Genomic DNA, 121,896 nt, shown 5'->3' with positions numbered 1-121,896 from the left:
CAACCTTTCCCACTCTTTTTTTTTTTTTTTTAAACATCTTTATTGGAGTATAATTGCTTTACAATGGTGTGTTAGTTTCTGCTTTATAACAAAGTGAATCAGCTATACATATACGTATATCCCCGTATCTCCTCCCTCTTGCGTCTCCCTCCCACCCTCCCTGTCCCACCCCTCTAGGTGGTCACAAAGCACAGAGCTGATCTCCCTGTGCTATTCGGTTGCTTCCCACTAGTTATCTATTTTACGTTTGGTAAGCAATCATGCTGGATCCATTTCCCACGGTATCTATCCTGCTCTGTGAAGTAGGAAGCTGATCCATGAGATTGTAACAATCTGGCCCCCTGGCCCTCTAGCTTCCAGCTTGCTTCAGCTAATGGCTTTACCTGAAATCTAGAGGGCAAGAGGAGAGCGAGGTCAGGCCACTTATTCCCCCAGCTCCCCCCTTACCAGTTCCTGCAGGTTGGCTATGTCCCTTTACCTAAAGGCCACAGCTCCTGCCAAGTGGCCCTCTCCAAACAGCTTTCTCTGGGTCCCAGGAACTGCCCCCTCCTCTCTCTTCTCCAGGCCCAGGGATGGTAATAGTTTTCCCAACCACTAGCCCTGGAGTAACGCACCATCCCTTTTTCTTCCTAATCCTTACTCACAACTCTATAAACTCTCCTCAAATTACCCAATTCAAGAATTTCATATCTTTTCTTCCAAGGTCCCAACTAAGCACTCAACTCCATCTTCTTCCATCATTCTCAGCAAATGACCTTGCCTCATTCTTTATTTTTTGCTGAGAAGGTCTTCTTGTATCAGCTTTCTTTGCATTCCTCACATGGCCATTCACCATCACGTTACTAAAAGTCTGTATAATGGCCTGCTCTCATGCCTAATTTTGCCTCTCAGAGTACATAGCATATCTTGCTCATAGCAGGGCTCTACCCTGTCTTCCTCTTGCCTCTGAGAACATTTTTCCTTCATTGGCTCTTCTACTTTCTTCCATAATTTAACTCTGGATGTTCCCAATGTGTCAAACCTTGGTTTTGCCCCATGACATAATTTTTTTAAAGAGGAAAGTTTATCTATTTTTACTATTTTAATTACTTTTATTTGGATAATATTTTAAATGTATACTTGCTGTCTTAGTCATTTAACTAAACTCCAATCCTTTATCTCTTCAATCAGTTTAGATATTTTCCATGGATTTCCAATTATCTCCTCCTCCTCAAATCCAGTATCATTTCATTCCCCTCAATTAGATTTTCTCCCATTGTCTGTATTTTTTCCAATGGAATCTACATTTCTTGAGCTCAAGAGTTTAAAACACTGAAGTTATTTTTTAATGCCTCCATTTTCTGTGCCCCTCAACTGCAATTACTTTGTGAATTCTATAATTTTTTTCTTAAACTCATTTCTCAGAGTTATTTGTTTCCATTCTCATTGTTGTCATCAAAAAAATTTTTTTAACTATAGGCCAAGATTATTTCAGTAGTCACCTAACTTGTCAAGTTCCAGGTTCCCCCATTCCTACAGAAGGATTAAGATTTCTAGAATATTGCTAATATCATGTGGTTCTAGAATGTGGCTCCCATTAATAATATTCAATAATTACGACATTAACCACAAATATATACTGAGTATTTGCTCTGTGCTGACTGCTACACTAAGTTCTTTTTTACATGGATTAATTATTTTAATCCTCAGAAGAGTCTTGTAAATATTCAATTGTACAATTGGAAGATTTTTTTTTCCTACATGTCAAATTTATTAGATTTGTCCACAGTCAGCAACGGTGATATTCTTGCTGGTCTTGCCATTCCTGGGCCGCAAGTACTCTATGACTCCCCAAATATTCATGTCCTCTCTCACCTTGCCAAAGACCGCATGCTTGCCATCCAACTGCTCAGTCTTGGCAGTGCAGATGAAAACCTGGCAATCGTTTGTGTTGGATCCAGCACTTGCCATGGACAAGGTGCCAGGACTGGTATGACTCAGGATGAAACTCTCATCAAATTTCTCCCCAGAGGTGGACTTGCCACCAGTGCCATTATGGCGTGTGAAGTCATCACCCTGGCACATAAATTCCGGAATAATTCTGTGAAAACGGGAAGCTTTACAACCAAATCCTTTCTCCCCGGTGCTCAGAGCACAAAATTTTCTGCTGTCTTTGGAAATTTGTCTGCAAACAGCTCATAGGATATGTGGCCCGAGGGCCCACCATCCATGGCCGTCAGCTCTGGGGTGGTGGTGTCTTCAAGGCCAGAAGAATTTTAGAACATTTAAGAAACTCCCAGATTACCCAGCTACTGGTGGTTCTGGAATGCAAACTCCACATGAAACCGGAAGTCAAGCTCTTCGTCTTTTTTTCCATGCTATCCAAATCCCTCAACATGACTTCCAAAATGCTCTGCAAATTGCCCCCACCCTTCCAATCCAATATCAGCCTTTGTTTCTCTCTACATTATACTGAGAGTGAGTTCACTAATGCACCATACACACAATATGTTCATTGCAGGTTTTTTTGCCTTGACTTTTGCACCTATATCTTTTTTCCTGTTGTCAGATCAAATTCTCTTTTTGAGTTAAGGTCTGGCTCCAGACCACAATGAAGTCTTCAAGAATGCTACAGTACACATGGATCTTTCTTTTCTCAGAGCCTCTAAGACCACTTACTGTCTGTACCATTACTTTCATATTCAATCAGGAAGTACTTTGATTTATATTTTACTGCTATCTGTACAATTGCTATTTATTCACCCCAGAAAAAAAACACTGAGCCCTTATTATTTTCCAGGCACTGTGTAAATGCTGAGAATACAAAGGTGGGTAAGATTCAGTCTCTGAAAGAGTTTTATCCAGGGAGGCAACATGTATGCAAACTAAAATATTACAATACACTCCGTCTGATAAGCGATAATATTGGAAGGATATATTGCATAATGGTTTAGTACATGAGTTTTGGAATTGCCCAGGTCTGGGTACATTTTCCAGCTCTGCTCCTCAATAGCTAAATGAGAATTACACAACCTAAGCTTCTGTTTCCTCATTTGCAAAATGGAGATACTAATTGTAGTAACCACTTATTAAGATTTTTAAGAATTATGTAAAGAATTTTATAAAGTATATAAGGTATATAAAGTATAAAGCATATAAAGTATAAGGTAATTAGAACAGTGCTTGAAAGTTTATAACTATTTATCCCTATCCCCCTCCAAAAAGGAATTTGCATGTATTATATACATTTTCTTCAGTGGGAATAGAGAAGATGGAGAGAAAAACTGTGCTAGGGTTGTCAGGAAAAGCTTAAGAAAAAGGGTAGAATTTGAATAGGGTCTTGAAGGATGAGAAGGAATTTGCCAGGTTATTCTGATTTGGTTAGACTGTAGGAAGAATGTAGAGAAAGTCTTGTGAAAAGAATCTGGAAAAGTCTTGTGAAAGGAATCTGGGAAGATAACACAGGCAGATTGTAAAGGGCATTATGTCTATGCAAAGGTATTTGTACACCACCTTCTTGACTAGCAGTTCCCAAAGGCTTTGGTGTTGTGCCAGAGACTTCCAAAACCATAGGCTCACCAAACAATATCTGTCTATTAAAAAAGCATAGCGACTCAGACATGTCAACATATTTTAAGGTATTTCTGAAGTTATAGTGACTCTTTGGCACTTTATGCTCTATTAATGAGTGAATCCTAAAAGAATTAATATAGACCCTATGCTAGTTATTAATTTATTGTCTCTCAGCTCCAAATTCACCCTTCATAGCCTGCTCCATGAAAATGGATCTGAATCTCTTAAACATTTTCCCTTTGCCTCTGGCACAATGTTAAGCTTTGTAGAGAGCCCTAGAGAGACATTTCAGGAGAAAGGGGCATGAGTCACTCTGGCTATTCCATTGAGAATGAATTGTGGAGGAAGGACTGATTGTATTTGCAGAAGACCAGTTAATTTGTTTATTTATCCTTTGATTTAACAAAGATTTATGAGAATCTACTCACTGTCAGGCAATGAGGATTGTTGGATAAAGAAGACACAGTCCCTGTCTCAAGACGCTCGGAGGGGAAGAGAGTTGAGTACATTAATGACAATAAGGAGTGCGCTCTGTAAGAGCCAGAGAAGCTCCAGATGCTGCGAGAGCTGGAGGGACAGCTAATCACACTGAGAAGAGAGAACCATATTCTAGGGGAAACTTTTGAATAAATCTTGAAGGAAAATAAAACATTCAGGTGCATAAAGGGACGAAATATGGTCTAGCTGAATTGAACTACACTGTGTAGGGTGTGAGAACATTGACAAAGCAGTTGAGCATTGGGATGGGCGCCTGGTGGGTTGGTGACAGATGAAGTTAGAGAAGTTGGACCCAGATTATGGAAGGTCTACTAAGCTATTTGATATTTAGATTATTTCTATATTTAAAAACTTTTTATTTGGAAACAATCTCAAGTTTAGAGAAAAGTTGAAAGAACAGAACAAATAACTTTTTTTCCCCGAATCATTTGAGAATAAGTTGCCAACATGATGCTTAATCCTCTTGTCTCCCTAAATGCCTTAGTGTGTGTTATCCACAAACAAGGACGTTTTCCATAATACAACCACCAAAATTAGGAAAGTAATGTTGATCCACTACTACCCTCTAATCCTCAGAACTTATTCATGTTTCAGTAGTTGTTCCAATAATTTTTTTTATAGTAAAAGATCTAGTCCAGAGTAAATCATTGTGCTTAGTTGTCATGTCTCTTTAGTTTCCTTCAATCTGGAACAGTTCCTCACCCTTCCCTTGATTTTCATTTCCTTGATCCTTTTGAAGATTACAAGTTAGTTATTCTGTAAAATGCTCCTCCGTGTGGGTTTGTTAGATCTTTCCTCGTAATTGAATTCAAGTCATGTGTCTTTGGTATGTGTATTCCAGAAACAATGCTGTGTTCTTCTCATTGTATCCTATCAGATGACGCATGATTTCAATTTGTCCCATCAATGGTGATGTTAACTTAGATCACTTTATTAAGGTGGTGTCTGCCAGGCTTTTCCAGCGCATGGTTACGTCTTTTCCCCCTTATAAATAGTAAATATTTTGTAGGGAGATACTTGAAGACTATTTAAATAGTCATTCCTTTTCAAGCAGTCAATTTATCCATTTGTTTATATCATTTGAATGAGTATGACTCATTCTATTTTAGTCAATGACTTATGTGTCCTTTAGAAATGTTCCCATTACTCTCTGAACCCACCCTTACTTTCTGGCGCAAGATGCTCCAGCTTTATTGTACATTCCCTGCCCCAGCACTGGAATCATCTATTTCTCTGAAGAGCCCTGGTTCCTTTTAGTGGAGAAGAATATTTAGAAACCAATATCTATGCACTAGTGGGCTCCTTGCTGTAGGGGTGACACTGCTCCCAAACCCTCATAACAGACATATGTACATATACATACACGTGTTTATATCTGCGTTTATTTTTATTTTTTATATCTATTTTTTTATATTGAAAGCCATGAGTTTACACCAATATCCCCAATTCTAAGCCAATGTCTCACTCTTATTTTCTCCCTTTATATAATTGTAACTTGTTTCTGTAGAAGTGAGAAACCTGGCTCTCTTAAGCTCAATATATTTACTTACTTGACCAATCCCGTATACGTAACTGTTTCCCCTAATGGCCACCACACTCTCACCCCTGCAAATGCCCTCCTCACCTTGCTTGAGCTATGACACCCTGCTCTGGGCTACCCCTCTACCCTTCCACAGAGGCTCTCCTCTTACTGCTGGGGCTGCTGCATCCTGAGTTGAGTCAATCCCCTGCAGAGACACTTTTCTCCAGTGGTGCTCTGCCATCCCACACAGGCTACCATGGCTCTTCCCCCACTCACCTATGGGGACACCTACTTTGCAGAGCCCCAGTCTAATGGGTTTGGGGTTGAATTGCTCAAGAATTGAACAACTGAATGGAAGAGAGAAAGAAGGAAAGGGGAAAAGAAAGAGAAGAGCATTCCTATCTTTTAACAAATATATTATCAATAACATTCCCTTTTTGTACTTGAATCCCTATCATTAATTCAAACTATTTTCTGGGATAGATTCCCAGAAATGGAATTACTGGGTCAAGTGTTATAAAGGAAATAACTTGTCTTAATTTTTACTCCCACCAGCAGTACATGACAGTGTCTATTTTATTCTAGATAGCTTTGGGTATTAGATCTAGTTTTAAAAGAGTTTTTTGTTAACTTTATATGAAAATAATGTATTGTTTTATTTTCTTTGCTAGTGAACATTTTTCCATTTGTTTATTTAGTCATTTTTAGCTTCTCTTTAATAAATTATCATTTTCATGACCATTTTAGAATTTTAGTATTTTTCTTAGGTCGGTATATTTATTAATGATATTAACGCTTAGTCATATTCATTGCAAGAAAGATTAGTTTTTAAACCATAACTGGCTTCCTCTGGCCACTTTCTACATTTGTACTTATCTTGCTCTGCTGCCAACTAATTTCTTCTCAGGTAAATACAGACTAAGGGTTATATTACTCTAAGAAAACATAAAATTAGAAAAATAAACAGCCTGCCATAAAGCCATTCAAATGTATGGTGTACTTTTTGAAAACAAACTCTTATTTTTAGATCATTTTTATCTTTTTTACTCACTATTAGTTTGAAAGATTTATCTAATTCTCTCAGTTTTCTTCACTTCATGTAATCTGAGGCTACGTTAGTAATGCTAGATTACTGATGAAGTGAATTTTTCATCTTATATCTCTTTTATCTCTAATATTGCTTTTTAATCTTAAAGTATACTTTAATGTAGTGACATCAGCTTTTGGGGGGTTGGTATTTGCATGCTATAACATTTTCAACCTTTTATTTTCAATCTCTTAGTATCCTTATATTTTAGGTGTGTCTTCTGTTGTGAGTCAGGATCCTGGCAGGAAATAAAAAGGCAGTGCACTCAAAATATTAACTGAAGAGAGTTTAATGAAGAAATTCTTTATAAAGGTGTGGGCAGCATTAAGGGAACCAATAAAAGATGGTGAAATACTCAGGTACTAAAAACAGGGAAAAGCGTGTATACCCTAGCACTGAATGGTCAAAGAAAGGGAATAGTGTTACTGGAACCCAGTATAAACTGTTGCTGGGAGAGGGGGCACCTGCAGGACCAGTGGTCTTAAGTAGAGATAACACAATCACTGAAAAACTCAGGCCCAGCAGGGAGGGAAACTAGGGGAACTGATGCCCCTATTTTCTCCTCCTGCCTTGTGATCTATTGCCCCTATCTGCTTTTGGCCAAACCCAACCAGAAGTTAGAGAGCAAAAGATCTCAGGGGATGCAGGGCTTAGAGCTGGGCCCAGAGCCAGGCAGAGAAGAGTAGGGAAGAGCCAGCACACATGTAAACAGCTCATAGCTGGATTTTGTTGTTGTTATCCAGTCTGATAGGTTTTTTTTTTTTAAATGGAGCATTTAGCCCATTTATTTACATTTGTTAGATTACTAGGGTAATTTAGTTCTAAGATATTATTTGATGTCTCCCATTTTATATTTTTTTCTCCTGTCATGACTATTTTTCATTATCTGAGTAATTTTTCTTGTTTTATTCATTCCATTTGTATTATTTTAGTGGTTACTTTAGAAATTTATCATGTAGTATCTTTTTTTTTTTTAAGAAATTTATTTATTTTTGGTTGCATTGGGTCTTCATTGCTGCACGTGGGCTTTCTTCAGTTACAGAGAGCGGTGCACGGGCTTCTCATTGCAGTGGCTTCTCTTGTTGCGGAGCATGGACTCTAGGCGCGCGGGCTTCAGTAGTTGTGGCTCACGGGCTTAGTTGCTCCACAGCATGTGGGATCTTCCCGGACCAGGGCTCGAACCCGTGTCCCCTGCATTGGCAGGAGGATTCTTAACCACTGCGCCACCAGGGAAGCCCTATCATGTAGTATCTTTAACTTCTCCTAAATAAGAGGAGGATCTTCGAAACACTTTTGCTCTTGATTATTCCCTCCTGATTTATGTGCAATTGTTGGGTATTTTTAACTCAATAAGATATTATTGCTATTGTTTTATATGTAAATATATTTATATATGATATAAATATATATTTATAATATATAGTCAATATTTATTTAGATTTACCTACTTTCTTTGCTCACCGTTCATCCTTGCATCTTAGACTTTCCATCTCAAATCACTTTCCTTCTTTCAATCTTTTGGAACATCCTCTGTTGAGATCTATTGGTGATAAACTCTTTCTGCATTTTCTTGTTTTTGAAAATGTCTTTGTTTCATCTTCATTATTGAATGATATTTTTTTCCAGGTATATAATTTTAGGATGACATCTTTGAAGATATCTACTGCCTTAGGGCTTTCATATATTTGTTGAGAAGTCTGACGTCAGCATAATTGTTACTCCTTGGAAGGATAGACTTTTAAATATTTTCTTTGTTTCTGGATTGCTGCACTATGTGTCTAGGTGTGGATTTCCTCTTATATATCCTGCTTGGGATTCATGGATAATTCTAAAACTCTCAGCTGATATCTTTTTCATTGGTTCATAAAAATTATCAGATCTTTTCTCTTCAAATATTGCTTCTACCTCATTCTCTCTCTCCTCTCGTTTTTCAACTCTAGTAGGTATTAGAACTTTTCCTCTACTCTCCATGTTGTTTAATCTCTATTTCATATTTGCTGTCACTTTGACTCTCTGTGCTGTAATCTACATAATTTCTTCAGATCTATAGTTCAGTTCATGACTTTTTTTCTTTAATGTGGCTGATCTGCTGTTTAGCTTGTCAATTGAGTTTCAAATTTTATTTCTTATATTTTTATTTATTTATTTATTTATTTATTTATTTTTTTTAAAATTTTACTTGATTTTATTTATTTATTTATTTATTTTTGGCTGTGTTGGGTCTTCGGTTCGTGCGAGGGCTTTCTCCAGTTGCGGCAAGCGGGGGCCACTCTTCATCGCGGTGCGGGGACCGCTCTTCATCGCGGTGCGCGGGCCTTTCTCTATCGCGGCCCCTCCCGTCGCGGGGCACAGGCTCCAGACGCGCAGGCTCAGCAATTGTGGCTCACGGGCCCAGCTGCTCCGTGGCATGTGGGATCTTCCCAGACCAGGGCTCGAACCCGTGTCCCCTGCATTAGCAGGCAGATTCTCAACCACTGCGCCACCAGGGAAGCCCTTATATTTTTATTATTAGAAATTCTTGCTGGTTCTTTTTCAAATCTACGTGGTCAATTTTAGAGTCATTTCTTCCATATTCATATTTTTAAACCTTTATTCCTTTGGACATATTAAGCATAGTTATTTTATTTTCTGTGTTTCATAATTCCAATATCTGAAGTTTTGTGAGTCTGGTTCTTCTGTTGGTTATTTTTGCTGGCTCTTGCGTAAAATGCCTTCTTTCTTTATGAATTTTATGTATTTTGTGATTCTTGTACTGCTATTCTTTGAAACTTTATCTGGTGAAAAACTTTGAAACCTGAGTTGAAAAAATGCTCTTCCAGAAAGAATTTGCCTATGCTTCTGGATGGTGGATTGTGGGTTCCAAACATGGCAACCCCCATTCCACATGCGTTTCTTACAACGTGGCTTTGACAATCCTCCCATGGGGAAGCGGAGTCTTCGTTCTTGCTCCTTGAATCTGGGAGGGCTCATTAACTCTATGTGACTTCCAAGGCTGGGAGATAAAAGGCAACACAGTTTAACCCTACTTCTCTTCAGATGGTTTGGGCTTGGAAGCAGCCCCCATACTGTGAGAAAGCCCATGCAGCCACATAGAAAGGTCATATGTAGGTATTCTCACCAATAGCCTCAGCTGAAGTCCTAGACAAAAGCTTGTATCAACCACCAGAACTGCGGGTAAACTAGCTTACAGGTAATTATAGCTTCCAGCCCCTGAGTCACCTCCCGGTCTTCAAGTCTTCTCAGATAGCCACCAGATACCTTGGAGCAAAGATAAGTTGTCCCTGTTTTGCACTTTCCAAATTCTTGACCCACAGAATCCATGAGTATAATAACATTCCTGCAGTTTTATGATACTGAGTTGGAGGGAGTGTGGATTTTTGTCCAGCAGTCAATAACCAGAACACTTCTGCCAGATACCTGGGGGCAAGACCAACCTAAGACTACTTTAAATTAAATTCTAAGCTTTAGGGGTTTGGGGGCAACAAAAGTAGCATAAATTCAGGCTACAAACCTGCTTGAGGCTGGTTTATAACTATGAATGATTAGGAGGAATATTCTTCCCTCTACCTAATGCCATGGTTCAAGAGTGACAGTTTTCCTTGTGGTCCCATGATTTGGTGGCATGAGTAGGGGACAGGCTTATTTCTAGCTCACCCTTATACTGAGTGTTTATTCCTTTGGTTTTGGGGAGCTCTAATTAGATTCCTCACTTTGGGTAGGTCTTGGGTTTCATCTCCTGTTCTCTGCTCCCCCCAAATTAAAGAAAAACAAAAACGAAAACAAAAAAACTTAAGGTGCTTAAGGTCACCGGATTATGACAAGTACCCTCAAAGTGAAACCAGTTTCACTGCTTTGTTTATTTATCAAGGTTCCCATTTTAACTTGGTTTTGGTCTTTGTGTATATCTTTTTTTCCCCTCTAGGCTCGTTGATGCATTTGAAAAGATGCTTTGTATATTATAAATGGAATTTTTGGGGTTTTCAGCAGGTGGCTTGGTCAGGACCCTGTATGGGCTGAATTTCAGGACCCCCTAAAATTTATATGTTGAAATCCTAACTTCCAGTACCTCAAATGTGACTGTATTTAAAGATAGGTGACTTTAAATAGGTGACTACATTTGAATGAGGTTGTTGGAGTGGGCTCTAATCAAATATGACTAGGTCCTTTTAAGAAGAAATTAGGACACGGACATGTACAGAGGCAAAACGATGTGAAGACAGAGGGAGAAGAAGGCTATCCACAAGCCAAGGAGAGAGGCCTCAAGAGAAACAAAGCTGCTAACACTTGATCTTGGACTTCCAGCCTCCAGGACTGCGAGAAAATAATTTTCTGTTGTTTAAGCCATCCGGTCTGTGGGACTTTGTATGGCAGCCCTAGCAAACTGGAAACCCTCACCCCATTTATTTATTTGCTTAATCAATAGTTGAAAGTACCATTAATACCAGTTTATTAAGGGACTGGCTATTCAATCTGTATTTCTTGCAACTTCTATGTTTTTTCTGACTTCTGCTGTCTCCCTTTTGATCATTTCATGGTTCTTCAACACTCACAAACAACATGAGAGGACCATAGAGACAATAAAACCCCAGTTCTTCTGTTGTACCTCCTAGCTAACATCCCAGGTTATTAGTGTGATATTGGAGGGAAGGAAACTGTAGGCTAAGTAGAGTTTTTGCGTAACTCTATATATTATTCTGTACGACCTTAAACATTTTAATAATATAACCTCTTGCTTTAATGGTCATAAATGTTCATAGATCAACATAAACATAGGGGCTTCCCTGGTGGTGCAGTGGTTAAGAATCTGCCTGCTAATGCAGGGGACACGGGTTCGAGCCCTGGTCCGGGAAGATCCCACAGGCTGTGGAGCAACTAAGCCCGTGCGCCACAACTACTGAGCCTGCGCTCTAGAGCCCGCGAGCCACAACTACTGAGCCCATATGCTACAACTACTGAAGCCCGCGTGCCTAGAGCCCGTGCTCCACAACAAGAGAAGCCACCGCAATGAGAAGCCCGTGCACCGAAACGAAGAGTAGCCCCCGCTCTCAACAACTAAAGAAAACCTGTGTGCAGCAGTGAAGACCCAATGTAGCCAAAAATTAAATAAATGAATAAATAAATTAATTTAAAAATATATATACATAGATCAATATTCAACCTACAATACATGGCATGTTACCCAAGGCTTGTGAAGATTTCAAGCTACTCAAATAACATAACAACTTAAAGTTGCAACAGGAAAACCATCAGGGTGTTTATATTCAGTAGTTTTATTATTAAGATATTTTATATTAAAAGAAACACCCATTAGTCCATCTAATTTTTGGAATTTTAGTTCCAAAAATAAAACTTAGACAACTTGAAGGAATCATTATTTGTTACTCCAATTAGTTCAATATTTACAACATAGTCAATGAATCAATTTTCCTCAATGGAAGTCTTAAGACTTTTCTAAAAATTTCAAATTATTTTTGGAGAGAATAAGATGTAACACAGAAACAGATGGAGAATCAAAAACAAATACTTGTTTTATCATAGTAACTAACTTGGAATTGGGTTTAAGTACTGAGTGAGTCACAGTTTCTGTTCTTTCAGACCAATTTAACTCCAGTATAATTACTCAGGCTTAATGAAAGAGTCCTCACAATATGTAAAAAAAAATGTGATGATATGTGTATGCATTTGCTTGGGGAGTTTTGGAATTCTGGGGGCCTCTAATAATGAACAGATGCTAAAATGAGGCTTTAAGAAGTAATAACAAACCCATTTTCTTATATCAAGTAACCTAGGGCATTTCCTTATTAAATCAGAGCATTGCAAAATTTCAGAAAAGGGGTGGGATAAAAATATATTTCTATAATGAAGACAAAACCAAGTTTCCTAGAAAAAGTAAAGTATCCACCTCCATTCTTAAGAGCATAGGAAGGGGAAATGTTAAAATTTGGAAGTAGGGAGGGGGGCCCAAACTCCTGCTCAGGAGGCTAAGACAGGGCAGGGCCCGGAGATAGAAGAAGGGGCGTTCCAGAGAATCCATGCAAAGTCAAGGCCGAGTCCAGGGTGGGGAGAAAGCAGGCCACCACTGAGACCTCATAGAGACAGGCCTTCCAGAAGCCTTCTAGATCTTCATTTAGGAGAGCGGGATGCCTTTGGAAGAGGAGAGACTGGCAGAGCTGTGATTTTTTGACTTCGCCCCAGTGGCATGAAGTGATCTTGATTAGTTTCCATTTCTAGACCAACCTGCTAATAATCCTCATGTGATTGCATAGGCCCTTTATCCCCCAAACATTCTGTCTGAGTGTTGATGTGTGAAATCCCTTCAATGGGTCAAATAGCCACGGCTCCACAATGAGAGATAAAAGGCTTACAGGGAAAATTCACTGAGTTCTTGCCCATGTGTGAACAGATGATCACTGAGGAGAATCAGTGACTGATGAGAGAGGTTTTCATAGTTTTGGGAAGTGTAGGCAGCAGGGGGAGTAGAGGAGGGGGGAGAGAGAAGAGCTCAAGTTTTTCTTGTTCATCTGGGCCTCTTCCTCTTCAATATTTGGTGACAAATAGAAGCTTCTGTGAAGGTATTTTTATGAGGCAGACTTGCTGAGAGCATCTAAGCCCCACGGTGCTACCAAGGTTGTGAAGCAGAATTTATGAAGCTGATTTTTATTGTCTTACTCAGTTCCTGGTGCCACCGACAGCAGGAATAAAGAAGCTCGTTTTCTCAGAGGACAGTGAACTGATGTTTCATGGATGTATGCAAACCAGCCTCTCTGATTTCTTGTGATTTATTCAGAAGAGTGGTCATCCCACATTTTTTACAAGTCAGCAGCACTTAATTTTTAAGTATTATCTTATTTTACTTTATATTCTTCTACAAAGCATTTCAGGCTACTTGCAGGAAATACACTTCATCACCATAAACCATCCCATTTTGCTGAAAGAGTTTTGAGTCTTGTTGCTCATCATTGTGAGGGGACAAAAGTCAGGCTTGACCAACTGGAGCAAGTTGGCATTCTACACCATCAACCTGGCAAGTGAAGCTGACCCAGGCTGTGTCTTCAGGCAGTAACCACCAGCATTTGTGATTGAAATCATACCAGTGCAGGAATTCACTCTGTTTACGCTGCCTCACTGAGTCATTTTTTAAATGGGCATTTGGTAACCCAAATAAATCTTTCTATAAATGAAAGAAACAGTTTTGAGGGATGTGGCGGTCTTCCAAATTCCTCATCAGAAAGGCTTCTTCTCAAAATTGCCCAAGGTCTTTTTCTTCTTTTTTATTTTTTAAATGACATGAGAAGTACATTCCCACTGTAAAAGACAATACAGAAGCATACAGATATTAAGGTCCACCTTTCCCGAAGATTTTTTAATGCCTCCTTTTCTAGAATAGAGGTCCTTTCTTTGGGGCTCTGGGAAGTGGTGAGGAGAGCAGGGCTGGCTCTGGGCCCCTCGTCACATCTCTTTCTGTATCTTTCCCTGTATTAGTCAGGAGAGGCTCTGCTGTGTTGCATCAATAAACAGACCCTCAAACCTTACCAAACTCACTCTTGCAGAGTCTACTGGAGGTTCAGCAGCTTTTGAGGGCAGCTCCCTTCCAAGTGATGACTTGGGAATCCGGGTTGCTTTCACCTTACAGCTACTCTATCTGGAACACAAGACTTCCAGTGACCCTGAAGCAGGGGATGAGTGAGAATTCACATGTGTTCTCAACTGCCGTAGGCTGGAAATGACACACATCACTTCCATTTCTAATTCATTGGCTGGAGCCTGAGCATGGCCCCAAATTAACTTCAAGGGAGGCTGGGAAGTATTCCTGTGTGCCCAGGAATGAAAGGAAAAATAATTAAGATGAGCACTGCTAAATTTCTACCATATTCCCTCTCTCCCTAATGTTCTTTCTACCCCGGCACCCATGCACTCAGCAGTGACGACCCAACTTGTTTGTAGGTATCTCTATACCCATTGCTGAGCAGTAAGCTCTCTGAGGCAGGTTGGAGGCTAAGAAAGGAGAAGGTTTGGATAGGGATGTGATATATGCAAGGGAACTAAATCCCTCGATGGATAAGGTTCCCATGCTTGAGAAGGGAGTAGCCAGCAGAAACCAACTTTCCTTTCCCTCAACCTATTTACCATCTGGCCCTACCATGGTATGATAGATGGGGTAGTAGAGTTCTCCATCCGGTCCTGCCACTGTATAATGAGGGGGGTTGTGCAGTTTTCTCCTGTGAGAGTCAGTTTCTAGAGAGGAGAATCTGATTTCTATGTAGCCCTTGAGAACAGACTAGATAATAATGTAGGAAAATTTTTGAAACACTCAAGATTTATCCTTAGAGGTCTATGAACTTTCTGTTTACTAGCATTTAAAGTATCCCATGGCACTTCTCTGCTGGTGCAGTGGTTAAGAATCCTCCTGCCAATTCAAGGGACATGGGTTCGAGCCCTGGTCCAGGAAGTTCCCACATGCCGCGGAGCAACTAACCTCGTGTGCCACAACTACTGAGCCTGCGCTCTAGAGCCTGCGAGCCACAACTACTGAGCCCATGTGCCACAACTACTGAAGCCCGCGCGCCTAGAGTCCATGCTCCACAACAAGAGAAGCCACTGAAGTGAGAAGCCCGCATACTGCAACGAAGAGTAGCCCCGGCTCGCCACAGCTAGAGAAAGCCTGCGCACAGCAACGAAGACCCAACGCAGACAAAAATAAATAAATAAATATATTAAAACCCCCCCCAAAACCTAATTACTTTAAAAATAAATAAATAAATAAATAAATAAATAATAAAGTATCCTATGTCTCTTTATCCTGCCTTCCAACTCCAGCTTTCCCCCCCACTTCACACAGTTACCTACTCTCACAATGAAAACACACATGCAGAGTCAACTTCAGAAATTCTCTCCCTAAATCAGTTTCCAAAGTCCCTCTTTTTTCTCCCCAAGTCCAACCTTCCTCAGCTCTGATGGAGCCAGATGATTATTCAAGAGGTAAATACCAGGTATAATTTGTGGTTATAAAAGCCTTTATTAATACGTAATTGGATCTAGATGTCATTTGTGAGCAAACATTTTAATTAAGCTATTAATTCCATCAGAGCGCTTGGGTTTAGATATCCTCCACAATAAGATTTTTGTACTTTCCTCATTGGCTCTTATTCCCTGATTTTCAATGATTTGATGCCCTCAGTTACATAGTTTCAATACCATAATTTTTGGCATCCTATCTCCATTCCTTTGAAAAGTTAGGGCTTTCTGAACATGATCCAGCTCCCTACTCTGTGGGTATGTATTGTTAGATGACTGTGGACAGGAAGAAAATAGTTACCAGAGAGTTTCTCCACATCTATGAGGAGGTTGGTTGAAATCTAAAGGAGAATTAAAGAGGCATTTGAAGAGGTGCAGTGGCCTCTCTACTGAGGGAGCGATGTCCTTCGGGTAGTAACCTCGCCAGATTCCACTGCTCAGGTCTCTCTTTGCCCACCTCTATGCATCTGTATCTACAGAATGAGGTCCTTTAGCCCCTGTGCATTAAGGTGGATGAGCCAAGACTAGCTCATCTTAGCTCTTTTCTTCCCACAGCAGAGCGTGCAAGCCCAGCACCTCAGGATTCTGAGTCCAGGAATGTGTTCTCTAAACATCATAACCTCCAGACTCCTCCCTCCAGCAGGAAGGTGCTTTAGAGAGTTCTCATTCACAATGTGTAACGTTAAAAGTTTTAACATAAAAAGAGAAGTAAGGGGACTTCCCTGGTGGCACAGTGGTTAAGAATCCACCTGCCAATGCAGGGGACAGGGGTTCGAACCCTGGTCCGGGAAGATCCCACATGCCGCGTAGCAACTAAGCCCATGCACCACAACTACTGAGCCTGCGCTATAGAGCCCGTGAGCCACAACTACTGAGGCTGACAGCCACAACTACTGAAGCCCGTGCACCTACAGCCCATGCTCCACAACAAGAGAAGCCACCTCAATGAGAAGCCCACGCACCACAACAAAGAGTAGCCCCCGCTCGCCACAACTAGAGAAAGCCCACGCACAGCAACGAAGACCCAACGCAGCCAAAAATAAATAAATAAATAAATTTATTAAAAAAAAAAAAAGAGAGAAGTAAGACAGACACAAATAGCTAAAAGGAAGTAAAACAGCCCATGTTAAGGTCTCCTTTCCCCAAATTGGAGGCTTTGAGAGGGTCAGTGACTTCTCTCGGGTATCCAGTAAGAGGTGAGGCTAGATCTCCAGGTTCTCAAGCTACTCTTCCGACCACAAGACCACACTTCCTTCCGCTCCTATTGATATGCAGAGAAGACTGTAAAATGTAAGCAGCCAGGGTGGTGACAGGGCAGGAAGGAAAACACCACAGTGTTACTTCACAAGACTGCAAAATCAAATCTGAATTTAGATGACCCTTTTAAGAAATTGCTTTGTAAATTCAATAGGAGGCTCTCAATGTAATTTAAATGAAGGAAACAACTTATTAAAAACCTACCATACGCTAGGCACTGATAAGTACCAGGGATACAAAGAGTGCACAAAATGAAGTGCCTTCCATCATGTGTTAAAAATCATCACTGAACAATGAACAGCGGTGTGGTATGCAATGTAGCCCAGCCCAGATCCCCTTCACAGGCTGGGGCAGCCATCCTACAGCTGCTGTGAGGGCCTTGGCTAACAGCTCATACCCATGACTTTCCCCAGAGTCTTGACCTTGGCTAAGTGGAGCCACTTCACTGGAGACTCCTGGGAGTCTCCCCTGTCCAAGGGTAACTGAGGACTGACTCATTTCCACTCTTTCATACTCCTTCCCAGACTCTACCTAGGAAGATGTCCTTGCTCAGCTCTTTCCCATACTGCTTCTTCCCCTCCTCCAGCTTTTCCTAAAGAACATTAGCTCAATAAAGTACACATACTAGAACCCTTTTCTCAGGCTCTTCATCTACAAAACCCACCTTGAATAGGTGTTTCTTTAGGTTACAGAGTAGTCTCCTAGATGCATTGTCTAGGGTAGGATTAGTGACATTATGTAGGTCTGTACACGTTTTAAAAGACCCCAACATTTTCTACTATCCATAGGACATTTAGCATGTTACCTTACCTCCCCTCCATTTTTGTTCTAAAGACTAAAAATCTCATTTTTCAATATGAATTTCAGTGAATATTTTTTGGCACTTAAGAGATGGCACATGGCTCATGGAAATATGCTCAACATTGCTAATTACTAGAGAAATGCAAATCAAAACTACAATGAGGTATCATCTCACACTGGTCAGAATGGCCAGTTAAAAAGTCTACAAATAACAAATGCTGGAGAGGGTGTGGAGAAAAGGGAACCCTCCCACACTGTTGGTGGGAATGTAAATTGGTGCAGCCACTGTGGAAAACAGTATGGAGTTTCCTCAGAAAACTAAAAATAGAATTACCATATGATCCAGCAATCCCACTCCTGGGCATATATCCAGACAAAACTATAATTCAAAAAGATACATGCACCCCTAAGCTCATAGCAGCACTATTCACAATAGCTAAGACTTGGAAACAACCCAAATGTCCATCAACAGATGAATGGATAAAGAACATGTGGTACATATATATAATGGGATATGACAAAGCCATAAAAAGAAAGAAATATTGTCATTTGCAGCAACATGGATGCAACTAGAGATTATCATACTAAGCGAACTAAGTCAGAAAGAGAAAGACAAATACTGTATGATATCACTTTTATGTGGAATCTAAAATATGGCACAAATGAACCTATCTATGAAACAGAAACAGAATCACAGACATAGAGAACGGACTGGTGGTTGCTGAGGGGTAGGGGGTTGGGGGAGGGTTGGAGTGGGAGGCTGGGTTTAGCAGATGTAAGCTTTTATATATAGAATGGATGAACAGCAAGGTCGTACTGTATAACACAGAGAACTATATTCAATATCCTAAGATAAACCATAAGGGAAAAGAATATTTTTTAAAAAAGAATGTATATATGTATAACTGAATCACTTTGCTGTACAGCAGAAATTAATACAACATTGTAAACCAACTATACTTCAATTAAAAAAAATATTGACCAAAAAAAAAATATTCTTTGGAGAATGAACTAACATAATAAGACAGTAAATGTGTATGTATCTATATGAATGCTATGTGTTTTAGCATTTTCCCATAACTGTGTGGTCATTAAAAGCCATTTCTATTATAAAAAAAAGGTTTTCCATGCTCATTATATAATAATAGAATAAAAACTACCTAGGTGGAAACTGGTGGTCTTACTGCTGAGGCAGTCATCCTCAGCAAACCTCCAGCCAGGTGTTGCGTAGGACATTCAGCTATTGTGTTTCTTATCCATGCGTTTCAACAAATGAACTGCGACTGCAATGCCAACCTTATTAAAATTTAATGTATTTTTATTATAATACCAGTTCTTATGGTGGGTCTAACTCCTGCTGTCCACTCTCCTAACCCTCACAGCTTGGTGCCTCTAAGTAATCACATTCTCCTTTTCGAATCTCCTAAGTAGTTAAGGCATAAATATCCCACCACCGACACCTTAAATATTAATAAATGAGGTTAAGTTATTAGAAACAAGATTAAAATATTGGAGCCATCTCCAAAATGTGCCTCTCCTCCCACTCTGCCTCCCAACCATCAAGAGATGATTGATTAGTTAAAGACAAAGACAAGGCAATGTTAAAGAAAAAATTATTCATGACGCTTGTTAGAGACAGGCAGGCAGGCAGGCAGATTTCATTCAAGGGAGACTACCTCCGTGGGGTGTTGTGGTAGCCGACAGAGATCTGGCCCAACTGCAACCCCAAAAAGGACAAGAGGGGATTTAGAGCCAAGCAGGAGGATAGGGGTTAGTGGATGGAAAATTACTAAGAGAAATCATCAGGTGTAAGAAGGATTCATGCTAGAACACTCGACAGAATTCTTGCTAAAGGCAGGTCAGAGTGATAAGATATTGAGGGTGGGGGATTTTCACTAAACTGATTTAGCAGGATTCTTGCTCAGATGGATTCTCCAAGGACAGAGAGCGAAGCCGCAGGCCTGGCCTCGTCCAGCAAAGGACTCACAGGAGGTCAAGGAGAGACCTCTCCTAGGTCAAGGAGAGAGCCATAACCAAGAGTCAGTGGAGGTTATAAAGTTAGTGCAATAATAACTAACCATTAGCATGGACAGTTGCTGTTCTAAGAGCGCCACAATATTAATTTGTTTAATCTTCACAATAATGTATGTGTAGATACTATTATTACCCCCATTTTACAAGTGAGGAAACTGAGACACAGAAAACTTAAGCAAATTTCCCAAAGTCTCCCAACAATGGCTGAAGGATTTAAACGTAGGAAGTCTGGTTACTGAATCCATTGTCTAACCAATAAGACATACTGCCTTTTTGTGTGAGAGAGAAGAAGAATTAAAGCCTAAGATCTGGGGATAGGTTTTATAGCTGACAGAGTGAGCTGGAAGTTCTGACAATAATTTATAATCTCATCTTGCTGGTTACTATACCATAGTTATAGAAAGGATTTTAGATTAAGTAGGTCAGTTTCTAAGGTGATCTGCAGCCCATTAAATGAAGAGAGCTGAAAGTATGGGTAATACTTATTTTGTTTAATTGAAAATATTTTAATAGTTGGGTAATACTTATTCAAATGCAGGTGTACACCAATGTTTCCTTCTAAAAAAACAGTTCTTACTGGACATTTGTATATTTGCATTTTAAGAGGACAGGAACTGCAAATTTTAGAAAACTTTCTTCCTTGAAAACTCTCTTAGGGCTCATTAAAAACTGAATTTTTTCATTCTTTAGGGCATTAGTAGATGTTGCACCAATGCAGTCTCATTAGGATTTTGTATTTAGTGCTTCTGGTTTATAATGTCATTTATTATACAAAGAACACAGTATTATGGCTATAATCTGAAAACACAGAGACAGCAGTTACAAAGCAGGTCTGGAAAACAAGATTACCAGTTTGGAATGGAAACAGGAGGAAACATCAAGCCCCAGATTTTAGGAGAAATGGGTTGCATTGTAAGTAATACATACAGTGATGGATCTTCTTTCTTAGTGTATCTTTCTTTTTTTTTTCCCCAAATTGGTCCGAGGTCGTGCTATCATCAGAACCACTCCTCTAAAGTAAGAAATTATCTCTAATAAACATTTCTTTTATTTGGAATGGTTAACAGTATTAGACCATTAAAACTCTAACACAGGTTACTTTTCCAGCTGCTATCATGGAGCAAAAGACTACAATATAGAACAGATAGATTTTGCTTGAGTGAAAGGAAAGAAAAAGAACAGGTCTGGAATGTGGGGTATTGCATGGGAGATAGTCTGCCCGTGTTGAGTAATGAAGTGGCGCTGAGATATAAGGCACATGGTAGGAGGAAGTCTGCAAAGGGAAGGATTTCTCAAAACACATTTTGACTTTGTTGGAGATCAGCAGGCTTTTTTTTTTTTTTTTTTTTTGATGGTAGTGGATCTGGAATGTCCTTTTCCAAGGTCATGAGATGGAGTCATATCCATTTGGAATCATTTAAGAGTTGTTTTGCTTAATGTGGTACAGATAAATGGTTCACCTTTTGTAGTGGTCATCCTTTGGAATCAGTCAGCTAATAATAAGAACCCACCATCCACCCAACTGCCCCAATCTGGTGATCCATGGTGATAAGACCAGACCAACCATGCCCCAGCCCCCATGCTACTCCACCATCATTTCCATTTCATATAAGGTGGTCCCTTCATTCTGCCTCTCAGCTGCAGTTCACTGTACCAATGACGACTATTTGACCTAAGGTGGACCAATCAGAGCACTTTCCCTACGAATATGGAATTGAGGTGGATGAGGAGCAGAGGGAAGAAAAAAAGAGAGGGAAGGAGGAGATTGACTCAATTTCCCTGTGAGGTAGAGTGGTGACCTGCAAACTCAGGAGTTGTGGGTAGCCTTTCTGCCAGACAGACAGGGGAACAGAGAAAGCTAGGGTGCAGGAACAGAAGAATGCAATGGCTACACAGAGAGAAACGGAGAGACACAGAGGAAATCCAGGTGTGGCTCTTTCTGAGGCTGAGCATTCCTTTATGCTTCTGTGAGTTACCTCTGTAGTGATATAATAAATTCTCCTTGTTTGCTTAATTTAAGTCACCTGGATTTGTTTTTTAATAACTAAAGAAATCTCAACTGGATACACCTTCTTCTCTTATCACCCTAATGCTATGCAGTTCAATTGTTTTTCTCTTTTTGAACCAGGAGGAAAAAGCAACAAATTCTTCAACACAGGTCCTTCTGGCTTGTGGCCTCTGCATGTATTTTATGGCTTGTGGAACATGAAAATCACATCAACTTTGTTAGCTTCTGTCACACCTGATGTGTGGGAGCATTGTTGGTACTTAGGCTTAAGTTGAGAAATACGGTTTAAAATTGAGATAATGATGTGAAAGCATCTAGCATGATGTCTTCCCAGTAGTTAGGAGGTAATTAGGTTCCACTGGATACAAGGAACAGAGATTCACCCATTATTTTTTTAAACAGCGGGGTCTTGGAAGGATATTCACAGACAAAAGGAATCTCTGCTAAGAGCTAAGGCCTGGCTTGGCAACTCTAAGAACTGGATTTTCTAGTTAGCTGCTCAGTAGCAGAAATTTGTTGAACTTACCCAATGATGGTGACTTTGTTCCTCTTTGTCTCTGCATTTACTGCTTCTGCTTCTACTGACCTACTTGCTCACCTTCTCTTCAGCCCCCTTTCTCTCCCTCATTGTTTCTCCTCACGCATTATGTCTCCTTTCTTGCAGCTTCAGCTTGTTTTATAATTATTGAATGCCCGTGACCTTTTATAGCCCTGACTACCATTTCTTATCTGGGTGGTTTTTTTCCCCCCCTCCCATCTGCACCTGGCTGATTCTTTTTTTTTTTTCCCTTTTACATTTTAGAAAGGGAGTCTGATTTGTCTAGTTAATCTCTGTCTCAGAGGAGTGCTTGTATTACTGTCCTCATAATATCGCGGTTTCTATGAGCCTCTATACTGGGTGCCCTCAGTTCAAAGTCAGAGCTGGATGGTAACAGGGATGACAGGTGTTATGAAAGAGCTAAGTGGTCTCATGGTGATCATGGCGGCCCAGAGCTGCTTGCTCAGGAGGGACTTGTGGACAGGATTCACTTATTTAATGTAGCTCTCAGTAAGTCTTTCTTCCTTTTTTTTTTTTCTTTCTTTCCATTCTTTTCTTTCTAGCATAGTGACCTGGGGAAACACCTTTGAGGACATGTTCCATCTTTCACATTGGTATAGTCCTTATGTATACGGAAAGTCCCCAGAAGACGACTTATGCCTAGAGATGATTTCAGTTGTCTTGTGTAGCACTTCTCAAAGTGTGGTCAGTGGACTACGGGGAGATCCTCTCTGGAGTCTTTGAGGTCAAAATTACTTTTATTATAATGCTAAGATGGTACAATCTTATAATCTTGTCTCTCTGTGTTGACATTTGCACTAATGGTGTAAAGCAATGGTGGTTAAAATTGCTGGCATCTCAGTGTGACTCAAGGCAGTGGCACTGAACTGTACTAGGAATCATTGTTTTTCTCACTGTCATGCACTCACAGTAAAAACCAAACCACATACACACATGCACACACACACACACACACACACACACAAAGCCAGTTTCTCTTAAGAATGTCCTTGAAGGAGCAAGAATTTATTTTATTAAATCCTGACACTTAGTTATACATTTATTCTATGTTTAAAAAAATGCGAAATATACATAAAACATTTCTGCTGCACACAGAAAAGTACAATAGTTGTCTTTAGTAAAAGCACATGTGTGTTTGAGACAAGCTGAACTAGCTGCTTTTCTCGCAGGACATCATTTTCACTTGGAAAAAATGACTGACAGAAAAACTATGGTTATTCAGACTTAGGCATTTGGCAGATACTTCATTAAAAATGCTTGAAGTGAACCTGTCACTTCAAGGAAAACAACTGATAGTGTTTATTGCCAATGAGAAAAATGGGAGCGAAAATTAGAATTTGGGGAAATTTGTATTTACCACTGTGAGCTTAATAGTTTCCCAATACTTAAAAACTTTACTAATGAGATTGGTGGTGATATTAGTGAATATAAGTTTTGATATTATATAATGAAATATATTAACATTTTGGAGATCTGCATAACTCAGTGAAGCAATCCTTTCCAAATGACCAATGCTTTTTTTAAAAAATTTATTTATTTTATTTATTTATTTTTGGCTGCATTGGGTCTTCATTGCTGTGGGCTTTCTCTAGTTGCAGCGAGTGGGGGCCATTCTTCATTGTGTTGCGTGGGCTTCTCATTGCAGTGGCTTCTCTTGCTCTGGAGCACAGGCTCTAGAGCACAGGCTCAGTAGTTGTGGTGCGCGGGCTCAGTAGTTGTGGCACCTGGGCTTAGTTGCTCTGCGGCATGCAGGATCCTCCTGGACCAGGGCTTGAACCCGTGTCCCTTGCATTGGCAGGCGGATTCTTAACCACTGTGCCACCAGGGAAGCCTGACCGATGATTTATGTTACAAAATCATGCTGGGTAAAAGATCCACTCAAAATGCAAGATAGACCAATGGATTTTATCGTGATAGAGTTTAAAATCTCATTATATGGTTTCAGATTCCACATTGTAACTAACCTTTAGGATACTGCCCTTGTTGAGTTTTAGTATAGCATCAATGAAAAATATCCACAATTATCTAAAAGTTTTATTAAAACCCTTTTCTAATAACATATCTGTATGGGGCCAGATTCTCTTCATATACTTAAAACAACATATGACAACAGAATGAATGTAGAAGGAGATATGAGAAGTCTTCTAGTAACCCAGACATTAAGAGAATTGCCAAAATGTAGAACAATGCCTCCTTTTTGCGCTAATTGGTTTTTCTTTTGTAAAAATGTTTTATAAAAATAGCATTTATGCCAACAAGTAGTAGCATTGTTATTTTTGATAGAATTTACAAATAAAAATTTTAAGAATTTTTCAGTTCTACTTTCTAATGCTATAAGTATTTATTGATATAATCCACATAAAGTTTTTTGAGGTCCTCAATAATGTTGAAGAGTGTAAAGCAGTGGTGTGCAGGCTGGCTGGCACTGGCTCATGACAGTCAAGGTGAGCATCTCTTTCCAATTCTGTGTTCAATGACATCATTTTTTTTTAAAGCTTATTTATTTATTTATTTATTTGTTTATTGATTGATTGATTGATTGCTGTGTTGGGTCTTCATTTCTGTGCGAGGGCTTTCTCTAGTTGCGGCGAGCGGGGGCCACTCTTCATCGCGGTGCACGGGCCTCTCACTATCGCGGCCTCTCTTGTTGCGGAGCACAGGCTCCAGACGCGCAGGCTCAGTAATTGTGGCTCACGAGCCTAGTTGCTCCGCGGCATGTGGGATCTTCCCAGACCAGGGCTCGAACCCGTGTCCCCTGCATTGGCAGGCAGATTCTCAATCACTGCGCCACCAGGGAAGCCCAATGACATCATATTTATGGCTTGAAATTGGACATGGAGAGAGTATTTGCAAAATGAAAATCAGCAAATGTACAGAGATTAAAAAAAAATATTTATTAAACATTTACCAGTATATTACTCTGTAAAGGACTCCTGAGACCAAAAAATGGGCGAGCCACTGGCCTAGTGGCCACCTCTGTCTCTCTCCTCTGTCATCTTCCCATGGGGAATCTTACTGAATTATTCTTTCATTCGTTCAACAATATTCACGGAATGTCTCTATTTTCTAGGCACTACGCTGGGAAAGGGAGAGGCCAAGATGAGTAGTTTAGAAATAGAAAGTTCTTCATTTAGCAGGGATATTAGAGAGCAATCACAAAATTCTGTGATGATTGTTGTGCTAGGGAGTTGTTACTGATAGGAAAATGGGAGAAAAATTTCCAACCTAGAGTGGCGGATGGGAGCAAGTGAAGGAATCCCAGGAAGGTGTCTGTATCAGTCAGCGTCCTGTCAGGAGACAGAAACTGCACCAACATTTAACACAAGGAATTGTTAACCAGGTACAAGGTCGTTAACTAGGTAATGGAAAAGACAAAAGGAAAATGCTAAATTATTAGGGAGGCAGCAATTGTGGGAAACAGCTACCACTCCGAGGCTGGTGAAATAAAGAGGTTGGAATTATTAAAACTTGGAAACTTGTGTGGAGCCCCATTGAGCTGAAATTGAGATGTCAGAGCTTGAGGTACTGCTTAGCTGGTGCTGATGTCTCTGAGTTTGGAAGAGGAGCCCTTTGGACTGGGAGCCAGATCTCTGAGAGGGAGGTGTCTGCAAACTGGTACCATTGTCTCTAAAGTGGGACAAAATGAGGATGGTTTTACAAGTATAGGAAAAATGGGCAAACTGAGTTAAGCTGCTGCTATGGAGGGAAAAAATTGTCTCCTAGGGTAAAGAAATGAAGCTAGAGCAAAGCTCACAGGCACAGAAAACAGATAGAAAAAAACACGCAACAAGTCCATTCATTATCCTCCAGCCTTGTAGTATCCTTCTAGAGCACCCTATTAGCCTAACAGGAAGCCAGCTGCAAAGCATAAATGTGATTTGGGGATTTCCTGTACTAGCATCATTAAGCAGAGTATAGAAGTGTACGTTTGCAGCTGTGAGAAAATAGCTTGGTAACTGACACAGTGTACCCCTTGGCTACTCAGCATCCATACTTACCCTACTACACATATCCATCTTCTGACCACCAACAAAAAGAACTCTATATTTCCACACAACAAGATTCAACTCTCCCTTATATAAATGAAGATTTTGTACCTTCTCACTAGTAATCATTGAATCAATTTCTGGAAGTCAGTCACACCACCCACCTCTGGACCATGTCAATTACTCAGCAAACTCAGTCATTGTCTTGCCTGAATATTCTTCTACTAAAGACTAAATTGTAAAGCTAACCTCCAGCAAAACTTGTGTAAAATAATAAGAGGGAGAAGGAGAGAGAATAAAATCATTTTCTCTCTTTATCTGTATACATACACAAACACACATTCATAATAATCGAGGAAGAAAATATACAAAGCTGCTACAGCCTTTATTTCTATAACTGGTCATAAGACCATAACTGATATTTATAACTTCTCTCTTCCCTTCTATTTGTCATTTGTCCTCTGGTAGGACCTCAGCTGATAGAGGTTCTTTGCTTGGTAGTGTAATCTAAACTTTTAATACTGAAGCATCTGACTGTTGAATTGTCCTGACTTTAAGGCTACAGTTTTCCATTATATTTCATTATTGTACGTGGAAATACTGAGAGGCTCCTTAGAGAACCCCCCGGGTTCTAGATGTAGTCCTCCCTGCACCCATTGTATAGCAGCAATTCAATTTTTCCTCAGTAACCTGAATCAGTCATTCCAGTAGTATAAAGTATACTGCCAGTATACAAAAAGTCCCAAAGGGGCAGGTGTCAGTCTCAACTTCTAATTCAGTGGAGCCATTGTTGTAACTCCTGGCAAAAATATTCTGCCCTTTGGAACCAAAATCTCCACATCAACAGAACTGAAAATTGCAAGTATGGAGGCAAAACTTCTGTGAGTGGTCGTTAAGTGTAACATTGAAGGGATCCATTTACAACACTTCCCCCTTGATTACTGACCCCATTATTTTGGTTACAGAAGAGATAGCACCATATACCGGCTGCTGATTCAAAGAGCATTTTCATCGTATATGCTAGAAGCCCATCCCTCACCTGGCATTGTGAGTCCAGAGGTCAATTCCATCCTTCTATTAAGCCAACTGCTTCTGGGTGATGGTGTGTACGACAAGAGTGGTGAATTCCATGCTGCACTTCTTTGGCTGTGAAATGAGTTCTTTGACCAGGAGCGATGTTGTGTGGAATGCCAATGATGGTCAATAAAGCATTCTGAAAGTGCACAAATGCTGGTACTTGCAAAAGCATTTACAAACAGGGAAGGCAAATCCATATCCAAATACATATCCATTTCAGTGGGGACAAATCTCTGCCTCCTTCATGATGTGGGGATCCACTGCCATCAGCCTGCACCTGGTAGCTGGCTTGTCCCCTGGGGAATGGAGCTTTATTGAGGACCCAGTTTTGGTCTTAGCTGTTGGCCAAGTAGGTACTCATCAGTAACAGTAGCTAGGTCAGTCCATGTTTTTGTTGTTGTGGTTTTGTTTGTTTGTTTTTTGGCCCAGCTGTGCAGCTTGCAGGATCTTAGTTCCCTGACCAGGGATTGAACCTGGGCCCCAGCAGTGAAAGCACTGAATCCTAACCACTGGACTGCCAGGAAATTCCTGGTCAGTCCATGTTGTTAAGCCCATGAATAACCTCCATTCTTGGGCCGTGACCACTTTATACATAGGCCCATTGAGCAAGCCTTCCAGTGGCTGGTGAATTAAGCTGATTGACATATACAGAATATGTCATTTTTTTCTACCTGCCTGATTATTATTATCTCTGCAATGGATGCTCTTTGAGGGTATTCACAAATATCTTCACTCTCTGTGCCCACTATGAGAGATCCATCTACACAGCTTTTCCCCAGACCCCCTCTCACCAATATTTCAATCCTGTTTTCTTTTTTTTTTACCAAGTCCCTGAACATCCAGCAAAACTGTTGGTAACCACCCATGCATCAAGGTAAATCCATATTTCTGGCCATCTCTTAGTTCAGAAAAAGTGGGCAACCAAATGTATTACTTGAAGTTCTGACCTCAGGGTATATTTTCCTTTACCATTGTCCAGAGACACTCCTGAGAAGAACTATAATGCTGCAAGTGACCACTCCAGTTTGTCCCAGAACATTGTTTTGCTCTCTGTAAATCAGGACTGAGCTTCTCCTTCCTCATTCAGCTGGTAATAAGAAACTCCCCTGTGAGGCTATAGAAGAAGGAGCAGAGCCAGGGGTTGATACTGCAGGAGTGTAAGCCACCTGCCTAGGCAACTTAGTTGTGCCTTCTAGACCTGCTTGAGCTCAATCTTATACATACCATTTCCACTTGAGGATAGATGGTTTCTGTGCACATTCAACCTTATGGCTAGGAAGGTCACCCAGTTCATAGTAGGAAACACGGTTTACATGTAACGCATTCAGTATCAGTATCCAGCTAGAAGCTGTTTCTGAAAAGGAGAATTGTTATCTGCAGAAGAGACGTAGATTTGCTTCGAAGCCCTGAGTTCTACGCTTGATTCTCTGATTGCTACTTGCCAGAGACTTCCTGCAGCCCCACAGATCCTCCAAGTATCATATCATTGGGTCTGTTGGGTCACAAAGAGCAGCTTGCACTTCACCCTACACTTGCTCTGGTCTCTTTCAAAACAGGCAGCTTTACAGATTACTTGTAAATGGGATCTAAGGAGCACACTCGCATGTGGTAAATATTACCTCTAAAATCCAAAAAGACCCACCCAGTGCATCTTCTTTAGTGGTAGACCGTGCAAGGCACAGCAATTTACCTTTCACTTTGGAGGAGATATCCTGGGATGTTTCATACCACTTGACTCCCAGGAATCTCACATAGGTAACGAGTCCCTGAATTTTCATAGGGTTTTATCTATTCTCTGATTGGCATATGTCTTACTAAGTCATGAGAAAACACTTGCTACTTCCTGTTCAGGTCATGATCAGGTCCAATCAATATAATGTCATCAAAGCAGTGGACCAGTGTGATTTGATGTGGACTCACAAGGTGATCATAATCTCTGCAGACTATATTATGGCAGAGAGCAGGAGAGTTGACATAGTACTGAGGTTACATCAGGTAAAAGCAAATGGCTCTGGTGGCCCTTGCAAATTGGTACAGAAAAAGAAGAACTTTCAAATCAATAGCTACATACCAAGTGCCAGAGACTCTTTGATTTCTGCCAGAAAAGAGACTACATCAAAATAGCAGCTGCAGTTGGAGGCACCCGATGAAGTTTACCATACTGCACGGTCACTCTTGGGGGTCCATCCAACTCCCCTATAGGCCGAACAGGCAACTTAAATGGGGACGCAGTAAGTATCACTTCCTCTGTTTTTTGTCAGATCTTTGCTGGCAGTGCTCATCTCTGAGGTCCCATCGGGTATGAGGTATTGCTTTTGGTTTACAATCCTAGTAAGGACAGGAATTTCCAGGGCCTTTCACTTGACCTATTTTTTTTACCATCATGGTCCTCAGTGGGCAGAGATTCAATGGGACTACTGCAGAGAACATAACAGAATTATCCCACCTGAGTCAGGAAAGAGCTGCGTTATGTATCCTCCACTCAGTCATTGGTTGAGGGCTGTTCTCACATACAGGCAGAGTTGACTCTGGAGGCCAGATAAAATGAACAGGACACCTGCAGCGTCTGCTACAAAGTTTTTTCTTTGTTGTTGTTGTTATTCAATTTTTAATTGAAATATAATTGATTTACAATGTTGTGTTAGTTTCAGGTATACAGCAAAGTGATTCAGTTATACGTATACATATGCATATTCTTTTTCAGATTCTTTCCCCTTAGACGTTATTACAAAATATTGAGCATAGTTCCCTGTGCTATACTGTAGGTCCTTGTTGGTAATCTATTTTATATACAGTAGTGTTGCTACAAAGTTATTTGAATGGGATTTTCTGAGTTCTGTTTTGAACATGTTGAGAAGTTAAGGATATCCAGTCGACTATTGAATTAGTGAGTCTGAAATTCAGAAAAGAAGATCTAGCTCCTCCTCTATACCCCCATGGCCCTGTGCTCACCTCTATCATAGTATTTACTGTGTTTCATTTGAATGACCTATTTATGTGCTTGCCTTTTGGCCAAACTGAAAAGAGCTGTGTCTTTTTTTTTTTTTCCATTGCTCATTGTGGTACCTGGCACACAGTAATTGTGCATTGTGTTCATTGAGCCAAAGTGAATGTTTTTCTCCTCATCAATGTTTTTGTGCTGTTTTAGAAGACTCTTCCAGAACTGGCACAGTGAGAGCTGACATATAACCAAGAGAGTATCACTTGCATTTTGGATACTGGCCCCACGCCTAGCATATCTCAATCAAGCTCTCTGTGGGCAGTGGGGAAAACCTTCTCCCAAGGGAAAATTGGAGTAGTCAGAGTCTATAATTAATTTATAGTGTGCATGCTAATATTATATTTCCTCTATTAGGATATGATGTTATGTAAATGCATTTAATTGATTGTCTTGCATCCCAAAGGAATGCTGTCCCTTATTGAAACCATACAAATTCCTAAAACTTGGCTGATAATATTCATACAGAATTTAGATTGTTTCCTGAGAACAATAACAAAAAAGGAATTATCAGTGTTATATTAATCACACTATCTTTTTCAAACAGGAAATTATCACCAAAAACCCATGTATGAAAGGAAATATGTTTGGTCTGAAATACAATGCGTGTGTAGAGTTTAGAGTCATTGAAACCCAATGATCAAGTTCCCTCAGTTGCATTAACAAATAAACAGGTGTGTGATTCCTAGTACTTGTGCAACTGGTTGGAATAAGATCAGAAGTTGCCATGATTCAGTGACTTCTGGGGACACACAGTGCTATTATATACTTATGGAGAAATAAGATAACTTGGTTTACATTACTCTTGTTCTATATGTCACATGCTACAATACACCAAAATTTTATACTTTTCAGTTGTGTGTCACTTTAGGTTTTTTTTTGTTTTTTTGTTTTTTTTAATTTGGAGCCAGAATTGTCTCATACAGCTGTCTGGTTTCCCTGGCATGTTACTGTATTTGGGTCATAAATATCTTGGAAATGTCTGACCTCTAGGGCAATGGGGGAAAGGGAATTAGGCTTGTGAGAAGCAGCAGGTGGCTCTTTTTCATGGTGACCCACTTTGTTCACCTCTGAGAAAAACATGAAAAAAGACAGCTGGGTGGAGACAGTCAAAGCCACCATTTGGTTGTAGAAATGGATGATAAGGAAGGACAGAGTACAGATTTGCAAGGACAGGGCAATATAAAAACAAAAGCAAAGAGAAAGAAATAATTGAAGTCTCCTTGTATGAAATAAGCAATATTAATTCTTATCCAAACATTTTATGGGTGTAATATTCATCACATTATAGTGATGCTGATTTCTTGGGCATTGCAACAATGTTCTTGGCATGTTTACATAGTTTGTGTCCAGGTTGGTTCACCCAGTTACCTAATAAGGCCAAGGGTTAGCTTTCATATTGGCTGGTTAGCTCTATAGACAGAAAAGATCTGTTCCTTTGCTGTAGCTAGTGCTAGCCAATTCAGATCTCTCACAAGCATAGGCCATTGATTATGTGGCTAGTTCAGTATAATCTATTATAATTATTGGAAGAACAACTCAAAGCAATTTTTCTCCTGATATAGGTAACAAGATAAGTAACAAGAAATAATAATTAGCCTTACTGAAACTTTAGCACATGAACTATGTTTAAACTCTCTATTTGTATTGTCTCATTTAATCCTCATCAAACTGCCATTTTCAGGTAAAGAAATAGGCTCTAAAAAGTTAAGCTTGCCATATAAGTCATTCAGATATTAAACAATAAAGCTGGAATTTGAACCCCCCCCAAAAATAATAATTTACCTTTGTTTAGCATTTTTTGGTTTACTAATGACAATTTACATACACACATGCACTTGATCTTTTCAGTCTTATGAGATGGGCGTTATTATCCTATTTTTACAAACGTGGGAATGGAGACTTTGAGAGGTCACTCAACTAGTAGGTGTCAGGGACGGTATTCAAAGCTGAGTCTGCAACTTCCAGGTTTCGGGATCTTTCAACCTTCAGACAGCTGAGGTCAGGCATATGTGTATTTATGTTGAAGTTAAAGTCTGTACAGTACAAAATGCAATGTAGATTTCATAATTATCCAGATTATTCAGGCCCTATAGGGTCCAGCCACTTCATTATTTTTTTTAATTAATTAATTAATTTATTTATTTTTGGCTGTGTTGGGTCTTCGTTTCTGTGCGAGGGCTTTCTCTAGTTGTGGCAAGCGGGGGCCACTCTTCATCGCGGTGCGCAGGCCTGTTACTGTCGCGGCCTCTCCCGTTGCGGAGCACAGGCTCCAGACGCGCAGGCTCAGTAGTTGTGGCTCACGGGCCCAGTTGCTCCGCGGCATGTGGGATCTTCCCAGACCAGGGCTCGAACCCGTGTCCCCTGCATTAGCAAGCAGACTCTCAACCACTGTGCCACCAGGGAAGCCCAGCCACTTCATTTTTGCTTAATGAAGTTAAAAACATGAAGTGTTATCAGTGAAGATAAGCATATGTAATATTGTAAATATTCGAGCCACTAGAGTACCTCAGGTGTGATACTAGAAAGCTTATATTCTCTACTACTTATTTCATTATGTGTCGTAACTGGTGGAACACAACTTCTCTGCAATTGAATTATGTGAAAAGAATTGTTCTTCTAATAATTCTCAATATTATTAGATAACAAATGCATTTGTGTTACCCTTTTTAATGTATTGGGTTGGCCAAAAATTTCATTCGGGTTACGGAAAAACCTGAACGAACTTTTTGACCAACCCAATATCGTTTAGCAACCATTTACACTTTAGATAAAAATTATGTATTTGACTAGTAAGAAATGACTTCTTTCATTCCTTTTTTAGAACTATAATTTATATTTTTCTATTCTGATTTTGAAATACATTGAAATTACACAAATACACTATTTTTAGCTTAAATCTCAAAGTTTGTCTTGAAATTGATTGCCTTGACAAATGAATAAAAGGTTTATATTTTAAAACAAAAGTGGTTTGGGAATTCCCTGGTGGTCCAGTGATTAGGACTCCACGCTTCCACTGTAGGGGGCCCGGGTTCAACCCCTGGTTGGGGAACTAAGATCCCACAAGCCGCATGGTGCAGCCAAAAAAATAAAAATAAAACAAAACTGGTTTAAATTGCTGGGGATGGTAGGAGGATGAAAATCTGTTATAGATAGGGAAGAAATAAATTTAGAGTTTAAAGTAACTCACCAAAGCCCTATTTCTGCTTAGATAGGTATATATTTAAGCTCACTTCAAACTACGTATTTTCAAAAAATTTTTATTGGCCTATAGTTGATTTACGATGTTGTGTTAGTTTCAGGTGTACAGCAAAGTGATTCAGTTATACATATGCATGTATCCACACTTTTTTTTTTTTAGATTCTTTTCCCATATAGGCCATTACGGAGTATTGAGTAGAGTTCCCTGCGCTATACAGCAGGTTCGTATTAGTTACCTATTTTACATATAGTAGTGTGTAAATGTCAATCCCAATCCAAACTATGTATTTTTAATTGGATTTCTACACAAATTGACAATTGAGAACCTCTAATCAGTGGTTCCAAATGGTGAGCCTCTGAATTAGATTACTGTGTTCAAATGACAGTGTTTTAAAACCCATTTTATTCACAGATGCAAATATTGAAGGCAGTACACACACATATATACATGCACAAACACATGCTTACACACAATGCACATAAGTATGAGTGTGTGTGTGTGTAAGGTAGAAAGATTTCAGAATTCTCTCTTTTTAGAAGAGATACTATTTCCTTCCTTGTTTTGTGTTACTAAACAAGCATTATGTATTTTTGTGTCTCTCTGTGTTCGTGTCTGAATATATGTTTATATATGTATATATTAATCTGAAAATAAAAGCAAAGCTTTCTCCTATATATGAAAATAATAATAGTATATTTAAGTACAGTCATCTTTAACTTTACAGAATATATTCTCCAAAATTAAGAAACCAGAGAATTTTTACTGAGCATCTGCTCTGTGCTTAGTTTTATGTAAAGAGGAGGATACAGAGGTATAAGTCACTCTGGTCCTTGTTTTTAAGTTTTATGAAAATAGGTAACACATTTTGTTGAGAACGTGTTACAGCAGAAACTCACAGAGAACTGCTAGAAACCGACTGATGCTATTCAGCTCAGTCCAGTTGAAGATGCACATATCCTGAGACCCAGAAATTTCATTTCTAGCTACCTTTTATGGAAAAACCCTTGGATGTGTGCACAAGGAGATGGAAGGGAAACATGAATTGCAGCAGTTTTTGTAAAAGTGTTAAACTGGAAGGATTTCCAAAGTCCATCCACAGTAGGAACAGATAAATAGAGTGTGGTATTTTCATACGGTAGAATATTATATAGCAATAAAAATTTCTATGGCTATAGGCAAACATGGATCAAGGTCAAAAACATAACGTTGAGTGGGAGAGAGTGGCAAAGCTGACAGCACCTGGTATTCTCAGGCAGGCTCCCACTCAGGTCCTCTCCCAAGCAAACAAACAACAACATCAAAAGCCTTAAAGTTAAGGGAAAAAAAGTCACAGAAGAATATATTCAATGTGATTCCACTTATATAAAGTTCAAACACTAAACAATATATTATTGGGGGATACATGCAAAGTAATCTATTTTAAAAAGGAAGGGAATGATTAACTGGAAATGTTACTAGCGCTACTTTTAGGGAGAGAGAGTGGGGATGTGGTCTAAGTAAGACACCCAGAGGGTTCAAGGTACAGATTATATTCTATTTATTAGCTTGGATGGTGGATACACAATCACTTGTTTCATCAATGGTCTTTAAATTATGCATATACTATATATACTCTCTTGTATGTATATTTCACAATACAATAAAAAAATATATATATCTATCAGGAAAGAGACCAGAAGATTTTACATCATCACAATAACGTTAGTTGTATTAGATTGTTTGGTTATAGGTAATTTTTTTTCTTTTTCCACATTTTCTGTAATATATTTTAGTTATTTTATAATTAAAATATATTAAATATATTATATATAATACAATATATTAAATAATCCACTTATAGGGAAGTGGCAATATTCTGACAATCTAAATAAGTCACAAAATATAACTTGCAGTGGTTTTAGTTAGGATAATGAATTTCACAAGTATCTGAGAAATACCAGTGTTAAAAGAACATTCTGAAGGTGGAAGTTCTACCAACATGTAGTCTTGAGGAGCTCAGGTGCTGCTAGTCTGTTCTGAGAGCAGAAGCTGCTTCCTTTTAAAAATGAATATAACATTCTGAGTTGAAGGGAGAAGACATAGTCACACAGTAGAAGCAATTTTTCTAGAAGCAGCCAAGAATCTCCTCCTCTGAACAGATTTACCCAATCTCCCTTCCCCTCCTGAGATAACTATTCTCTCTCTATCTTGCTGCTATGCTTTGTACACACTCCTGGGGTTGCCCAGATCGCACTGTAATACTGTTATTTGCCACCTGGGCTCTCCCCACCTAGGCTGTAAGCTCCCTGTGGGCAGGACCTAACCATAGTCACTTTGTATCTCCAATTTTCACTACTGTGCCTCAACAGAGTATCTGCCTAGATAATGTTTATTAAACTAAACAAAAGAGGCTGTAAAAAATTTGAAACATGGCGTGGCCTGCATTTATAAAACACATGGCTACGGAAACCTGAATATTCTAGGAGGCTAATCTTCATGCATAACGAATCAATACTTTTCTACAATATTTACATAGAAGCTCTAGAGATAATATTATTATATCCATCATAAAAACTTACAAACATTGCACAACACTATAAACACAATAAATTGGTAACTTCTGGGTACACATCTGTATCTTCTGCATATTGTGTTTGTGCCACTCCTCCCCATCTCCACCCTCCTTCTGTCCAGCACAAGCTGTAAAGCTCAAATCTGCTATTTTTAGCAGTGATCAGAGGGCCTTGACCTCCACCTAAAATGATGGTATGCAGGTGAGAATATAAGAGCAGAACCAGCCATGATAGGGCAAAGTATTTGTTGGTTATAATCTTCAGTTGTAAAGGCAAAAAAATGCTTCCATGTCAAAAGATGGAAAACAGCTCAAACACCCCTAGGAGAACCAGTAGGAACACAGCAGCAGTTTCCCTCTGGCACCTAAACATTTGTAAACTACTAATATGACATACTCACATGATGTTCAAAAGTCTTAGACATCTTCCTGCAATGTCTAAAGGCAGGCAGAAAAGAAAGAACCTCTTTTTTCTTTCCTACTGACTTTCTTGGGATTTGAGTGGTAGAACTCTGCTGAAACAATTGGCCTGCTTTGTTAGAAACATGTTAATTCAAAACTCCAGGGCAAGGGCAGTTAATCCTGGTAGATCTGGTCTCTATCTGGACAGTTTCTTTTCAGTTTTGTTTGGTAGAGAGAAATCAGATTTCTCAAAAGTGTATTCACTTGCTATTGAAAAAACAAACAAACAAACAAAGAAAAGAAACACATACAAAAGCACGCAGGTGGATAGTTTATTGATTAAATTTCCTAATAAAACATCCAAATCCAAATTGCCTTGGTTTAGGCTAACCTAAACTACTGATGCAACGATTTTGTATGAATTTAATAGAAAGTATAGGCAAATGGATCAAGCTTATGTCCAATTTGCTCCTTCTTCCTGGATACCAGGATCACTACGTAAAATAGTGGTTAAGACTGCAGGTCCTAGTATCAGATTGTCTGCTATTGAATATTGACTCCACCACTGTCTGGCTGTGGGATCAAGTTACTTAAACTCTCTGGGTCTCTATTTCTGCATCTGTGTGTGTTATGGGCATTACAATTATGTCAGTATGTATAAACCACTTAGTACAGTGCAAGACAGTTAATTATTGATGACCAAGTGTGGATTTATTGTGAAGCTAATGACATTTAGCTTCGGGCTCCTTGCTTGCCTGGGTTCCTTCAGAGGTCTCAGGACGGGCCCTAGCAGAATGTTCACATATGTGTTATTTTTTTTTTAGTTTTCCAAAAGTAAGACATTTTAACTGCAGTCAGTTAAGGCTGCTGTCTTTCTCCACGTCAAATCGCACTGTACCATTTTCCCTTGTGTTTGGAGGTCCTTAGGGTCCACCAGTATTTTGGGGATCTGGCTAAGGGGAAGCTGAGTTGTGGGACACACCATTTTAACTGAAATTTGGAAACGCATTTTGGAATGTTTCAATAAAGCAATTGAGAAATTACAAACCTCTAATTTGGATGTAAAAGAAAAGTGCCTTCTTTGTCATCTATAAGTGTTTTTATTTAAGAACTAAGATAAAATTCTGATTAAAAAATTAATGAGATGAAATAAAAGTGATAAAAATTCATGATAAAATCAATGGAATGTGCTTGGATATAAAGACACTAATTTGAACAGATTTTTTTTCCAGATCATTCCAAAAGTGGTAGTCCCCTAAAAGAAGGAGAGACTTTTCTAGTAGAAGTAATAGATAGGCTCTTGGATTGTCTGATACTCTCATCAATGAAGAGGAAGGAATCATAATATCATTTTGAAATATATTGAAATTTCTTGCTGATTTGATACAACATACTGATGTTGACAAAGATAACATGAAACTCAAAATATGTTTCTGCAATAAGGAAACAGACAACAAGCTAATTAATGAGTATGACCAGTCTTCACTGATACCCTGAACTTTTATAGCTCATACATGAAAAAATTTTGATAAAGTTTTTCTCAAATCAGACATCAATTCTAAAATATCACATGATATCAATAATGAATTGTAAAACTGAAAGAAATATTTTAAAATATGAACAATTAAAACAATTGATCCACCATGCTAGGGGAGAGACTAAAATATTTTTCTCCATAGAAAATTATATCACAATATTCTTATCTTATGAAGATGTGATCAGAGAGTTTGCAGTCAAAAATATTGACAAAAAGTTTTGTTTTTTTTTTTAAATTAATTAATTTATTTTTTTGGCTGCACTTAGTCTTTGTTGCTGCGTGCGGGCTTTCTCTAGTTGTGGCAAACAGGGGCTACTCTTCGTTGTGGTGCGCGGGCTTCTCACTGGGGTGGTTTCTCTTGTTGCGGAGCACGGGCTGTAGGCGCGCAGGCTTCAGTAGTTGTGGCTCACAGGCTTAGTCACTCCGCGGCATGTGGGATCTTCCCGGACCAGGGCTCGAACCCGTGTCCCCTGCATTGGCAGGTGGATTCCCAACCACTGTGCCACCAGGGAAGCCCTGACAAAAAGTTTTATAGCCACATGTCAGGAAATTTATTAATAAAAATTATCATGGCATTTCCTCAATTTTTAAAAATAAATTTATTTATTTATTTATTTATTTGTCTGCCTTGGGTCTTTGTTGCTGTGCAAGGGCTTTCTCTAGTTGCGGCGAGCGGGGGCTACTCTTCATTGCGATGCGTGGGTTTCTCATTGTGGTGGCTTCCCTTGTTGCAGAGCATGGGCTTAGGCACGCAGACTTCAGTAGTTGTCGCGCGTGGGCTCAGTAGTTGTGGCTCGCAGGCTTAGTTGCTCTGCGACATGTGGTATCTCCCCAGACCAGGGCTCGAACCCGTGTCCCTTGCATTGGCAGGCGGATTCTTAACCACTGCACCACCAGGGAAGTCCATTTCCTCAATTTTTGATATTTGTATGGAAGATTTTACTTTCCAGAGATGATCCCAACAATACCTCCCATCTCACATACTCTTCTTACCGTGTGATCAACATGCCTCTCATCAAGAGGTAGAGTCTCTGTTCCCTTGCCCTTGAACCTGGAACATGAGCAGACTCTTGACTGTGGCTGAAGGAATGCTGATTAAGGCAGAATAATGGCACCCAAAGATGTCCATGTCCTAATCCCCAGAACATGTGAACATGGCATGTTATATGGTGAGGGGGCGATTAAGATTGCAGATGGAATTAAGCTTGCTAATCAATGGATTTTGAGATGGAGAGATTATTCTAGATCATCCAAGTATTTACCCAATGTAATTACAAGGATCTTTATAAGTGGGAAAGGAAGACAGAAGAGTCAGAATTGAGAAAGATTTGAAGAGGCTACGATGCTGGCTTTGAAGATGAAGGAAGGGGCCGTGAGCCAAGGAATACAGTGGTGTCTAGAAGCTGGAAAAGGCAAGGAAATATATTTTCCATAGAGCCTCCAGATAGAATGCAGCCCTGCCGACACCTTGATTTTAGCTCAGCGAAACCCATTTCAAACTTGAGACCTCCAGAACTGCAAGATAGTAAATGTGTTGTTTTAAGTTGCTACGTCTGTGGTAATTTGTCACAGTAGCAACACGAAACTATTATAGAAGCTATGTGACTGCCAAGCCTGGTTCATAAAATGAGGTACAATGTTCACCCGGTTTTCTTTGAGCGTTGTCACCATGCCATGAAGAAGTAGAAAGACCACGTGGAGAGGCCACCTATGTAGGAGTCCAGCCAGCAGCCTGAGCTGGGGTCCCAGCCCACAGTCAACGTCAACTGCAGACACACGTAAGGAATGAGCCACAAGGTAGCTCCAGCTCCAGCCACCATCTGAATGCAACTTCGTGAAAAACCCCGAGCAAGGACTGCTAGCTGAGCTCAGCCAAACCCAGAACTGTGGAAGATGATAATACATTTATTGTTGCTGGTTAAGCCACTAAGTTTTGGGTGATTCATTACCCAGCAATAGATCACTGGAACATGAGGATATGTCAACTTTTACAAATTTACAATTTTTCTGGATTTGTCCCATTTAAAATAAATATTCACTTTCATATCTAATTTGTATTTCTAAATTCTACTTTTTCCTAGAGAGAACCCCTCCAAACTGTAAAGTTTCAACTCCCCCTCCCCCATCCCCACAAGGGAAAAAAAAAACCAACTAGTTCCTGCATGTAGTCATAATTTCTTGTTCAGAATGTGGTTGAAAAACATAATAATATGTGTAATTAAACAGACCTGAGAATCTTGAAATAAAGCAATCTTTATTTTTAGAAGTTAAAACCTCATTCTGAAGACACTTAAAAACAAAAGCGAAATTTAAGCTTATATTACTTGTTCATATCACTTTAAATGCCAATTGCCTTTTCATTTGAGATGAACATGTAATACTTTCACAGAAACTAAAAACTTCCTTTAGGAATAAGACAATATATTCAACAGATGTCTTCTAAGTGATTCTTTGCTGACAGTGTCAATTTCCCATAGCACTATGATGTCAAGACAAGACTGGAAGTATTTGACTTAGGTTATGGTTCTTGGGATAAATCATAAAAGAGGAATGTGCTATGTAAATAATAATGTACAGTGTCCCAGAATGCAGCCTGGGCTACTTCAGATATATTTGCCTTGGAACAGACCCACCATTTTCAGATAATCAGCTCTGATTTCAGGAATCGCCATATTCTCAGTTGCACCCCCCTTTGCCGGTCTTTCCACACCTTGTCAGGGCTACTCCATTTATTCCAGTTGACTTTCAGTCTAACAGAAAGAGGTCTGGATACTAAAGTCAAGAGTCAGCCACAGAGGCAAGTGAGCTTTGAGTTCTCGGGTTTCAGAGATAGTTTGCACAAGACTCACTCACTTGCAGGCTAGCAGGGCTGGGAGGGGCTAATCTGGCTGGCTGGAAAAAGCCTTGCTGTGATCATTCAGAGGGCCTCTACAGTGAAGATAACTCCCTCAATTCCAAGACTGAGTACATCAGCATGTGGGAATGAATATCCCTAACCCTTGCATAAATAAGCTCCCTGAAAGGTGCAACATGCTTCTACCTTTAACAATAACAGCAACAAAATATCTATACCAAAATAGATTAGAATGTTAGATTTGCTATTTCAGATTTGAAGTCTTGTCCATAAGAAAGTCAGAAAGCAGAATATATGAGACGTTCCTTGATTTATTCTCTGATTGCTTGAAGAAAGGAATTAATTGTCTGCCTATAAATTCTCATTCTTTCAAGTTCACGTTCGAAAATGAACCCTTGGTTAAAAAATCTGAATTACTTCAACCCCTGGTTAGGTTATGCTTTCCCTGTTTCTCTCCCTCTGACAAGAATTCCTGTCTCCTTTACAGGTTCTGCTAGTAAGGTTACTCTAAGCACAGGAAGTTTGGGGCTGCAAACCACCCTTAAGAACAGAAAACAGCCTAGGCAGAGAGCTAGAAATAGTGAGCAGAGGGGAAGAGGAAGTGTGGCCTTTCGTCAGCTTTACCCATCTTGATCCTGAGTTTCTTTCCCTTGTAGGGCTGCTTTCCTTTGATGAGGTTAGGGATGATCCCTTCTTGAAGTCACAGCATTGGGAAAATCCCATCAGCCCAGGGGTACATAGCAAAAGTGCTTTTACACCTGTTTGTATTTAATCTTTACATCAGGTAGAAACAACTACTCCCCGGGGTCTCCCCTCCCCCGGCCATTTGTTTATTTGTATGTTTGCTTTTTCAGATTAGAAAGCTGAGACTCCTGGGACTTCCCTGGCAGTCCAATGGTTAAGTCTCTGCCCTTCCAAAGCAGGGGACATGGGTTCCATCCCTGGTCTGGGAACTAAGATCCCACATGCTGTGTGGCTTGGCCAAAAGAATTAAAAAAAAAAAAAAAAAAGAAAAAAGAAAAGCTAAGGCTCTGGATAAATCAAATTATTCAAGGTATTTGAGGAATTATCTCCAATGAGTAGGAAAGCTGGGACTCAAAGTCAGGTATTTTGATTGCTTGCTGGAGCTTTTGCCCTACACCTCAGATACACCAAGGCATATTCTGGGACTGCGTTTTGTTTATCAAGTTTTGTGTCTCTCTGCCTAGTACCATGCCTGGCATCTAGTGTGTATTCCTTAAACGTCTGTTGAATAAAAAGCCAGGGTTTATTATCTAAACCTATCATTTGTGAGGAGGAAGATGATACCTGGAAAGTTTTGTGGGAATTTTGATGCCTTACAAAGTTCAGGGAAGTTGAGTTTAAGGCATTTGGGGCAGCAAGGCAGCAGCCACTTGGGAATGTGCTATTTTCTTTTCAAGGTAGAAGCTTAAGTGTGGGTAGGTTTGAAGGACACTCCTCAGGAGTCGAGGATTCGCTGAATGAAGGCATTGTTTCTGTGTGGCTGTGCTGTTATTTCCTGCTCTGTGCCCACCTTCTAGTTTCACAGTTTCAGATGTCACTGAGGACAGCTGGTTCCCTGTCAGGCCTCCGTGGGGTTATGGGGGGCAGACTATCACCCAACCCCACTGCACCTCCATCAGTGTGCTGCAGAAGACCAAATATAATGAGATAAGTCCCCTCCAAGCCCTTCTTGGGGACTGCCAGATTTCTGATTCCCTATTTTGTATGCGCACATGATGAAGGAAAATTGCCCTCAAGAGAGCTTAGCAAAGACTGAAAGGCAGCTGACAGGTAAAGGCTGATTAGCCTAGGGGAGAATGTCTTTTTGATACCTAAGACCTACAACTGCAGCAAAGTGAGCCAACGTGATAAGGACAAATAAAGCCTGGAGAAAGGCTGTCATTAAAAAATCTTTAAAAATTTTTTTGAAATTAAAAAAATTAACACACATCCAAAAACAACAAAGAATCAGCAGAGTCAAAAGAAAAGACTTGCATCATTTTCTCCCCCAGAAGATAATCATTGTTAAAAGGAGTTTTGTTTTTTTTTTTAAAAGAAGGATGATTTAATTACTGGACCAGTTATTTTTTAATGATTGCTTTCCTTTTTCTTAAAAAGACACGTGGACTAAAAACAAGGGACTCCACATCAGAGAACTTGATCAGTCTTTTCTATACTGAACAGGGTCTGCAAAGAGGAGGAAATTCAACAGCATTTACAAAGCTTTCTTGAGAGAGAACTGCTCCTTCAAGAGGCTGCCTGTTAGAAGATACATCAAATAACAATTATAAAATAAATAGTATACATTTTGTAGACCTTTATAACAGTTAGTGATGTAGGCAAAGGCCAATTTCTCCATTTCTTCCTTTTTGTCTTATATCTTTTCTATTATTTAAAAAATCTTCTACCACATAATTTTACATTTCCTTCTTCACATCACTTATTCTGTATCTTATGTTCCTCTTCTACCTTTGCCCTTTTACTTGAAAAAAAGTCCCCATCTGTTAATGTAATTTTATTAAATTTCCAAAACCCTGAACAAGGCCACACCTTTCTGAAATAGGAGGATTAGCTCTTTGAGCTGCCCTCCCCCCAGCTGCTCTGTGCTCCAGACATCTATGTCTAGTCCCAGCTAATATGCAAAGGGATCTATTTCTAAAATTCCTTAGCTGCTCTGGAAAAAAGAAAAAGCTGTTGTGAAAGCTATGTTACGTGCATATTTTACAAGTAACCAAACAATTTTACAAGTAACCAAACAATTCACAGAAAACATACAGAAGGGCAGAAAAGAGAAATCAGTTCCTTAGGGCTAATTATTTAGAGTAGAACTCGAGAAAGTGTTATTTACCGATTTGCATATTTAGCAGATGGCCAGCGAGGAACTGAAGCAAGAGAAAGTAAAGAAAATAACTATAAACGTTGGAGGAGAGCCTCTTACATCCCCCAAAGATATTCCACGTGAAATTTTCTCCAGCCTAAGGCACTCTTTGCTTTGCTTTTTGCCCCGCCTCAGGAGAGGTGTCGCCTCTTAATAACAACTCTGTAATGGACAATAAATGATAATTTATGGGTGACCAAGGACCAAGAAGCCTCTCTGAGTCTTCATTAAAACAACAGTACAAGTACAACCTCAGGACGTAGGCTATTATTAGATGTTTACTTGCCATCGTCAATGTGCACAGGTAATTTTTTGTTTTTAAAAGTCCCTTTATTGAATATGTATTTTTATTACGGAAAAATTTCAAGGTATACAAAAGTAGAAAGAATAGTATAACAAACCCTCCTGTACCCATCACCCAGTTTCAACAACTCTTTTTGCCAATCTTGTTTCACAGTTCCTCTCCATTTTTTTTTTTTTCCTTTTGGTCGGTAAACTTTAAAGCAAATACAAAGATGATAGCATTTTACTCGTAAATATTTCAGTAAGCACCCCGAAAATTTTACAATAACTTGACTGGTTATCGCAAAATTGACCTGCAGAACAAAATAAAGAAGGAACGTAGAAAACCCTCCCGTGGTGGAAGAAGTTGTCACAAAAGTTATCTAGCTGTTCTAGCTCTTCGGAGGTGAGAACCAAACGTGGTGTTCCCTTGGGACCGGGTCGGGGTGGGGGTGGGGTGGGGGGGGCGGTGCTGGTGATGGCGGTGGGAAGGTACAGACCCCGAGGCAGGTTAGTGAATTTCTCCGAAGTGGTCCACCCAGGCATGCGCAATCCAGACACCAGAGTTGCTAAGGCCCTGAGGCAGATAGAAGCGCAGGATACAGTGAAAACCAATCAGAGGGCTCAAAGGATAATCAGTTAGCCAATCCGGATTCGAGACTGAATCAGAGCTTCAGCATCCTGCTCGCCCCCACCGATATCCAATCGGGGAGCCCGCTACTTTGGGCGGACTTTTCAAAACAGCGAAAACAAAACAAATCGGGGACCTTTAAAAGGTGTAATGCGACCAGAAACTATCTCCTTCCGCCCCTCACGCCTATCACTCCCTTTCCTTCCTCCGTAGGATCAATAGAGGAATAAAGCCGTGCCCAGATTCCATCCTCCTCCTTGGGAGGGAGGAGTGGCTCAGTAAAGCAAAGGCGAGCTGAGGAGGCCACAAAGCTGGCTGGAGACATACACTTAGGGGAGGGACTCTTTTTCAAAGTCTGTTGAGGAGGCGGCGGATCCCTCCGCGGAGAGTCACGTGCCCCGCCCCCTTGGGGGCGTCGGAAACTCAAAACAAAAACAAGGGGTTTTGTTGGGGCCTCCGCGGTGGTGGCGGCGTCAGCGGCGGTGGAACCCATAGTGGGGCAGGGCTAGAGGGACCGGCGCAGCGCCCCAGCCGGAGGGTGGGCGCGCGGGGAGCGGGATGAAGCCGGGGCTGTGAGGCCGAGGCGGCGGTGGTAGGGGGGAAGGGTCGGATGCCGGTCGGGGGCACCACTGAGGCGGCGGGTCCCTGACCTCGGAGACAGGTCCGGACGTCCCCGCCGCGCCCAGTCCCATCCGACCGTGACGCCGCGGGCCGGTGGAGGCGCGGCTCCAGCACGGTGAGTGGGCCCACCCGGGACCGCGGAGCTTCTTTGTTCATGGTCGGGACTGCGAGGAGCGATGTCAGAGTGCCCACCCCTCAGCTTGGGGAGCGATTCCGGTCCTGCCCTCAGCCCTGGCGCAGTGGGCGCCCAGAGGCGGAGAGATGCTGATGCGATGGATGGATGGAGGGTCGAGGAGGCTGAAGACAGTTCTTTGTTGTCCCCCCTCCCTCATTTTGTCACGGTGGCTCGCTGGGGTGGTTCTTCTTGGATTGACAGCCCCGGGTCTCCGCAGAGTTGCGGAATCAGGGCATCGGTGGATGGAAGGGTATTGTCTGGGCACCGGGCGGGCTGAATTTCTGTCCCCAGAACCCGATCGCGTGGGCCGCGCCACCCCAGCGCTCTCTGGGACCTAGGTCTCTGCCACTCGGGTTTTGTTCAGAGGAGGCGCTGCCGAAGCGGATGGGGACGGCTTGGGGGCTGGACTCCAGCGAGAGGGGCTTCTGGAGCTGGGCTCCGCGGGAGGGGCGGGGCTCGGGAGTCTCCTCCCTCCGGTTCTTTGTTCAGTCGCGAGACCTTCCCTCCCCCCACGTTGTGCAAAGCCCCTACCTCCCGGACCCGCTGCTCTCGGAGCCCCCGGTGCGTTCCACTGGGCAGAAACCCCTCCCCCCGGGACTTCAGGTGGGGCGGACCGTCCGGACACCGCCGCCAGAGGACAGTTTCCTGTTTGTGAAACGGCTGGGAGACCGGGGCTGGCCGGTCTAACCCAGCGCTAGCCGGCGGACGTGACCACGGCCCCTCCCCCTGCCACACCTCCCTGGCGGTCGGGGAGGATTGCTCCGGGGTTCGGCTGGACGTGACTGGTGCCCTCACCCGCTTTTCTCCAGGGTGTGCTGGGGCGCCCCTCGCTGGAGGTATTGGCCCCAGCTCTTTTGTGCTTTCCCCCCCTCCCCCCTCCCCCGTCCAGGATACATTCTAACTGTGTGTGGTGTCTTTGCTACAGATGAAGGATTTGGGGGCAGAGTACTTGGCCGGTCGTGAAGGGGTCCAGCTCTTCGGATTGTTGAACCTCTACCTAGAACAGGAACAGAGATTCCAACCTCGAGAAAAAGGGCTGAGCTTGATCGAGGCTACCCCGGAGGTAAGTCCCAGGAAAGATAACTTGCTCTAGTCGCTGACAGGGCTTGGGGAGATAACTTTAAATTTTTTTTTTTTTTTTTTTTTTTTTTTTAGTTGAATCTAGACTAAAGGCTGCAAAGTTTCTTAAGACCACAAGTGGTCGTCCTAGAGTACTAAGATAAATCTTAATACAGGGTCATGCTTTTGTTTCTTAGCAAAAATGAGAGTGATACTAAATCTAGGGAAGTGTGGCTTCAAATGTGGCACTCCCCAGCCTGCAGCTTCAGGCTGGGAGACTCCCTGGGAATTGAGCAGGTCATTTGTGGAAATACCCTCTGCCTATGCAATACTTCTGTATAGTAGGCTCTTAAGTGATTTTTTTTTTAAAGAAAACAAGCAAGGAACCTTCTAGATGTCCATTACAAGGGAATTGAATTATATTTGCTCTTATCCTCTGGAAGTGTGGCAACAGTTTGCTTTATATTGAATTGCTGAATGTCTTTTATGATGTATATTTTTAAAAAGCAGTGTTGTGTACACATTTTGTATCTGAAAAACTGTAGTGCTTTGGTTAAGTGATAGTCCCCCATATTCTTGAAGATTCAGGGGAAAAAATTACCTTATTTGAATCTAACTCTGTGTATTGTCCATTCTAGTTCTAAGACAATCATAAACTTTGGCTCTTGGTTTTTGTTGCAGAATGATAACACTTTGTGTCCAAGATTGAGAAATGCCAAAGTAGAAGATTTAAGGAGTTTAACCAACTTTTTTGGATCTTGCACTGAAACTTTTGTCCTGGCTGTCAATATTTTGGACAGATTCTTGGCTCTTATGAAGGTATTTCATCGTTTTTATAAATAAAACTTCATTTTTTTATACCCAGTGCCTAGCACGATGCCTAGAATACAAGGATTCAGTAAATATTTGGCAAATGAATGTAATTATGTCACTATAGATAAACATTTTTAATTTTCGGAATTGTGATCTTTAGTCCAGATTAAGAGACTACAAAAGTAAGCATATTACTGTATCTTAAATTAGGTTTTCCTGTACCTCTTACATACCTTCTCTTTAAAGATGTGAAAAAATGAAGATTACTGTTTTTTTAGGTGTTTCTATATATATAGCTCTCAAAATAAGGTTTTCATATTTTCATCTTCCGTTACGTTTCTTTTGAGCCTAGGTGTTTTTAAACACGTGAAACGTGGCAAGTGGAAGTATAGCAGTATGTTAAAGGTGACCTATTGCCTTCACTATGAGAAATCTTTTCCAAGCAGGGAGCCACTGTCTTATTAACAATTACCAGCAAGTCATATGATGTCACTTATATGTGGAATCCAAAATATGACACAAATGAACCTATTAGTGAAACAGAAACAGAATCAGGGACATAGAGAATAGACTTGGTGGTTGCCAGGGGGAGGGGAGTGGGAGAGGGTAGGAGTGGGAGTTTGGGATTAGCAGATGCAAACTGGTACCTATAGAATGGATAAACAACAAGGTCCTACTGTATAGCACAGGGAACTATATTCGATATCCTGTGGTAAACCATAATGGAAAAGAATATGAAAAAGAATGTGTAAATATATGTATAACTGAGTCACTTTGCTGTACAGCAGTAATTAAATTGTAATTCAACTATACTTCAATAAAAAATAAATTAAAAAAAAAACCCAATTACCAGTAACTGTTAAATGTGGTGATACTTCTGCCAGTAGGATTGCTGTCAGCTGCTGGGTCAGTTTTCAGGGCACTGAAAAGGGAAGCCATCTGTCCATGGCAGCTTGTACGTAAGCTCTACTCTGCTCATCTGATGCAATATCTCTCTTGCGGAAATTTGCAGTGAAGTATGGGATGATTCTTAAATAGATAAGAAGATACAAAGATGAATGTATTATTTTTATATCCAAAGAAGTATATTTTCTTGGTGTTGGAAGGCTTAATTTATTTTGGGGGAGGTTGTACTATTATGAATTTCATAAGTTTGAAATATAATGTATAACTCTGTGAGAAACCTAGCTTTTGAACTTGCATTAACAATTTTTACCTGCATTTAAATTAAGTAATTTAAATGCTCAAAATGTCTTTTTTGTTTTTTAAAGGGAGGTTAAGACAGCTTAAAATGTAAAAATGATTAAGTATAACTGTGTGTAAGGGTAAGTACAGGGAAGCAGCTTGATTGTGTTCTGTCTTAAGAATAGGAGCTCATTACAATATTCTTTTTTTTTTTTAAATTAATTATTTATTTATTTATGGCTGTGTTGGGTCTTCGTTTCTGTGCGAGGGCTTTCTCCAGTTGTGGTAAGTGGGGGCCACTCCTCATCGCGGTGCGCGGGCCTCTCGCTATGGCGGCCTCTCTTGTTGCGGAGCACAGGCTCCAGACGCGCAGGCTCAGCAATCGTGGCTCACGGGCCCAGTTGCTCCGCGGCATGTGGGATCCTCCCAGACCAGGGCTCGAACCCGTGTCCCCCGCATTAGCAGGCAGATTCCCAACCACTGCGCCACCAGGGAAGCCCTACAATATTCTTTTAAGTGTCTGCTTTGCTAAGTTAAAGTGACAACTGTTGGAAGAAATCTTTTGTTCTTTGTTTTTCAGGTGAAACCTAAACATTTGTCTTGCATTGGAGTCTGTTGTTTTTTGCTGGCTGCTAGAATAGTTGAAGAAGAATGCAATATTCCGTCTACTCTTGATGTAATCCGGATTAGCCAATGTAAATGTACTGCTTCTGACATAAAACGGATGGAAAAAATAATTTCAGAAAAATTGCACTATGAATTGGAAGCTACTACTGCCTTAAACTTTTTGCACTTATACCATACTATAGTACTTTGTCATACTTCAGAAAGGTCAGTGAGATTAAAAATTAAGATTTTCTACTTCAGCATTGCTATAAATAACAGTAAAGAATTAGAACGCTAGTGAAATTTATGTTTTTACTTGCTCCAAACTTTCAGCTTGGACTTTTAATGACAAATGCTTAGAATTGTTTAAATCTTTAGAAGTTTAATAAATAAATATTTTGTTCTTTCTTTTCATTGTATAGGAAAGAAATACTGAGCCTTGATAAACTGGAAGCTGAGCTGAAAGCTTGCTGCTGCAGACTTATCTTTTCAAAAGCAAAAGTAAGTCAATTTCTTTCTTATATATATCTCACAGTTTCTGTTTTTTCCCCCGCAGTTTCTATTTTGAATTAAAAAAATTATTTTTCTTTTTTTTTCTTGTAGCCATCTGTATTAGCTTTGTGCCTTCTCAATTTGGAAGTAGAAACTTTGAAATCCATTGAATTATTGGAAATTCTCCTGCTTGTTAAAAAACATTCCAAGGTAAATATCTTCAGAACTTATTCGTTAAAGCAAGTTTCTTCCTAGTGTTTTATTTTATTTTTTCTGTGGTGACTTAATCATTGAGTAACACTTTATGGGGCTCTTGACTTCTACTCATTTATTCTTGTATCTTAAGCGTTGATGTTCTACAAATGCAGCTTCAACCCAGACAGTGTTAAGCTGGAAGGGAACCTGGTCACTTAGGCTAGCTTCTTTCCACGTTTAGACATCCCTTCTGTAGTCTTCTTGCCAGGTGGTAATACAGCGGTCTACGTTGCCCCATGCACATTGTTGTAAAATGCGTATTCAGGGCTTCCCTGGTGGCGCAGTGGTCAGGAATCCTCCTGCCAATGCAGGGGACACGGGTTCGAGCCCTGGTCCAGGAGGATCCCACATGCCACGGAGCAACTAAGCCCACGCGCCACACTGCTGAGCCTGCGCTCTAGAGCCCACGAGCCGCAACTACTGAGCCCGTGCTCTGCAATGAGAAGCCACCGCAATGAGAAGCCCGTGCCCTGCAACGAAGAGTAGCCCCCACTCGCCACAGCTAAAGAAAGCCTGTGTGCAGCAGCGAAGACCCAACACAGCCAAAAATAAATAAATAAATTTATTAAAAATAAATAAAATGCATATTAAGAAGTAGAGTTAGTAAATGCACGAATAGCATCCCATTACATCTGTAGGCTAATCATCGTCCCTTTAGTAGCATTACCAAGATAACATCAGCTATGTTTTTCTTTGAAACTCCTTTGTCAGGCCAGCCTGGTAAGTTTTTTCAATCATAAAGAGGTGTAAACCAAACATAAGCACAGTCCTTTTTCTTAAACTGATAGTCTAGTTGGAGAAGTATGGAACTGAACACGAAGCAGGGTGTTCTGTCATTTACTGTTCTGTGTCGCGGTCCCGTAGGGTCTGTGTCTCTGAGCATAGGGAATACTTTGGGATGTGGTTAGCAGGGAAGGAGGGTAGACCGTGAGAGGCACAGTGACTGGGAACCTGGTTCGGGCAGCAGAGGCTCGCGGCCAGGAAGCTGGTGGACTAGAAGGGTGTGGGAATCATTTTGGGGTCGGTTTGTAGATAGAATATCCAGGTGATGGTTACAGGCAGGAGGAAGTACACCCAACTCAGTGGTTTTTAGAGGCCAAGCATGGAAATGAGGCAAGGAGTCACGAATGACCAAGATTTGGACCTAATGGTGGAGAGAATATTGGTACCATTGAGGGAAATTGGAGAGAAGTTAATTGTGATCAAAGAAGTATGATTTTAGGTACTTGTATACCTTTCAGATAGGTAGATGTCTAGCAGATACTTGGCAGTCTGGACTAAAAACTCCAGATAAACTATAGTTGGAGATTGAGATTAGCAATTTCTCATGAGGAAATAATAGTTGAAACCATAAGAAATTCTTGGGAGTCCTTTGCTTAGGGGTTGATTAAAACTCTGGGTTTTCAGTGTTGGCGGTTTCCCTACATAGGGGATGTAGGAGGTGATGTCAGGAGAATAAGAGAGTGATAGAAGCCAGGCTGCCAGGGGATTAAGATGTGACTGGATCAGGTGGAAATGGAGGCCAAGATGATATAAAATCATCATCTGTTTTGTGGTCAAGTACATGCAACGTGAAACATTTTGTTTTAATACATAACTTCCAGCTTTTGTTTTAAGCACGAATTTACTAGTTTGAATCTAAACCTTTTATAATAATGTCATTTGGAAACATCTTCGGTGAAAATTGATTCCATGAAATAAATTGGGGCACTCCCCAGTGGTGGAGGAACTGTGCCCTTCTGGGGGAATTCCTCTTCTCTCACATTGCCAACTTCTCCATTTGCATATGTCTGGTGTCTTAATGTAAATGCGTATTTTAGCAATCCAAGTAATGGCTATGTTACAGAAACGTAAATTATGTTAAATTCCTTTGCATTGCGACTATCAAAGTATATATTTGATAATTGATTTATTAACAGACCTAGTGTTTTTAGGTTAGTGTGCTTTCTTAACATAGGCAGAGTATTCTCTGTATTGAATCCTACGTAAATGATTTATACCTGTGATGCTTCTCCCCTAAAGCAGTGGTTACCAGATTTTGACTGCACATTAGAATCACCTGGGGAGCTTTAAAAAACCTTGATGCCCAGATGACACCTCATATCAATTAAATAAGAGTATCTGAGGGTGGGAGCCAGGCATCAGTATTTTTTAAGGATCGCAGGGTGATTCTAAGGTGCGGCAAGGTTTGGGAACCGCTGTCATAACCTCTTCATTTAAATATTTTTTTCAGGTTAATGACTCCGAGTTTGTTTACTGGAGGGAGTTAGTTTCTAAATGCCTAGCTGAATATTCTTCTCCTGAATGTTGCAAACCAGATCTTAAGAAGTTGGTTTGGATTGTTTCAAGGCGCACAGCCCAGAACCTCCACAATAGCTACTATAGTGTTCCTGAGTTGCCCACAATACCGGAGGTGGGGTGTTTTGATGAAAGTGAAAGGTAAGCAGGTTCCTTGACTAATGAGACTTCCCCAGACTAAATGTTACTGATGTTTGTGTATCAGAGCCCCTACCTCTGATACCATCATTTCTTTGGGTAAGAAAATTAACCAGAAATAGTTTTATTAAAATAGGCAATAGTTTGGAAGTGTACCCCCCTCTCCCCACTTCTTTTCTTTATTAAAAAACAACAACAGGGGCCTCCCTGGTGGCCCAGTGGTTAAGAATCCACCTGCCAGTGCAGGGGACATGGGTTTGAGCCCTGGTCCGGGAAGATCCCACATGCCACGGAGCAACTAAACCCGTGCGCCACAACTACTGAGCCTGCGCTCTAGAGCCCGTGAGCCACAACTACCGAAGCCCGTGCTCCTAGAGCCTGTGCTCTGCAACAAGAGAAGCCACTGCTGTGAGAAGCCCGCGCACCGAAACAAAGAGTAGCCCCTGCTCGCCGCAACTAGAGAAAGCCCGCGTACAGCAACGAAGACCCAACACAGCCAAAAAATAAATAAATAAAATAAAAATTAAACAAACAACAACAACAACAAAAAAAACCAGCATCCTATACGTCATTACCTCCCTGGGACTTATAACTGGAAGTTTGTACCTTTTGACCACCTTCACCTACCACCCCCTCCCCCCAACTCCGGCAACCACCCATCTGTTCTCTGCATCTGTGAGTTCTGTTTTGTGTTTTCAGATTCCACATATAAGTGAGATCATACAGTATTTGTTGTTCTCTGACTTATTTCACTCCTGTTTAAAAAAACTGCTTGTTTCGCATCTTTGCTTTTTGAAATACAGTTTAGTTAAAAAAACAGCATTCTGGGTTTTTTAACATTAGTATGAATTTCTAAAATGGTCCTATGGAAAGAGGCTGTGGGTTAAATGACTGGAAAGTAAAGGGAACTACCACCACTGATGTGGCAGAGTTCTGTAGAGATTTTTAGTTTTGTCAAATGCCGTTGTCTTATTCAGAGTTTATTTTTGTTAGTAAAGTGAATTATTTAATTTTATTGAATTTCACTGTTTTATGCTGTAGGGAGAAGAGACCATAAGTTCCATTTTCCTAGCTCGTTGGTTTCTTAGTTTGATATTTGAGAAGTTCAGTGATGCAATTATTGATGCAAGAAAGACATCAAAACCATATGATAGGGCTTCCGTGGTAGCGCAGTGGTTAAGAATCTGCCTGCCAATGCAGGGGACACGGGTTCGAGCCCTGGTCTGGGAAGATCCCACATGCTGCAGAGCAACTAAGCCCGTGAGCCACAACTACTGAGCCTGCGCGTCTGGAGCCTGTGCTCCACAATGGGAGAGGCCGCAACAGTGAGAGGCCCGCGCACCGCGATGAAGAGTGGCCCCCGCTTGCCGCAACAAGAGAAAGCCCTCACACAGAAACGAAGACCCAACACAGCCGAAAAGAAATAAATAAATTAAAAAACAAAAACAAAAAACTATATGATAGGAGATCTTTGTCATTAGTTTGCATTTATTGGATTTAAAATAATTAGAATTCTATAGTTAGTTGCTGACAGAGTTATTACTTGGTACAAGAATAATAGTTTGGCAAGTGGTAATTTGTTTAAACCTCTTAAGCAAATCTGTATTTTCTAAGGAGATTACAATACACTTCACTTTAGGAAGTCCTTCTAAGTTAAATTTTGTCTCTGTGGAGCTTAAATTTTGAATGTAAAAATCCTGAGACTAGAGCTACTTGTTCAGCAGTTTAATTTTGCCTGTACGACCTTTAAATGTGTTTTAAATGATGGGATCCTTCTCTCTGTCTCTTTTTCCTTTTAGCGAGGACTCCTGTGAAGATATGAGTTGTGGAGAAGAGAGCCTCAGCAGCTCCCCTCACGGTGATCAGGAGTGCACGTTCTTCTTCAGCTTCAAAGTGGCACAGACACTGTGCTTTCCGTCTTAGAAATCTCATTGTTCTGGGTCCAAAATTAACGTGTGTGTACAGGTTTCAAAGCAATAAATGGGGGAGTAGGTAGTTTCCTGGTGCAGCCCCCATCTAGGCAGGAATTGCATAGACTCTGGAATACCTACCTTCTATTTATTATTCAGATCAGATCTGGCCTATTTTCATATTTAATCCTAAGCCATCAAATGGGTTAGTGCCTCTTAAACAATTAACAATACTTCAGACATTGGCACTTTATTTTTCTCCTTGATCTTTAGCTACATGGGGGAGGAGGGAAGGTGCTGATACCTTCAATTTATTACTTTTCAAGAAGATTTTTAAAGATGAATAGTGTAGCTTCAACTTTTTTATAAAGCCTTCAGGTGTCTTTATTGAAACAGATTGGGAGTGTGCAAGTGCTTCCTTTGCAGGGACAATGGATAATCCTTTAATGGTTTATCTTAGATCTCTCTCTCCCCCCCATTCTCAGAGCAGAGAAAATACTCTTAAATGTCAAAAACCTTTTTTTTGTTGTTTTTTTGTTTTTTTAAATGATCAGTGTTCTATCTGATGCAGACTCTAGAAACTTAGGAATTATAATGTTGACATTTCTGTGAATTTTAGTATGTAATATCTTCATTTCTTTGAGGTTTCTGCCAAAACAGAAATAAGCAACAGACTAGAGTTGTTGGATAGTTGCATTCCTAATGCCTAAGTGTTGTCAGACTATAGTATTATTTTAATGTTTTTAAAACAATCCATAATCTAGTTTTGCATGTACCTGTATGAGAGCAGTGCAGCAAGTTGAACAGAACTAGGTAACTATGGAATTGATAAATGTTGATCTAGTAGCACATTTTGTCTCATTTTCTTCTATTAAAAAAGTCTGCATGATTACATTGTATTTCCTTTGTAATTCACGTTTCAAAAATAATGGTATTGTACATGGGTGCCAAGACTGAATATGAAGTGTAAAAAAAAAAAAACCTAAGTGTTTGTAGTATTATAGTTTTAAGTGTATCTGTGTGGTGGTACAGCCATAAGAATAGGGATTTATAAACTCTGTACACATGAGATTTAGTACAGAGAATTTTTTTAAACTTTATAAACTGTATATGAAAATGTAAATCTTTAAAAATGTACATAAAAATCCTGTATTTTTTTACCGTGTGTGTGATAGTCTAGTCATTGCATGTAAATATAATTTATTGTGTATTCTGTATTATAAATCATATAACGATGACTTACTTTTTTATTGGTAAGTCAGCATCCATTGGATGTTTTTTGAAGTGAATCTTTTTGAAGTAATAATAGATTACAACTCAAAATAAAAATATTAATGAATTGTACTCCTTGTTTGCAGTCACATTTTAATTTTTAACTTTTTGGTGAAAAAGAAAAGGTGCTTGCTGTATTTCAGAGGGGAGGCTTGAAGTGAGGCTGGAGCGCCTCCAGGATAAGCCCTGTCTCTGGTTACCAGAAGTCCTCCAGGTAGTATTTCCTCACTGCAGTTTGGCCCTGAGCCTTGGAGATACTGAAAGTGAATCTGTCACTGGAGAGTTGACCTCTCTCGGGGGTGTACTCATATTAAAAGAGCGACATATTAACCTGAATGCCTATTAGTTTATAGCGAAAGCCAAAAGGTATCAAGTAGACCAGAATACTCACGTTGGCAGGTTAGTACAGTTTCTCTCTCTGCAGACAAGCCAAATTCTCTTCAGAAGGTCGCTTGGTGAATAAGCACTAGGGGAGTTAGCTTTGACTGGACCTTGCCAGCCTCTAGCTCTTTGGATCTTTTTTCCCAAGCTTTAGGCTTGATATGCAAGTGGTGGCCTCCACCACCCTTTATTTTTTTTTTTTTTTTGGCATGGGTTTCCCTATCTAGTTTGGTTTTGTAGACCTTTGTTTGCTCTAGTTGGTTAGAAAATGAGATATACAGAATATGGTTTTCACGTAATACCACTTCTCCCCTGGCAATAGGGACATGTTTTCCTACCCTCCTAGTGGAGAATCTGCTTGAATAACCCTCCCTCTCTTATTAAGCAATTTTGGCAAATAGTAGACAATATATTCTGCTTTCAGATTTTGATTTGTTGAGCTGTAAAAGTTATTTGTGGCTTTGCAAGTCTTGAACCCTCTTCAGTTGTTCTAGGGTTTTATTGCTTTTCTTACTACATGGTCTTTCTGTGTGAATCTGTCCACATGTGACTTCATCTGTTCTCCTTTCTGGTTTTCATTGTATTTAGACCCTTTTCCCGAACTCCCAACCTATCTTATTCAAAACTGGTCGTCCCACTTGGAAGTTTCTGATTACGCCTAAACCTGCTCTTCCTGTGTGTCTGTTTTGAGAGTAGGTATTCCATCTACTCGAGCTGGAAACTTAGGTGATTTCCTCATTTCTTCTTGCCTGCTACCTCCGACCTGGAGGTCACCATTTATCATTTATGCTGTGTATCTACTCTGTCTCCACTTTTCTGCCACTGGCTTGGCTCAGACCTGTTCTCTATTAGCAGGGTTACTATTGTACAATATCCTAATCATCTCTCAGTCTCCAGGCTTACTTCTGATCCCCTTGCTGCCTGGATATCCTTTTGAAATATGCAAAACTTTAAAAAATATGCAAATTTGATTGTCTCTCCTGAAAAATTATTCAGTAGGTACCTCTCAATCAGGATAAAGTCTATATTGTGACATACAAGACTCTTCCTAATCGGAACATGGCAACTTTCTCTGGTCTTTCTTTTCCTTGCCATTTCCTAGAGCTATAAAATGTGTATTAAAAAAAGGTAACTGGCAGCTATGTGGAAGATGGAGCAGGTAGAGATGAATAACGTAATGGGGAGACCAATCAGGAGTCCTGCAAAAATCCAAGAAGTGATGAAGGACTGAACTAAGGCGATGGCAGTGGAGATGAGGAAGACAGGTAGGACTAGAGAGGCACTGTCCTTTGTCTTTAGGCGTTTGAAGTAGACTCACAGACAAGTCCAGAAGCCTGGTTATGCCCTTCTCGGGCCATTCAACCAGTTGGCTTTCCCATAATTGTGATGAATAAAATTGAGAATCAAGCCTCCTGCCCCATTCACAGCAGAGGTGAGGAGAAGGCTGTCACTTTGGTCTCATACTTGCTCCTTGATTTGGCAAGAGATTTGGCTTTTCAGGTTTCAATTCTGTCATTTCCTAGGATGTGGTGTGCACACTTTGCTGCTTCTACCAAAGTGCATGCTGAAATACAACTCTCCCTGACCCCTTGGTCCCCACTCATTTGACTCTCAGGAAGCGAGATTGGACAAATAATGTGTTTCATTCACCTGTTATGCTTGGAGTTAATACTCAGGTTAAGTGTACAGGCATTGGTTCCAGAATACAATTTTAACCATTTTCTTGGTCTAGAATCTGCCTTTTTCCTTCACTTTCTTTCACTGCACACTGGGTTCTAATATGATGTTCTCCACTGCCTCCCACCTTCCGTGGCATGCATGCCAAGTGCCAGCTTATTTAAGCAACCGACTTATCAGATTCTTACATGGCCAAACACCATGTACTTTGCATTTGTCACTTGACCTGAGTTTTTCTAACTATTTATACCAGAAATGGTCAACAACTTTGCTTTGTGGTTAGCAAGTTGGATTGTGTGGTAGATAGTTTCCCAATAGCCAATGAGTCCTCTCATCCCTGTGTACACATGCTCCTCTTCCTATCAAGAGGTGGATTCCATTCCCCTTGAATTTCAGCTGGCCTTGTGCCTAGCTTTGCCTACTAATGTGCAGTGGAAGAAGTTCAGTGCATGTCTAAGCCTAGGCTTCAAGAACTTCCCTTTTATCCCTCTTGGAAGCCAGCCACCATGGTGCAAAGAAGCAGGTTGGATTACTGATAGTAGAGAGCCCATGCAGAGAGAGGCTCTTGGAGATGGGAGGCCATCTTGGATGTTCCAGCCTCAGCTAAACTCCCAGCTGAACACAACTTGCATGAGCATCTTCAGCTAAGCCACACGGAGTGGGGGAACCACCCAACTGATCCTAATTAACCCACAGACTCTTGAAAAATAATAAATCATTATTTTAGGCCACTAGGTTTTGGGGTGGTTTGTTACACAGCAGTAGATAGATAGCTGCGACAGGTTGCTTGTTATTTATAGTCAAATTGTGGTTATTTCTGAGTGGTGAGATGACAGATGACTTTTTTTTCTAATTATGCTTATGTGTAGTATCCATTTTTTTCCTTCAAATGGATTTGAGTTATTAGTGTATTGACAGAATAAGGAATGAACTCTAAAAAACACATACTGATTATATCCTTTCCTTTATTAAAATCCTTATTGGTTTCAACATCACTCCTGAGCATCAAGTTCAGACTCTTTAGCACAGTTTCCAAGACCCTACTTGACTTGGTCCCTTCTCAGCTTCATCTCTCACGGCATCCACATCCACACGCTTTCCAGCCTCGTTGCAGTTCAGCTCCTCCCACTCACCATGCTTTCGCTGCCTCCTGTGACTCCACGCACACTCCTTCATCTGCCTGGAACACCTTTCCTGTCACCCTTATCTGGAAAACTCCTACTTACCACCTTAGGAGTCGCTTCATTCTCTCATTCACCACCAGCTATTTGAATGCCTCTTATGTGTCAGGTACCACACTAAGGGCTTGATATACAAAACCAAACACAACGCACAATGTCCCTACCCTCATGCAACTTACATTCTAGCCCAGAACCAAATAATTTACAGCAAATAATGTGATTTTTAAAGGTTGTGATGATGTGTTTTCTTCCAAGAAATCTTTCTGGAACTTACCTACTTACTTACTTCCGTCTCCTTGTCAGTGCTACCTGTTTCCATAAAACTCTATATTTTTCTTATCCTACCAGTTAATACCTTGCTTGTCTGCTTACCTTACTTGTCTGACCTGGGAAGGCAAGGAATGTTTGTCTTTCTTGCTATTGTTGAATCTCCAGCACCCAGCATAGTGTCTGGGCCAAACTCCTCCTACTCTGGCTGTTACTGGTAAAAAAAATAACCTCACTGTTCACTTAATATGTTCCAGGCACCTTACATGAATTCTTTAGTGCTTCCCATGATGCTACTAGACAAGTACTGCTTTAGTCCCATTTTTCATATGAAGAAACTGAGGATTAGAGAAGTACTTTGACACAGATCTGTTAAGTGGCAGGGCTCTAACTCAAACCAAGTCTGTCTGCCAAACCCTGTGCTCCTAACCACAGTGCTAAACTACTACCCCAACCTTGATGGTACTCCTTAAACAGTTGTTGAATGATGAAGTAATAAAAAATAGAAGTTCTTATAAAGAAAATCCCACTCATAATCCCAGTAAAGTAAACCACAGTATTCTCCTGTTGTTCAGTTTTGTTGTTGTTGTTTTTTTTAAGGAATTCCTTTATTTATTTATTTATTTATGGCTGTGTTGGGTCTTCGTTTCTGTGCGAGGGCTTTCTCTAGTTGCGGCAAGCGGGGGCCACTCTTCATCACGGTGCGCGGGCCTCTCACTGTCGCGGCCTCTCTTGTTGCGGAGCACAAGCTCCAGATGTGCAGGCTCAGCAGTTGTGGCTCACGGGCCCAGTTGCTCCGCGGCATGTGGGATCCTCCCAGACCAGGGCTCGAACCCATGTCCCCTGCATTGGCAGGCAGATTCTCAACCACTGCGCCACCAGGGAAGCCCCTGTTCAGTTTTTAAGTGCTCTCCCCCATGTAACAGAAAAGTGGCTAAGATTTACAGTTAAAATATCTTTAATCACCCAGGAGCCACATAGGGTAATGTAAAATTCAAAGCAGTATAGTGGCAGAGAAAATGAGGCCTCATCAAAAGCTGGAAACTTCTTTGCGCTCAGGTTTGTGGGCCCTTCCCAACCTTTGTACGTCAAGTTCCTTTTACACTTAGGTTATACTTTATACTTTATTATTAACTTGGGTTCCAAGGCCCACAGTCATTTAGTGTTAATGGGGCTGGGGCTTTGCCACAAAAGAGGACTGTCTTGTTAAAGGTTTGCTTGCCCTTTGCCTGTTTTACCTTTATCCAACATAGCAATCATCTCCCACTTACTCATTTACTGTTCTGGGATTTTTTTCCAATAATTATTTCATGTCTCTGTGGTTTATCCTCTTGCCTAAACTCTAAGCTTCTCGTGAACCTTTATATCCTTCAAGGTGCCTAGCGTAATGCTGGACAAGAACATGTGTTAACACTTTTCTACATGTAACACACCCGACAGTGTCTTTTTCATTCCTGATTGCAGCGATTCATAGTTTGTAAAGGTCAACCTTCATGCATGCAAGGATGAAGTCACCCTCTCTGAAGTTAGGATTTCAAGTCATTATTAGGGCATGTGGGGGGCCGTGGCCCACTGCTACAATTACATGCACCTCAGTCAAGAGTAAGCTGTAGTGAACAGGAACATAGGCTCCCACTGGGCTATCAGAGTCTGATCCTGGTTTCACCACTCACTGTCTGACCTGGCTGGCTATTAACTAAAGTGTTTGTGCCTCAGTTTCTTCATCTGTATAAAGGGGTCGATACTGGATGGACCTGTGACAGACACAGAAATGTGCTGCCGAGATGCCCCAGCTGCTGGGAGTGCTTTTGGCACACAGCCTTCTGCTGATGGCCCCTTTGGGACTATGACCTGGAGAGCAGCCTCCCCCAAGGTCATGCCCTGCCCAGGAGGGCCAGCATCTAATGACTGATTGAGGGGGGAGGACGCATAAAGTCTTGGTCACTTTGGTTCAGCACAAGACAACTCAGATGGATCGCTTTTGTCCCAGAGTTCTCCATGGGGTTGGCTGAGGCTGCTGTTGGGTCTGTGTTGTGGCTCAATTTCCTCCACCCAACCTTCCTTTTTCCTTCCCCTCCCTGCCATGGGTGCGGATCACAGTGGTGTTTCCTACTGAACATCCTGCACCCTAAGCTTTGTCTCAGTGTCTGCTTCCCAGACACCACCATCTGCAAAACTGTCTCGTGGGGTTACCGTGTGGATTGAATGACATGACGATACATGATAAAAAATTTGAACAATATCTGATATGCACTTTTGTAAATATTGGCTATAATAATTATGACCCCACTTTTGTCCCTACTCTCCCACTTCCCTTAGACTCAATTATTTATTCAACTATTACTGAGCTAATATGATGTACTAAGTTTTGTTCTAGGCAATGAGAATGCCAAATAGAATCAAACACAGGTCGTACCATTGAGAAGCTCATCCTCTAAAGGGAGAGGCAGACATATCAGTTACCACGTAATGTGAGAACCATAGTAATTGAAATATGTACAAGGCATGGTGCTAGCATCCTGATGTTGCCTCTGCATGAGTTCTCTAATCTTCTGGATGGAACTAAAAGACCATTTGGTGTGATTTCAGTCATTCCAGGGAGGCCCTGATGGCCCATCTTTTTTCCAGTGCCCCTCACATCCCTGTTTCCCTCTAGCTCATTCTGTCATTCCCACTTTTGGAAAGTCTTTCCTTTAGCTAAAGATTTTGAATCTGGTTAAAATGCAAATATCTCCAATAGGGTTTTCACCTTCATGGCATTCAGAAACTATGGTTTGAACACCTATTTGCTGTGAGTGTAGTTTTGGACAAGCCACTTGTGATTATTTGGGGACCCCAGGAAGTAGATACTGAGATGAATTCCAAAGTGGGTGCAATAGTTGTGTTGGGGGATGTGAATGAGAAATGGGGAGGAAGGACGAGGGGTTGGGCAGGGAGAGCCTGGGATTGTGATCAAATCTGACAAGACTCAGCCAACCTGGGCCTTAGGAACACAAGTTGCCCATTAGAAGAGCCCCGTGTTGGGTAGCAATGGCCAGGTCTAGCAACCTGAGTGCTCAGTGGCTGACTGAGGATTATTCAAGAAGAGTATAGCTTCAGCTCAAATGCCAAGGGGCTTCCTGAAGGGGCTGCAGCTGGAGGCTGTCCTTGCAGGGGAATGGCAGCTTCTTTCTGGAAGGGAGATCCATGGGGTGCATCTCCAAAGGGCCATAACTTCTTTGAGAACTACTTTTTTAATCCCAAAAGAGGAGACACCTAGAACTGCAAAAACTCTTGGCAAGAACACTCCATTCAAACCCCTGCACTAAGAGACTTGGCCGAACTTTAACTGGCTTCTTGCAGCCCAAGGCCACATTCCTGGGACAACCCTGCTGCCTTTTGAGTTCCTCTCTGGAAAAGCTCAGGGCTGTCTAAAGAATCTACAGTTTGTTCTAGCCAACACCTGACCTCCCTTTCCTAAGGCATTTACTCTAAAGTGTTGACAATTGTGACTCCTTTTTCTGTCCCTTTGAGATGTGTATCTCCTACACCTCAGGAGGGTCTTTCTAAAGGATCTGAAAGCCATTCCTTTGACATGTAATCATCAGGAAGGATTGGGCCTCTGTCTTCCAGTGTCTGTGGGAGGGTAGAATCCTAACTTCGATAGTTGCCAGATAGCAGACACAACTGCCCTAATCACATTTACACTCACCAACACTTCACAATTTTCCATTGAGCCTCCACTCGCTTCCCCTCCCTTCATCCTCTTTCTCCCTTTAAAATCTCCCATCTCCTCTGTCCCAGATGGATGGCACTCAGCTCCTCCTCCTCCTGGGGTCTGTTTTCATTGCTTTCACTAACGTCTAGCTTTGCTTATCATTGACAATGCTAAGATCTGCCTTTCCTACCTCCCAGGGTTTTGAGAACTGAACAAGTTAATGGAGAAAAGAAAGTATTCTGTAAACTGCGAAGCTCTTTACAAATGTGAGTTGTTGTTGGTATGAAGGCGTTGCATATATTTTCCTGAGAGGTTTTGAAAAATACATCAAAATATTTTTTCTGTTCTTACATCTCCTCTCTAAAAATGTAAACAATACAGAGGAAGTGGATAATGGCTGCAATGCTACCCCTCAGAGATACTGCTGTCAACAAAATGATATTTATCATTTCATTCTTCTGGTGCAAGTATAAACACATGCACTTTTCTTTGTTTTTTTTTTTTTTGCATAGGTGGCATCCTACTCTATATGCTCTCCTACAACACACTTTTCTCATTTAACAATATAATGAGACACATGTCAGCATCAATTAACATGGATCTACTTTCTACTTTTTAATGGCTGCAGAGTGTTTCATTTTATGCTCATGGGATAATTTGCTTAAGGTCCCCTTCTAATGGATATTTACATTGTTTCCAATTGTTCAGTATTTTTAATCAGAGCAGCAATAAATATTCTTGAACATACATTTCTGCTTACCCATGCAGTAATCTCTTTAGGATACCTTTCTAGAAGTGAAATTCCTGGGTCTAGTCTAAGGGAATACATATTTAAAATTTATACATGGTTGACCTGCTCCCCTGAAAAGTTATATGGGTTTACACTCCCATCAATAATGCGCATTAGTGACAGTATTTTTACTTCTGCGCCAGAGGATTTTGATGGGGGATGGGGGTGGGAACAGCTTAGAAAAAATGAATGGGATCATTAGATTCCTAAAGGTCACAGAGAAAGTTGTCACTAAAAGGGATGGGGGGGCATAGACACCAAAATCTGGGCTCAGAAAGTAACCTGCTTCCTGCTTTCCGTTGGGTCCCCCGTCCCAGCTTGTCCACCGTTGGGCATCACGCGTGCTAAGCCACCAGAACACTGAACGTCTTTTCACAGGATGTGCAGACAGGCAACTGCAGCTGCTCCCCCTGGGCCTGGGCAGGCAAAAGCCTCCCTGCGCAGTGCAGGAGAAAGCCCTGCCTGCAGCTATAGCTGCCTGGCCCCAGCTCTTGTCCCATCTTGTACATTAAAGAGGAGCAAAGTTGACATGTCCCACGAAGGGAAGGCGATCAAAGGCTAGACAAGCTGCCAAGTCTCAGAAGTGGTGCTGTGCCTGAACTTGGGGCCCGGCTCCAGGAGCAGACATTTATCTTGGTTGCTCAAGGGAAGACTTTCATGTTATTTTTGGGTGGAGCATCTGGGCAGGGAAGGAGGTGAAGGATGACAAGGAGTCCCATTTTACCTGCCTCCATGCCTGTGTTGTACCAGTTGCCGGGGTTCTTCCCTTTCACCCTCTTTTTTTCCTCTTATTAATTTTTCTTAAACTGAAAAGATTTGGGCACGTAACTTTTATGGGAAAAAAAACCCTTAAAATATAACTCTAAAGGTCATCTATTTTGTGTCCATTCTCATGCCACAAATGTCTTCATGATATACATTACCTGCCAGCTGTTGCCACAGGGGTCTGTGTTTTCCACATAGCTTCTGAGAGCTAGTCCTTTTTCCCTTTGCGTCGTACACTAAGCAGCTTTAGGGCACACTGGTGCAGCTGCCTAACAGCTGTCGCCTGGACTTAGGGCAGGACCCCTGTTTGAGGCTCAGTGACATAGTTCTTTTATGCAGTTTCTAGGACTCTGAGCTCCAGGAACAGACAGGGCTGCTCAAGCAAGAAGTAAAATGGTCCCATGAGAAGCACTTCTCCTTTGTCCGGGGAGTAGAGCGGGCTAGGTGTTTGCTTAACCAGGGCTGGCCCCAGCAGGTTCTCAGGGCTGCTTTCCCTTCCTTTCTTGATGCTATTAGAAGAACATGAAAAAAGACGACACACAGGGAAGCAGACCTAATTATCCATTTCCTCAGATCATTAGCACCCATTACTCCTTCCTGGTCTGTTTAAATCAACTAGATTGCCCACTCTTGAAGGGCAACTGCCCAACCATAGTCCAGTCCATGCAATTATGCGCAATAGATATTTGTTATTTTATCAACTCGCAAAAGCTAAAGAGGGTCTTGGAATGCTAAAGAGGGAAGCTGGCTGGACTGTAGGGCAGAGCTCATGGTGACAACACTTTCACTTTCTGGGGTCACCAGAGTTCAAGATCGGGACCTCAGCTCTGCAGGCCCGGAGCTAAGAGTCTAACACATGGAGTAGAATAGCCTTTAGTGAAAGCAAGTGAGGGTATCAGCTAATTAATTTGTATTCAAGGATTTCCCTTGGATCCAGGATGTTAATGCCTGCCATCAAAACATGCCCTTCCTGCTAGCAGAATGCATAGGAAGCTAACTGTAATCAGAAAGTCCACGCTTGGAGAGCACGATGTGAGAGCAGACACTGGGTTTGGTTCTGAGTGTCATCCCATCCAGGGCTGATGGAATACGGTGCATCAGCCTGTCCCCCAAGCAGCCCTCTCCAGTTAACCTGATGCGCGTAGCTGTTTTTGTTGTATGTTTGTTTTTCACTCTCTTCAGTCATTCACTTCCACTGCTATGGCAGAGAGCTAATAGCATCTATGACATTTTGATCTGGTTATATTACGGAAGACTATAATTCCCCTGTAGAGACTTTACGTCTTTTCTTGAAGTCTTGAGGGCCCCTATGCAATCATTTCAAAACCTATACTGCCGGGTTTCCCTGGTGGTGCAGTGGTTAAGAATCCGCCTGCCAAGGCAGGGGACAAGGGTATGAGCCCTGGTCCGGGAAGATCCCACATGCCGCAGAGCAACTCAGTCCGAGAGCCACAGCTACTGAGCCTGAGCTCTAGAGCCCACAAGCCACAACTATTGAAGCCCGCGCACCTAGAGCCTGTGCTCTCCAACAACAGAAGCCACCTCAATGAGAAGCCCTCGTACCTCAACGAAGAGTAGCCCCCGCTCGCCGCAACTAGAGAAAGCCCCCGTGCAGCAACGAAGACCCAACACAGCCAAAAATAAATAAATAAAATAAATAAACTTTTAAAAAATAAAAAAAAAACAACAAAAAAACCCCCTATACTGCCATCCCAGAAGTGCTTTAGTACTAAGTCTTGAGAATTTGGTAGTATTATTTTTCCAGTCTGCTTTATAGTATATTCACAGAATTGTAATTTGAAAGATAGTTCAGAATTTCCATATACATCCAGCTTTTTTTTTTTTAAGTACTAAATGTGGAAGATACAAAGATAGACACGCATATTGGCTTTCTTCCTTTAATGATAGCAAAGGCAGAAAAAACAAAGCGTTCAGGAAGAGAGAAAAACACAGGACTAACAAGAATGTAAAAAATCTTGTGGAGAGAGAAACAAGAGGGAAGGAAAGGAAGCTGCAGATGACAACAGATGAAAGAACGGGGATTAAAAAACGGAAGGAGAGGAATTTACTGGGGAAGCCAGCAAGCCCAGGCAGATTCAGTGTGGGCCAGCTGTTAGAAAGAGCCAGGACCGGGAGTAAGGAATTGTGGGTTTTAGCCCCAGATTGTTGACAGCTGTCTGACCTAAGCTAGTTACTCTGTTGCTCAGGAACTGACTTTCCTCCTTATAAAATTAGGGGATGGGACTCGGTGACTTCCTGAGGTCCCATGTAGCTCTGTCATCCTCATTCTAAAATTGTGAAGAAAACGCCAAAGCAACTCAAGACTTTTGTCTTCTGGGAAAGAGTTTCTTGAATCCTAGATGAGAGGACTATCATTATTACTGGTTGTCATCTTTTTGAAAGATTACGTCCAGTCTGTGATCTGGTCAAGTCTGTTTTAAGCTCTGGATTACACCCAGTCCAGTTTATCTTGATGTCTATTAATTTTCACTTAGAAGGCTAGACCTGATAAATGATTGTATAGACAACTCTGGTGGGAAAAGGAAAGATAAGCATTCATAAATGGGGCAAGCACATTCAGCACAGATACCATCTGAAACCAAGGCCAGGATAAAGACCTTAACAGAGACATCCTTGGGGATGTGCTGCAGGTGGGCCTGATCCAGAAGTAGGTACCATTTGGGCAGCGCCATAATTTTCAAGCCCTGGTGAGAGAGAACCATCTCAGGCAGGCAGCTCTGAGCAGAGTGGATGTGAGATTGGTGCCAGACATTTGCGAGCAACATAGACCTGCAGAAAATAAACCACATCCATATTTAATATCCAGTGTGTGTGGAGAGGACAGGCCAGTCTGCAGATCTCTGAAGCTGTGTCTCATGGAGGCTGGAAAGCTTATAATATTTATGTTGTAGAAAAGCTCTGATGAGCGATTCACTCTTCCCTTGGCTGAAACTTCACATCTTCTGATTTTTCTTTTAGCTTTATTGAACTTAGAAACAGCTTCCATGAGCTTCTTGGGACAGTTCCTGTGTCTTCTTCATTGTTGAATGGCCAGCACCTACAAGAGTGCCCGTCACATAGTAGCTGCTTAAGAAATGAAAGTTGAAGGAATTCCCTGGTGGTCCAGTGGTTAGAACTTGGCGCTTTCACTACTGGGGCCCTGGGTTTGATTCCTGGTTCGGGAGCTAAGATCCCATGCATGGGACGACCAAAAAAAAAATTGAATGAACAAAAAAACAGAGGAAGCTACTTCCTCAGAGGAAATTATGGTCTAGAACCGATGCTATTTTAAAGGCCCACAGCAGGACTACACATGAAGTAAAAGGGAGTGGCAGTGACGTTCCTTCAGAACTCTGAGAATTGAAATTGTGGAGTCCACGCATAATGGAAGAGAGCAGATATTGGGAGAATTCTCCTTAAAGCAGAACAAAATAAGCAAACAAATGATCAAAAAAGAAAACAGAATGTCTTCTGGGCCCCAAGGTGGAGAAAACAGGGCTTGGCTACAGCATTCTATGTTGGAATCAACATGGCTAAGAAAGCATAAGCCAACAGAACAGGGATGATTTGAGTGGAAACAGAAAAACAGGAGTCAGAGAATCAGAGACCAATTTTGCCATTATTCACCAGTGTAGGCTGGGGGCATGTATGTCCTTTCTGAAATACGAGAGAGCACCCACATGAGGAATATCTTCACAGTGAAAACGTATTAGTCAGAGTAGACTTGTTCTGATCCTGTATTCTCTTAGCACAAATATTTGATTTCCATGGAGATTTTGTTTTAGGGAACAAATATGCTGAAGCTGCCCTCTGCTGTCAGTTCAGCTCCTCTAGGAAGCAGGTGCTGAGATGGAGTTAGGGGTATAAGAGGTTTATTGGGCAGTAATGGCCGTGAAAGGTGGGGTGGGGTGTGGGAGAAGCAGGATTGGACAGGAAGAGCTTCAGACAGTGGCGTGCATCTGAACAAGTCTCTACCAACTCAACAGGGAGTTCTGGAACAAAGATCAGAGGAATCCTGTATTGGGCAGACCTGGCCAGACCCTAGTAATCCCAGCTTGTACAGTATTGGCTGGGGGCTACCCAGGAAGAACATGGCCTCAGCTCAAACATGTAACAGATCCAGAAGGCACTGCAGCTAGAAGCTGCCAGTCAACTGCCCTCCTTGAAGCTGGAGAGCAAACTTTCTTGAAGGGAGATCTGTGTGGCATACAACCACAGCTGCCACACTCTCCAAAGCCATTTCCAAATCTCTATTCCATGCCAACTCCCACTACAGAACAGTGGCTAGAACATGGATGGACCTGGAGATTATCATACTAAGTGAAGTAAGTCAGACAAAGACAAATATCATATGATACCGCTTATATGAGGAATCTAAGAAAAATGATGTCAGTGAACTTATTTACAAAACAGAAACAGATTCACAGACATAGAGAACGAACTTAGGGTTACCAGGGGGGAAGGGTAGGGGGGAGGGATAGGTTGGGAGTTTGGGATTGACATGTACACACTGCTATATTTAAAATAGATAACCAACAAGCACCTACTGTATAGCACAGGGAACTCTGCTCAATACTCTGTAATAACCTAAATAGGAAACAAATTTGAAAAAGAATAGATACATGTATATGTATAACTGAATCACTTTGCTATACCCTTGAAACTAGCACGACATTGTTAATCAACTATACTCCAATATATATTGATAATAAAAATTAAAAAAAAACAACAAAAAAAACAGTGGCTAGAGGGTTAGATGGGTTAGAGGGTTGCTTTCCCAGCCATCTTGACAATCGGGATGGCCATGCAACCGTGTTCCGGTCAGTGGGGCTTCTGGGAAGCTAATTGCGCAAAAAACAAAGCCTTATGAAAAGCATGCCCCCTTCTCCCATAACCAGCTATTTGTCTTCTGATTTTTGCATGCAGTATTGATACCTGGGGTGGCAGCAATCTTGCAACCACGAGTCCATAAACAAATGTGCCAAAGTGTATAGTTCTTTGATGATATTGATAAGACTGCTCTTGTTTCTTGTTGAATAAACAATAATGTACTTATGGTTTAATCCACTTTTTTTTCCTGTTACTTGCAGTTAACTGATACACTCATTGCCTGGTACCCATAACTTACAGAATGTATATATAAGTTCCCATTTAAATTAGTAAGTTGGCATTCTGCTTTACCTATCAGTTTCTTATTCCTTTGTTTAGAGTGAGCCAGACCTTATGAAATCAATATTCACAAAGTGCACTGAAAAAATGGTTTTGAGGCCTGAAAAGCTAAAGACTACTCATGGGAAAGGGTGACAGTGTGTATTCATTCACTCAGTGTCCTTCCTGAGATTGTGCTTTCCGGTCTTAGCAAGTGGTTTTGCATTTATTCAAGCCCCAGGGTAAACTAACATTCTGTGTCCCAGTCAGCTTCAAGTTTTAAAACATTAAAAGCCTGAAACCTGTAACCTTTTTGATTGGCTCTTCTGCAGTGAAGACATAAAAAAGAGCCTGTACTTTTTTTTTTTAAATTAATTAATTAATTATTTTATTTTATTTTTGGCTGTGTTGGGTCTTCATTTCTGTGCGAGGGCTTTCTCTAGTTGCGGCAAGCAGGGGCCACTCTTATTCGCCGTGCGCGGGCCGCTCACTATCGCGGCCTCTCTTGTTGCGGAGCACAGGCTCCAGACGCGCAGGCTCAGCAGTTGTGGCTCACGGGCCCAGTTGCTCCGTGGCATGTGGGATCCTCCCAGACCAGGGCTCAAACCCATGTCCTCTGCATTAGCAGGCAGACTCATCAACCACTGCGCCAGCAGGGAAGCCCAAGAGCCTGTACTTTTAAGTGAATCTTCAGGTCTGATTAATTACAGTGTGTGGGACAATAATGGAATACTATGGAATACACACTATGGCGCTGTATAGGAAGATGAGTAGTGGATGTAATTTTTTTTTTATGGAAGACAAACATTGTGTCAGCCTTCTTTTATCAAGGTATCAACACCCATGAGCAAATTCATTATCAATGTGTCAACACCCATGAGCAAATTCATTAACTGTCACATTGGAAGACAGAGACATGGGAAAAGGATACAGAGTAGTTAAGTTTTAAACATGGTTGAAGGAAGTATGGGGTGGGAATAGAGTGTGGAGTCATTCAGGGTCTATCTGTGCCTTCGCATGAGGACCCTAGATGCCTGAGACATCTGAGGGGCCCTATTTAGAAGCAAAAATATACTGTTTTGATTTTCTCATCTGTATCAGTCAGTGTTCTCAGGGGAACAGATGACACACTCAAATTAGGATAATTCAAAGAGGGTTTAATAAAAGGACTGTTTCAAAGGTAAAAGATAGCGTATAGGGAAAGCATAAGGGACAGTGCAGTGAGCCAGAGCTAGAAACAGCAAAGCTGTAACCAAATTAGGCCCAAAGAGGTGAAAGGAGGATATGGATTCTGGAACCCGAAGGAAAGAGTTGTGTAGAAAAGATGACTTGAGAGAGAATCTGTGGCTTTGTCTGCTGTGGGAGCCAGGGGGATAAAATATCCCAACCTCATACTCCTCCCTCCTTCTGATCTCTGCGAGGGCCCCTCATTACCCCAACCAGAAGCCAGAGAGTGTGCAGGAGAACCTCATTTATACAGTCCATCAATTCCATTTCCTGGCTAGAAATCACAATGGTGAAGAGCTGAGAGTGAGTCTGAAGGACAAAGAGAAGATGCCCTGTCCTTGCAGAGGTGGCATTGAACAACTGTAGGACCAAGACAAGGAAGAGAGAGATAAAGAAACCAGGCCTGGATCATTTGCAGATGGTGTAACTTGTTCCTCAAAAATTGAGCAAGTCCGAAAACACATCAATAAAAACTTCAGTCTTTCAAGTAAGACTTGGATTCAGCAGGCTCTGTGGGGAGATGCTGAGGAGGGTTTTTGGAAATGTACTTTTGGCTGGTATTAGAGGAATAAGAATTCTCCTTTCAACTAGTTAACTCATTATTTCATTGAAGCAATAACATAATGGAAAAATATGGAGAAATGAAAATTAGTGTTAAAGAAAATGGGACTGAATAGGAAGAAGGGGTAGGGGGTGGACACTTATGGAGGGAAGCAAGGCTTTCCAGAAACCCTCAGCTGATGATTCATTGCCCTGATCTTCACCATATGGAGGTGGGCACCGCTAGCTGTGAGGGAGTCTGGCGAAACAAGCGTTTCTACCTGGGTACATGGAGGCTCTGACCCAAGGCAGGTTTCCAGTGGAAGACAGAAAGGGGAGTAGATATTGGGCAGACAACTAGCAGTGTCTACCATCTGACAAAAAACTAAGGAATTTACCCCCAAATTCACAGCTAATAAGTGATGGAGCTGGGATTCAGAGTCTGTTCTTTTTGACTCCAAAGCAAATGCCATAGAGCTGAAATGGAAGGTTGGTGCTGGCTTCTTACCTTAACATAGCGTTAAACAACTGGTTTATTAGAAGCTGGTTTATTAGATACTTATTAGGTACTTTTTAGGTACTGGTATTTATTAAGGGACTGGCATTTATTCTGTAGGTAATGATGCCTTTGGACATACGGAGAAGGAAAAACAGGGTATTTTTAGGAGACTAATTAATCTGATCTGGAGTCAGAAACACTGGATATTGGTTCTAGTTTTGCCACTGACTTATGATTCAGAAAAGTCACCTAATTTTCTGTGCAACCGTTTTTTACTGTCTATACAATGGAAATAACAATACCTTCTCAAAACTCACAGATGATGTGAAATGTAATGACAGTGTTAACAAATGCTTTAATATCTGTGAATAAAGTGTTGTAAGGAAAAGCCTAAGACATGTGGAACCAGCATTTTTGACCATGGTGCTCAACAAGAACATTCCAGATAGAGGCAGAACATCACTCCTACTGGACGAAGTAACAGTGGGATTAAATACTACCAAAATCTAAGAACTCAGAGAAATGACCATTAGGAATGTGAATCACAGACACTGATAATGCTTCCTCTTTTCTGTTCTCAAAGAACCTGTCTGCCTTTTCTGACTCCTGGACGTGAAGGGCGCCTGCAGAGAGGATCAAGTGCTGAGATGAGCTCTCGCTGAGATCCCTGCAGGAGACCTTCTCTAACATATGGGTCCTGAGGAAGCTCTGTGGGATTCCAAAGCTGCCTTTGTTAGTCTTGTTTCAGAGAGAAAATGTGAAAAAGACAACTGCAGCAGGTATCGTGGTATGCAAGACTCAGGAGGAACTAGGGCTAAAAATCAAGGGAGACTTGTGATAACAGATCCACAGTATTTTGGAGCTGGTAGCAACCCAACTTCAAAAACCACCTCGATTTGCAAGTTGTCATTAAAAAAGGTGTATGTTCTTCCTTTTTAAATGCTTAAAATGAGTAAATGTACTCAGGGTAGCTGTGGAGAGGATCTAGAAACACAGATTGCCTGAGTCTGAATTCTGAGTTCAAACTATGCATGTCATCTTTCTGATCTATTTCCTCACCTGTAAAATGGGATAGTAATAGAAGCTTCCTTGGGTTACTTTGATTAGACAAGTTAACCCTTGGCACGCACGTACTCCATAAATTCTAGCCCTTATATTAGTATGTGTCTGTAAACTATAGGAATTACGTAGCCATAATTTCTATGCTCAGGGCAGTGTAAGTCTTCCCCAATGCCCACCTCTCCCCGTCCATGTCAGAGACCTAATGGAAGGAGGTGCACTGGCAGAGGAAAACACCTAGAAGTTGGACTCAGACAGCTCAGGTTGTGAGTCCTGCTCTGCCTCCTCTAATGCTGGGCCCTTCATTCAGCCACTTTACTTCTCTGAACCCCAGTTCCTTCTCTGTTTGACTAAGAAATTTGTTGTCTTGGACCCTTGTCTTCGGCAGCCTAATACCAATCTTGATGTAAATAAACTCAATCCCTTCATGAACTTTCACAAGAAATCCATTCACACTGAGCATATTGTGATTTTTTTTTTTCATTTTTACTGTGGGTCATAATGGTCATAGGAAGATATCACACAGAGTGCCCACAATTTCACTTGGAAAACTCTTCTCCCAACTCTTTCTTCTTGGTCCTCAGCCACTGTCTTCCTCTTCTTCTTAAACTTGCCCCCAAATGCATTCAACCCCATTCCCCTTCCCTTTTCCTCCTTTATTTTCCAGAGACAGGTGCATCTTCTGTAAGAAACCTGGGTGCCAGCCTATTGCTATCTTCTTGATCACAACTGACTTGAAGTATTTCTCCTTAGAACCAATTCTCTTATCAGCTGTAAAGAAGATACATTTTTCTGTGATCATTGTTCTTGAACTTCTTAACTTTTAGAATGCAGTCAATGATTCTTTCCTTGGAGAGAAGCTGTGTTGGATATTTTCCATTTGTACATCCAGATCTCTTCCCCCACTCCTACCCCCTGCTTTGTGCCCTGAGAGGTTGACCCATGTTGATTGCATCATTGGCTCTCTTGCCCTCTGGCTTCTGGTTGGTTTGGCCAGTGAGAGGCAGCAGTAGGAGATTGGAGGATGGGAGGAGAATGAGTCCACGTATTTATTCCCTCAGCTTCCATCATGCCAGGTCACTATATGTTGGATGCATCCTCTACTAAAGGTCATACCTCCCATCAGCTGGTCTTCCCTTGCAGTGACTCTCTCTGGGTTCTGGGAACTACTCTCTTTCTCCTTATACCTTTGGGCCTAAAGGTGATCCCAGTTCCTGCTGTAGCTGGACCCAGGGATGCTTCATGTTTTCTTATGGGTTTCTTTTACCTTGTCTACATCTTTATAAATAGTCCCTTTATTAAACTCTCCTCAATTACACCATTTGAGTTGTACCACTTGTTTCTAGATACAATAGGCTAGTCATTCATTCATCCCTTCATTCCCTCAAAAATCATGATCGAGTAACATTTCTGGCCAAGAACTATTCCAGGGACTGGGACACAAAGGAGAATAAGACATTCTATTTTCTACGAGCTCTATTCTGGTGAAGGAAATAGACAAGTGAGCAGATGTTGACAATAGAGGTGTGCTAACAGGTATATTAGCATTTCTGTTTTAAGAGGACATGAAGAGGTTCCTGAATCACTTTGGGCAGTCTAGCAGAGAAATGCTTTCTGAAGAAGATAAAACTTGTGTTGATCCTTGAAGGAAGAGTGGGAATTAGCCAGGTGGATGGGAAGGGTGATAAAGAGAGCAGGATGTACTAGAGGACATAGCATTGGAAAATGCTAGAAGGAGGACCAACTGAAGGGGACCAGTGTTCAGATGGCACTTGAATGAGTGATGTAAGACTGGATCAGTCAATAAAATGACCTGTCTTTTTTTTTTTTTTTTTTGGCTGTGGCATAAATTCTGTGTTTATCCCAAAGATTATGGGGAGACAAAGAAGTATTTTGTGTTTTAGAAAGATCTCTATGGATGCAATGTGGAGAATGGTGTACGGTGAGACCCTGGAGCAGTGAAGACAGGTGGGAGGGTAAACAAAGGAATAAGTGAGAAATAAGGGCTTAAGTTAGGGCAGTAGCAGAGTGGATGCTGAGGTGGAAGGACTCAAGAGAAAGTCTACTTGGGTAAACTTTTTACTACATAACTTGCAGCTGCTTTTTAATTTTAAAAGGATATAGAAATATAGGCATGGGAAGGTATTGGAAAGTTCTCGATCTGTTTATATTCTAAATCAGGCTTGTACATTTTGAAGTGCAATGTCATATTGTTGTTGTAAAATATCAAATAAATATTATGACATATCTGTATATGTAACACCACCAGCCCTATCTAATACAGGCATACCTTGGAGATAATGTGGGGTTTGTTCCAGATCACCGAAATAAAGTGAATATTGCAATAAAGCAAGTCACACTAAAATTGTTTTTGGCTTCCCAGTGTATATAAAGGTTATGTTTACACTGTAGTCTACTGTGTGCAATAGAATTGTCTAAAAGTACAATGTACATACCTTAATTTAAAAATACTTTAGAGACGTGGATGGACCTAGAAACTGTCGTTCAGAGTGAAGTAAGTCAGAAAGAGAAAAAAATATCATGTATTAACACATATATGTGGAATCTAGAAAAATGGTACAGATGAACCTGTTCGCAAGGCAGAAATAGAGACACAGGCGTAGAGAACAAATGTATGGACACCAAGGCGGGAAAGGGATGAATTGGGAGATTGGGATTGACATATATACGCTAATATGTATAAAGTAGATAACTAATGAGAACCTGCTGTGTAGCACAGGGAACTCTACTCAGTGCTCTGTGGTGACCTAAATGGGAAGGAAATCCAAAAAGGAGGGGATATATGTACACATATAGCTGATTCACTTTGCTGTACAGCAGAAACTAACACAACATTGTAAAGCAACTATATCCCAGTTAAAAAAATTAAAAAATCTTTGTTGCTAAAAATTGCAAACCATCATCTGAGTCTTCAGGGAGTCGTAATCTTTTTGCAACAGTAACATCAAAGATCACTGAGCACAGATCACCATAACAACTTTCATAATAATGAAAAAGGTTGAAATATTGTGAGAATTACCAAAATGTGACACAGACACAGAGTGAGTAAATGCTGTTGGAAAAAATGGCGCTGATAGACTTGCTCAATCACGCAGGGTTGCCACAAACCTTCAGTTTGTAAAAAATATGAAATGCAGTAAAATGAGGTATGCCTGTGATGAGTTAGAGAGCAACCAATTCAGGCTTGCACAGGGCAGACCACCAACATAGAGGGCTTCATGCTGTGCTGTTATGGACGGTAGCCACTTTCTACCACCTGTTCCCCTGGCTGCCTTTGTTCTTCAAAGAACAGGCCCAGGATCCAGGCAGGCATCAGAATGCAATGAGATGGCAGTTGGCTCTGGTGAATAACCTATTGGAATTAGTCCAGTTCAGAATATGAGTTAAGAAAAGTGAAATTGGAATTGTTCTTTGCACAAACCCGGTTTCCCCTTTTGGTGGGAGGTGAAGGGGTGGGTGAGGGGAGAACGAGACAGGAAAGGAAAAGGATGGGTAGGATTCGGATTCTGAAGCAGTTTGCTTTGGTTCAAAAGTAATGGAATTGAAATAAAGCTGTTGAAATAAAAATTGGAGTGCTTTCCCCGGATGTCTTCCCTCTGTGCCTCCATTCCTAAGGAGAGCTCCTGTGGCAGGAAGAGTATTTGGTCTGTCTTCTTTTATGAGTCAGGGATCTCTCACTGGGAAAAAGAAAAATAGGGTCGCAAGTTGTTAGTGGCTCTACCACACCCTACAGCCCTTCAAACTCACTTTCTTGACAACCTCAACTGGTGCACTTAATGCTTAAGAGCAGGGCCTTGGAATGCGAACAACCTGGGTTTAAATCCTGGCTCTGCCTCTTGCTAGCTGTGTAACTTTGGGAAAGTTGCTTGACTCCTCTGAACCCGAGTTTTCTCATTTATAAATTGGAACATCAATATTTATCTCATGGGAGTCAAGGAGGGCTGAGTGAGCCAAATTACGTAGATTACCTGGCTCAAAGTAGGGACTCAAAAGGTGGTAACTTTTAATATTTGACTAGTAAATCAGAGATGGGGTGGTCAAATTAGGAGCCTAAATTGGAGCTCCTTTTTTGTGGTTGCCATCCACTTAGGCTGGGGAGCAGTTGGAACCTTCAGGAATGTTGCCTCAAGCTTGGGTTGGCTTTTATCTCCAAGGCTGATGATTAACTGTGGAATGTTGGCTGGCTCCTCTGCAGTGAGGATTGTCATGTGTCTAGGTTTGAACTGGACTATCTGGTATTTGAGCTTTCTGTCCAGGAAATCAACTGAGAAAACACTGGGATAAGCATGTAGGGAGGTGGCTTCTCCAATTTAGTAAGCTTTATTTTTGCAATGTTATTACATGGCTTCTAGGAGAATGTTCTCACTGACTCTTGGGCCTGCAGAAGCAAGGGCTAGTATTCCACTTGGCTCTTGGACATGAATTTGGTATCGTTCCCAGTTCATCCCTGCATTATTTATACATTTGCAATGTAGGGCTGACCATTTCCCATTTATAAAGGTACCTTTCTTTTTAGACCTCCCAAAAGGGGGTATGCCATAAGTAAGTAAAAATTTACTTATTAAAAAATTGTGTTTTATTGAAGTATAGTTGATTTACATTACTATATTAGTTTCAGGTGTACTCTTCTTCCTTCCTTGCAGAAGAGGCAATGCAGTGTGCCAGCTAAAAGCAAATATTCTAGAGCCAGGCTGCTTGGGTTTGAACTGACATCCACCACTTGTCGGCTGTGTCATCTCGGGCCAATGAGTCATCCTCCTGTGGCTCAGATTTCTCATGTGGAATGTAAAGACCCATAATAGGTTTGTTGTGAGGATTAAATGAACCAATATGTGTTGCATGTAGAATAGATCTGGGTCATAGTAAGTGCTGTATGTGTTTGGGCCATGATCTATTCTAGATGCTTTTCATTCGTATTATTAATCAACCCTCACAACAATCTTATGAGTAAGCACTATTTTTATCACCATTTCACAGATGAGGAGGAAACGGAAGCTTAGAGAGGTTAGCTAGTGTGAGGTCACATAGCAAGTAAGCAATAGAATTGAGCATGAAACCCAGGTTTGTCTGCTACCTCCCAAGTCCATGTCCTTAACCACGACTTACCCTGTCCCTCACGGTAGATATTGTGTTCTGTTGTTGTTTTTAGGTGTTATTATTTATTTATTTATTTAATTTATTTACTTTTGGCTGTGTTGGGTCTTCGTTGCTGCACGCGGGCTTTCTCTAGTTGCGGCGAGCGGGGGCTACTCTTTGTTGCGGTGCGCAGTCTTCTCACTGCAGTGGCTTCTCTTGTTGCGGAGCCTGGGCTCTAGGTGCGCTGGCTTCAGTAGTTGTGGCGTGTGGGCTCAGTAGTTGTGGCTCACGGGCTCTAGAGTGCAGGCTCAGTAGTTGTGGTGTACGGGCTTAGTTGCTCCACGGCATGTGGGATCTACCCAGACCAGGGCTCGAACATATGTCCCCTGCACTGGCAGGCGGGTTCTTAACCACTGTGCCGCCAGGGAAGCCCAGGTGTTGTTTTTTAAAAACACATTCTTCTCAAGTGTATTTGGCAATTTGGTTGATGCTATCTGGCTACCTTGGAAGAGGATCTCCTTTCTCCTGACTACAGATATATGAAAACTCAAGATGAAAGTGAATGGCTGGAAATAGCAAATTCACAGAAAGCAATGGTAGCAATCACAGGAATAAGTAGGCAATTTGTAACTAGTTGTCTCTTGACCTATTGCCTTAGACATGGTTACACCCCAGCTTGATTCCAGCTGAGCTCTCACCTCCAGTCTTATCCCCCTTGCATCCATCCTCTGTGCAGCTATGTGATTCATCTAGGTAAATATGCTGCTTCTCAAACTTTTGCTCTATATGAACCCTAAAAATGGAGAAGTGTCTCAGGGAAGTTTGGGGGAGGCATAGTTTAGAGCCGTCTGCTTTAAGCTTAAGATTTCTTTGAAGGTTCACATTTTATCTTAAAAATTCATGCAATTTTACAATGTATTCTCTCTTCTTATTGTTATTTTTCTTTTAAATAAATGCTTTATTTAGGAATAATTGTAGATTTACAGGAAAGTTGCAGGGAGAGTAAAGAGTTCCCAAAACCCCTCACCCAGTTTCCCCTAACATCTTATATAACCATATGTATCCTAAGGATTCTCATACATCCTAGCATGCAGTTTGAGAAGCACAGACAAAACCCCAGCCCCACTAGGTCACTTCCAGGCTTCCTTTGAATCATAGGCCTTAATAATACTTGCAAATGAAAGAATAGGTGAATGACACACAGGTGAGCTATGAAAATCATTAGCGTTGTCCGCAGGTTAGGATGTTTGACTCTAATATCTGTGTCTGACCAATCAGGTATTCTTATTTCTCCTTTTGAAATTCTTTAGGGTACACTAAAAATCTTCCATATTAAGACTTAGTGCTAGAGGGGAAGATGATTCAGCCACATTTCGAACATGACTCTAAATTACTTCCTTAAAATATGTCTTCAACAACTGTGTCCTTTACAACGTGGTAAAAAAGCAGGGAGGAAGGCGCAGTGCCTCTTTAAAATAAGAAGCCTAAAGAAGACGGCCTTGGGCGTCCAGGCATGTTTTCACCTGCCGGAAGTCTGGGACCAATTGTAGAACTGAAAGTAGCTCCTAGGCGTTCTCATAGGTCCGCACCCGAGAAGAAGGCGGGGCTTTGATTATAAAAAAGAGGAAGGTGGCAGGCAGCTGTTGATTGCTCTGCTCCTGCTGCTGGGTGTGGTCTGAGGTCAGTGGGGGAATGTGGTCCACAGTTTTACAGACTACTCCGTCCTGAAGAGTTCTCTGATGGCTAGGGTGGGGGTGGGTGGAAAGAACCAAACTTCGTAGATTTCAAGGGGAATTTGGATTAGTTTACTTTAGAAGTGAAGGGTGAACGAAGAAAAAGGCGAGAGACTCGAAGCAACAAATTGAGGAACTTGAAAGAACGGAAAAGCCTGTCGTGTGAAGACAGAAAATACTTCTTAGGTGCTCGTGGCAACTTCCTGAAGTCACTCTTCAGGCTTGTCTTCTCTTTCTCGAGATGCAGCTAGAGGAGAAACTTCTCTAGTTACTGGGATCTCTAAAGGGAGTTAGTTCTTAGAGTAGCTTAAGATAGGATCTTGAATTTTGGAATTTCTCATGCTCAAATCTTAGAAGTCACCTGTTCTTCATTGTTTCTATTTAACCTCTAGCATAAAAGATACTTCAGCGAAATCACTTTTCCAGCTAACTTACTGCAGTTGTATAAGCCTCCTTTAAATGAAAGATAGGTTTAGAGCGTCTGTGCTTAAAGTTGACTCACTAATCTGGCTTTCTTCATGAAGTTTCTAAATGCCTTTCATCTAGCCCTCACTTGAAATCGTAAATCACTGTTGGAGAGAAACTCTTGTTTAGAATAATGGTTGAAAGTGAGTGAAAACTTGCTCCCCTCCTCCGAATTTCAAAGACCAAAGATCGGATCAGCTTGGGTGAAAGCCCTGGGAGGAAAGTGTGGATTATTTTTGAATTATACTTCTTTGAGGGAAGGAAACGTCCTTTGTATTAGTGAAGAATAGTACTAAAATGAACTTCAAGTGTATCATGTGGCTTTTGAGCCCTCTTACCAGGCAGTTAGTCTTAACCTCATTCCTTTTGAAAGCAATTGTCTGATCTGAAGATAATATAAAACCTGTGGGCTGACACATTCTACCTGGATGTGGAGGTGGGGGGAATGTATTACTTCACCTTGGGCTTTTCAGTGTCAAGTGTGCTCACCTGAAAGCGCTCTTCTGTTAGGTGACTTGTCAGGGGAAGCTTTATGCAATTGGGATAGTGAGGAAACTGCATCTGGTTAGATGGTGGTTGCCTGAAGTGCTGAGGATTGTGAGGCTTCTGTTGCCGAATCTGGCTCCCTGTGTACGGATGCCGAATAAAAGTAAGGAGACAGAATTGGAAGATAAGAAATAGAGAGGATTTTTATTTTCTTTGCCAGGCAAAGGGAAGACACAGGCTGGCGCCTCAAGAACTGTGACCACCCCCCCTTCCTGGGGAATTACAGGGATTCTTCTAGGGGAGTTAGCAGTCCAAAGTGAGAGGTAAGGATCAAAATGGTGAAGGTCTTGCATGCTTCTTACACTATTTCAAAACAGTCACTGCTGGCGTCAGGCAACCTGGTAATTGGGTCCGTTGGTCTCTGGGTTATCGGTCTGCGACCTCCTTTCTGAAATGCAAACAACTACATGGGTGATTTGCTACAAGAGTTTATAGGGAGAGGAAAGTGTAAATACCAGGTGCAGGATGTAAGTTACCTAAATGTCACAGGATTAGGGGTGACAGGTTAGCTTTGTGAAGGACACATCTAACTACAGACACTACAGATTAGTAACAGTTAAAATAAAACTAGGCTTGATTAACTCAGGCCAGTTTGTTTCTTCTCTGGCCTGCTCACTGTTCCCTTTATTTTTCTGGTTATCAGGAGAGGAAACAACCTCATTTCTATTTTTGTTGCGACACTTCCTTGAGCTTATTGAGATGAGGAACTATCATAGGGAAAGGGGATAATGGGGCATCTTTGTGACAGGCTCAGATCATTCTATGTGCATTATCTTCACTTGGGATTTCACAGGTGCTACATAGCAAATTGAAGTTTCTGTATGTTAACTACATAAATCTATTTCTCTTAAAAGTCATACTATACCCAAACACCTAGGTCTACCTGCTTTAAGAAAAATCTGAAAAAAAATGGAGAAAAAAAAAAAAAACAAGAGTAGGGACATACAACTCTGTCTTTCTCATCCTTACCAGTGGGGGGTTATTTTGTTTCCATGGTACTCATGAAGGAAGCAAGTTTCAAGGAGAGAAAGATTTTTGGCTTCACGTAGATAACCCTGCTCAAGAGATGTGTTGTTCTGGGCCAGCAGTCTGCTTAACAAAAAATTTGACAGGTGAGATCTGGGATCTTGAGAATCCCAGCCTTTCCAAGCAACACTGCTGTAGTTAAAACTAGAACTGAGGGGTTTGAGGCATGCGGGGTCTCCTGCAACATGAAGCCTGAGCACAGGGGTGCTGCTTCTCCGTGGCTGCCTAACACTGAAAACCAATTTGATGACTACTCATCCTGCAGGGTTTTCACCTGTAATTGTCAATTTACCGTTAAAAAATTTCTCTGCTTCTGAATTACAAAAGCTGGTATACCAGTGACTTAGTTCTGTGAACCAAAAACTTGGTTACATTTAAGTGTGAATTCTAAGGTATTAAGTGCATGGTGTGGATGTTTTGTCTACTAACCCCCTCCATTTCTGTAAACTTTATCAACCACTATAAAAATCAAGGGAAATAGAAACAAAGCCAACCGTTATACACAAATGTACTTCAGATCTACAAAATACCTCTGGATTATTGGGCAAAGAAAATACTGACCTCTCAATAGAAAACTAACAGTAGAGATACTAAAAAGTTTGCCTTTCCCACCTTTAGAAATGCAGGGCAACGCAATTGCCATTTACTTGTTTACCCAGTTAATTAAGGGACTCCTGCAGGTGAGTCCTATGAACCTGGTGTCTCTATATAGATGGTGTTACTGCATAGGCTTCTGGTCAGCTACATGGCTCTAGATATCAAACTATGGTGTGATGGATTAGGAGGTGACAACTTTACAACTTTAACCGTAACTGGGGAGTGGAGAGAAGGGGTTGAATAACATTGTCTATCAATTGAAAACTTTTACAACAAGACACAGAATAGTGCAGGATTGCCCTCTGCCCATGGGGGTTTAGCCATGCCTCTCTGAGCTTTGGCCTGATGTACATTCAGCCCGCTTTCTGGCCACTGTGTTCAGTTCAGCCTGAACCTCTGCTTATGTTTTCTCTTAAAACTTGTCTGGGATTCAGCTTTTATAAGCTCAAACCCTGACTAGCCCTTAGGGTGACCTTAATTGAAATTCCTCAGTTCTGCCAAGGCCACTTTGGGTTCAACTCATTCTTTGGGTTTCTGCTTAGTATCCAGTGTCCCTAGAGTTGGTCAACACCAGAATCCAATGGTTATTTTCCCAGGAGGCTGGATGTAGCCGTGTGTACATGTTGTTTCTTAGCACCAAATCTATCTCAAACTGTCTCTAGTTGAAGACAACTATCTTTATCTTAATTGTAATAAGCCACTCAGACAAGTATTAAGCAATGAAAAGGGAGTAGTAAGAAAACAGTCAAAGTGAGACTATAATGATAGAAATCGGAACCAGGTGAATTAAAACCTGTGCCTCTAGAAGCTGTTAGTTTCTTTGGAGGGATTTCTTAAAGGTAGCTGTCTGATGATCAAGACCCCTTCCCCCATAAACCTCCATGTAGGTGAGCCAATATCAGGTGTTGTAATTTAAGCCAGTGGCTTTGAACTCTTGGGGAATCTGATACATAGCAAAGTAGAAGCCTGCTCTTGGAGCAGCAGGGGAGAATAGATGCAGAACCCTTCCACTAGCCTACTGCCACAACTGGCCCAGAGAATGTCCACGATGCTGGGGAACACGATACTTCTGCTTCTTGAAAGATGCTCGCCTATTAAGGGTTCTTAAAACTCAGTCCTGTTAAGGGAAACACCTCAAGCTTGCAGCTGTGGTCACAGTGTTAACATCTCCAAATTTTTAGGCTGCTCCTAGGGAAACTAATCTTGTTTCTAAGGCCTAATCTTGTTTCTTCATTTGGTAAATTAAGCTTAAGAAGACCTGGTGACCCCCTGGATCTTCTGGCTTCCATGATGTCTGTTTCTTGGTACATCGAAAGTCTGAAGTCTTAAATGGGATGGGGGTGCAGTTGGAGAAAATGCTCTCATGAGGGAGCTTGAGCCTTAGATACAATTCTGAATCCTTTGATCCATAAAGCAGTTTGCTTACCAACAGCCCTTTCAGGGATCTGATTCTGTTTTACAGGAATGGCTGGCATCTTTTCCTGCAGGGAATCATTTAGAAGCCTGTGGTGTGAGATGAGGTGGCCAGAAGCTACCCAGGTCAAGCGAGTCCCCTTCTCCCACCTCACACTAGAGTCATAGTCATGAGACCCACTGACTGGAGTGAGTGACTGGCTGGCAGCAATCAACTCTCCTGAAGCCTGTGTTTTAGGAGATTGGTCTGAGGACGACTGCAGTCAACACCCCTGGGCTGAGCATACTCTGGAAGGGAGGCCTTGCCCTCTGGGAGCCCACAGCATAGCTCGAAGGAGCAAAGACCCAGCTGTTGCTCCAGGCGCTTAATCAATGGTGATGCACATCTCCCCACAGAAGAGGGTAGGGGAATGTGGGCTGGGAATTAGAACTGACTTTCAAGTCTCGCTTATCTTCTTTGAAACAACTTTGCAAAAAAAAAGCTGGAGTAGATTTCAACTTTGGCCTCAACTTTGCATTGCAGTGCCTTGGGTCTAAATTTTAGTGTCTAATTTGGGCATGATTTTTCTCAGTGAGATGATAGAGGAGCTTGAACCTACTAGGAAGTATGGCGTGGAGGGGAATGAAGCCTGTCTTCAGTAGCAGGAAAGCCCTTGTAGATGACCAAAGACATGGTCCCTAATTGTGATGGCCTCATGGAGGTAAGAGTAAGCCTCGAAATGAAGAGAAAGCTTAGAAAAGCCTAGGATGGGGTTTGGTCTGTACTACTGCTAGTGAGGTTTCTGAAGCAGCCTGGTGAATTTGGAGGAATGTTTAGATGAGACATGGTCAACTACAGGACCAGCAGAAATTGTCTAGATATACCTACGTTGTTCTTTTGTCTTTGGTCTGGGGTTTAGGAGCTTCCAGGTGGGAGATAGGATGTAGTATAAACTGAACAATATTGTGATGGCTTCTGGTTTTCTGAAGTCAAGTGTTCTCACGCCAAAGAACCCTCAACTTCTACCTGAAGTACTGTATGTGGGAAACTTCTAGATCAAAGTTCTCTGAATGTTGTCTTTATAGAGAATAGGGAACTCTAGTATGCTGCTATCCAAGAGACATGTGAAACACAAGTACAGGCCACATACATAATATTAAGTGTTGTAGCCCCATTAAAAAAAACAAGTGAAGTTTAATGTTACCCCAGTAGATAAAATAGATTTAAACCTGTAAAATAATGAGCTTATATATTTTGGTCCTAAGTTTTTGAAGTTTGGTATGCCTTTTAACTTTATAGCACATCAAATCTAGCACCATCTCAAGTGCTCATTGGCTAGTGGCTAGTCATGTTGGACTAGATAAAAGACAACCTTGGGCCCTACTGTTCAACCTCATTTGCCATCTGTTTTAGAGATACACTAGTCTAAAATGACTTAGGGAGAATGTAGTTTGAGTATTGCTGTCAGCTGAGTGAAAACCCTTTAAGAGGGAAGTTCCCAGGAACCAGAACATTGGAACCACTTAAACTGTTTACTTTGGACTTTGTTAAAATGACTACCTTTGTGTTTAACACCATCCTACATCAACAATATGTCTTCCACACCCCGAGCAGTCACTTTATTTGATTATTGCTGTCAGACTTTGTCCTGGAATCTTCTATACCATGTGTACCCAAAGCACACATTCTACAGCTTTAAGATAACTCCTGACTGTCCTACGGACAGGACACTGGAAAGATGCAAGTAGCTCTTATCTTTGATATCTTTGACTATTTTCCAATTTGAGTTCGTGGTAATTTATAGATCAGGTACTTAGGCACTTGATGTACCTCGCCAGGGCCTCACACCCTCTGCCACACCCCTTCAAAACATATGCTAGAGTTTCCTCATGGTGGAGGAACTATGCCACTTACTATTGAGCTACACTCAAATTAGGCTTGGAGTGTGTTTTCAGTGATGGGCTGTGTTAAGACTTCTCATAAGCCAACAGGACTATACACCTTCTTAGGTGACCTGCGATGATGTGCCTGTACAAGGACCAGTGTAAACGGATATCAAACTGAACTAAGTTTCCTTTAGAGAGCAGGGGAAATCCTGCTGCTGGCAACAACTCCTTACCCAAAACTTCTTTCAAGTTAAACTGATCCAACCTGGATTGGAATTTAGCACAGCAGGCCTGGCTTTCCCCCAGGTGTTTGTATTTATTGGAGGCATCTATCTTTGCCAAGGGGAAGCTCTTGGCTTTGGAGCAGGAAGGTGGAGGAGAGAAGGGTTGTCTGGACCTTGGACCTATGTCAAGGAGTTATGGTGAGAGTGAAGCGCATGAGAGACTGGTGACAGTCTCAGGTGGTGAGGTACCGATTTTAAAGTCCAGACCTTACCTTGACTGCTTGCATGAAGACATGTACCTTGTCACATTTTCTGTGCCGAACTCCCAGCCACCCTCCAGCTGCAATAAGTCCTCAGAGGTCTAATGATCATGAGGCCAATGGAGAAGTCATCTGGAGGTAATTGGCTTCCTTTGTTAAATCATAGCTAGATGGGAGCATCACTCAGACCGGTAGCTATACTATAAAACTCATTGAATGACTGGGGGTTATAAACACACTTGTGAATAATTATGGTTCATCACTCTGCGGCACTATTACTACTATACCATCACTGATATGGTTGCTAAACCTTGAGTATTATCCCTAATTACATCTTAAGCTTAAGAGGTGTTTTACCCCATTATATATCTGAGGAAGCTGGGATCCCATTGACTTTGTTGAACGCTGATAACTCCTTTTGACCTGGGTGCTCAGGTGCTTTCTTCTCACTCTTCTGCCTCTATATGATGCTAGATTGTTCCTCATGTGACTAAGAGTAAAGGTAATGAAGAATCTTAGTAAGTACTGCCTGTGGCTTTGTCTGGCTCAGTTCTTAGACTGTGTTCAATACTTAAGGCACTTTCCAAATGAGCTCTTAACCAGTTAGCTTGTATAATGGCCAACTTGTGACTAGGAGGCAATTGTGATGCAAGAGCTGTTTCCTTCACCTTGTGGGTCACCAGCACTTAGGCTCTTAGAGAGGCAACTAAGAGTTCATGGCAACTGGAAGGGTTCCTACAACCTGTCAAGTTACTTCAACCTCTGGGAAGTTACTGTTCTTATAGGCAATGCTTTAACTTTCAAGTTATTTGATAAAGTTCAAATTTCACAAAATAACAGTGGTCCCCTCAACCCAGTCTTAAGACAGACTTCCAGTGTTTTTCCTAAGCTAAACTCTGGCCACCACTTCAGCAATAAAAAACATTTGTCTAAAATGAGTCTGCAAATGCCATTTGTGGTCTTGAGCTCATACAACTGATTACTCAAAGATGAAATTCAAGAGTGGCCAGAGCCATGTGATGTAGTTGAAGACAGTTCTCACACGTGTCATCTTATATAATTGCCCTTGCCTATTGAAACCACCAGTTGAGGTAAATGCCTAAGCCCAGCAATAGACAAAGGACATAGGCATGGGGAAACTGGTGTCTGACTTGATTCAACACCTAACAGGCTGAAAGAAACAAACTGCTATTGTCCTAGCTGTCAAATACCCAGCTTATCTCAGTCAGGTAATGCAAACAGATGAAGTCCAGTTGATATTCTGCTTTGTCCAAGAATCTATAAGCTCTGGGTAAATGGGTAATGACCCTGTCTGATTTTAAGCTTCCTCAAAGAGGATACTTGAAATCATCATGATTCACAGGGCTTTTTCTTAGTTTACAAACCTGGAAGGCTGGTTTTTTGGTTATAATCAGGTACTAAATGAATTGCCTGAATGTTTGCAACCTGGTTGGTAGCTGGCATGTCCAATCAATGGTTCTGTGGGGACACTTACAACTTGAATGAACAGATCTACCTGTTGAGAAGGGGAGTTTGGAAACTCACTGGAGTGCTAGTTGTCATGTGCCCTCTCATTTTCCATCCATCCCCACTGTTGGATTACGGTGTATTTTAGAATGTTGAAGGTTCCTATACCTCTCACGGGTGGGGAAGATTTATCAGATTAACAGGATGTACACTCCCAGATGAACTGCAAAGTAGGACTACTGAAACAATGCCATGTGCATCCCAAACAATCTACACAATGTTAATATTCTGAATAGCACATGGGAGCCTCTTCAGGTTGATGAAGCCAGGTTTATCTTGAGTGTACTTTATGGTGAATTCCCCAATGAATGCATTTTCTGCTCACATTTCTACTAGGTTTCACATAACTGGAAGTTACCTTGCTTTTAGTGGTCAGATCAAAGCAGAGATCTGAAACACCCTGGATCCGTGGTATAGGGCCCTTCCTGTTTGTGTTCTCTGTACTGTTCTCCTGGTCCCATGCTCATGTGTGTACTAGTTACACTCTTTCATAATCATATCACTTTTTCCCCCACCTCTTTACATCTTGTGTTCACTTTCTATCCCTTATCCTTAGCCTATTTTTACCATTTTGCTTGAAACTCTAGTGGGTATATTGATGGTTCTGGTTCCCCATTTTCCTTGTGTCGTAAACATTTTTAGTCTATACACATGTTCATTGCACAAATACGTGGGACCATGGTGGTTATGCAAACAGTAGATCAGAGTCATGACTAACTCTATAAAATGTGTGAATATGGACCAACAATATTAGCAACAGTAGCTAGGCCTTTATACCATTTTTCTGAATGCTTTATACACTGATTCCTTAGTAAGTCTTAAGGGGTAGTTGCACTTCATAAGGAAAAAATTGGAGGCCTAAAGTTGTCACTTTCTCAATCTCTCTACCTAGGAAATTGTTCATTTTAGGTTAAGTGTCTTTAAGTATACAATTAAACTGCCCTTACAATGATTTGCTATAATGTGCCTATAGAACAAACCTTTCAACTACTGAATATTGTAATTAAGGGTGAGGTATCATAAATATCAGATTGAATCTCAACCCAAAACTACACATAATCAGGTAACTGTCTTTCTTGTCTTGCTCAGCAGGAAGCTAGATGTCTTAGGGGAACAGTAGTCACTTCCTGTATCACAAAGTCCTATCTGATTACCAGACTCCTCTGTACACTGACTCAAATGTCAACTGTGGGTAATGTGGGGCTTCTACGATTATGTGAACAGAAGCTTTTGGTGTGGCCAGATGACTGGTTAAATATCATGAGCTTAGTTATGTACACATTTGCGTCAGACTAAATGACAAATAGTTGTAAAAGGTAGAATAAATCTGTCTAACTTGGAACATATCTTGCTGTATTTTCCCTGTATTTTTTTGTGGCTTAACTCCACCTAAGATCTCTGGGCTGTTTTAATAAACCAGTTAAGGGCTGTTGTTTGTAATACATGATTATCACATGCATGTATTTAATTCTCCTTAACTGTAAAATCTATACCATTTAACAGAATACCTGTCTGATTCAGTGAAGCAAGCAGTACCTGTCACCTGATAAACTGGAACTGATGTAGAAATCTTACTCTGAGGTATTACAACAGTCAGTTTCTACTTCTGACTTATCCAAGAAAGCATTGAAGTACTGGCCAGATAAATGAATCTCAGCTACTCAGTTTTAGGCAGTTACAAACTTTTATAGGTGATACTGTGAGGTTAACTGCCCAAAGTCTCCCTCAAAAGAGTCTGGGATTTGAATCCCAGGTCTCGTTCCAAAGCCAGATACTTAGTTTTTTTTTTTTTTTTAAACATCTTTATTGAAGTATAATTGCTTCACAATGGTGTGTTAGTTTCTGCTTTATAACAAAGTGAATCAGCTACACATATACACACGTTGCCATATCTCCTCCCTCCTGCATCTCCCTCCCTCCCACCCTCCCCATCCCACCCCCCAAGGCGGTCACAAAGCACTGAGCTGATCTCCCTGTGCTATGCGGCTGCTTCCCACTAGCTATCTATTTTACATTTGGTAGTGTATATATGTCCATGACACTCTCTCACCCTGTCACATCTCACCCCTCCCCCTCCCCATATCCTCAAGTCCATTCTTTAGTAGGTCTGTGTCTTTATTCCCATCTTGCCACTAGGTTCTTCATGACCTTTTTTTTTTTCCCTTAGATTCCATATATATGTGTTAGCATACTGTATTTGTTTTTCTCTTTCTGACTTACTTCACTCTGTATGACAGACTCTAACTCCATCCACCTCATTACAAATACCTCCATTTCATTTCTTTTTATGGCTGAGTAATATTCCATTGTATATATGTGACACATCTTCTTTATCCATTCATCCGATGATGGACACTTAGGTTGCTTCCATGTCCTGGCTATTGTAAATAGAGCTGCAATGAACATTTTGGTACATGACTCTTTTTGAATTATGGTTTTCTCAGGGTATATGCCCAGTAGTGGGATTGCTGGGTCGTATGGTAGTTCTATTTTTAGTTTTTTAAGGAACCTCCATACTCTTCTCCATGGTGGCTGTATCAATTTACATTCCCACCAACAGTGCAAGAGTGTTCCCTTTTTTCCACACACTCTCCAGCATTTATTGTTTGTAGATTTTTTGATGATGGCCATTCTGACCGGTGTGAGATGATATCTCATTGTAGTTTTGATTTGCATTTCTCTAATGATTAATGATGTTGCGCATTCTTTCATGTGCCTGTTGGCCATCTGTATATCTTCTTTGGAGAAATGTCTATTTAGGTCTTCCCATTTTTGGATTGGGTTGTTTGTTTTTTTTGTTATTGAGCTGCATGAGCTGCTTGTAAATCTTGGAGATTAATCCTTTGTCAGTTGCTTCATTTGCAAATATTTTCGCCCATTCTGATGGTTGTCTTTTGGTCTTGTTTATGGTTTCCTTTGCTGTGCAAAACCTTTTAAGTTTCATTAGGTCCCATTTGTTTATTTGTGTTTTTCTTTCCATTTCTCTAGGAGCTGGGTCCAAAAGGATCTTGCTGTGATTTATGTCATAGAGTGTTCTGCCTATGTTTTCCTCTAAGAGTTTGATAGTGTCTGGCTTTACACTTAGGTCTTTAATCCATTTTGAGTTTATTTTTGTGTATGGTGTCAGGGAGTGTTCTAATTTCATACTTTTACATGTACCTGTCCAATTTTCCCAGCACCACTTACTGAAGAGGCTGTCTTTTCTCCACTGTATATGCTTGCCTCCTTTATCAAAGATAAGGTGACCATATGTGCGTGGGTTTATCTCTGGGCTTTCTATCCTGTTCCATTGATCTATATTTCTGTTTTTGTGCCAGTACCAAACTGTCATGATTACTGTAGCTTTGTAATATAGTCTGAAGTCAGGGAGCCTGATTCCTCCAGCTCCGTTTTTCTTTCTCAAGATTGCTTTGGCTATTCGGGGTCTTTTGTGTTTCCATACAAATTGTGAAATTTTTTGTTCTAGTTCTGTGAAAAATGCCAGTGGTAGTTTGATAGGGATTGCATTGAATCTGTAGATTGCTTTGGGTAGTAGAGCCATTTTCACAATGTTGATTCTTCCAATCCAAGAACATGGTATATCTCTCCATCTATTTGTATCATCTTTAATTTCTTTCATCAGTGTCCTATAATTTTCTGCATACAGGTCTTTTGTCTCCGTAGGTAGGTTTATTCCTAGATATTTTATTCTTTTTGTTGCAATGGTAAATGGGAGTGTTTTCTTAATTTCACTTTCAGATTTTTCATCATTAGTATATAGGAATGCCAGAGATTTCTGTGCATTAATTTTGTATCCTGCTACTTTACCAAATTCATTGATTAGCTCTAGGAGTTTTCTGGTGCCAGTTTTAGGATTCTCTATGTATAGTATCATGTCATCTGCAAACAGTGACAGCTTTACTTCTTCTTTTCCGATTTGGATTCCTTTTATTTCTTTTTCTTCTTTGATTGCTGTGGCTAACACTTCCAAAACTATGTTGAATAATAGTGGTGAGAGTGGGAAACCTTGTCTTGTTCCTGATCTTAGTGGAAATGGTTTCAGTTTTTCACCATTGAGGACAATGTTGGCTGTGGGTTTGTCATATATGGCCTTTATTATGTTGAGGAAAGTTCCCTCTATGCCTATTTTCTGCAGGGCTTTTATCATAAATGGGTGTTGAATTTTGTCAAAAGCTTTCTCTGCATCTATTGAGATGATCATATGGTTTTTCTCCTTCAATTTGTTAATATGATGTATCACGTTGATTGATTTGCGTATATTGAAGAATCCTTGCATTCCTGGAATAAACCCCACTTGATCATGGTGTATGATCCTTTTAATGTGCTGTTGGATTCTGTTTGCTAGTATTTTGTTGAGGATTTTTGCATCTATGTTCATCAGTGATATTGGCCTGTAGTTTTCTTTCTTTGTGACATCTTTGTCTGGTTTTGGTATCAGGGTGATGGTGGCCTCGTAGAATGAGTTGGGGAGTGTTCCTCCCTCTGCAATATTTTGGAAGAGTTTGAGAAGGATAGGTGTTAGCTCTTCTCTAAATGTTTGATAGAATTCGCCTGTGAAGCCATCTGGTCCTGGGCTTTTGTTTGTTGGAAGATTTTTAATTACAGTTTCAATTTCAGTGCTTCTGATTGGTCTGTTCATATTTTCTATTTCTTCCTGGTTCAGTCTCGGTAGGTTGTGCATTTCTAAGAATTTGTCCATTTCTTCCAGGTTGTCCATTTTATTGGCATAGAGTTGCTTGTAGTAATCTCTCATGATCGTTTGTATTTCTGCAGCGTCAGTGGTTACTTCTCCTTTTTCATTTCTAATTCTATTGATTTGAGTCTTCTCCCTTTTTCTCTTGATGAGTCTGGCTAATGGTTTATCAATTTTGTTTATCTTCTTGAAGAACCAGCTTTTAGTTTCACTGATTTTTGCTATTGTTTCCTTCATTTCTTTTTCATTTATTTCTGATCTGATCTTTATGATTTCTTTCCTTCTGCTAGCTTTGGGGTTTTTTTGCTCTTCTTTCTCTAATTGCTTTAGGTGCAAGGTTAGGCTGTTTATTAGAGATGTTTCCTGTTTCTTGATGTAGGCTTGTATTGCTATAAATTTCCCTCTTAGCACTGCTTTTGCTGCATCCCATAGGTTTTGGGTCGTTGTGTCTCCATTGTCATTTGTTTCTAGGTATTTTGTAATTTCCCCTTTGATTTCTTCAGTGATCACTTCGTTATTAAGTAGTGTATTGTGTAGCCTCCATGTGTTTGTATTTTTTACAGATCTTTTCCTGTAATTGATATCTAGTCTCATAGCGTTGTGGTCAGAAAAGATACTTGATACGATTTCAATTTTCTTAAATTTACCAAGGCTTGATTTGTGACCCAAGATATGATCTATCCTGGAGAATGTTCCATGAGCACTTGAGAAAAATGTGTATTCTGTTGTTTTTGGGTGGAATGTCCTATAAATATCAATTAAGTCCATCTTGTTTAATGTATCATTTAAAGCTTGTGTTTCCTTATTTATTTTTATTTTAGATGATCTGTCCATTGGTGAAAGTGGGGTGTTGAAGACCCCTACTATGATTGTGTTACTGTCGATTTCCCCTTTTATGGCTGTTAGTATTTGCCTTATGTATTGAGGTGCTCCTATGTTGGGTGCAGAAATATTTACAATTGTTATACCTTCCTCTTGGATCGATCCCTTGATCATTATATAGTGTCCTTCTTTGTCTCTTGTAATAGTCTTTATTTTAAAGTTTATTTTGTCTGATATGAGAATTGCTACTCCAGCTTTCTTTTGATTTCCATTTGCATGGAATATCTTTTTGCATCCCCTCACTTTCAGTCTGTATGTGTCTCTAGGTCTGAAGTGGGTCTCTTGTAGACAGCATATATATGGATCTTGCTTTTGTATCCATTCAGCCAGTCTGTGTCTTTTGGCGGGAGCATTTAATCCATTTACATTTAAGGTAATTATCGATATGTATGTTCCTATTCCCATTTTCTTAGATATTTTGTGTTTGTTATTGTAGGTGTTTTCCTTCTCTTGTGTTTCTTGCCTAGAGAAGTTCCTTTAGCATTTGTTGTAAAGCTGGTTTGGTGGTGCTGAACTCTCTCAGCTTTTGCTTGTCTGTAAAGGTTTTAATTTCTCCATCAAATCTGAATGAGATCCTTGCTGGGTAGAGTAACCTTGGTTGTAGGTTTTTCTACTTCATGACTTTAAGTATATCCTGCCACTCCCTTCTGGCTTGCAGAGTTTCTGCTGAAAGGTCAGCTGTTAACCTTATGGGGATTCCCTTGTGTGTTATTTGTTGTTTTTCCCTTGCTGCTTTTAATATGTTTTCTTTATATTTAATTTTTGATAGTTTGATTAATATGTGTCTTGGCGTGTTTCTCCTTGGATTTATCCTGTATGGGACTCTCTGTGCTTCCAGGACTTGATTAACTATTTCCTTTCCCATATTAGGGAAGTTTTCAACTATAATCTCTTCAAATATTTTCTCAGTCCCTTTCTTTTTCTCTTCTTCTTCTGGGACCCCTATAATTCGAATGTTGGTGCGTTTAATGTTGTCCCAGAGGTCTCTGAGACTGTCCTCAGTTCTTTTCATTCTTTTTTCTTTATTCTGCTCTGCAGTAGTTATTTCCACTCTTTTATCTTCCAGGTCACTTATCCGTTCTTCTGCCTCAGTTATTCTGCTATTGATCCCGTCTAGAGTATTTTTAATTTCATTTATTGTGTTTTTCATTGTTGCTTGGTTCCTCTTTAGTTCTTCTACATCCTTGTTAAATGTTTCTTGCATTTTGTCTATTCTATTTCCAAGATTTTGGATCATCTTTACTATCATTATTCTGAATTCTTTTTCAGGTAGACTGCCTATTTCCTCTTCATTTGTTAGGTCTGGTGTGTTTTGACCCTGCTCCTTCACCTGCTGTGTGTTTTTTTGTCTTCTCATTTTGCTTATCTTACTGTGTTTGGAGTCTCCTTTTCACAGGCTGCAGGTTCGTAGTTCCCGTTGTTTTTGGTATCTGTCCCCAGTGGCTAAGGTTGGTTCAGTGGGTTGTGTAGGCTTCCTGGTGGAGGGGACTAGTGCCTGTGTTCTGGTGGATGAAGCTGGATCTTGTCTTTCTGGTGGGCACGTCCACGTCTGGTGGTGTGTTTTGGGGTGTCTGTGGCCTTATTATGATTTTACGCAGCCTCTCTGCTAATGGATGGGGTTGTGTTCCTGTCTTGCTAGTTGTTTGGCATAGGGTGTCCAGCACTGTAGCTTGCTGGTCGTTGAGTGAAGCTGGTTCTTGATGTTGAGATGGAGATCTCTGAGAGATTTTCGCCATTTGGTATTACGTGGAGCTGGGAGGTCTCTTGTGGACCAGTGCCCTGAAGTTGGCTCTCCCACCTCAGAGGCACAGCCCTGATGCCTGGCTGGAGCACCAAGAGCCTTTCATCCACACGGCTCAGAATAAAAGGGAGAAAAAAATAGAAAGAAAGAAAGAAAGAGGATAAAATAAAATAAAATAATGCTATTATAATAAAAAAATAAGAAAAAAATTATTAAGAATAAATGTATTCAGAAAAAATTTTTTAATTTTAAAAAATAGATTTATTAATTTTTTGTAATAAAAAATAAGAAAAAAATTAAGAAAAAATTTATTAAGAAAAAAAAATTTTTAATTTTTAAAAATAAAAAATACAAAAAAACTTATTAAAATTTTTTTAATTTCTAAAAATAGAAAATAAGGAAAAAATTATTAAGAAAACATTTATTAGGACAAAAAATTTTTTAAGTAAAAAAAAGATAAAAAGAAAAAAAAACCCAAAAAAAACCAAAAAAAAAAAAAACGGACGGACCTAACCCTAGGACTAATGGTGAAAGCAAAGCTATACAGACAAAATCTCACCCAGAAGCATACACATATACACTCACAAAAAAAGGAAAAGGGGAAAAATTAATATATCCTGTTCCCAAAGTCCACCTCCTGAATTTGGGATGATTCGTTGTCTATTCAGGTATTCAACAGATGCAGGCACATCAAGTTGTTTGTGGAGCTTTAATCCGCTGCTTCTGAGGCTGCTGGGAGAGATTTCCCCTTCTCTTCCCTGTTCGCACAGCTCCCAGGGTTCAGCTTTGGATTTGGACCCACCTCTGTGTGTAGGTCGCCTGAGGGCGTCTGTTCCCCGCCCAGACAGGATGGGGTTAAAGGAGCAGCTGCTTGGGGGCTCTGGCTCACTCAGGACGGTGGGAGGGAGGGGTACGGAGGAGGCAGGGCGAGCCTGTAGCGGCAGAGGCCGGTGTGACGTTGCAGCAGCCTGAGGCGTGCCATGTGTTCTCCCGGGGAAGTTGTCCCTGGATCACGGGACCCTGGCAGTGGTGGGCTGCACAGGCTCCCAGGAGGGGCGGTGTGGAGAGTGACCTGTGCTCACACACAGGCTTCTTTGTGGCGGCAGCAGCAGCCTTAGCGTCTCCTGCCCGTCTCTGGGGTCCGCGCTGATAACCGCGGCTCGCGCCTGTCTCTGGGGTCCGCGCTGATAACCGCAGCTCGCGCCTGTCTCTGGGGTCCGCGCTGTTAGCCGCGGCTCGCGCCTGTCTCTGGGGTCCACGCTGTTAGCCGCAGCTCGCGCCCGCCTCTGGGGTCCACGCTGATAGCCGCGGCTTGCGCCCGTTTCTGGAGTTCGTTTAGGCGGCGCTCTGAATCCCCTCTCCTTGCGCGCTGCGAAACAAAGCGGCAAGAAAAAGTCTCTTGCCTCTTCGGCAGCTGCAGACTTTTTCCCGGACTCCCTCCCAGCTACACTGAAGCCCGAGCCTCAGCTCCCAGCCCCTGCCCGCCCCGGCAGGTGAGCAGACAAGCCTCTCGGGCTGCTGAGTGCTGCTCGGCGCCGAGCCTCCGTGCGGGAATCTCTCCGCTTTGCCCTCCGCACCCCTGTGGCTGCGCTCTCCTCCGTGGCTCCGAAGCTTCCCCCCTCTGCCACCCGCAGTCTCTGCCCGCGAAGGGGCTTCCTAGTGTGTGCCTTAGTTTTATTGAATGAAGAGATGATGGGACGGTTATGGAAACACCTTCTTCATCCCCTGACTCCCCTTACTGTCGATTGCTTCTACTCTACTTCCTCGTGAATAGGTGATTAACACTATACACTTTGTTTTCCCAAATAAGTAACCCAGTTGTTTCACTTAATGACCTTTCTTCTTCTAGAGCTTGCTCAACTCTTCCCACTTCATTCCTACTAAGATGGCTGTCTCCATATGGATCTCCAGCCTATTGACCCTGTTATTTCAATATTCTAGCTGCTTGTTTTACTTCCTTGCTAGCATGTCTTTTCCCAAGTAATGATTTTGTAGCTCTATTTTAGGTCTTTCTGATAAACCTCAACCCTGTGTGAAACAAGGGATCTACTTTGTCCTAATACTGGAAAAGCAGAGTTGGGCTGAATTTATAAAGACTAAGGTAGATTTGTGCCTCTAAACTCATCACTGACTTTGGATTCTCCCAACTGCCAGATATCACAGAGGGGAGGAAGAGAAGCCAGAAAAACAGGGTTGTTGGGCAATCTTAAGCTTAGACATCTCCTTAACAAACCCAAAACCCAGGTAGCTTTTGCTTCGTTCTTGTAACATCGTTCCCTTGCCTTCAAAGATTACAGATAAGATGGTAAGACATGCATTATGAACTACAAATCAGTGTAGCATAAGTTGACATTCGTATTTTGGTTTCACTTACTCACACCGGTTCTTTCATAGTAAGCTTACCACCCTAAGTAGCTGCCATGTTCTAAGATGGGCTCCACCCACTGACTTCCTTCTCTCTGAGTCAGTCTGTTTGGTATCTCTCTGCTAGAGGTGAAGTCCTGGGACTGTGTCCCTGGCAGCAGGGACACTAGGAGAGAGCCCTTGGGATGATGGTACTCATTATGTGAGAAACTCTCCAAAGTGGTTCCAGAGACATCAGGGCTCTGAACATGACAAAGTTCCACAGCTATGAACCTCTTATCCTAAGAGGTCTTGGGTAACTGTTTCTAACCAGCTCAACAGACAGCCATGGCTTACCTGTTCTCAATTTCATACAATCTTCCAGAGGACAAGGATCTTTTGGCTGACTCCTATTAAAAATATTTCCCTGAATTTAATAGAGTACTCCCTCTTTGTTTATTTTTTGTTTTTTTTATACTGCAGGTTCTTATTAGTCATCAATTTTATACACATCAGTGTATACATGTCAATCCCAATCGCCCAATTCAGCACACCACCATCCCCACCCCACCGTGGTTTTCCCCCCTTGGTGTCCATACGTTTGTTCTCTACATCTGTGTCTCAACTTCTGCCCTGCAAACTGGTTCATCTGTACCATTTTTCTAGGTTCCACATATATGCGTTAATATATGATATTTGTTTTTCTCTTTCTGACTTACTTCACTCTGTATGACAGTCTCTAGATCCATCCACGTCTCAACAAATGACTCAATTTCATTCCTTTTCATGGCTGAGTAATATTCCATTGTATATATGTACCACAACTTCTCTATCCATTCGTCTGTCGATGGGCATTTAGGTTGCTTCCATGACCTGGCTATTGTAAATAATGCTGCAATGAACATTGGGGTGCATGTGTCTTTTTGAATGATGGTTTTCTCTGGGTATATGCCCAGTAGTGGGATTGCTGGATCATATGGTAATTCTATTTTTAGTTGTTTAAGGAACCTCCATACTGTTCTCCATAGTGGATGTATCAATTTACATTCCCACCAACAGTGCAAGAGGGTTCCCTTTTCTCCATACCCTCTCCAGCATTTGTTGTTTGTAGATTTTCTGATGATGCCCATCCTAACTGGTGTGAGGTGATACCTCATTGTAGTTTTGATTTGCATTTCTCGAATAATTAGTGATGTTGAGCAGCTTTTCATGTGCTTCTGGGCCATCTGTATGTCTTCTTTGGAGAAATGTCTATTTAGGTCTTCTGCCCATTTTTGGATTGGATTATTTGTTTCTTTAATATTGAGCTGCATGAGCTGTTTATATATTTTGGAGATTAATCCTTTGTCAGTTGCTTCATTTGCAAATATTTTCTCCTATTCTGAGGGTTGTCTTTTCGGCTTGTTTATGGTTTCCTTTGCTGTGCAAAAGCTTTGAAATTTCATTAGATCCCATTTGTTAATTTTTGTTTTTATTTCCATTACTGTAGGAGGTGGATCAAAAAAGATCTTTCTGTGATTGATGTCAAAGAGTGTTCTTCCTATGTTTTCCTCTAAGAGTTTTATAGTGTCTGGTCTTACATTTAGGTCTCAAGTCCATTTTGAGTTTATTTTTCTGTATGGTGTTAGGGAGTGTTCTAATTTCATTCTTTTACATGTAGCTGTCCAGTTTTCCCAGCACCACTTATTGAAGAGACTGTCTTTTCTCTATTGTATATCTTTGCCTCCTTTGTCATAGATTAGTTGACCATAGGTGTGTGGGTTTATCTCTGGGCTTTCTATCTTGTTCCATTGATCTATGTTTCTGTTTTTGTGCCAGTACCATATTGTCTTGATTACTGTAGCTTTGTAGTATAGTCTGAAGTCAGGGAGTCTGATTCCTCCAGCTCTGTTTTTTTCCCTCAAGACTGCTTTGGCTATTCAGGGCCTTTTTTGTCTCCATACAAATTTTGAGATGATTTGCTCTAGTTCTGTAAAAAATGCCATTGGTAATTTGATAGGGATTGCACTGAATCTGTAGATTGCTTTGGGTAGTATAGTCATTTTCACAATATTGATTCTTCCAATCAGAGAACATGGTATATCTCTCCATCTGTTGGTATCATCTTTAATTTCTTTCATCAGTGTCTTATAGTTTTCTGCATACAGGTCTTTTGTTTCCCTAGGTAGGTTTATTCCTAGGTATTTTATTCTTTTTGTTGCAATGGTAAATGGGAGTGTTTCCATAATTTCTCTTTCAGATTTTTCATCATTAGTGTATAGGAATGCCAGAGATTTCTGTGCATTAATTTTGTATCCTACAACTTTACCAAATTCATTGATTAGCTCTAGTAGATTTCTGGTGGCATCTTTAGGATTTTCTATGTATAGTATCATGTCATCAGCAAAAAGTGACAGTTTTACTGCTTTTCCAATTTGTATTCCTTTTATTTCTTTTTCTTCTCCAATTGCTGTGGCTAGGACTTCCAAAACTATGTTGAATAATAGTGGTGAGAGTGGACATCCTTGTCTCATTCCTGATCTTAGAGGAAATGCTTTCAGTTTTTCACCATTGAGAATGCGGTTTGCTGTGGGTTTGTCATATATGACCTTTATTATGTTGAGGTAGGTTCCCTCTATGCCCACTTTCTGGAGAGTTTTTATCATAAATGGGTGTTGAATTCTGTCAAAAGCTTTTTCTGCATCTATTGAGAGGATCATATGGTTTTTATTCTTCAATTTGTTAATATGGTGTATCACATTGATTGATTTGTGTATATTGAAGAATCCTTGCATCCCTGGGATAAATCCCACTTGATCATGGTGTAGGATCCTTTTAATGTGTTGTTGGATTCTGTTTGCTAGTATTTTGTTGAGGATTTTTGCATCTATATTCATCAGTGATATTGGTCTGTAATTTTCTTTTTTTGTAGTAGCTTTGTCTGGTTTTGGTATCAGGGTGATGGTGGCCTCATAGAATGAGTTTGGGAGTGTTCCTTCCTCTGCAGTTTTTTGGAAGAGTTTGAGAAGGATGGGTGTTAGCTTTTCTCTAAATGTTTGATAGAATTCACCTGTGAAGCCATCTGGTCCTGTACTTTTGTTTGTTGGAAGATTTTTAATCACAGTTTCAATTTCATTACTTGTGATTGGTCTGTTCATATTTTCTGTTTCTTCCTGGTTCAGTCTTGGAAGGTTATACCTTTCTAAGAATTTGTCCATTTCTTCCAGGTTGTCCATTTTATTGGCAAATAATTGCTTGTAGTAGTCTCTTAGGATGCTTTGTATTTCTGCAGTGTCTGTTGTAACGTCTCCTTTTTCATTTCTAATTTTATTGATTTGAGTCCTCTCCCTCTTTTCCTTGATGAGTCTGGCTAATGGTTTATCAATTTTGTTTATCTTCTCAAAGAACCAGCTTTTAGTTTTATTGATCTTTGCTATTGTTTTCTTTGTTTCTATTTCATTTATTTCCACTCTGATCTTTATGATTTCTTTCCTTCTGCTAACTTTGGGTTTTGTTTGTTCTTCTTTCTCTAGTTCCTTTAGGTGTAAGGTTCGATTGTTTACTTGAGATTTTTCTTGTTTCTTGAGGTAGGCTTGTATAGCTATAAACTTCCCTCTTAGAACTGCTTTTGCTGCATCCCATAGGTTTTGGATCATCGTGTTTTCATTGTCGTTTGTCTCTAGGTATTTTTTGATTTCCTCTTTGATTTCTTCAGTGATCTCTTGGATATTTGGTAACGTATTGTTTAGCCTCCATGTGTTTGTGTTTTTTACGTTTTTTTCCCTGTAATTGATTTCTAATCTCATAGTGTTGTGGTCAGAAAAGATGCTTGATATGATTTCAGTTTTCTTAAATTTACTGAGGCTTGATTTTTGACCCAAGATGTGATCTATCCGGGAGAATGTTCCATGTGCAGTTGAGAAGGAAGTGTAATCTGCTGTTTTTGGATGGAATGTCCTATAAATATCATTTAAATGTATCTGGTCTATTGTGTCATTTAAAGCTTCTGTTTCCTTATTTTCATTTTGGATGATTTGTCCATTGGTGTAAGTGAGATGTTAAAGTCCCCCACTGTTATTGTGTTACTGTTGATTTCCTCTTTTATAGCTGTTAGCAGTTGCCTTATGTATTGAGGTGCTCCTGTGTTAGGTACATATGTATGTATAATTGTTATATCTTCTTCTTGGATTGATCCCTTGATCATTATGTAGTGTTCTTCCCTGTCTCTTGTAACATTCTTTATTTTAAAGTCTATTTTATCTGATATGAGTGTAGCTACTCCAGCTTTCTTTTGATTTCCATTTGCATGGAATATCTTTTTCCATCCCCTCACTTTCAGTCTGTATGTGTCCCTAGGTCTGAAGTGGATCTCTTGTAGACAGCATATATATGGATCTTGTTTTTGTATCCATTCAGCAAACCTGTGTGTTTTGGTTCGAGCATTTAATCCATTCACGTTTAAGGCAATTATTGATATGTATGTTCCTATGACCATTTTCTTCATTGTTTTGGGTTTGTTTTTGTAGATCCTTTTCTTTTCTTGTGTTTCCCACTTAGAGAAGTTCCTTTAGCATTTATTGTAGAGCTGGTTTGGTGGTGCTGAATTCTCTTAGCCTTTGCTTGTCTGTAAAGCTTTTGATTTCTTCAATGAATCTGAATGAGATCCTTGCCAGGTAGTGTAATCTTGGTTGTAGGTTCTTCCCTTTCATCACTTTAAGTATATCATGGCACTCCCTGCTGGCTTGTAGAGTTTCTGCTGAGAAATCAGCTGTTGACCTTATGGGGGTTCCCTTGTATGTTATTTTTCATTTTTCCCTTGCTGCTTTCAATAATTTTTCTTTGTCTTTAATTTTTGTCAATTTGATTTCTATGTGTCTCGACATATTTCTCCTTGGGTTTATCCTGTATGGGACTCGCTGTGCTTCCTGGACTTGGGTGGCTATTTCCTTTCCCATGTTAGGGAAGTTTTTGACTATAATCTCTTCACATATTTTCTCGGGTCCTTTCTCTCTCTCTTCTCCTTCTGGGACCCCTATAATGTGAATGTTGTTGCGTTTAATGTTGTCCCAGAGGTCTCTTAGGCTGTCTTCATTTCTTTTCATTCTTTTTTCTTTTTTCTGTTCCGCAGCAGTGCATTCCACCATTCCGTCTTCCAGGTCACTTATCCGTTCTTCTGCCTCAGTTATTCTGCTATTGATTCCTTCTAGTGTAGTTTTCATTTCAGTTATTGTATTGTTCATCTGTTTGTTTGTTCTTTAATTCTTCTAGGTCTTTGTAAAACATTTCTTGCATCTTCTCAATCTTTGCCTCCATTGTTTTTCCGAGGTCCTGGATCATCTTCACTGTCATTATTCTGAATTCTTTTTCTGGAAGGTTGCCTATCTCCACTTCATTTAGTTGTTTTTCTGGGGTTTTATCTTGTTCCTTCATCTGGTACATAGCCCTCTGCCTTTTCATCTTGTCTGTCTTTGTGTGAATGTGGTTCTTGTTCCACAGGCTGCAGGATTGTAGTTCTTCTTGCTTCTCACTCCCTCTTTAAAGTGGGAGTATCCACACTTTCAGTTCGTTTTTCAGGCAAATTAGCAAAAGCAGTCACGGTTTCACAACTTAGTCAACTTTCCTTTTTCTATGGTTACTAAGTGCCCCCTGTTGGATGTGTTTAATGCTCTAATTGGTGGTTGTGCCCTGTCTTGCTTAAGTAGCAAGACCCTGTGGTAAATCCTTGAATGGAGGCCAAGGTTCCAAAAATATGGGGCTGAGGTTAGACCCTGTTAGGTCATCTCCCTGTGGTCTTACTTTGAGACGTATTTGCCACAGTGTTTATTGTTTGGGCCTCCCCGAGTGTGGGTCTCTTACCCCAGGGTGATGCTTTTAGAGCTGGTATTAATACTTATCAACACCGTTCTTCCATACCTCCCACCCAAGGCTAGCTGTTTTGTTCTCATTTGCTCAAAATATCTGAGAATGGGTAGAGCTTGAAATTTTGGGCTGGTTGGGGCCCAGTACACTGGCTTCTGACTCGTCTTGAAAAAACCCTTTCTCCCCAACATTCCTATTTTGAGGTGGAAGTTTTAAAACCTGGACCTAATGGGATGACAGGAGTAAAATGGTTAATTTTCTAGGCAGTAATTTTATCATTAGTTGCAAGGCTGGTGTGGCCCACATGAGAGCATCTCAGACTATCTGGTGTAGGACTGGTTTGCTTCTAATCTGTCATGGGTCAACACTTCATAATATAGAGTAAAAGTGAATTATCAGAAGAATAGAAGCCAAGTCTTACTAGACTTAATAGACACAAAATTACATTTTGACAATCAAAAGAGGAAGAAATACAAATTTTATATTAAATATATATTTCTAAATGGTGACTGAAAATTAAAATCAGAATGACAGGTGTTGTCAAGAGTGAAAGTGAAGTATAACTTACTGCATGAAATGGTATGCAGAATGAGTACTGAGCATCAGTACTTCAAGTGCTCAGTTTTAAATGACAAATCAGTTTCCTTCTTAACTTACTAAATCTATGTTGGATTGACAGCAATGCTGCTCACAAGGGATCATATAACTAAACTAGACTACGTTTTAATAACTCTCCTAGTAGGGAGACTAATCTCCTATAGGCATATTGATCAGAATGGAGGATTTTAAAGCCATCACAGCAGTCTCAGGGGTTATTTAATTTAGCCAAAACAATCGCGGAGATGCTGTACTAAAAATAAACCTTAAATCCTTTATCACTAGCCAATTACAAGTATATCCTATAAAGCTATGGTTACCTTCAAGATAAATGGTTTCCAGGTCTGAATTTGCCTGCATGGATCTCTTGATAAAAAGCTAAATTCAGGATCTTCTAATTCAAAAGGTTTTTGATTGTTTTGCGATGGGCAACATCAAGAACTCCTGTTTTGCTGATCAAGTTATGTAACATGTAATAACTTAGTCTTTCAAGAGTCTAACTTTTGTTTTTGCTGTTCTTACGTGTAACTGATACCCGTTTTGATGTTTAGAAGCTTTTAAAGGTTGTTGGTATGGTTTGGAGAACAGAGAGAATGGACAGCCCCCTTATCTGTTCACTTACTAGATCATTCTGTCAATCAGGTTATCTCAAAACACCGTTGGAGAAAGGCAGGTTATGAATAAATGATGTCCATTATTGGAGCTATAGCTTTTGGTGTCTTCTGTGGCTGAAGGAAGAAAATATGAGATGGACCTTTAAAACTGGAGAATTGAAGTTGCCAAGATTTCACTATGGAAAGATTCAGAAGTGGCTAAATCCTGGAAGTCACTGAACTTGATGCCATGTCTCCAAATTCCCTTAAGTGACTAATGCCAAGGGGTGGCTTAGTGTCCTAGTCACCTTTCTCCCATGATACACCACCCTCTTGTTCTTGCTTAATATGGTTGTATGTTAACTTGGTTTCAAGCCATGAGTGCACTTCCCTGCAGACCAGGCTATTATTCCCTAAACCCATTCTACATAGGAATTCTTGAGATGCTGCTTTTCCATAGGAATAGTCTGAGCTCTGCAGGAAGGCGACATAATGTAGTGATGAGGACAGACTTAGCACCCTGGCCTGAGCTGGAGTTCCAGATCTTCCATCTTCTGGCTGTGTAGCCTGTTGGCAAATCACTCACCCTCCCCAAGCCTCAGTTGTCTGGTTAGAAATAGAGTTGTTGGGACTAGTGTATAGAGGATATTTTGCATAAGACAACAAAATTCTTCATTTCAGAAGTTGGGCCCATTATTTTTTGGCCTGAGGCAGGACTTATGTTCTGCAACAATAGTTGTCTAAGATGAGGTTCTTTGATAGTAAAGGGAAGAGAGGTGAGAAAGAATGACTAAAATCCAGAGCTGCACAGGAGATGTTTATAACATGCTGCTCACAGAACTGTGGAACAGAGTCCCACAGCAGAGTATTTCTAGCACCACACTTTCACATCATTTTCCATGAAAATACTGGCGTTATGGAATCAGTTGCATCTTGCCAGATGCTCAGGCAGCAAGCCAAAATGCAGATACTCCTAGATTGGCAGCAAAGAGAGGGTTTATTCACAAGGCAGCCGAGTGCGGAGATGGGAGAACACATCTTACATACCTCCCTGAAGGCAAGGGGCTCGGGGTATTTATAGGATGAAGAATAAAAGAAGCAGAGCGGTCTGAGGCTTGGAGTATGAGTTGCATGGGAAAGGTGATTGGGGAAAAGTATGGTAATTGTAGTTCTAAGCAGGAGTAACTAAGCTACAGGCCTCTGCATATTAAAACTGGAGGCGCTTAGAATGACCTGAAGGTGGAGTTTTCAGCCCTCTGATGTCAAAAGGTCAGCAAGTGGACACTTGCGCATGCCCAGTTGGAGGGTTGGTGGTCCCATCCAGTCTTAGCTGGATCAGCTTGAACTAGACACAGGTGCCTCTAAGTTCCTGGAGAAAAAAATTCGGGCAAACAACATCTTATTTAGGCTTCGTGCCACTTGGAGGACATGCAAGTCTTTTGTAGCAACAGTTAAACCACCTTGATTAGTGAAGGCAGGTTCCAGGTGAAATGGATTTAATGATTACAGTTTCGCTTGTGTAACTCACACACTGGAGGGGATTGGAAGCTAGATGGCTGAAGGCCCCAGCCCTCCTGAGGAATGAGAGCTGTGTCGTACACCTGTCAACATAACCTGCTATCCTGTGGCTTGCTAGGTAGGAAGCTTTGCTCAAGGGTGTTCTTCTGATTGGAGAAAATCTCTCTGAAGATGAAGAGAACTTGCTAGAAACACATATTTCAGACTACAGTCTGCATGCTGGGGAAATCTGAAGGTCATTCTTAAACGCGAATAATTATTGCTAGTGGGTAGATGGGGGGGCGTTGGCAGGAAAGGTGACCTGCTTGGCTTGTGTCCAGAGCATCCCATCTTCACAGGTAAAGCTTCTTAGCTCTAACTCGGGATCTAGTGTCAGTTCTATTTTCTATGGTGTAACAGGCCAGCAATGGTCACTTAGCTTTAAGTCAGATCTGTTATTGGTCCTTTGCTGACTGCTATCAAATTTTAGTGACTGATCCCTTGTTCCTGCCATTTTCTAAGCTCCCTTGTTCCTGCCATTTTCTAAGCTCCATTGTTCCTGCCATTTTCTAAGCTCTTCTCTGCTGTTTCTTTGAACAGCAGTCCCAAGAACTGGATCCTTGCTTAGATCCCGAATCTTCCAGGACTGTGGCAATGGACTATGCAATCTACCCAGGAGCAGTGGCTGTTCCCAAGGCAGACCTTTGTGTCCTGACCAACACTGGTGCAACTTGTTCTACCACTGAACACCACCATGACCCAGTTATTAGCTGGGTAGGTTGCTACTTCTGAGGTTCATTTTGTGTATGAAATGAGAAGGTTAAAGGTGGGATTAGATACATTCTCAACTACTCAAATTGAGTCGATCTTGGGAGTCTTTTGGTGGGATTGATAATCAGGGAAAGAAGGTATGGAAACCGAAAAGCACTGTCTTGACCTTGTAATGTACCATTTCGATTTAAGTCACATCTTAGTCATTGGACCTTGCCCAGAGGTCTTTGATCAAATAATGGGCATGAGTTCCAACAGGTGTACCCAGATACAGGCTCTGGGACCTTCTCCATGCCTGCCTGTACAAGAACTGCTGTGACTGGATCTCTTTTCTATGTTGGGCTTTCTCAACCTGTCTTCAAATGACAATTTAAACATTGAAGTTGGGACACAGTTATGGTCACTATCAGAATTGACACCTGAGCCTAAGCTGGCCAGAGATCCTTAGGTCCTTCTTATCAAAAGGGTTGCCTTTTGTTCCAGTCTGTGGCTAGAGAAGGGACATGGAATTACAGTTGTCCTCAAGGGGACTGTCTCACTCTAGCTGGCTCCCGAAAGGCAAGGATTTGAGGGCTGCCTGAATCAATTCTTGTTTGTTTTTAGGGGGAAAGAAAGGATGGGACTCCTACATTCCCTGGGAAGGACAACAGTGAAACACTGGATACATGGGAGCTGGGGGGGGGGTGGTGGGATTGAGGCCATGATCATTGCTTTAGATGGTGCCAGAGACCACATAGAATTGCGTATGCAGTGGAGCGGCAGGGAGAAGCCTACTTTGTACCTACTTGGTCATGTATTTCTTGTGGTGCTGACTGACTGGTCTTGTCATATCTTTAGATGTCATAGATGACCGAATTTTACTATAGGGATAAAACTCCTAATTGGCACCATCAAGGTTTAGATTAATGGAAAGGAAATAGAGTTGGGGATATATCATAGGAAAAAGTTGCTAACACTGAAGCACGGTAGCATGATTGTTGAAAAATTGTGTTCAACAGGTTTTTTTTGTCTTGCTATATTTTGTAAGAATCAACTGTGGGTTCCTTAAATAAGGACAAATTCAAGGAAAAAACTAGTAAAGTTACCCGGTTTACTATTAGTCTATTCAAAAAGAAAGGAAATCAGTCTTGGCCCACATAACAAATATACAGGGTTCTTATCTGTAGTTGTCAATCTCTTTAAAGAGTGGGGAAAACCTTTGTTAGGGAGTTGGCAAGTCCTAGAAAAAGGCTTAAGGGCTTCGTTTGTTTTGGAGACTAGGACAAGACACAGCTGGCTGCTTGAAGTTCACACTGTGTCTTCTGTGGGTGGGTAATGTCCGTGTTGCTTTCCCAGGATCCACTGGGACATGTACCTGGAGTACCTTAAAGGGGTCCCTTGGAATGGGAAGTGGGGTTGGGCAAGTGAGTTTGGAGACTGGAAAAAAAAAATCTGGCTCACACGGTAGCTTTGCTGTCCCTGTGAAGTAGAATTCCTTTTGTCTTTGAAATATGGGGAAGTCCTTCTCTAGTCTTTTCCTATCACCTGTCTTATCCAAGGGAAGAAGGAGAATTGGGTTAATGAGATGGGGAACAATTCATGGGGCATATGTAGCTGAACCGTCCTCTTTAGTTTTCAGAGCAGTGCCCTTTCCAGTTTGTGTGGGGAACAATGCTCACCAAGCTGGGTTTCTCCACCTTATGGCAAAAGGTTCACCCAGCCTGGTTCAGGGGGAACGTTTCTCCCAAGCTTGGTTCTGATCCAGTGCCACCAAGGTAGTCTGACCTGAGATCTGAATTGCTGTGGTGACATGACCAGACAGCCGACAGAGACCCACCAGCCACAGGCTGCTGCTCCTGTATCCCTGGCTCTGTACCAGCGTGCAGAAGAGTTGAGGGCAGGCTAAGGCTTTCCCGTCTCCCAGGTGCTGCTGACAACGTGTGGCGCCAGCAGAGCAGCAGGGGTCAGGCTCCCCTTCATGGGGGGGAAGACCGCTCTCCCCGGCAGTTACTCTAAAGGGCTGGTCAGACAGACCTGAGCTCAGCCAGCTCCGCCTGCGTATGGAGGCGAGTCTGGTGTTCTTGGGCAATGGAGTCTGTCAAATTCCGTGGTTCTCTATCACAGAAATTCTAGAGAAGTATTTCTTCCCAGTTCAACTGGTGTGGGCCTGGCTTCCCAGGATAGCATCTGACTCGAATCTCCTGGGAGAATAGACCTACCGGCTGGGTCTGGTCTTTTCAGAAGGTCTTGGGATGTTGAACAGCTTCCCGTGCTAGTGTGTGGGTTGAAGGTGGTGTTCACAGCTCCACTGCCCGTACTGTATGTTTAGTTCTTAACTGTCAGAAGTAAATTCATAACAGCAGAGTCGACGTCAGGGGTTGTTCAGAGGAAAGACCCTCTCTAAGGTCTTAGAGACTTGGGTTTCTGCCCTAAGGGGGAATGTCAGACTGGGTGGGTTCAATTGAGGGCAAAAATGAAATACTTGGAAGAATACCTCTGCTGTGGCCAAGTCTAGGCAAGAGGGATTACAGTGGCAAGATATCTGAGGTACTGTTGGGGGAAGACTCCCCCATCGTGGAAGAAGTGAGAAAGGCTAAGGGTCAAGTGGGACCTCCTGGGACAAGCTTAGAGAAGCTTTCGACCAGAGCTAGTACCTCTTGAGGTGGCAGGGGGCAGGGGCAGGGGCAGGGGCAGGAAGCTTTAATTGTCCTGTGAAGCTGCTTTAGTAAACCACAGGCAGTTATCTGCTAGAGATCACTTCTGTCTTCAAGCCCGTGGGGTTGCGATATCTTAAAGCTGCCAGTCCCAGGAAGGAGTAGAATGAGATCCCAGGTTCTTGGGGGATAGTACCTTTTTATAACAGCATCTTGTGCTTCCTAAAACTCATCCACAACAAGCGTGTGACCTTTAACTATGGATTATGGCCAATTTCTTGACTTGTTTGAGGCATGAGGACAGAAGTGTTGGATTCTATTTGGCATATCTTGGTATGCGGTTAGAGCACTGAATGCAGGTCTAGAGGGCATGCCTTTGCAGGCAGGCAGTCCTAGTAGGAGGAGGAACTTTTACTGCTGTCTAGTTTGTGTCCTTTGGAGTTGAAAACCCAAGAGACTTAATGGGCATAAAGCCAGGGAGGAAAAGGGGGCAGATGGAAGGGGCAGGCTGAAAGAAATCTTTACACATCATTGTAACACCCGAGAAAGAAGGGGAAGGGCAGAAAGAGCCGGAGACTGCAGCTCAGCTCTGCGGTAGAGTCTCGGCCATTCTAAGAGGGGAGATGTTGTGCAGAGATGACCAGGGGAGGAAACTTGGATTGGGTGGAAATGGTGAGGCACCAGTATTGCCCTGTGCTCAGTCTTTGGCCAGTTGCTCCCTGGGAAGAATAATCTAGGCTTGATTGCTACAGCAGATCCTGAAGCGCTGCAGCTGGAAGCTCATTAAATGGTGCCCTTGCTTGTGAGTCTGATCATCTTCAAGAGGTAGTCCTGATGGTGGTAATGGTTATAATTTTCCCATTGTCGAATGTGCTACCAGCTTGGTACTGCTGGGATGTAGAGAGTGGAGCTAGTCATTCCTTAGCAGAAAACTTGAGCTCAAAAGGCTTTCCCCTGCACTCCAGGTTCTTTGTATGGATCACTGAGTCCTAATAGAAAAGACACTAATTTCCTATTGCTGCTGTAACAAACTACTATAAGTCTTAAAATAGGAGACATTATCTATTCAGATCTGAATTGAGTCTCAAAGTGGAGTTGTAGGCAGTACTGCATACTCTGCTAGAGGATCTGGATGGGATATTCATTCCACTTCTCCAGCTACTACAGGCTGCCTGTATATCTTGGCTCATGGCCCCCTACCTTCTACAACCAGTGATGGCTAGCAAAGCCGTTCTTATGTCACTTCACCCTAGAACTGACTTTTCTGTCTTCCTTGCCCATGATTAAAGACCCTTATGACTATACTGGTCCTACTGGGATAGTCTTCCTATTTTGTGATCAACTGATTAGTAACCTTGGTTCCATATATAATATTCATTTCTGTTATGTAATCATAATATATTTATAAGTTCTGGGAGTTAGGATGTAAACCTTTTAGGGGCCATTATTCTACCTACCACAGAAGGGTTTTGGAAGCAGTCTCCACCTGGAAAGGGGCAGGTGCTCCTGGAAGGAGTCATGTGAACAGTCTGCAATGTTGGTGCTGCCCGTGGGGGTATGTGGTAGGCACTCGCACCGTGGCAAGGACTCCAAAGGCCTGGGGATGGCTGGATATGAAGACTGAAAGAGGCAAGACTGAGAACCAGTAGGTCTGGTAACTTTTGAGGAAAAGGTCATGGTGTTCCTTTCGCTGTTTCTTCGCTTTGACCTGTGAGCTTTTCCTGGGGTTTGCATAGGCGGCCTAGCTCCTGCTTGGCCACAATCTGAGGTGCTGAGACTTGGCACTTTCTACCACTTGGGTTTAGATGAACAATAGGTCTTGGGGACAGGTGCTTAGATTCTTCCCCTGTGGCCTGACCATTGTTTCTCCTTAGCTTTGTGTTCCTCAGCATTCAAGTCTTTGTGGATTTTGAGGGGTTTCTCTCCTTACTCCAGACTTGTCTTTCTGTGACCTTCAATGTTGAAATTTCCCCTCTGTTCAGTGGAGCTGCAATTAAATCCCTGGGTGTTCACTGGGATAACAGGGCCTGGTCAATAACGGTTGGGAATATTTCTTCAAGGCCTCCCTCATTTTTATCATCTTTACTAACATGGTTTGGGAGATGGTAGCAGGAAGCCCAGCTGCCTGGGTGATCCATACGGGCCCTAAAATTCATCTCTTTTAATTAAAAAAATTAAGGTGTACAGCAAATTGATACATAAATACAGTGAAAAGATTATTACAGTCAAGCTAATTAACATATCGTCTCACATAACTATCCTTTTATTTTGTGATGAGAGCACTTAATGCCCTCAGCAAATTTCCAGTATTCAATACAGTATTAGTCATCATGCTGTACATTTTCTCTAGACTTACCTGACAGAGCTACAACTTTGTACCCTTTGATTAACAAATCCCGATTTTTCCCACCTTCCTGTCCCTGGTAACCACTGTTCTACTCTCTGCTTCAATGTATTTGACTTTTAGATTCTACAATAAGCAATATCTTGCACATTTTTTCCTTTCTGTATCTACTCCAGAATGCAACTTATGGTATCACTAATATCTAAACAAAGAACTGCCAGGAAGAAGTACGGTTTTATTGAAATCTCTATGTCAGGAAGTACTTGTAAGAACTAAAGATGACAACACTAGTCTCTGTGGAAGGATCTGTTCTGATTGCTGTAGGAGGTTCTAGAGTAGAGCAACTTTTCAAAAGGTGGAGTTGGTCCATTGCCCTTACTGGAGTATTGTACTGGAGAGGATTGCTTCTTTGGGTGACTTGCATCGAAAAAGTGAGTAGATAGCATTGTGTAGCCATTCATCTTAGGATATTCATATTCATCCACTTTCAGATTCGGCCACCTTAACAGATGTAAAATTTATGAGGGAAAACATTGTCATGAAAGTTTGTTAGTAATTACTCCATAGGGTGGTTTTGTTCTTCAGGGCCAATCATAGATTTGGGATCTGTCTATCTTTTTGATGAAGCATCCTCCAAGCTGTTTCTCTGGGTTGTCAAAGATGACTCGTCATGACCAGCATCTGTTTTCCAGACAGCCGAAAGGGAACCAAAAGAAGGCGGCAGGTCTGCAGCTTCTTTTCTAAAGGCATGGGTGACACTTGCACTTAATTTCTGTCAACATCCCATTGCCCAGTATCTAGTTGCATGGTCACAACTAGCTGAATAAAAAGCTCATCGTATAATCTTAGCTGGGGGATTGTGTGCTTACCTAAACCTGGGGGACTCTTACTAAAAGGAAGAAGAAAATGAATATCAGATAACCAGCAGTAGATTGTACCACCATGTAATTAAAGGAGACCTCCCAGATTTGGAGCCAACTTGGACTATAGTCTGTAATGAGCTGAGAGTTCACCTGCTCAGATTTCCTCTACCTCCATAATGAAGTGGGGAGATCATGTCTAACCCCTCTAAGTTAGCTAGCTGGCTTAGAGCTCAGTCTGACTTTGAGTGTAGGGGTCAGACATCCACCTACCGTCAGGTTCAAGTGGAATTCTACCACTGAGGGACCTCCTGTTGAAATATGACCAAAAGTGTATGAGCCCGTGGAAGGCCTGTCACACTGGTGTTTGTGCAGGTCTTGGCCCCTGAGGCTGATGTTGTCTTCTGTATCTCATCAGCATCCAGGTAAAGCAGCAGTGTGGGGCGTGGCTGCTTGGCCTGTATGAGGTATAGTAGCAAAACCCTGAATTGTTTGTCTTTGGCTGTAGAGATGTAAACAGAGTTGAGCCTGAGGTTACTCAGGCAGTCCTGGTGAAGAGTGGAGGAAGTAGCAGGAAGTAATTCCCTGTTATTTTCTGCTGTGGGCCTTCTGGTGGGCCTGGCTTCGTACTTTCACGCGTGATCCTCAGGCAATATTTTATGTGGAAATGGCAGCTGTGCTTGTGACTGTCCTTGTTGGGTCAGGAGTCAGTTGAAACGGAGTATGGGCGATATCACTGTTAGAGTTCCTTTTCTGATTCGGGGCTTTCTGGGCAAACATTTCAAAGCTGATCTCCCAGGGGTGGAAGGAGGAGGGAGTATGTTGTGCCTTGTGCTGGACCTAGTCCCCAGCATCCCAGAGTCCACCGACATTGGTCTATAAGTGGTTGTGACACTTGCGCTTCCTTGGCCTGGAAGAAATAGTTACTAAGCAATGAGAGTAGGGATATGTGTGCCCTAGGAGAAGAGTTGGATCCTACTACTTTAAGCCTGGGGCTTTCAAATTAGGTTCAAAACCTCTGTGGTGTTATCGGCTGGCTAACTTAGCAGTCATACCTAACTCCTCTGATTGTCTGCCTCCAAAAAAGAGGTGGTGAAAACTAAATATCGCTACATTTAGCTTCAAGAAGAGCTAAGAAAGAGTTAATGAGACAAACATATAGCCACTGGAAGGCTTCTGCAAAAGCTAGTTCTCAGTCGATTAAAAATCAAATAGAAAAGGATTTGGTTCTTTGTGCCTGTAACATCATTGTGACAGCTGACAAGTGGCACCTTATTGTGCCTCAATTAAAAGCATGTTGGCAAGTCAACAATCTGAAGATGATAGAAGAGAAGATGGAAAGAGCCAGAGTCCTTGAAGATACCACTAAGCAGCAGAACTTCAATAACTGCCCATCTCCAGACTTGCTGTATGTGGAGAACTAACCTTGATCCCTTTAAGCCAAATGTATTCTGTGTAAAACCAAATGCATAACTTAACTGAAAAACCACTGTGGGTGAAACAAAGACTCTTGGTTTCAAATTTTCCCTTAATTCACTTCTACCAAAGAGGCTTCTGTAAAGTCCAGAAGGGGAAAAAGGAACAAGGTCAATTTTCCTGCTTTAATGCCTTAACACAGCTTTTCTAATGGCTAAGACTAGTCACTTTCATGGCTATTTCTCCAACTTAGAGTATAACTTGATGGATATGATGATATTGGGGATATTTAAGGGTTGATTTGAATCCAACTGAAACATACCCAATTAGCCCGAGACACAAAAGCACTAAGAGCCTGGATGAGACAGTCAACACGGGAAAACTGGTAGTGAAGGCAGCTGAGCTCACGTGGCCCCATTCATGCCTGAGGTTGAATTTCTCAGAAAGGTACCTCCTACCTATTCTGAGGCTTGTCTGCACCATCTGGTCAGGTGGTCACCTATATCCTTGAGGCCTTTCACCTCCTGTAGGAAGTGGTGCTCTAGGTAATCACAGGGATGGTCATATTCATGGTTTGCGGAGCCTAAGACATGTGGATCTGGTGGTGTTAGGTTCAGATGTTTGTCCATGTAAAAGAGATGTGACCTCATTCATTCTGGGAAGAGGGTGAAGCTGATGGACTCACTTAGCAACTTCAGGATATTTCTGGTATCTTCACAACTTTCTTTTGCCAGGTGCCAGAGAAAATGGCTCATGTCTTCTAGTGCCACATCACTGCGGTCAAAATAGCTCACTAGAGGGTGCTGAGATGTAAATGGACCAGGTGGTTGGTAGCAGCATCTGCTTGAATGGAACTGCCGTGGAATACATGGAAGCTTGTGAAAGGCAGGTGCTGTGTGTGAAAGACTTAGCTGCGGAAAGGGCTGGCCAGAAGTTTGGAGTGTGTGTTGAGTTTTCTAGATGCAGACCTTAAGGTGAGACTTCATGAGGGATCAGGACATATAATAAGGTAAAACCTCATAGAGAGGTAGAGAAGTAAGATGGGCAAGGGGAGGTAAAACATGGGGCCAAATCCAGTAGAGTCTCATAAATGGGAAACATGGGCATATGGCAGAGGACCTCTGGAGACAGTATTGGTCATACCTCAGTTGTTCCAGTGAAGGGAAAGCACAAAAGTATTGATACCATCTCACTTATCCCTTTTGAAATAAAGTTTGCCACTGGGGTGACATAAATCCCCAAGCCCTTGGGCTTTCTTCAGGCAACCCCTTCCTCCCACAACAAAGACATAAGTACTGGCTGTTGGCAGTCAAATCACCAGGAGCTATTCTGCCTGAAATTGGGAGGGGCTTGAAGGAGGTGTGGGCTGAGCACTGACAGCCTCTGATAGAGGGTTTCCCTGAAGCCCAGGGCTAGAAAGGGAAACCCCCAGTGTGTTAATCTAACATTACTAAATAAAGAAGTAGATCACCAAAACCAGAAGTGCCATGAATATCATGAATTTAAAATGAGGTGAAATGTTATTTTAGTTTGGGTTCCTTAGAAAAAGACCTTGAAAGATTTGAATAGAAGTAATTATGGAAGTATTCCCAGGAGAAGTCAGTGACGGAATGGGGAAGTTGGGTAGGGGTTAGTAGGTAAGCCTGATCTCGGGCAAAATCCTGTTCTCTGTATTACCCACCTGGATCCCATTGGGGAGCACTAGACTACAAGTTACATTCAGTTGCAAGTTGGACTTTCAAGGTCGTGTTTGACAGTCATTAGTTAATATGCCCTTAATTTGGAGACTGGAAAGTGTAAACCCTCAGGGGCATCTGGATCTTTTGGTGTATAGGAAAAACAGTTGCAATAATCCAAGACCAGTGATCAGGAAGAGATGCAGGAGCTGGCCCTGGAAGTCACCTGAGAGGCAGAGCTGAGGGGATACAGAGAAATGGTAGAAAGGAACTTGAAGAGATATGGGCATGGCCTCAACATGGTTCACTTATAATCCTGTGGTTAGAGGAGGAAAAGGATAAATAGGGGGGAGGTAAGATTCTTTTGCCTCTACTCCTTCACATAGTACCCTCCTACATGATCCCTGATGGTGCACAGGCTTGCCTTTGGGCTTAATCACAGAAGAAATTCTCTCCAGGTAGATTCCTGAAGTCCCTTGCTCTGGTCTTAAGACACCTAATTCAGCATCTTCTGGAATGCTCCAAAATTTCAACCAGTTGCAGGCTGAGAAGTTTCTAGAGAGTCTACTGTTGGGGCCACCTGGAAGCTGAGGTAGGTCATCATGGGGGAGAGGGAGACAACAGATCAGTACGGAAACACTTCCTGTTGTTTGCTGTACAGTGAACATCCTGGCACTGCTTCCTGGCAGGGATAAGAGTCTCAATACTGGCATCTCACTTACTGTAAATAAGACTTTAGTAATATGGTGGTGAGGTGTGGAGAAGTGTTCCATAGTCATATGATTAGGTATCAGGGTTTTGATAAGCCCATGTCTTTGGACTGTACACTTCACAAGTGTATCAGTTATTTTTCTCCCCTGTAGGTGGGACATGATGGCTTGAGTGGGTTGGAGTTGGATATTTCCCTTCCAGGTCAGTAAGGTAAGGCTCTGATGTACTAGTTTCCCCTGAGGCCAGGCCTTGTTAAGAACAGAGCACTCTGGCATATTTTAAATGATCCTTCTTCCTCTCCCCCTGTGGGAGGGAGTTTGTCTTTGTTCCTAACTGTGGGAACCTAGTAGAGCTCCTGGTAGTAAACCTCATGATACTGTGGGGCTTCCTATGACTGGGTCCCCCTGTTGTATTTAACTCAGACTTGTGTGCATTAAACTTCCAGAAATTGGTCAAGAACTGTTGAGATTATCATCCCCACTGTGGGTTCCCCTTGACGTTCCTCTTATAATCTGGGACTCCCTCTATTCACCTGTTTGTCTCCTCAATCACAGTTTGCCCTGTGTCTTCCCCTCTCATATGAATCCTAGGAGAATTGGGTTGTGTGGTTTTTTTGTGTTTTTTTTTTGGTCTGTTTAGATTTCCACTTGTTAGGATAGAGTTGTGATTACCAAGCACATACATGTGGAGGTGGAAACTGGAATCTCTTCTGCCATTTTGAATACCACGCTTGCCCCCTACAACCAAAACAGTCCGAGATCTGAAGAAATTAAACCTTGGCATAGAAGGAATGTGAGAATGAAAAATTATAGTTAGATATCTTTTAAAACATCTGATTTTACATATCAGAAGCTAAGCTGGGCAGAGCACTGTCTGCTATGACATAGGACTAAATGTTCCTGTTCTTTCTGTTTGGGGACTTGAAGACCAGATTTTTGGGGGAAAAATCAAAGAGCTCTACTTTGAAGGCGTATCCACATTGTGTGTAAAATTTGTGACTGTGTTGGTGAGATGAGGCATCCTTCCCTGAAGCATGTTAGAGAATTCCATATCACAACATGATGTTGCAGGTGTAGGACGTGACTCTGCTTAGTGGTCAGGGATAAGCTCTTCCCTGTTCACGGGGTCTAAGGTCTCAGTGCAACTCTAGGCTCTGTCCTGAATGAGTACAGAGAGATTCCTTGGTGCTAACAAAGGGGTGGGGGAATGGAGGAGTTGTCCTTGGCTATGAGCATTATCTGTTCTGTTGTTCTCTTCGCTGCTGCCATTTGCCAGCCCTTGAATGTAGTCCTGGCCCTTATTTCTACTACTGGGATTCTCTTGATATGGACATGGATCCATAGGCAATAGTGCAGGACATGAAATGCAATTGTTGGCATCCCCATAAATTTGATCTCATATCTTCTCAAAATGCTTTAGAGTCACCCCATAACCTACATATTTCTTTACCCCCAAATGTGAGCTACTAGGCTAGGTCAGCATGGGTTGTATTTGGCATAAGACAGAGACTTAGTGAGAATTTAGGACCGCAAGTCTCTATCAGAGCCAGGTACCTAAAGCTGGGGGTTTGAGGGATATATAAGGGCATTGTTTCTAGGGTCTTGAGCTAAGGTTAGGGGAAAACTGGTGATATCCTGTGTTGGGTGAAATCGTAGGAGAAAATGCCAAGACAGAATTGGATGGGCAAGGCTGTAGTGAAGGAAGCTCCTATGAGGGGAAAAAGGAGCCTCAGAAGGCAGGAGAGCTTTCACCGTGCAAGGGAGGAAGGAAGGTAGGTAGGGATAAAGCCTCAGACTTAATGAAGTTATACAAGAGGTTTGGGTAGGCTGATAGGGAATTTTTCAAAGTTGCCTGAGAGAGGGGTCCAGTGTCTTGTAGAAATGGAATTGCCTTAGTCTCCCTGCCTGGGTTATGTACTGGACCTGTCAATTACACTGCCCATTATAGGAGATCTGAGTGGAACTCTTTTCTGTGGTCTCCAGAGTTGTTCCTTGTTTCTACTATGGGGGCCCTCTTGGTGTGGACATGGATCTAGACAGTGGAGCATGGAATGAAGTGCAAGAAGCCTAGAAAATAGGTTGGAGATCTTTGGGTCCCCAAAAGAGGGTTTAAAACCCACTTATGTCTGAGGCAGTGTATGAATCCTGAAGCTGTTATCTCTAGATTCCATGGGGTGAAGGTAATCAGCTGGTTCAGTGGTTCTCGATCCCCGCTGCACTTGCAATTGACAAACTTTACCAATGTCTGTACTCCTGAGTTTAATGTGTCTTAGGTTTCAACTCACAAGTCTTTAAAAACTGATCAAGTGACTATCTGTCTAAATGGAAACTTACTAGACATGCAATACAACTGCTGTTTTGCCCTGGATGTATTGCAGAATCTGTTAATTGGTAGTCATTTGGTAGGGTTGGTGTCAAGTAGGAGAGCACCCACAGTAACTATTGTAGTATACTCACAATTTCCTTAGCTGTCTAAGGAGCTGTGGCTTCAGTATAATACCTTCATCCCAAATTATTTCAGAAATAGTTCATGAAGCTGAACTTTGTGTTTTGGAGTAGGCATATAAACACCAAGTGTCTAGCTAACATTTTGTTGTTGTTGTTTTTCCCTTGCCCTTAATCATGGAGGTAAACTTGACAGGTCTTAAGGAATAATAACTAATGTCAGAGATGGACCTAGAATTCTCAGAGTGGGGACTCCTCAATAGAAAGGAGTTGTGAACTTAGAGGGCTAGTTATCCTACTCTGGACTTGAGTCTTAAAAGAGACTTGTCAGGTCCTTCCTGAACAGCTATTTCCACATTTTCAGACAAACATATCCTCGACTTTCTTTTAGGAAACGATTCCTCAGTTTCTCTCTAACCTTGGTCATTCTCAACCACAGGTCTTACTTCAGTCCTACCCATATACCAGTGATTATAGCGACTAGTTCAGGAATGGGCATGCTATCTATTCACCAATTATAAACCCAAGGAAATATTGCTGAAAATGAAACTCATTTTCAAGAGGTGCATCTGGAAGAAATACTTCAAAGATAACAAGGTAGAATACTTGTTATCATTAAGGAGGAACCTTGAACCTCCCAGAAGTTGGAGCCACTTGAACCAGTCTTACTTGGAGACAACTCTAAATTTAGACTTCTCAATTTGTGCCAATGTATTCCCATCTTAAGACAATTAGTTTGGGCTCCCTGCCCCTTGCAACCAAAAGCATCCTAATGGTTGTAGCCCAGTGGAATATCCCTGAGACGTGGGTATTAGAATAAACTGGTTTCCTTCATTTGCAATGTTAAAGTCAACTTGCTAGTTAATAAATTTGGCCAGTTAAGTAGTAGCATAATACTAAAGACTTTCAGACTATACAATTCACAATGGGTGACAGGGGAGAAGAGAGGATACCCTAGAGGGAGGTGGAAAGGCTATGTCAAGACCAATATAAAATAGAAATGATCACTTAGCCAAAGGGATGTCCTGCTTATAATTGACTTGACTAGCATATATGCCATTTTTATAAAGGCAAGGTGGTGCTTTCAAAGAGTATGTCATGAATAATACAAGTCAAAACTTAGTTAGCACCACTTCTGGGATTTCTGTCCAAAAATGAATAACGTTTGCAAGGAAGGAAGAAGCTTAAATGGAAACATATGCTAAAAATGAAGGATTAGCTGAGTGACATCATGGCTAATAACACCAGCCTTTGTGCTAACGTTGGTGGTATACAGTTGCCTGGGGTCCTGTCAGCCTGGATCCAGTGAGCCTCCAACCCAAGGGAGTAGATCTGAGTCCTGGCTTCCCTGGTCAGTCTGAGTTCCTCTAGCCACTTTTTTGGATACTTAGTGATTAGCTTCTTGAGGAAGGATGGGGACATTGATGGGGGCCCCAAATAGATAATTATACCCAGGAAAGTCATGAGTTGATCTGGGTCAATGGCAGAGAGAATGGCATATGGTGGAATGAGTAGACTAGAACAGAAGAATTCAAAATAATTGGCCATGAGCAAATGTGAGGTGGTAAAGTGGCCAGTAGCGTGATATTAGGATAGGAATGGGTAGGGGCTGACTTTTGAAAAGGAGGACCCACATACCTCAAACAGCACATCAGTACGGGGTAAAGTTAATATCCATAGTGTTAAGGTAACTCGGGAGCTGTGCCTAACCCCTTCTTCTGCCTTAGATAGATGGTCATCTTCACTCTGCATGGAATAGCCTTATAGGTAACTACAGGTACATATAAACTTATTGTCACAGCTGAATGTATTGTACAGCTTTAGTCTTTCATTGAGACCCCAAACTTCTATACTGTTTTTTGTCCTCTGAGATGACAAAACGCGATTCATTAAGGAAACTTTTCAGAAAAAAAATAAAGGAAACTGAGGAGAGGAGCTGGAGGATTCTAGGAGAGACATTAGAACAATGCAGGTGTGATCCTGTGAAGGAAAGAAGGAAGAAATGTTGAATAGGAAGTGAGTTAGACTGTGGTGCAATACTAAGTGCCTTGGTCAAGAACAAGTAACAGACAAGAAATCACCCCTCAGGAGACCCAAGTCTCCCAGGGATGGGCCTTCCCCAGTGTCCCTGCTGCACTTAGTCATTGGTTGGAAACAGGCATGGTCTCTAATGGCTGCCACAGCCCCTACCCAGGTCCACAGAGCAGCACATCATGGTGCCCAGAGGTCCCTCTTTCAGAGGATGTGGGGTGAAATACAGCTCCCTTTGCTGGAGTTGATCTTGGGTCACAACCAATACCCATCTTCTCCCTTCTCCACTCTAAACTCTCTTTAGCCCTGGCTATCCCCTCATCTGAAGTCTGGTGGTGTGACCAGAACCATCATCCTAAGGGGGTCTGAATCCTTACTATTCACACCCTTTCAAGCCTGGGCTGCTGAATGTATCAAGTATGATGGGGCAAGGAGGGATGTATAAGAACATATCCAAGTGGATCACCTGGATTCCACACACATGCTTCCCTGCTCTCATCATGTAAAGGTAGCCCAACCCCCTCATGCTGCTCGGAATCGGTTATCCTTGCAACTATGACTCATAAAATGACTCACTAGGCTCTTTGGAGTAATGGAGAATGGGATCGTTCTAGTCTCTACCTCCTGATTCTTGGACACAAGGAGTCTTCCTACTAGGGATATAGTATATAGATGTCTTCTATTAGGGATACAGTGTATAGATGGCTCTTTAATGTAAAGACTGTGTCCTGGAGAAGACAACGAAAACTTAACAGCCTGTTAACTCAGTTAGTGCTTCTGCTATGCTTTCTGAATGTTCTTTCAACTTTCTAAGAAGCTAGATGCTTCTGAAGGGTTGGTAGTGTGTGTGATGTGATATGAGGAGTGGGACCCCATGAACAGAGGGCTATTCCACACCTCCTTTCTGTGAAGTGAGTCCATTGGTCAAGTGCTTTGCTCTGTGCTATCCAAGCCTATGGACGGAACATGGCAGACGTCACCAGAGTAGTAATGTTTGAGGCTCTACAAACAGGAAAGACAAATCCATATCAAGATTAGGAGGTTGAATTTCTGGCTTTTCTAGAATGGAAGGGGCTTAATGTGGTCAAAGTAGTTAACTTGCTACTAAGTAGCAAGTTGGCCTCCTTAAACAGTGCCATATATGGGATTCAACAGTCATCTCTAGATTGTCTTTCAAAACTGGCAATCCATGTAGCTGGGCATGTATGTAGCCTCCATCCCTGCAACCATGGCCACTGCCTTTATTTGCCCATTGGCTGATGAAGGCCGGCTGTTAACTGGCA

The 121,896-nt window shown here is 41.4% G+C and overlaps 1 protein-coding gene and 1 pseudogene across 2 annotated transcripts; one reads left to right on the top strand and one right to left on the bottom strand.

The window, feature by feature from the left end:
* Positions 1–1,752: 1,752 nt before the first annotated feature.
* Positions 1,753–45,511, bottom strand: LOC103020252 (peptidyl-prolyl cis-trans isomerase A-like; annotated as a pseudogene).
* CCNG2 (cyclin G2) lies at positions 45,163–55,609 on the top strand. Of its 2 annotated transcripts, none has more exons than XM_007165580.3 (8): positions 45,163–45,470; positions 46,456–46,593; positions 47,271–47,408; positions 49,168–49,418; positions 49,616–49,694; positions 49,797–49,895; positions 52,174–52,379; positions 54,176–55,609. In XM_007165580.3, the coding sequence occupies exons 2-8, from the start codon at positions 46,456–46,458 to the stop codon at positions 54,297–54,299; spliced, it is 1,035 nt and encodes a 344-aa protein (XP_007165642.2). In that variant the 5' UTR covers positions 45,163–45,470; the 3' UTR covers positions 54,300–55,609. The 2 variants fall into 2 exon arrangements, with proteins under 2 accessions (XP_007165642.2, XP_057403378.1); XM_057547395.1 differs by lacking the exon at positions 45,163–45,470 and adding an exon at positions 45,546–46,366.
* Positions 55,610–121,896: the final 66,287 nt, after the last annotated feature.

This window comes from Balaenoptera acutorostrata, chromosome 5 (genome assembly GCF_949987535.1).
Source record: "Balaenoptera acutorostrata chromosome 5, mBalAcu1.1, whole genome shotgun sequence".
NCBI classification, from domain to species: domain Eukaryota; kingdom Metazoa; phylum Chordata; class Mammalia; order Artiodactyla; family Balaenopteridae; genus Balaenoptera; species Balaenoptera acutorostrata.
This window is presented reverse-complemented; position numbering and strand designations above follow the sequence as displayed.

Coding starts and splice junctions, on each gene's coding strand:
- CCNG2 (XM_007165580.3), top strand. CDS start 46,456: ATGAAGGATTTGGGGGCAGAGTACTTGGCCGGTCGTGAAGGGGTCCAG. Junction 46,594..47,270: donor TGATCGAGGCTACCCCGGAG/GTAAGTCCCAGG, acceptor TTTTTGTTGCAG/AATGATAACACTTTGTGTCC. Junction 52,380..54,175: donor TGTTTTGATGAAAGTGAAAG/GTAAGCAGGTTC, acceptor TTTTCCTTTTAG/CGAGGACTCCTGTGAAGATA.